General features: G+C 44.5%; 1 protein-coding gene across 2 annotated transcripts; it reads left to right on the plus strand.

Annotated features, from left to right (window-relative positions):
- The first annotated feature begins 34,142 nt into the window (after window positions 1–34,142).
- SCD (stearoyl-CoA desaturase) lies at window positions 34,143–119,065 on the plus strand. 2 transcript variants are annotated; one of them, XM_077454438.1, is made up of 6 exons: window positions 34,143–34,281; window positions 86,602–86,863; window positions 97,453–97,583; window positions 101,089–101,294; window positions 106,748–106,980; window positions 112,624–119,065. In XM_077454438.1, the coding sequence occupies exons 2-6, from the start codon at window positions 86,620–86,622 to the stop codon at window positions 112,821–112,823; spliced, it is 1,014 nt and encodes a 337-aa protein (XP_077310564.1). In that variant the 5' UTR covers window positions 34,143–34,281; window positions 86,602–86,619; the 3' UTR covers window positions 112,824–119,065. The 2 variants fall into 2 exon arrangements, with proteins under 2 accessions (XP_077310564.1, XP_077310563.1); XM_077454437.1 differs by lacking the exon at window positions 34,143–34,281 and adding an exon at window positions 58,549–58,797.
- Window positions 119,066–144,179: the final 25,114 nt, after the last annotated feature.

Raw genomic sequence — 144,179 nt, forward strand, 5'->3', positions numbered from 1 at the left:
GCAAGTGAATGTATCTCTGGCACACAGTGTCGGTGCCAAGATACATCTGACCACAGACACGTGGTCTAGCAAACACGGGCAGGGAAGGTATATCAGTTTTACTGCCCACTGGGTGAACCTTCTGACGGCCGTCAAGCATGTAACCCGTGGCACCCGTGTAGATTTGGTTTTACCGCCACGGATTGCATGCAGGCCTGACTCTTCTTCTCCTCCTCCTACTCCATCCTCCTCCCTCTCCTCCTCAGCTGCCTCCTCCTTTTCCGCTGCTAGCGTCTCTTCCACTGCACCGCCCAAGCTCCCCAGAACCTATTCCACATGCCAGGTGAGACGTTGCCATGCCGTGCTGCGTCTGTTGTGCCTGGAAGCAAAGAGCCACACTGGCCCGGCACTCCTTTCAGCTTTGCGTTCACAGGCAGATGAGTGGCTAACACCGCTCAATTTGACAGTTGGTAAAGTGGTGTGTGACAACGGTGCCAATCTGCTTAGCGCATTGAAACAGGGCAAAATCACGCACGTGCCGTGCATGGCACACGTCTTAAACTTGGTCGTGCAGCGATTCCTTGTCAAATACCCTGGGGTCCAGGACATCTTGCGGCAGGCAAGGAAAATCTCGGCCCATTTCAGAAGATCTTACACGGCCATGGCTCGCCTTGCTGACATTCAGCGGCGACACCATCTGCCGGTCAGACGTCTTATTTGCGATTGCCCGACGCGATGGAACTCAACCTTCTATATGCTTGATAGGCTGCTCCAGCAGAAACGTGCAGTTAACGTCTACCTGTATGAACTCTGCGAAAGAAACGGTTCTGGGGAGCTGGGTTTTTTTTCACCGCGCCAGTGGCTGCTCATGCGCGACACATGCAGACTTCTGCGGCCATTTGAGGAGATCACCAAACTGGTCAGTCGCAGCCATGGCGCCATCAGTGACATGGTACCTTATGCCTTCTTTCTGGAGCGTGCATTGCGTCGTGTCATTGATCAGGCTGTGGAGGAGCAGGAGCGGGAAGATGAGGAAGTCGCAATGCTGGATGAATTCCCAGGGGGGGCTACTCTATCTGAGACAAGTCAACAACAGGAGTCTGATGAGGAGTCAGAGGAGGATGGTGCCGGGGCGGATGAGCAGGAGCAAGAAGAGCATGCTTTAAACCTTTCTGGGATCCCTGTTGTGCGAGGATGGGGAGAGGAGAATGAAGAGGACGACATTATCCTGGATGATGAGCAGGAGCCAGGCCACCACACCGCTTCCACTTTAGTGCAAATGGGGGCCTTCATGCTCCAGTGTTTTAATAGGGACCCCCGTATAAAAAGCATGAGGGTCAAGGACCAGTACTGGGTGGCAACGTACTTAGACCCCCGGTACAAACACAAAATGGCGGAAATGTTACCGCCGTCGCAGAGGGCTGTCAGAATGCAGCACTTCCAGGCCTTGCTTCGAGAAATGCTGCATTCTGCTTTTGCGTGCGCTGGCAGAGGAGCAATTCCCACTCCCAGAGAAGGATTTGCGGGTACCAATCCAACAGCGCCTGCAAGAAGAGGCCGGTTTGAAGATGTGTTGGTGACTTCGGATATGAGGTCATTCTTTCAGCCGACCCATCGACAGGTGTCATCCGGATCCAGCATCAGGGAACGCCTAGACCGTCAGGTGTCCGACTACATTGGGTTAACGGCCGATGTGGACGCTCTGAGGAGTGATGAACCCCTAGACTACTGGGTGGGCAGGCTTGACCTCTGGCCAGAGCTTGCCCAATTTGCAATCGAACTGTTGGCTTGCCCCTCATCCAGTGTCCTGTCCGAAAGGACGTTCAGCGCAGCAGGGGGGATTGTGACCGATAAGCGTACTCGCCTAGCTCACCACAGTGTTAACTACCTCACATTTCTAAAAATGAATGAGGCATGGATCTCGGAGGAATTCAACACATGTGATCAGTAGACCATGTATATGTCTATAAACAATTTTTGGAATCAAGCACACAGACCTTCTTAATTCATTTGGCTCACTTCCCTGACCCAAAAAAGCACACCGTACTATATGCCCCTACCCTCCTCTTTGAAGAGGTTGAGCGGTGTCATATTTCTACTGGGGCTGCTTATTATGAGGGGTTCCCACCATCCCTGTGCTGTGCTGACTTCCTCCTGGGTGTTCTTATTATGAGGGGCTCCCACCATCCCTGTGCTGTGCTGACTTCCTCCTGGGGGTTCTTATTATGAGGGGATCACACCATCCCTGTGCTGTGCTGACTTCCTCCTGGGGCTGCTTACGGTGCTGCTGTCAGCGCTGTATGTCACGGAGCTGCTGTCAGCGCTGTATGTCACGGAGCTGCTGTCAGCGCTGTATGTCACGGAGCTGCTGTCAGCGCTGTATGTCACGGAGCTGCTGTCAGCGCTGTATGTCACGGAGCTGCTGTCAGCGCTGTATGTCACGGAGCTGCTGTCAGCGCTGTATGTCACGGAGCTGCTGTCAGCGCTGTATGTCACGGAGCTGCTGTCAGCGCTGTATGTCACGGAGCTGCTGTCAGCGCTGTATGTCACGGAGCTGCTGTCAGCGCTGTATGTCACGGAGCTGCTGTCAGCGCTGTATGTCACGGAGCTGCTGTCAGCGCTGTATGTCACGGAGCTGCTGTCAGCGCTGTATGTCACGGTGCTGCTGTCAGCGCTGTATGTCACGGAGCTGCTGTCAGCGCTGTATGTCACGGAGCTGCTGTCAGCGCTGTATGTCACGGAGCTGCTGTCAGCGCTGTATGTCACGGAGCTGCTGTCAGCGCTGTATGTCACGGAGCTGCTGTCAGCGCTGTATGTCACGGTGCTGCTGTCAGCGCTGTATGTCACGGAGCTGCTGTCAGCGCTGTATGTCACGGAGCTGCTGTCAGCGCTGTATGTCACGGAGCTGCTGTCAGCGCTGTATGTCACGGAGCTGCTGTCAGCGCTGTATGTCACGGAGCTGCTGTCAGCGCTGTATGTCACGGTGCTGATGTCAGTGCTCTGTATTACGGTGCTGCTGTCAGTGCTCTGTATCTCCTGCACCCTCTTGTTTGCCTACCCTGGTCCCTGACCTTCCCTCTCCTCCATTGCCTTCATTAGCTCCATAGTCCTGAATTGTCAGAACAATTTCCCAAATAAAAAAAAAATGCTTGTAGTTATCGATCCCAAATTCACCTCATACATGTATTATGCTATTGTCCAGGTGGTGGGACTACGTGCTACCCCCTAATAATTACCCCGTGGCCGCAAATTCGACCTAAAGGTTTGCGAAATTCACCTCCCATTGAAGTCAATGGAGCCCGCGGCGAACGGTCGTTTTCGCGAACGTTTGTGTCCGTTCGCGTTTCGCGTTCGCGAAACGTCCCGTCGGAAGTTCGTCCATCACTAGTGTTCGGCTCATCCCTAATCAACACGCTGGTTGAACAATAAAATGTATTATGTATGGCTTGCATTATTGGCTAACTTAAGCTCCATGCACACTAGGAATGGAAAAAAATCAAAGTTTTAGCTGGAAAAACGTGGCATAAAAAACACAAAATTGAGAACATATTCTACAAAGTTTAGGCAAGTTTATGAGCATTTGAGTTTACAGGTGTTTTTTGCACTTAACAACAATCCCCTCTGGAAAAGTTGAAACTTTACGTTCAGATTCCAAGCACACTGGACTTAAAAAACATTGATTCTACAGGCACCTGCCTCTAGAAGCACTTCTATTGTGTTACAGTATATGTGTCTTTGCACATTATGACTACTACAGGTGTTTTCTGTCAGGGACGTTCAGAGGCAGGAGAAAAAACCCTTCTCTATCGCGCCAAGTTTCAACGTTTTTTTTTAGTAAAAAAAAAAGGCGTGTTGTCACTGTACATCATTTCCTGCCTTTACAGGAAGTATCTTTTGACCCTGTCTATCGTTTCTATCTTTCTATGAGAGAGCCACACATTCGGACATGACCAGGAGGGAGGTCACACAACATTAGTTGATTGCAGCTGTGCAAGGACATGCCAACCTCTGGGATAAATCTCACCCAGGCTATAAAGATAGAACTATAAAACATTCATCTTTGGAGGAGATAGCGTGAACTGGAGTACCCTGAGTATTCGGAAGAGTAGAATTGAAGAATAGAGTGGCATGGCTCTTGATGGCTCAGGAATCTCTGCTCAAAATATCCTTTGCTCTTTTTGTCCAAAATGGCAGCCAGAAAAAAAAGGCAGTGAAATGCTTATTTCAGGAGTAAAACTTTTGAGGGGAGTGTAGTGCAAAAACGCCTATAAACTAAAATGCTCTTAAACTCTCATAGACTCGCCTCAACTTTGTACAATATGCTCTCAATTTGCATCTTTTATGCCACGTTTTTAAAGCTTAACCTCTGACATTCTGCTTCTAGTGTGCATGGAGGCTCAGACTCCATGCACACTGGGCTTAAAAAAAAGTCTGTTCTCTTTGGAGTAAAAAACGCTCATATAGAGTAATTTTTGTACAAAGTTTAGAAGAGTTTTACATTTTTCTGCCAGTAAGCCCTAATCAGAAACGCAAACCAGAAGGTTTTTTCTTCCTGCTTTTAAATGTCCTAATGTGCTTGGACACATAGGAGAACATTGATCTGCTACTACAGGCAGAACACACAACCAGTGTGCATGAGATAACGGGCGTTTAGGAGCGGTTTATGTTTTAAAGCTCCTAAAATGCCCTAATGTGCATAGACACAAAGGATAATATTAAGTCGCTTCTACAGGCAGAACACAAAACTCCTGTAGAAGCAGCGATTTTTAAGCCAGTGTGCATGTTAGGCTTCATGGACACTGGACATTTTTTAAAACCTCTCCTGAAAGATTTATAATTTCTTGACAGATAGTAATCGACGTTTAAAACTTAAGTAGCGTAAGTAACACATGTAGCGTTTAGAAGTGTTTTTAAAAAAAATATTTCAAATAGCAAAAAATGAAAAACGCCTGTAAGCGAAATGCGGCTAAATGCGAGATATAGCGTTTACAAGCTGTTACAGGCATTTGTCATTTCAAATGTCTCTCAACATCCGTCCTGAATGCATTCCATTTAAAAAAATGCTTCTAAACTCAACTGCTAGAAACGACTATCAACGACCCTGTGTACATGTACTGATAAAGATAACATAGAGGAGAGTTCAGGGGCAGCTGAAAAATACGCCCAACAGCTCCTAAACGTCCTTTTACCAGCAGCAGTGTACATGAGGCCTTAAAGTGGAATTTCATGCTTATCATGAAAAATACAATAGGGCACCTTTAGAAATTTTAAGTAATGGCAATCTACAAACAGATACTAATAGATAATTGCAGGCGTTTTATTCTTTTTAAACCTTTTTTTCTTTTCCCCCCTATTCTTCTCATGGTGGCCATTTTTTATAAGGGCAGATGAATCCTTCCTGAAACTTTGCCTACATTCTGGGTCTGGAACATGCAACAGGAACTTTCCGAGATGCATCTGTGAAGTAGAAAAACTGTAACTGTAAGTAAAAGCAAAAAATGTGTTTAACTATTTTTTCTAATATGATTTCATCGAGTGCAGAGCCATATGCTCATGTGATTTTTAGTGAAAGGGGGGAAAGGTTTGCTATAAATGGTAAGTTCACCTTTACAGAAAATATGTAAGGTGAACTTACACTGGACCCCCTCCCCATCCCCCCACCCCACTGTACCGTAGTACCACGATCCCCATAATATCAGGCACCTGGGGCGTCACATTACTGGTCTGGGGATTTTAATTTCTCCTGGCTTTCTCTCCTCTCTTCCAGCACTGACAGGATGGACTAGGCGGATTCTGATTAGTCAGCGCCACCCATGTGACAGTGCTGACCAATTAGAATGCTTCCTATCTGTACATGCTGAGAGGTATGGATAGGAGGTTAAGCCATGGGGATTTTGAATCCTCAGATCAGTGAAGCTGTCTGACAGTGGGGGATTGTGGGGTCTCTGGAACAGTGGGACTGGGGAGGGGGGGGGGGTCCCATGTAAGGTCACCTTACAGATTTTCAACACTTTCAAAAGATGCAAGGTTCGGAGATACAGTAATTTAGACCCTTTATCTAGGAAATTGTATCGAGCCTGAAGAAGGGAGCTATGTTATCTTACAAGCTTGCATGCTCAACAACTTAAAGAGGATATTTACCCTGTAAACAAAAATGTAACAGTCAGCAGTTACAAATACTGTAGTTGCTGACGTTAAAAAAAAAAAAAAACACACTTACTTGTCCCAGGATCCAGCAATGTCCCCACCCAACCCGGATTTTTGCTGTCTTGTCTTCGGGTGCCAACAGCTTAACTGTGGGTAGCCGACTGTGACTCCTTGCTGTTTCACAGCCGCCTGCCCACTGCGCATGCACGAGCCGCGCTGCATCACCTAAATGCTCCCACAGTCTCCTGCGACCTGGAACTTTACCTAAGAGGCTGCAGTGGAGGGGGGTAACAACCTCCTTGAGATTGGAGTGAGTCAAAATCAAACTGTCAAAATCAGGTACCCGCTCCCCCCCCCCCCCAAAAAAAATGCATTCCAAATGTGGAAGGGTGGACGAGGAGGAAAAGTAGAACTTCCCTTTTTGGGTAAAGTTGCACTTTAAGTTAGCTAATAAAATGCATAATTTAAACTTCACACTTTCTGTTCTAATTAATGGCTAACAAGGTACAATACTCCATTACTTTTTAATCCAGTAAAACAAGCCCATATGGTCTTATCAAAGTCACGTCAAAGTCGCATCAATATTGGCTAGTGTGAAAGGAGCCTAAATGCTAGCTCTTATGTCAAGTATCTTAATACATTCAGTGCATTAGGATAATGCGCGGAAGCTCCCTAGATGGCCGCCAGAATCTAGAGCTCCGCTCCACCGCAGCCCTGTTCTGACCACCGGAGCGTACAGAGCACCCCTACAACCCGCATAACGGGATATACGAGCATAAGGCTTTCGATTCGGTAGATTGGACATACCTGACCGATATCCTGGGGAGATGGGGATGCGGGAAGAATTTTCTTAACCTTATCTAATCCCTCTATTCTAACCCTACCGCTCAGGTGCGTCTGTTGGGCAGATATTCTAACTCCTTTCACATTGGTAGGGGGACCAGGCAGGGCTGCCCCTTATAGCTGCTCCTTTTTGCCTTGGCCATAGAAACCTTAGCCATTGCCTTACGTTCTAATCCTGACATTAGGGGGGTGGTATGCGGGTCTCGAGAACACAAATGCGCTCTTTATGCGGATGATATCCTCCTCTTTGTTACCTCGCCCTTAACCTCCATGCCCATAATTAACCAGACTCTACTGGACTTCAATAGGATCTCGGGACTTCGGGTTAATATGGATAAATCCTTAGCTCTGAATGTTATGATCCCCACGGACACACTCTCACAACTTTCGAATAATTTTACCTTCTCGTGGACGCATTCTCAGCTTCCGTATCTAGGAATCAAATTAACGTCGGACATACACACACTATTCCAAGCCAACTATCCCAACATTGCGAATAAATGTAGAACAGATATGAATCGCTGGTCTGGATGCGGTATTTCCTGGCTGGGTAGGATTCATGCGGTGAAAATGACACTCTTGCCGAGGTTATTATATTTATTTTGTTCCCTACCAATCCCGGTCCCCAAAATATTCCTGAACAAAATACAATCGGACATTTTACGGTTCGTATGGGGGAAAAAAGGTTACAGATACTCCTCAGACACACTTTATTGTTTGAGATCACAGGGCGGATTGGGCCTCCCCAACCTCTGGAGCTATTATCAGGCGGCACAATTGTCCCAAATTTCCATGGCTTTCTCCGGTAACGCGAAACATACAATAGATTTCTTGATGGGATGCGATCCTAAACGCAGACATGCGATTATGGCTCCCACCCTTTCACACTCAATGGCGCTAAGCTCTAACCTTCTCCCTGATCTCCCCACTTAGACCTCTAACACATATTTTTCATAATGAGGATTTCCTCCCGGGGAAAAATATAGAAGCCTTTAAATGGTGGACAGACAAGGGTTTATACAGAATTGGACACTTCTTTTCTCTTCGCAGGCCCTCTCTCTTTGACACACTGCAGAAAGAAACTAGATATGCCTGACCAGTGGCGGAATTATCAGGGTCGCAACAGTCGCAAGTGCGACTGGGCCCTGTAATTCTCGGCCACTTCAGGGGGCCCACCGGCAGCCCGCCCGCCGCCCGAGGGGCCCACCTGACTGTCCGGCCGGGGGTGTGCGCGTGTGCGGTGTTATTAATGTCAGGTAAGGTTCATGCCGTCCTTCACCAGCGTGAGAGAAGTGCTCGGTTGGCTCCGCCCCCGCCTATCCAGAGCGACTGTAAGGGAGGCGGGGGCGGAGCCAACCGAGCACTTCTCTCACGCTGGTGAAGGACGGCATGAACCTTACCTGACATTAATAACACCGCACACGCGCACACCCCCGGCCGGACAGTCAGGTGGGCCCCTCGGGCGGCGGGCGGGCTGCCGGTGGGCCCCCTGAAGTGGGCGAAAATTACAGGGCCCAGTCGCACTTGCGACTCTGCGACACAAAAAAACCTTCAGCCAATGCAGTGAAGGCACTCTCTGAAGCAAGGAGCAGCGGAGGCACGCGTCGTGGAGGAACTTTACGCCACTCTGCAGGATTCACTCTGCAGGATTCTGAGGAGGGGGAATCGAGGGGGAATCGATCATCATCATCGACTGATTGGCGGTAAGTCACCACCCCCCCTCCAGATTGTGCCAGCCCGCCACCCCCCTCCAGTGCCACCACCTGCCCTCCATTGCCACCAGCCCACCATCGCCCCTCCAGTACCACCCCTCCAGACTGTGCCACCTCCTGCCCTCCAGTGCCACCAGCCCACTACCCCCCCCTCCAGTGTCACCAGCCCCCCCCCTCCAGACTGTTCTACCCCATCCCCCCCCCCAGACTGTTCCACCCCATCCCCCCCCCCAGACTGTTCCACCCCATCCCCCCCTCCAGACTGTTCCACCCCATCCCCTCCTCCAGACTGTTCCACCCCCCCCCCCCCCGACTGTCCCACCCCATCCCCCCCTCCAGACTGTTCCACCCCATCCCCCTCCAGACTGTTCGCCACCACCGCCCCTCCAGACTGTGCCACCCCCTCCCTCCAGTGCCACCACCCCCCCTCCAGTGCCACCAGCCCACCACCCCCTCTCCAGTGCCACCACCCCCTCCAGTGCCACCAGCCCACAACCCCCTCCAGTGCCACCACCACCCCTCCAGACTGTGCCACCCGCCCTCCAGTGCCATCACCACCCCTCCAGACTGTTTCACCACCCCCCTCCAGACTGCCACCACCGCCCCTCCAGACTGTGCCACCACCTCCCTGCAGTGCCACCCCTCCCTCCAATGCCACCACCACCCCTCCAGTGCCACCATAGTGCCACCAGCCCACCACCCCCCCTCCTCTGCCACCACCCCCCTCCAGTGCCACCACCACCCCCCTCCAGTGCCGCTACCCCCACCTCCCTCCAGTGCCACCACCCCCCCTCCAGACTGTGCCACCACCACCCCTTGAGTGCCACTAGCCCACCACCCCCTTCCAGTGCCACCACCACCCCCTTCCAGTGCCACCACCCCTCCAGACTGTGCCACCACCCCTCCAGTGCCACCACCCGCCCTCCAGTGCCACCAGCCCTCCACCCCCCCTCCAGACTGTGCCACCACCACCCCCCCTCCAGACTGTTCTACCACACCCCCCGACTGTTCCACCCCACCCCCCCCAGACTGTTCCACCCCACCCCCCCCCGACTGTCCCACCCCATCCCCCCCCCCCCGACTGTCCCACCCCATCCCCCCCTCCAGACTGTTCCACCCCATCCCCTCCTCCAGACTGTTCCACCCCATCCCCCCCCCCGACTGTCCCACCCCATCCCCTCCTCCAGACTGTTCCACCCCATCCCCTCCTCCAGACTGTTCCACCCCATCCCCCTCCAGACTGTTCGCCACCACCGCCCCTGCAGACTGTGCCACCACCTCCCTCCAGTGCCACCACCCCCCCTCCAGTGCCACCAGCCCACCACCCCCTCTCCAGTGCCACCACCCCCCTCCAGTGCCACCAGCCCACAACCCCCTCCAGTGCCACCACCACCCCTCCAGACTGTGCCACCACCTCCCTCCAGTGCCACCACCCCCCCTCCAGTGCCACCAGCCCACCACCCCCTCTCCAGTGCCACCACCCCCCTCCAGTGCCACCAGCCCACAACCTCCTTCAGTGCCACCACCACCCCTCCAGACTGTGCCACCCACCCTCCAGTGCCATCACCACCCCTCCAGACTGTTTCACCACCCCCCTCCAGACTGCCACCACCGCCCCTCCAGACTGTGCCACCACCTCCCTGCAGTGCCACCCCTCCCTCCAATGCCACCACCACCCCTCCAGTGCCACCATAGTGCCACCAGCCCACCACCCCCCCTCCTGTGCCACCACCCCCCTCCAGTGCCACCACCACCCCCCTCCAGTGCCGCTACCCCCACCTCCCTCCAGTGCCACCACCCCCCCTCCAGACTGTGCCACCACCACCCCTCGAGTGCCACTAGCCCACCACCCCCTTCCAGTGCCACCACCACCCCCTTCCAGTGCCACCACCCCTCCAGACTGTGCCACCACCCCTCCAGTGCCACCACCCGCCCTCCAGTGCCACCAGCCCTCCAACCCCCCCTCCAGACTGTGCCACCACCACCCCCCCTCCAGACTGTTCCACCACCCCCCCTCCAGACTGTTCCACCACCCCCCCTCCTGTGCCACCACCCCCCTCCAGTGCCACCACCACCCCCCTCCAGTGCCGCTACCCCCACCTCCCTCCAGTGCCACCACCCCCCCTCCAGACTGTGCCACCACCACCCCTCGAGTGCCACTAGCCCACCACCCCCTTCCAGTGCCACCACCACCCCCCTCCAGTGCCACCACCCCTCCAGACTGTGCCACCACCCCTCCAGTGCCACCACCCGCCCTCCAGTGCCACCAGCCCTCCAACCCCCCCTCCAGACTGTGCCACCACCACCCCCCCTCCAGACTGTTCCACCACCACCCCCCCTCCAGACTGCCACCACCGCCCCTCCAGACTGTGCCACCACCTCCCTGCAGTGCCACCCCTCCCTCCAATGCCACCACCACCCCTCCAGTGCCACCATAGTGCCACCAGCCCACCACCCCCCCTCCTGTGCCACCACCATCCCTCCAGACTGTGCCACCCCCCTCCTGTGCCACCACCACCCCCCTCCAGTGCCGCTACCCCCACCTCCCTCCAGTGCCACCACCCCCCCTCCAGACTGTGCCACCACCACCCCTCGAGTGCCACTAGCCCACCACCCCCTTCCAGTGCCACCACCACCCCCTTCCAGTGCCACCACCCCTCCAGACTGTGCCACCACCCCTCCAGTGCCACCACCCGCCCTCCAGTGCCACCAGCCCTCCACCCCCCCTCCAGACTGTGCCACCACCACCCCCCCTCCAGACTGTGCCACCACCACCCCCCTCCAGTGCCACCAGCCCACCACCCCCTCTCCAGTGCCACCACCCCCCTCCAGTGCCAACAGCCCACAACCTCCTCCAGTGCCACCACCACCCCTCCAGACTGTGCCCCCCGCCCTCCAGTGCCATCACCACCCCTCCAGACTGTTTCACCACCCCCCTCCAGACTGCCACCACCGCCCCTCCAGACTGTGCCACCCCTCCCTCCAATGCCACCACCACCCCTCCAGTGCTACCATAGTGCCACCAGCCCACCACCCCCCCCCTCCTGTGCCACCACCACCCCTCCAGACTGTGCCACCCCCCTCCAGTGCCACCACCGCCCCCCTCCAGTGCCGCTACCCCCACCTCCCTCCAGTGCCACCACCCCCCCTCCAGACTGTGCCACCACCACCCCTCGAGTGCCACTAGCCCACCACCCCCTTCCAGTGCCACCACCCCTCCAGACTGTGCCACCACCCCTCCAGTGCCACCACCCGCCCTCCAGTGCCACCAGCCCTCCACCCCCCCTCCAGACTGTGCCACCACCACCCCCCCTCCAGACTGTGACACCACCACCCCCCCTCCAGACTGCCACCACCGCCCTCCAGTGCCACCCCTCCCTCCAATGCCACCATCCCCCCTCCAGTGCCACCACCCCCCCTCCAGTACCACCAGCCCACCACCCCCCCTCCAGACTGCCAACACCACCCCTCCAGACTGTGCCACCACCACCCCCCCTCTGGTGCCTCCACCACCCCTCCAGACTGCCACTAGCCCCCTCTAGTGCCACCACCACCCCTCTAGTGCCACCACCCTTCCAGACTGTGCCACCACCACCATCCCTCCAGACTGTGCCACCACCACCACCCCTCCAGACTGCCGCCACCCCTCCCTCCAATGCCACCATCCCCCCCTCCAGACTGTGCCACCACCACCACTCCTCCAGACTGTGCCACCACCACCACTCCTCCAGACTGTGCCACCACCACCACTCCTCCAGACTGTGCCACCACCACCACTCTCCAGACTGTGCCACCACCACCACCCCCCCCAGACTGTTCCACCACCCCCCTCCAGTGCCACCCCTCCCTCCAATGCCACCATCCCCTCTCCAGTGCCACCACCCCCCCTCCAGTACCACCAGCCCACCACCCTCCCTCCAGACTGCCACCACCCCTCCAGACTGTGCCACCACCACCCACTCCAATGCCACCACCACCCCTCCAGTGCTACCATAGTGCCACCAGCCCACCACCCCCCCTCCTGTGCCACCACCACCCCTCCAGACTGTGCCACCCCCCTCCAGTGCCACCACCACCCCCCTCCAGTGCCGCTACCCCCACCTCCCTCCAGTGCCACCACCCCCCCTCCAGACTGTGCCACCACCACCCCTCGAGTGCCACTAGCCCACCACCCCCTTCCAGTGCCACCACCCCTCCAGACTGTGCCACCACCCCTCCAGTGCCACCACCCGCCCTCCAGTGCCACCAGCCCTCCACCCCCCCTCCAGACTGTGCCACCACCACCCCCCTCCAGACTGTGACACCACCACCCCCCCTCCAGACTGTGACACCACCACCCCCCCTCCAGACTGTGACACCACCACCACCCCTCCAGACTGTTCCACCACCCTCCCTCCAGACTGCCACCACCGCCCTCCAGTGCCACCCCCCCCTCCAATGCCACCATCCCCCCTCCAGTGCCACCACCCCCCTCCAGTACCACCAGCCACCACCCCCCTCCAGACTGCCAACACCACCCCTCCAGACTGTGCCACCACCACCCCCCTCTAGTGCCTCCACCACCCCTCCAGACTGCCACTAGCCCCCTCTAGTGCCACCACCACCCCTCCAGACCCCTCCAGACTGTGCCACCACCCTTCCAGACTGTGCCACCAGCCCACCACCCTCCCTCCAGACTGCCACCACCCCTCCAGACTGTGCCACCACCACCCACACCAATGCCATCACCAAGCCTCCAGTGCTACCATAGTGCCACCAGCCCACCACCCCCCCCCCCTCCTGTGCCACCACCACCCCTCCAGACTGTGCCACCCCCCTCCAGTGCCACCACCACCCCCCTCCAGTGCCGCTACCCCCACCTCCCTCCAGTGCCACCACCCCCCTCCAGACTGTGCCACCACCACCCCTCGAGTGCCACTAGCCCACCACCCCCTTCCAGTGCCACCACCCCTCCAGACTGTGCCACCACCCCTCCAGTGCCACCACCCGCCCTCCAGTGCCACCAGCCCTCCACCCCCCCTCCAGACTGTGCCACCACCACCCCCCCTCCAGACTGTGACACCACCACCCCCCCCTCCAGACTGTGACACCACCACCCCCCTCCAGACTGTGACACCACCACCACCCCTCCAGGACTGTTCCACCACCCTCCCTCCAGACTGCCACCACCGCCCTCCAGTGCCACCCCCCCCCTCCAATGCCACCATCCCCCCTCCAGTGCCACCACCCCCCCTCCAGTACCACCAGCCCACCACCCCTCCTCCAGACTGCCAACACCACCCCTCCAGACTGTGCCACCACCACCCCCCTCTAGTGCCTCCACCACCCCTCCAGACTGCCACTAGCCCCCTCTAGTGCCACCACCACCCCTCCAGACCCCTCCAGACTGTGCCACCACCCTTCCAGACTGTGCCACCACCACCACCCTTCCAGACTGTGCCACCACCACCATCCCTCCAGACTGTGCCACCACCACCACCCCTCCAGACTGCCGCCACCCCTCCCTCCAATGCCACCATCCCCCCCTCCAGACTGTGCCACCACCACCACTCCTCCAGACTGTGCCACCACCACCACTCCTCCAGACTGTGCCACCACCACCACTCCTCCAGACTGTGCCACCACCACCACCCCCCCCAGACTGTTCCACCACCCCCCTCCAGTGCCACCCCTCCCTCCAATGCCACCATCCCCTCTCCAGTGCCACCACCCCCCTCCAGTACCACCAGCCCACCACCCTCCCTCCAGACTGCCACCACCCCTCCAGACTGTGCCATCACCACCCACTCTAGTACCACCGCCACCCCCTCTCCAGTACCACCACCATGCCACCCACCTCCAGTACCACCGCCACCCACCTCCAGGACAACCATGCCTCTCCAGTACCATCGCCACCCTCCTCCAGTACCACCACCCACCCTCCGGTACCACCGCCACCCCTCTCCAGGACCGCCACCCCCCTTCAGTACCACCACCGCCACCCACCTCCAGTACCACCGCCACCCCCTCTCCAGTACCACCACCATGCCACCCACCTCCAGTACCACCGCCACCCCTCTCCAGGACCATCATGCCTCTCCAGTACCATCACCACCCTCCTCCAGTACCACCACCCAGCCTCCAGTACCACCGCCACCCACCTCCGGTACCACCGCCACCCCTCTCCAGGACCGCTACCACCTTCAGTACCACCACCGCCACCCACCTCCAGTACCACCATCAGCCCCCCTCCAGTACCACCACCACCACCCACCTCCAGTACCACTGCCACCACCTCCAGTACCACTGCCACCCCTCTCCAGGACCACCACCGCCACCCACCTCCAGGACCACCATCCCCCTCCAGTACCACTGCCACCCCCCTCCAGTACCACCACTGCACTGGTGACACAGGTTTCACTCGGGACACAGGCTGCACAGAAATGTTTTACTTTGTTCTACAGTGGAAAAAAATATAGTATCAAAATCATGCTTTTCGGGGGGGGGGGGGGGGGCCCTTCCTGATTTCTTGCATCGGGGCCCTGAGGTTTCTAGTTACGCCTCTGTGCCTGACTCAGAGTTTTAAAGATTTACACAAATCTCTCACTACTTTAATTCCATCTGGACCACTAAACCACTTCCCCCTTCTATAACACAATATGAACAGTGGTGTGTGAATGCAGTGGACCAGAGGGGGGCATCTCCCTGATCTATACAGCTCTCATGACGAAGGATAACAAGCCCTCATATGCTCGAGCATGGGAGGCTGACTTGGACTACACTTGGGACTCTACACAATGGTTTCGAGCCTCGATGAGAGCTCATTAAGGTATTCTTAATGTTTCTCTAATCGAGGCCGGCCTCAATGTTCTCTTTAGGTGGTACTATGTTCCTTCCAGGCTGGTTAGAATTTTCCCGGGATCCTCGCCAACATGTTTCAGGGGTTGTGGACTAGAAGGTAACATGTTCCATATCTGGTGGTCCTGTCCGCGCATCCGCTATTTTTGGCGGAAAGTCTTTCGCACGGCCAGTTCCCTGACGGGAGTCACCATTTTGCCACACACCAGTGAGGCCCTACTCAACCATATAATCCCGGAACTACCCAAAGTTTCTCAGAAGTTGGCGTTTTTTATTTTTCTTGGGGCCAAAATCACAATAGCCAAGGCCTGGAACAAACATGCTGTTTCCTTTAAGATGTTTAGAACAAAGGTCTCATAGATTATGGTGCAAGAACAAGTGGTGGCTAAACTGAACGACAAAACTGAGAGATTTCAGGCGGTCTGGGAGCCATGGGCCACAATGTGTAATATTTCCCTTATACCTGGGGTGCAACCTGATAGTCTGGCCTCCTGGGGCCATTAGCACTGGAACAGCATATTCTGCTCTCTCTCCCCCTCACACGTTTTCCTTCTTTCCTGCTTTGACACCTCCCTTGGTGCAGTGTGATGATACCCTATTGGGTTGATTTGCGAGACAGCAGACACAGTACAGGCAAGTTAGTTGCTCTAGTTGTTTACCGGCATCTCGGGCTGTGTAACTCTAGTGGGGCGTGGTAGGAGTTACCTGGTGGAAGTAGGCGGCTCCAGCCCCTGGTCAGCAGCAGGATCCCATTTGGGGTGCCAGGGGCCTGTGTACTTTAGCCGGGCATATTCCCATTAGAGGAGTAGATTAAATGACACGGGTACACGACTTTAAGATCGGTTTACCGAACTAGTTAATGGTAACTGGGAATATTACGTTCCGGGATGTCAATGGCTCTGTCTTTGCTTGCCTCCACTGTCTATATTTATGAAAATGTGGATGATTCTTTTTGTTTCATTGAATGTTCACCTTCTCTGTTATGATGAAAAGCTTCTAATAAAAATTACTAAAACTAAAAAGCCTTCTGTGTGCAGCAGCCCTCCTAATACTTACCTGGGCCTATCTAGATCCAGCGATGTTGCAGGAATGTCTTAGCTGCCTGGGACTACACCAACCACCCCCCCCCCCCACCACCACCACCACATTAGCTGAGACAGCAGCGTGGCGCCATTGTCTCCCGCCAGGATGCAGCTCCGTGTCTGAATAGACACACAAAGCTGTGGCTTGGGTGCCCCCATAGCAAGCTGCTTGCTGTGGAGGCACTCAACAGGAGGAAGGGGATAGGAGAGCCAAAAAGGGACCTGAGAATAGGAGGATTATGGCTGCTCTGTGCAAAACCAACTGCATAAGTATACCATGTTTGTTATTTTTAACTAAAACCTATTTTGTTAGAAAAAAAACCCATAAAAAAAAAGACTTTAGTATTACTTTATATTATTTTTGACATAATTGTTGCTATGTTTCTTTGTAAAAACTGGCAGGAGTTGATGCCAGCTGTGAATGGAATATGTGCTAAAATTGAACTGGAGAGCGGTACAAAAATGAGCCGGGGGGTCTCTGAAAAAGAAAATAAATTGTAGAGGGCCATATAGTCATTTTTATTTTACTGTAATGATTAGGTTTTAACCTATTCTTTTCTTATTTTTTCAAATACTTTGTAATAAAATTATATAAACATAAGCACCAGTAAATCCACCACTGGTAAAACCAACCACTATGTACTGTAAATATTAGAAAGATCCTTTAGTAAATCCTATCCCATACTGCAATGCTTTACAAAAAAACAAAAAAAAAAAACAAAGTATGTCTGTGCCACTTGATTTAATATAATGGGTTATAAAGTGGCACGGCATGATGATATCTCTGGGTTCACAATAACTTTCCCCATGTAGTCATGTATACCTCCTCATTATATGTTAAGCATATGATGCTTACCGTGCTAATATTGAAAATTAGTCCTCGATTTAAACTTTTGTGCTATCAGGCGACCATCGGGTGTATACTGATGAACTTTGAAATATATTCTGACAACCCACTATGTCATCCTGCCCTTACTGGCTCATTAGAATTTACATATCTTGCAACAGAAGTCTTGACTGTTACCTTAGTACACGATGAGAACACAGAGACTCTATGAACTGGTGTGTTGTAACAATGGTTAATGCATTTATTTTCATCATTACCATTGGCCTCTTAAACTCTTTGTCTGGATAGGTTGGCAGGCAGAGAAATACTGATCTTATAAAGAGCAATGTTGGGGTGCTAAGAAATCTATGCCAAGTATTTCTCTGCATATGCTTTTTGATACCAAAGAGAGAAGTCTACACCCCAGTCCTAGCCTGACCCCTGGTTCCCTTTATCTAAACATAATGATAAAACTGTTTGTTAAAGTGCACTTCAAGCTAAAAACTTTTTTTTTTTTTGGTTTGGATAGAGTGGAAAGGACTAGAACCCCTATCTGGCTTTTACTGCTATCCAGGGCTCTGTTAAAAATATTTTCTGGACTTTCTCTCCTGCCATTAATAGCTTTACCTGGCAGGAAGCAGGAGACAATCTGCAACAGGGACAGGATTCTAGCCTTCCTCTCTTCTACAAAAAAAAAAAAAACTCACAGGGAGTTCATCTCACGTCCTATGTGGTAAAATGTTGTCAGCAGTGGTGAAGTGAGGTTAATTCTCTCTAATGGAACTTTGTATAGCATAAAAAAATCTAACAGGGGTTTTAATTAGAGATGCACAGATGCTGGTATTGGTAGTCGCGCAAATGCTCCCATTACCAAAACCGATACTTTGCGGTGCGATTTATGTCAGTATAAAATGAATGGGTGAAAAACACAGTGTAAAGAATCGCATACAATTTGAACAAGAATCACATGTTCCACTCCTGTGTGTGTGTGTATATATATAGAAGGGAAAAATCGCCATCTAGTGGGCAGTTTTTTAAAAATGTTAGAACTCGGTACATAGCTGGCCAAATGCAAAAAAAAATCTACACACAGTAGGCGCCGCCAATATTGTGTTTCCAGCGGGATGGGATTGCGCTGGAAATCACCGATGCGAGCTGTGCTTCTCGTGCTCGCCGCCCCTAGGAGATGCCTCGCATCTATAGGAATGTATTGGGGGTGGCAAGCGGGAGGAGCGGCATAGATCGGCGCTGGCTCCCGCGACAGGGCTCGCGGGTGTCAATCTCGCCGCTAATAGCGGCGAGATTGACACAATATCAGCGGCACCCACTGTAGGTGTCCCGGTCCCACCTATGATAGCAAACCACAGGCGTTGGAGGCACTCACAGGGCTGGGGGAGATTTAGAGGTGGTCCGCCCCCAAGATGTCATCACTTTTACCCCTATACCCACGGGGTCCTGGAACTTCTCCTCCAGCCCTGTGAACACCTCCAGCTGCTGTGATTTGCTATCATCGGTGGTACCAGGACACCTATGTATATTATTTTGCATTTGGCCAGATATGTACTGTGAGTTCTAACATTTTTCATAAACTGCCCACTAGATGGGGCTTTTCTCTTTCTATACACACAGGAGCAGTGGGTGAAATCCCATTTGATTTAGACAGGAATCGCATTGCATTCCTGCTCAAATCACATGTGATTCTTTGAAGTGGGATTTGCACCATTTTCTTTTGTATTGATGCAAATCGCACCGCAAAGTATCTGTACTTGGTATCGGTGAGTAGTTGATGAAAGTATTGGTATTCGCACCCGCCGATAAAAAAACAGTATCGGGGAAACCCTATTTTTAATCTTTACGACCTAACATACACTTTAACATTTAAACACCTGTCAGTTTACTTTTACTAGCTGTGTCCCAAGTTTTAGTTTACATATACTTTAACCTTCCTAGCAGTATTCCCGAGTGTGGCTCGGGCTGAATTTTCACTACACTCAGGATTGCAGTGCTGGATTCAGGATCCTGCGATGTCCTCCTGCTGTGTCCGCGGGCTGTGTCTTCCGCCTGATGCACTGTGTGCCGGGCTCCGTTCCCTGCGAGCGTCTCGACGCATTGGGGGTGGAGCCTGGTGGCAAATTCAAAAAGGGCAAAAAACAAAACACATACAGTACACTGTAAATCAGGGGTAGGCAACCCCCGGCACAGGATACAGTGGTGGGGCAGAGGAGAAAGGAGGTACATTGGTGGGACAGGTGAGCAGGGGATTACAGCGGTGGGGCAAATAAGCATGGGGTACAGTGGTGGGACAGATGTGCAGAAAGTACAGTGGTGGGGCAGATGAGCAGGGGGGTCCAGTGTTGGGCCAGATGAGAAGGTGGTTCAGTGGTGGGACAGAAAAGCAGGGGGGTAGAGTAGTGGGGCAGATGTGGAAGGAGGTATATTGGGGGGGCTGGAGAGCAGGGGGAACAGTGGTGGGGCAGGGGAGCAGGGAGAACAGAGGTGGGGCAGAAGAGCAGGGGTGTACAGAGGTGAGGCAGATGTGCAGGAGGTACATTGGTGAGGCAGATGAGAAAGCGGGTCACAGTGGTGGGGCAGAGGGGTTCAGTGTCCAGACAGATGAGAAGATGGTTCAGCGGTGAGATAAGAGAGCATGGGGTTACGGCAGTGGAGCAGATGTGCAGGGAGGTACAATGATGGGGCAGATGAGAAAGGGGGGACATTGGTGGGGCAGATGAGGCGGGGGGGTACAGTGGTGGGGGAGATGAAAAAGGGGGTACATTGGTGGGGCAGATGAAAAAGGGGGTACATTGGTGGGGCAGATGAGCAGGATGGTACAGCGGTGGGGCAGATGAGCCGGGGATTATAGTGGTGGGGCGGAGGTGCAGGGTAGTACAGTGGTGGGGCAGATGAGCAGGGGGTTACAGTAGTGGGGCAGATGAGCAGGGGGGTACAGTTTTGGGGCAGAGGTGCAGGGTAGTACAGTGGTGGGGCAGATGTACAGGTTAGAACAGTGGTGTGGCAGATGTGCAAGGTAGTAAAGTGGTGGGGAAGATGAGCAGTAGGTTACAGCGGTGGGAAAGATGAGCAGGGTGTTACAGTGATGGGGCAGATGTGCAGGGTAGTACAGTGGTGGGGCAGATGTGCAGGTTAGAACAGTGGTGGGGCAGATGTGCAGGGTAGTACAGTGGTGGGGCAGATGTGCAGGGTATTGCAGTGGTGGGACAGATGAGCAGGGGGTTACAGTGGTGGGGCAGATGAGCAGGGGGTTACAGTGATGGGGCAGATGTGCAGGGTAGTACAGTGGTGGGGCAGATGTGCAGGTTAGAACAGTGGTGAGGCAGATGTGCAGGGTAGTACAGTGGTGGGGCAGATGTGTAGGGTAGTACAGTGGTGGAGCAGATGAGCAGGGGGTTACAGTGTTGGGGCAGATGTGCAAGGTAGTACAGTGGTGGGGCAGATGTGCAGGTTAGAACAGTGGTGGGGCAGATGTGCAGGGTACTACAGTGGTGGGGAAGATGTGCATGGTAATACAGTGGTGGAGCAGATAAGCAGGGGGTTACAGTGGTGGGGCAGATGAGCAGGGGGTTACAGTTGTGGGGCAGATGATTGGGAGGGTACAATGGTGGGGCAAATGAGCAGGGGATTACAGTGATGGGGCAGATGAGCAGGGCGTTACAGTGATGGGGCAGATGTGCAGGGTAGTACAGTGATGGGGCAGATGAGCAGGGTAGTACAGTGATGGGACAGATGAGCAGGGGGTTACAGTGGTGGGGCAGATGATCAGGGGTTATAGTGGTGGGGCAGATGAGCAGCGGGGTGATGGGGTAGATGTGCAGGGGGTTACAGTGGTGGGGCAGATGAGCGGGGGTTACAGTGGTAGGGTAGATGAGCAGGGGGGTACAATGATCTCAGGCTTGAAGGTGCATAAATTGCGGCTGATCCGAGGCATGAGAGTGCAGGATGTTAATTTCTCACTACTAAAGTAGTTTACAGCATTTACTTTATAAAAAATCCTTTTCGTGATTGAGAGTGTGAAGTTGACATTTTTTGTTATAAAATCGGCACGCTCAATTTCTTTGAAAACATTTTTAGGCACACTGTGCTCAAAAGGTTGCCTACCCCTGCTTTAATCTGTAAGGTTACATTACTGTATCCAATCATTTCACCTCCTTTGTCCCTAGTGCTTTGTCCAGTGCACTTTTATAATATACCGTATATACCATTCTTTCTGCCTGGAAACTTGAGAACGTCCATGCAATCCAAAAAGCATCCCTTTAAGTCAAAAGTGTTTTTTGACCAGCTAGAAAACAGCCATAGTAAATTAGAATCACTCGCAGAATTGAGCGATAGTGAAACGTAGGGAAATTTGTCATCAGACACTGAAAGTGACGACAGCGACAATTCTGTGACTGAGCAAATTTCAGTGTTTTTGATTTGATTATATTATTGAATACATTTTATTATTATTATTGAGATTTATTTATAGTTATTTATTATATTATAATTTATGATTTTGTGTTTCAAACTTTATCATACCCAGCATGTCTATTATGCCGCGTACACACGATCAAACTATCTGGCGGACTTGGTCCGGTGGACAATCCGCCCGTGTGTGGGCTCCGGCAGACTTTTTTCCCCAAAAGTCCAGCGGACTTAGAAAGTAGTTTTGACTCAAAAATTGTCCGGCGGACAATGCGGCCGTGTGTGTGCTAGTCCGCCGGACTTTTGAAATGAATGGACTTTCCCGCACATGGAGGAAAGTCCGTTCATTTTGAATGCGGCTCCAGGTAGCCGGGACTAGCGAAGGAAGTCAAAAGGGGCCGACACGTCGCTGGCCCCGTCACCTGGTGTGGACTTAAAGGGGAAGCCCTACGCCGAAAAAACGGTGTGGGGGTCCCCCCCAGGTCCATATCAGACCCTTATCCAAGCACGCTACCGGGCCGGTCAGGAAAGGGGGTGGGGACGAGCGAGCGCCCAGCCCCCTAAGCCGTACCAGGCCGCGTGCCCTCAACATGTGGAGCCGCATTCAAAATGAACGGACTTTCTTCCATGTGTGGTCAAGTCCGTTCATTCCAAAAGTACGGCGGACTCCTGCCATAGTCCAACAGAGTAGTCCGCCGGAAAAGTCGTGTGTGGGCAGGTCCACTCGTTCTGAAAGTCCGGCGGACTTTCTGGCGGTTTGTGCGTCAGACTAAGTCCGCCGGATAGTCTGATCGTGTGTACGCAGCATTAGACTCTTGTTTGGACAGATTTAAGTGAGTTATTGCTAAGAATTACAGGCCTACAATATAAAACGCCAAATTTCTATGCAAAACATTGAACTACTTTGAGACACAAAAATCTGATATAATCATACCACCAGGGAGGTCAACCTTTCCCCTCAAAACATTTACACAGACCTAAAAATAAACACTTAAAGTAGATCTAAACCCTAACTGAATGGCATCTAGTTTGCTTAACCACTTCAGTCCAGGACATTTATAGACCCTTCCTTCCCAAACCAATTTTTAGCTTTCAGCGCTCTCACACTATGAATGCCAATTACTCAGTCATGCAACACTGTACCCAAACAAATTTTTATCATTTTTTTCCATACAAATAGTGCTTTCTTTTGGTTGTATTTAATCACCACTGGGTTGTATTTTTGCGACATAAGTGAAAAAAGAGCAAAAAAAAAACACTTTTTTTTTGTTTCTATGATAAAATTTAGCAAATAAGTAATTTCTGTTCATAAATTTGGGCCAAAATGTATACGGCTACATCTCTTTGGTAAAAATAACCCAAATTAGTGTATATTATTTAGTCTCTGAAAGTTTTATGCCGCGTACACATTATCGGACTTTCCGTCAGACTTGGTCTGGCGGACCAGAATCCATCGGACAATTCGATTGTGTGTGGGCTCCGTCAAACTTTTTCTTCTCAAAAGTCTGACGGACCTAGAAATAGAATATGTTTTAAATCTTGGTCCGCCGGACCAAGTTCCTATTGGGAAGCCCGTTCATTTGTATGCTGGTCCAACGGACCAAATACGATGCAAGGGCAGCTACAGCACCTGCCCGCGATCGTGCTGGTTCTCGGCTACAGGATACTGTACACCAGGCCCTTAGGTCTGGTATGGATTTTACGGGGAACCGAAAAATCTATACCAGACCCTTATCCGAGCACGCAGCCCGGGCCGGTCAGGAAAGGGGATGGGGATGAGCGAGCACCCCCCCTGAACCATACCAGGCCGCATGCCCTCAACATGGGGAGTGGGTGCTTTGGGGAAGTGGGGGCGCCCTGCGGCCCCCCACCCCAAAGCACCTTGTCCCCATGTTGATGAGGACAAGGGCCTCTTCCCAGCAACAATGGTCGTTGGTTGTCGGGGTTTGCGGGCGGGGGGCTTATCAAAATTCGGAAGCCCCCTTCCCCAAATCTCAGCCCCCAACCCTATGTGAATGAGTATGGGGTACATCGTACCCCTACCCATTTACCTGGGGGGAAAATTGTCAATAAAAAAACACACTACACAGGTTTTTAAAGTAGTTTATTAGGCAGCTCCGGGGATCTTTGGTGGTTTTCTTCCGACTTCGGGGGTCTTCTTCCGACTTCTCCGCTCTTTCCGGTTCTTCTTGCCGGGCTCCTCCGCTATCTTCTGCTCTTTTGCTAGCGGTGGCCCGGCTTTCTCCTTCGTCATTGATGCTGTCTTCTTCTTCTTCCTTCTTCTGTTCTTCCAATGTTGACATGACGCTCTCTCCCACTGTAATGCCGTGGACACGGTGCGCCGCGACTTATATAGGCATAAGTGGCGGGGGTCACCGGGTGATGTCACCTGGTGAACCCGCACCTTATGATGTCACAGTCCCGGGGCATGCTGGGAATGTGATGTCATAAGGGGCGGGGTCGCCAGGTGACCCTTATGCCTTATGCCTATATATGTTGCCGCACACCTTGTCCACGGCAATACAGCGGGAGAGAGCGTTGTGCCAACATCGGAAGAACAGAAGGAAGAAGAAGACTGCGACGATGACAACGAAGGAGAAAGCCGGGCCACCGCTAGCAAAAGAGCGGAAAAAGAGCAGAAGATAGCGGAGGAGCCTGGCGAGAAGAGAAGTTGGAAGAAGACCCCGAAGTCGGAAGAAGACCCCTGGAGCTGCCTAATAAACTACTTTAAAAACCCGTGTAGTGTGTTTTTTTAATTGACACTTTTTCCCCCAGGTGAATGGGTAGGGTTATGATGTACCCCATACTCATTCACATAGGATGGGGGGCCGGGATCTGGGGGCCCCCTTATTAAAAGGGGCTCCTGGACTCCGATAAGCCCCCCCGCCCGTAGACCCTGAAACCAACGGCCAGGGTTGTCGGGAAGAGGCCCTTGTCCTCATCAACATGGGGACAAGATGCTTTGGGGTGGGGGGGCCACAGGGGTCTTCTTCCGACTTTGGGGGTCTTGTCCCCCTCTTCGGTTCTTCTTGCCAGGCCTCCGCTCCTTCTTCCAGCTCTTTTACTGGCAGTGGCCCGGTCTTCTGTCGCCGCTGTCTTCGCCATCTTCTGTTCTTCTCTTCTTCTTCCTTGAGATGTTGACTCAACGCTGTCTCTGGCCTTAATGACAGGGGCGGTTTGCACAGCGACTTATATAGGGACAATGGGCAGGGTCACCGGGTGATGTTCCCGCCCATTATGATGTCACAGTCGAGAGAGCATCGAGTCAACATCTCAAGGAAGAAGAAGAAGAACAAGAAGAAGAAGAGAAGGCGGCGGCGGTGGCGATAGAAGACCGGGCCACCTAGTGGCCCCCCTTCCCCAAAGCACCCCCCATGTTGGCCTGGTATGGCTCAGGAGGAGGGGGGCGCTCGCTCGTCCCCACTCCCTTTCCTGACCGGCCGGGCTGCGTGCTCGGATAAGGGTCTGGATAAGGGTCTGGTACGTTTTTTCGGCGTAGGGGGTTCCCCTAAAAACCCATACCAGGCGACGGGGCTCACAAGGTGTCAATCTCACCGATGAAAGCTGCGAGATTGACTTCCCTTTCTAGTCCTGTTGTACCTGGAGTCACGTTCAAAACGAACGGATGGGCACGTCCATAAATCTTGAAAGTCCATTGGGAAGTCTGTTCGTGTGTATGCAGGTCAGCTCATTTGGAAAGTCTGTTGGACCTGCACCAAAAATCGGTCGGAAAGTCAGTCGGACCTAGTCCGTCGAAAAGTCCGGTCATGTGTATGCGGCAATAGAGTCTACAAGCTATGGTGCAAATCATTGAAAATTGATCACACGTGATCACACCTGATGCACTGACAGGTACTCGGGTACACAGATGGACTGTGACAGGTAATCGGGTACTCAAATGAACTGTGACAGGTACTCGGGTACTCAGGTGGCCTGTGACAGGTACCCGGGTACTCAGATGGACTGTGACAGGTACTCACGTACTCAAATGAACTGTGACAGGTACTCAGATATACTGTGACAGATACTCGGGTACTCAGATCGGCTGTGACAGGTACTCAGGTACTCAGATATACTGTGACAGATACTCAAGTACTCAGGTACTCAGATGGGCTGTAACAGGTACTCAGGTACTCGGGTACTTAGATGGGTTGTGACAGGTACTTTGATGGGTGATGACAGGTACTCTTTATTAGGGGGGCAATCAGTGTGTGTTGGTGTGTACTGTAAGCGGCAACGATATGTTACCGCAATCTCCTTCTCACACACGATCGGTGTGTGAGGAGGAGGAGGAGGTAACATATCGTTACCGTGGTTTGTTTACATTCTGTGACCAGCTGTGATTGGACACAAATGGCCTGATGGCAGGGGAAGGAGGAGGGGGGGGGCAAACTTCCTGCGGAGAGGTCCATGGTGAGGTCTCCTGGAAGTGGGGAGAGGTACCTGTCAAAATGGAAAGATGCCAAATATGATGGCAGCGGAGGAGGGACAAGCAAACAAGTGGAGCTTCCCCTTTTGGGTGGAGCTCTGCTTTAAGGGTTGATGACGCACAGCATTTTTGTGGACTATTGGGTTGATTTTCTAAAACTGGAGTGTGCAAAATCTGGTGCAGCTGTGCATGGTAGCCAATCAACTTCTAACTCCATCAGCTTGTTCAATTAAGCTTTGACAAAAAATAAAATGGAAGCTGATCGGTTTCTATGCCGAGCTGCACCAGATTGTGCACTCTCCAGTTTTGGTAAATCAACCCCTGTGTGCTGTCAAACAGTGGTTACTAAACTACTCAAACCCCTCTATGGTTCTATCTCTACAACATACAGGCTAATCATTCTGTAGTCCCAAGATAAGAACTAGGAGGGTTCATTACTTTCCTTGAGATAACACACTAGGTGTGCACAGAACGCAGGGCAGCTCTGAATTTCTTACAAGATCACTATCAAAGAGGTATTTGTGTTCAAATTAACATATGTAAGAGAGGTGAGCTGTTATTAGGGTTGCCACCTGTCTGGGATTCACCCGGACAGTCCGGGTTTTGGATCATGTGTCCGGGTTTCAGCCAACCTGAAACCCGGACACATTGTTCAGACAGGAAAATTTACTGTTCGCCGCTAAAGTGTTCGGGTTTGACTTGAAGAAAAAGTGGCAACCCTAGCTTTTATCCTAACTAGTGCCTAATTAGAGTGGCATTTAAGAGTAGCAATTCTGTAGAGTTTACTCTGTGCATATCTATATACAGTAGATCAGGGGTGTCCAAACTTTTTTCAAAGAGGAGCAGATTTGAAGAAGTGAACATGTGTGAGGGCCAACCATTTTGCCTCACATTCTTTGCACCATTAAAATTCCTTCTAACTTTGTTTGTCCGAGCACTAATACGAATACCAGAGCACCGCTCAGGACTAAGGATGAGCTTGGGCGTGTTATTTGGATATACCATATTTATTGGTGTATAACACGCACCTTCACTTTAAGAGGAAAGTTTCAGGAAAAACTGCAATTTTAAATAAGGAACTGTGAAGCAAAATAAGGGTCAGTGCCCATCTGCAGCCTCACCATTACCATGAACGCAGCCTTATCATTGCCATGATTGCAGCCTTACCATTACAATCAATGCAGCCTTATCGTTGCAATCAATGCAGCCTTATCATTGCCATGAATGCAGCCTCACTATTGCCATGAATGCAGCCTCACCATTGCCATGAATGCAGCCTCACCATTGCCATGAATGCAGCCTCACCATTGCCATGAATGCAGCCTCACTATTGCCATGAATGCAGCCTCACCATTGCCATGAATGCAGCCTCACCATTCCCATGAATGTAGCCTTACCATTGCCCTGAATGGAGCCTCACCATTGGCATGAATGCAGCCTTACCATTGCCATGAATGCAGCCTCACCATTGCCATGAATGCAGCCTTGCCATTGCTATGAATGCAGCCTTACCATTGCCATGAATGTAGCCTCACCATTTACATGAATGCAGCCTTACCACTGCCATCAGTGCAACCTGATCGATGCCCATCTGCAGCCTCGGAGGGGACAGGGAGGGGACGGGAAGAGTGCCAACAGATTACATACAGAAGAATCTTCTGTTTACTCAGTGGCCTCTTTAACACAAAGTCCCGCCTCCTATGATAGACAGAACAGTCGTCCAATGCCAGCCCAGGAGATGGGACTTCCTATTATAGATGCCGCCGAGTAAACGGGAGATTCTCCTTTATGTAATCTGAGGGCGCTTGTCCCGCCCCCTCCCTGTCCCCTCCGAGGTAGCACCGATAAATATGATCTGGGGGCCACAAAAGATATATATATCCAAATTACCAGGGGGGCCACATTTGACCCGCAGGCCGGACTTTGGACATGCCTGCATTAGATCTTTATTTAGGCCTAATTTTGAATGCTGTGTCCAGTTCTGGAGACCTCACTTACAAAAAAGATATTGATAAGAGTCCAGAAACAAAAAAGGTCTGAGGGATAACACATATCAGGACAGACTTCAGAAACGTAATAAATAGCCTTGAGGAATGAAGGGAAAGGGGAGACTAGGATGGCGATATATGAAACCAAGATCAAGAATATGAGGACATGTCCTCAAACTAGCAAGGGGAAAGTTCAAAACGAATCTTAAAATCTTAAGCTGGCCATAGATTGTTTTCTTGTTTAATTTCCTTTAGATTTACCTTCAACTATATAGTACAAGGGCCTGCCTTAATTGAAAGTGCTTAGGTGTGACCTCATATTGCATACCTCCCAAGTTTTCGAGATGGGAATGAGGAACACCTATCAGCAAAAGTATGCAGGCATAGGACACACCCCTTGCCACCCCCCTTAAAGGAGAATTGTACAAAAAAAAAAAAGTTGGTTGAACCCACAAGTGCTTTTTTTAGCACTACTATTCCATTATATTGGCTTTTGGAATTTACAAATGCAGCAATTTAGAAATTGGATGAAAGGTTTAGCGCTGGAAAACACATTTTGATAGATAAAAAGGGCATTTTATATACAACTATATAGATCAGACCAAAATGAGGGACAATGAGGGACAGAGGGTCATTGCTCCAAATCAGGCACAATCCTTCAAAATCAGGGACAGTTGGGAGCTATGATATTGTATGAGTTTGGTAAATCTAAAGGAAAATTGTACAAAAAAATTGTATCATGTATGACCAGCTTTAGAAAGTATTGTTTTACTAAAAGTGTAGTTGATGCTACTTCCAGCAGAGGTAGTGAGTCAGTCAACAGTAAAGACCAGTTGACACCAGAATGAGGTGCTGGAAAGGCACGCTTTGTGTGCTTTTCTCACACCGTGTTTTAAACACACTGCCTTTGTGCTTTGCTGTGGGTGCTAATACATTGTTAACAGCACCCCAAACAGAAATATCAAATGCAGATTGTATGGTACTGCAGCACCATGTGATTTTGGGTGGGGTGTTTTTTCAAAAGTAGTTTTTTGGTGCTGAAAAGCGCACTGCAGGTGAAGGCACAGTAACTGCACAGGAACGCAATGGGATTGATTTACCAAATGCAAATAGACTGTGCACTTTGTAAAGTGCAGTCACTAGAGAGCATAGTAAATGAGGTAAACCTTCACTTTGCAAAGAATACCCAATCACGTGCAAGGGGGGAAAAAACAGCATTATTGCTTGCACATGATTGGATGAGGAAAGTCACCAGAGCTTCTGCTCATTTACAAAGCTTTGGAGCAACTGCTCTTGCAAAGTGAAACTGCACTTTGCAAAGTACACAGACTATTTGCCTTTACTAAATCAGCCCCAATGTTTCTGGTGTGAGTTGGCCATATACTGTACAATCTGACTGTACAGTCTCCTTTAGCTCTACCATCAACTATGTAGTGCAGGGGCCTGCTTGATTTGATAAATATTGAATAGAAGATTGTTCAGGTGAGTCCTCCTATTCCATAGTTTAGATAAACCTAAAATAAATTGTACAGAGATTGTACACTCAGATTGCATAGTGTATGGCCAGCTTTTGTAGATTCAAACATGCTTGGGCCCAGTGGCGTAGTGTAGGTTGTCAGCACCCGGGGCAAGGCAAGTAATTTGCGCCCCCTAACCTGTGGACTTTTAGCACTTCCTATACTGACCACTACACTAACCTACTATACTATACTGTCCACTACACTGACCACTATACTATAGTGTCCACTACACTGACCACTATACTGTCCACTACACTAACCACTATCTATATTGACCACTATACTACACACTACACTGACCACTGTACACTATACTGTCCATGATGATAGTTAGTTAGTAAGGTTGAATAAAGACACCAGTCCATCCAGTTCCACCTGAGTGTCTACAATTGTCCCTATCCCTGTACATTGCACACTCACATCGGTCCCTACCCTCAAGGAGCCCACAATCCAAGGTCCCCATTCATAGTCTAGGGCCAATTTGTGGACAGAAGCCAATTAACCTACCTGCATGTCGTTGGAGCCCACTACACTACACTGACCACTATACTATACTGTCCACTACACTACACTGACCACTATACTATTCTGTCCAGTACACTACGCTGACCACTATACTATACTGTCCACTACAATACGCTGACCACTATACTCTACACTACACTAAACTGACCACTATACTGTCCTGACTACAGTAACTCTCTCTCTCCTTCTGTCTCTCTCTGCCTCTGCCTGTCTCTCTCTCTGCCTGTCTCTCTCTGCCTCTGCCTCTGTCTCTCTCTCTCTCTCTCTCTCTCTCTGTGTCTCTCTCTCCGTCTCTCTCTGCCTCTCTCTCTCGCTCTCTATCTCTCTCTCTCTCTGCCTCTCTCTCTCGCTCTCTATCTCTCTCTCTCTGCCTCGCTCTCTTTCCTTCTAGCTCTACAATATATCCAAATTTGAAGTGTCTAGCACCAGGTGACCCCGAGATACATGGCCCTAAAGTCGGGTCACAAAATATTTTCGAATGCGGTTGAAATAATGTTGAATCATGTTGAAATAATTTCGAATGCAGTTGAAATAATGTCGAATCATGTTGAAATAATTTCGAATGCGGTTGAAATAATTTCGAATCATGTCGAATTCATTCAAATTCATTCGTTATATTTCTTTCGTATTCGTTGTAATTTGTTATTTTTTTATTCGGACATTCGGATGCATCCGAATGTCCGAAAGATGCAAAATTCGGCCGAATTTCGATTCGTTACGAAACAAATTGCACAAGCCTACTCTCTTTCCTTCTCTCTCTCTACCTCTCTCTTTCCTCCTCTCTCTCTGCTTCTCTCTCCGTCTCTCTCTCTCTCTCTCTCCACCTCTCTCTCTGCCTCTGTCTCTCTCTTTGTCTCTCTCTGTCTCCCTCTCTCTCTCTTTCCTTCTCTCTCTCTGTCCCTCTCTCTCTGCCTCTCCCGCTCTCTGCCTCTGTCTCTGTCCCTCTCTTTCTCTTTCTCTGCCTCTCCCGCTTTCTGCCTCTCTCTCTCTGTCCCTCTCTCTCTCTGCCTCTGTCTCTCCCACCCTGTGCCCCCCTCTCTCTCTCTGCCTGTCTCTCTCTCTCTCTGCCTCTGTCTCTCCTGCTCTATGCCTCTCTCCTCTCTCTCTTCTGCCTCTCTCTGCCTTTCCCCAGTCCGTGTTCCTCCTCACCTGCTTGTGCTGCATGGGTTTAGAGGCAGGGGAGGAGGAGGAGAAGATGGCGGCAGCTTGTCATTACTGTTCTGGCCGCCATGTACAGTGTCCGGCGCACTGTGATTGGGCGTATGGGGGTCACGTGCAGAGGCGGGACTTCAGTCCCCACACCGCACATGACACCCATACCTCCAATCACAGGGTGCTGAACACTGTACATGGCAGCCCGGAGCGCCGGGGACACGGGAAATTAAATTTAGGAGGAGGCAGCCAGTAGTGACTCTACTGGCACGAAATTGCACCCCCATAAATGTCGCGCCCAGGGCCACGGCACCCCCCGCACCCCCCACGCTACGCCACTGCTTGAGCCAAACATAGATCTATACTCAAAACAGAAAAACACAAAACATATATATAAATCAAGAAAAAAAATGGGGCAGACTCAATGGGTAATTTTCCTGCCATCACTCTTCTATGTTTCCATATAACAAGATGCTTTAATGCTTTCAGCTGTATATAAAGCTTTCAGCTGTATATTTAACGGACCAAAAGAGAGTAAATAAGAGAAGTTCATTGTTAGGGTTCACATACACTTTAACTGGTTCCCGACCAGCTTGCATACATATACGGGGGAAGAATGGCTCCCCTGCGCAAAACCCCCTACAGGTACAGGGTCCCTTTAAGAACCGCCAGAGCCTGCTGCACGGCAGAGGAACCGATGCACATGGCCGGTGGTTGCGAGTGCCAGCACGGGGATTTATGTGTGTAAACACACAAATGCCTGTGCTGTCAGAGGAGAGGAGGCATGTCGTTTGTTCCTACTAAATAGGAACAGCGAAATGTCCCCACTCCTACTCAGTCCTACCCCTATACAGTTAGAACACACTGAGGGAACACATTTAACCCCTTGATCGCCTCCTAGTGATAACCCCTTCCCTACAAGTGTCATTTACAAAGTAATCAGTGCATTTTTATAGCACTGATCGCTGTATAAATGTCAGTGGTCCCAAAAAATGTGTCAAAAATGTCCAATGTGTCTGTTGCAATGTCGCAATACCACTAAGAATCATAGATTATAATAATAATAAAAATGCCATAAATCTTTCCCATAGTTTGTAGACGCTATAACTTTTGCGCAAACCAATCAATATGCACTTATTGAGATTTTTTTTTTACCAAAAATATGTAGAAGAATATATATTGACCTAAACTGATGAAGAAATTAGTTTTTTTTAAATTTGGGGATATTTATTATAGCAAAAAGTAAAAAAAGTTGTATTTTTTTTTTCAAAATTGTCGCTCTCTTTTTGTTTATAGTGCAAAAAATAACAGCCGTAGGGGTGATCAAATACCACCAAAAGAAAGCTCTATTTGTGGGAAAAAAGGAACACAATTTTTGTTTGGGTACATCGTCAAATGACTGCGCAATTGTCAGTTAAAGTGTCGCAGTGGCAAATTGTAAAACGTGCTCTGGTCAGGAAGGGGGTAGAATCTTCCAGGGTTGAAGCAGTTAAAGTGGAAGTAAACCCATCCATAAAACAGTTTCATTTCCGGGCACATGCTGGAAATGTAACACTCCCATTGGTTGTGCTCTCAACCAAACTGTCAAACCATCCAATGGTTGGAGTCATAACTGATCACATGTGCAGCATCATGGCAGTTGTGGATTAAACAGAGGCAAAGATGGCAGCTTCCTTGGCTGAAAACGATAGGGGGGTTTACTTACACTTTAAGATAACACTTAACACCCTAAAACCTAACCACAGCACTAAGTTAGTCCCTTTAAATCCATAAATACCCATACCTCCCAACATTTTGAGATGGGAATGAGGGACACCCACTACCAAACGTATGTAGGCATAGGGCACACCCCCTGCCACACCCCCTTAAAGGAGAATTAACCAAAAAAAAGTTTAGTCAAATCCACAAGGGCTTTTTTTTTACCACTACTATGCCTTTATATTTGCTTTTGAAATTTAAAAATGCAGAAATGTAGAATTTGGATAAAAGGTTTAGCACTAGGAAACACTTTTTGAAGGATAAAAAGTGCATTTAATATACAACCATATAGATCAGACCAAAGTTAGGGACAAATGAGGGGGGAAGAGGGACAGAGGGAAATTGCTCTAAATCAGGGACAGTCCCTCGAAATCAGGGACAGTTGGGAGCTATGCATAACTTGCCATTACCAAAAGTATTGAGCCATCCTGTATAAAGATCAGTGTCACATCCACTTAGACCCTGGGCCAACAACTAACTAATTTATGTTCTAAAGTTCTTCTCGGGGTAACACATGACCTACTGACCAGCAACACAGGGGCATTTTTACGCCCACTGACCACTGACATAAGGGCATTTTTACCTCCCATTCACCACTAATGTAGAAGTATTTTATATTCCCACTGACTACTGTCTGACCCCCCCAAACAGTGTGATGGACGGTAAATTGGCCTTTATTTAAAAAGTTTGGAGAACCCCCGTGCTTCATACATTTATTCCTCTATAATATTTGATTAAATAATGAAAATAGCAATACATATAGTATTAATATAAATATCATACAATTGTGCTTTTTTTATTATCTCATTTCATCATAGTTTGCTTTTGTTATTCAGTGAAGCTTTGGAATGTTCATGACACATCTGTTATTGAGTCACTGGCAAGGTCATTGTGATCAGATGTTTCATCTATGCCAGGAGGATGGACTTCTAGATAAGGCACATGTAGTTGTGGGTATAAAGCTGGAGATGGGATCGCTGTCTCCCTATCTGAATCTGCTATAGAGATATCTCCAGTCCCTGGTACACATCTCATTGATTTGCTTCAAGACTTTCACTAACCTGGTAAGTACAGCAGACTTTCATCAACCTGCATCAACTACAGCAAATATTTTGTACTGTATTCTTAATACAATAATCTGATAAAACCTTAAAATAATTCTACCTAACTGTATCTCACAATCTGTCTGTTAAAGCGATCATCTTACTTTACAGTGTGCTGTTCTACTGATGTGGGCATCTAACAAAAATGCCTGCAAGAATATTGTAGCTATACTTAGATTTCAAGCTTGACCATGTGTATTTTAATTTGAATCTAATATTCAGCATTTTGTTGACCATTTGGGCAAATGTCGTTTTTCTAAGATTTGACTCTAGAGCAATTATCATAGGCGTTAGGCAACGGTATAGGGGTTGATTCACTAAAGGCAAATAGACTGTGCACTTTGCAAGTGCAGTTGCTCCAGAGCAGGGGTAGGCAACCTGGGGCCTTCCAGCTGTTGCCATCATGCCTCTGGGAATAATTGTAACTGCCAGCTTTGCATGGGAAATATAGTTCCACAACGGCTGGAGGGCTACTGGTTGCCTACCCCTGCTCCAATGCATAGTAAATGAAGTGAAGTTTCACTCTGCAAAGAATAATCTCATGCAAGGGGGAAAAAAAAAACCTGCATTTTTGGTTTCATATGATTGGTTGATGGAAGTTATCAGAATGTTGGTGCCGACCAAAAAAAGGGTCCTGGACGACTTTGGTCGAAATGCGGTGCAAATTTAGCCATACAACCTGTATGGCTGAATTTGCATCACACATATATTGCATGTGATTTGCACTGCGCACCAGTGTGAACTGGGACTTATAGTGTGTACCAGGCTTGAGAGAGCCTGGTGGGTTTAATGTGATTGTAAAACATTGTTTTTTTTTTTTTTTAAATAACATACATATCATACTTACCTCCACTGTGCAGCTCCTTTTGCACAGAGTGGCCCCGAACATCGTCCTCTGGGGTCTCCCGGCGGCTCTCACGGCTCCTCCCCCGCATTAGATAACCCCCTAGGAGAAGCGCCCTCCCGAGGAGGTTACCTTGCTGAGTACAGCATTTGCATCCACAGACATGAGTGCCGGACTCTGCCCTGGTCCCGGGTCATTGGATTTGATTGACAGCAACGGGAGCCAATGGCTGAGCTGCTATCATGCTATCCAATTAAGAGCTGGGACCCTGTGGAGAGAGGGACAGCGCGTCCCCGCCGAGGAGATGAAGGGCCTCGGGTAAGTAAAACGGGGTGCTGGGGGGCTGGTGACTGCCAGGTATTTTTTCACCTTAACTGCTTCAGCCCCGGAAGATTTTACCTCCTTCCTGACCAGAGCACTTTTTGTGATTTGGCACTGTGTCGCTTTAACTGACAATTGCGCGGTCGTGCGACGTGGCTCCCAAGCAAAATTGATGTCCTTTATTCCCACAAATGGAGCTTTCTTTTGGTGGTATTTGATCACCCCTGCGGTTTTTATTTTGCAGGACCCCTGGCTCTCTGTCTGGACAGTGCTGATTAGTCCTGTGCTGATCACATGCACTCTCCCAGGGAAAAAAAACTCTCTAGCAATACACTCCAATCTGAGCATGTGCAGCCTGACTCCAGTAACTCTGTCTTATCCGTACATGTTTTGAAGTCAGTGCAAGAAGGGGAGGATCTGTGCATACAGGATCAAGCAGCCTTTTTATGAAATGCAAAGGATTAACCCCTTGGGTTCCACAGTGAGTATAACAAGCATGGTTTACTGCAGATATGGGCTGTTTTTACTGTTGTGGGTTTAGTAACACTTTAACAGTGCTCTGCAATAACCTGCGATTTTGCTAATCATTGCCGGTCCTGCCATCTTCCTATTTGACTTCATCAGGATGCCAGCTGTCTCTTCCTGGTTTTCAAGCTGGCCCCCTGATGACACGTATGCAGTAGAATGCTCCCCATCACATGCATCCCAGAGGCAGCAGCAGGTTGAGGTTCCTGATTTTGAGGGACTGTCCCTGATTTGAAATAAAGTCCCTCTGTCCCTCTCTTCTCCTCATTTATTCCTAATTTTGGTCTGATCTATATATTTGAATATAAAAAGCACTACTAAGCCTTTCATCCAAATTCTAAATTGCTGCATTTGTAAATTTCAAAAGCCAGTATAAAGGAATAGTAGTGGCAAAAAAAAGTACTTGTGGGTTTAAAGAGGAGGGCCGGTTTAAAAAAAACAAAATTAAAAGTCAGCAGCTGCAAACACTGTAGCTGCTGACTTAATAACCATACTTACCTGTCCACGGTGCCCGCGATGTCGGCTGCCCGAGGCCGACCCGTCCCTCGGCTCTCGGGTCCCGGCGCTGCCATTCTATCTAAGGGAAACAGGCAGTGGAGCCTTGTGGCTTCACTGCCCGTTTCCTACTGCGCATGCGCGAGTCGTGCAGCGCTTTGTGAATGGGGCGCGCTGTGTTCTGGGACACACAGTTCCCAGAACACAGCGCGACCCATTACCCAGAAGACGCCGCACGGAGGAGAGAAGAAAGAAGATCTCCACAGAGGAGGAAGAGGCAGATTAGGATGATGTGCCTAGCAACAGGCATTTCTGGTAAGTTAAAAAAAAAATATTTCATTTTTTTTAATGATTTTTTTCTTTCAGGGTGGCCCTCCACTTTAATCATTTTTCTTTGTATAATCCTCCTTTAAGGGGGGCGTGGCAGGGTATGTCCTATGCCTACATACTTTTGCTAATAGGTGTCACTCGTTGCCATCTCCAAAATTTGGGAGGTATGAAAGTGTCACTAAACACACATCATAAAAATCTCTCTGTATTACATGCTGTTCACTCAGTCACTATGAGATTTGTTTTCTGTATTCTGCAAAAACTTGATCCTACTGCTCTCTAGCTACACCTTCTTTTCATGTCCCCAATTCAGCTAGGCATTTTGCAGCTGTGGTGGCAAATCTGCACATGCTCAGTTTTCAGTGAGTTTCTATGCTGAGTATTTTCCTCCCCATCACATTAGAGCAGCCCATGTTACTATATATTCCCACATATGGGCGTATACACCATGGTAAATGACAGCTCACTCCCTCCCTCCCCCTCCATACCCATTAGCCAGCTAAACACAATGGGGGGCGGGATATTACATGTAGAATAATGGAGGCTTCACTTTCCTCTTATTCTAAGACATAGGCTGGAGGGCCTATGACTGGCAGAAATCTGCCCACACCATATTATTCCTACAAAACAATAATTTGATTTCAAATATATATTTGTATGTCAATTTAAAACAGTTTATTATTTATTTTTACTCTGTATTTCAATGGTTGTTATCTTTATTATTTTGAACATGTGACCAGCTGCAGAGGACTAGAAGAGCCTCCTGCTTATGTTTCCCTGCAGACATGCTGGGAAAGATCTGGGCCATATGACAGTTGTATATCGATTATGAAAAAGGTACTTAGATCTTTTTTATTAAAATAATTACAGTGCCATCATCCACATACAGAAATAGCCAGTTCAATGTAAATTAACCACTTGCAGACCGGACCATTTTGCTGGTCAAAGACCAGACCACTTTTTGCGATTCGGCACTGCGTCGCTTTAACTGACAATTGCGCGGTCGTGCGACGTGGCTCCCAAACAAAATTGACGTCCTTTTTTTTCCACAAATAGAGCTTTCTTTAGGTGGTATTTGATCACCCCTGCGGTTTTTATTTTTTGCGCTATAAACAAAAATAGAGCGACAATTTTGAAAAAAACGCATTATTTTTTACTTTTTGTTATAATAAATATCCCCCAAAAATATATAAAAAAACTTTTTTTTCCCTCAGTTTAGGCTGATACGTATTCTTCTACATATTTTTGGTAAAAAAAATCGCAATAAGCGATTATTGATTGGTTTGCGCAAAAGTTATAGCGTTTACAAAATAGGGATAGTTTTATAGCATTTTTATTAATTTTTTTTATTATTTTTTTTTTTACTAGTAATGGCGGCGATCTGCGATTTTTATTGTGACTGCGACATTGTGGGGGACCCATCAGACATTTTTGACACATTTTTGGGACCATTGTCATTTATACAGTAATCACTGCTATATAAATGCAGTGATTCCTGTGTAAATGACACTGGCAGTGAAAGGGTTAACCAGTGGGTGGCAGTGTAGGGGTTAAGTGTTCCTAGGGGTGTGTTACTAACTGTGGGGGGGTTGGGCTTTCATTTAGTGAACACTGATCTCTGCTCCACATGGAGCAGAGATCAGCGTCACTAGTTGCTAGGCAGAATGGAGAAATGTTGTTTACACAGCATTTCCTCCATTCGGCCGCTCCGTGAGACGATCGCGGGGAGGTCCCGCAAACCGGACTCAGGGGGGTCCCGACCAGCGCGGGAGCGCGCCGCCAGCGGCGCTTTCCCGATGGCAGGGCGGCATTGAATATTGGACGTACCTGTACGCCAATATGCCTGCCCGTGCCATTCTGTCGACGTACATCGTCGTGCGCTGGTCGGGAAGTGGTTAAATAGTGTTTAGTATTACCGTATTTATCGGTGTATAACACGTGTCGGCATATAACACGCACCCCAAATTTAGGAGGGAATTTTTAAGGAAAATTATTTTAGGAGGGAAGTTTAAGGAAAAAAAACATACATTTAAATGCCCATCAATGCAGCCTTATCAGTGTAATTTTCAGCCTTGTCAGTGTCATTTGCAGCCTTGTTATGCAGCCTTGTCTTGCAGTCTTGTCAGTGTCATATGCAGCCTTGTCAGTGTCATTTTCGGCTTTGGCGTTTAAAAATGGCACCACCGAGATACAGAGCCAGATGTCCTGTGTATCTCGGCGCTTGGTAGCTCTCGGCCGTTCTCGGCAGCTTTCGGCCACTCTCGGCGGCTTTCAGCCGCACTCGGTCGTCGAGAAAGGGCAAAAGCTGCCGAGAAAGGCCGAAAGCCGCCAAAAGCCTCAGAGAATGGCCGAAAGTTGCCCAGAGGCTCACAATCGTCAGGAGATCAGCGTATAATACGCACCTAAGATTTTCCCCTGATTTTAAGGGCAAAAAAGTGCATGTTATACGCAGATAAATACGGTACTTTAAGTAGCTGACACAAAGACCAAAAGACACCTGGTTCTACCCATTGCAGAAATATGATTCATAGCTGCAGCTTTTCTTGGCTGTGAGCACTTGTCCAAGACAAGCAACGGCAAGAGGAATGCAGAGGATGATGTGCCCCCCTCCCCTCCTTCCGCATCCTACACAGAATTGTAAAGTTAAAGTTACAATGATAGATCATCTTTAACCGCTTAACCACTTCCCGACCGGCGCACAACGATGTACGTCAGCAGAATGGCATGGGCAGGCAAATTGGCATACAGGTACGTCCATTTGTAATTGCCGCCCTGCCATCGTGTGCACGCCGGGGATACCCATGATCACCTCACGGGAAGGCTGAACGGGGAGATGCCGATGTAAACAGCATCTCCCCGTTATGCCTAGCAACAAGTGACACTGAGCTCTGCTCCCTGTGATTGGAGCAGAGATCAGTGTTCACCAACACACAGCCATGCACCCCACAGTTAGTAACACACCCCTAGGATACACATAACCCCTACACTGCCACCCCCTGATTAACCCCTTCACTGCCAGTGTAATTTACAAAGGAATTAGTGCATTTGTATAGCACTGATTGCTGTATAAATGACAATGGTCCCAAAAATGTGTCAAAAATGTTCGATGTGTCTGCCATAATGTTGCAGTCACAATAAAAATCGCTGATCGCTGCCATTACTAGTAAAAAAAAAAAATGATTAATAAAAATGCCATATCCCCTATTTTGTAAACGCTATAAATTTTGCGAAAACCAATAAATAATCGCTTATTCCGATTTTTTTTTTACCAATAATATGTAGAAGAATACGTATTGGCCCAAACTGAGGAAAAAAATATTTTTTTATATATTTTTGGGGATATTTATTATAGCAAAAAGTTAAAAATAATGCATTTTTTTCAAAATTGACGTTCTATTTTTGTTTATAGCACAAAAAATAAAAACCGCAGGGGTGATTAAATACCACCAAAACAAAGCTCTATTTGTGGGAAAAAAAGGACGTCAATTTTGTTTGGGAGCCACGTCGCACGACCGTGCAATTGTCAGTTAAAATGATGCAGTGCCGAATTGCAAAAGGTGGTCTGGTCTTAAGCCAGCAAAATGGTATGGTCTGAAAGTGGTTAAGGACCGCCTCACGCCGATATACATTGTCAGAATGGCACGACTGGGCACAAGCACGTACAGGTACATTGCCCTTTAAGTGCCCAGCCGTGGGTCGCATGCGCCGCCTACGACGCACCCGCAACCTGGTCTTGAGCTCCGTGACCATGGTAAGTGTAAACAAACCTCTCCTCGTGCTTCCTAGTGAGCCTGTCACTGGTCTGCTCAATGTCATAGGGAAAGATGATCAGTGACGTCACACGCCAAGCCACACCCCCTTCAGTAAAAAAAAAAAAACACACCCTTAACGCATAGACTGCCCCCTAGTGGTTAACCCCTTCACTGCCAGTGACATTTTTACAGTAATCAGTGCATTTTTAATCGCACTGATCGATGTATTAATGCCAATGGTCCCAAAAATGTGTCAAAATTGTCCGACGTGTCCGCCATAATGTCACATTCACAATAAAAATCACTGATCGCTGCCATTACTAGTAAATAAAAAAATTATTAATAAAAATGCCATAAAACTATCCCCTATTTTGTAGACGCTATAACTTTTGCACAAACCAATCAATAAATGCTTATTGTGATTTTTTTTTTTTTTACCAAAAATATGTAGAAGAATACGTATCGGCCTACACTGAGGAAAAAATATTTTTTTTATATATTTTTGGGGGATATTTATTATAGCAAAAAGTAAAAAATATTGCATTTTTTTCAAAATTGTCGCTCTGTTTTTGTTTATAGCGCAAAAAATAAAAACCGCAGAGGTGATCAAATACCACCTAAAGAAAGCTCTATATGTGGGGAAAAAAGGACACCAATTTTGTTTGGGAGCCACGTCGCACGACTGCGTAATTGTCAGTTAAAGCAACGCAGTGCAGAATCGCAAAAAGGGGCCTGGTCCTTTAGCTGCAAAATGGTCCAGGGCTTAAGTGGTTAAGCAGATGTCACCATGACCAAAGGGCACCTGGTTATACCCACCACAGAAATACGTTGATCTGGGTGGTATACGGCCCTGGACAGCAATGTGAATGAGGCCTAATGAGGTTATTGGAGCTCCACAGTAGCCAAGCTTTCTTCCCGCCAGTTGGTAAATTACGTTGATTCATAGCTGCAGCTTTTCTTGGCTGTGAACACTTTTCCAAGACAAGCAACGGCAAGAGGAATGCAGAGGATGATGTGTCCTCCCTCCTTCCGCATTCTACACAGAATTGTAAAACCAAAGTTACAATCATATATCATCTTTAAGTAGATGTCATCATGAGCAATGGGCACCTGGTCATACCCACCACAGAAATACATTGATCTGGGTGGCATACGGCCCTGGACAGCAATGTAAATGAGGCCTAATGAGGTTATTGGAGCTCCACAGTAGCCAAGCTGTCTTACTAGCAGTTGGTAAATTACTGTGTTTTTTTTTTCAACCTCGGAGAACAGATTGCAGATTGCACATTTTGTAGGCTGGGTGCTGGTCTTTTGTATTTTTTCATCCACTCCACTGTAATCTTGGCATCTTTAACTGGTTGAGAAATAAGTCAATAAAGTTCATATATCTAGAATCTCACAATTTCGATTCCTTCTGAGTGTACATCAAGTGTCACATCATGTGTATTTGAATGAATCTGTGATGCAAAAAGTGTTTGTCTTTCTCTAATACTATAAATGTCAGGATCTTAGGACTGCATTCTGAAAACGTAATTAAACAATTATCAGCCACTTCACTGGTTCTTTGGTCTATAAGTGACTTCCGCTTACTGGCAACTGAACAGTGCACAGGTGCACATAAGTGCTAACTTTCACATCTAAAAATGTTTTAGATTCAAACAAACAAAAATCAAATGCTAATATCAGAGAGCTGCAGGTAGATGAAAATGTACCAAGTGCTAGTATACAGTGTAGTTTAGTATACAGGTATACTATAGCTAGGTGTCATACGGCTCATTCGGATGGGTGCCGAGACCTGTCCTGTGTGCTGAGACGCCCATAGAAGTGGGTGTGTTACTCAACTGTGCCTCTGCTTCTTGTCCTTGTTAGAAATAATATATAATAGTTCAGAGTGGAGGTAAAAGTTGCACAAGGCTAAAATCAATAAAGATGAGGCTGATTTACTAAAACAGTTTAAAATTTTCAAACAAAAAAAGAGTGGAGATTTACTTCATGTATCCAATTATGCATTGTTGAACTACATAAACCAGAATTTGCTGTTCACATAATTGGAATAAGTAAATCTTCACTCTTTTTTTATTTTTTTTGTGTGAACAGTCTCAATGCATCTAATGGCAGCAGTGAGCTACTGAAAGATCACATTACATACATTCTGTTCTTTTTGAGTTTATCTCCCCTTTTAAAATGTCAACCAAATTCAAAAAAGTAACAAAAGAAGAAAAGGTCATCAAGAAATGGCATTTGGGATAGGCACAGTTAAACAGGGATGTTTTATTAAGTAGCAAAGTTAGCTTCTATTTATAAGTTTAGTGTATTCTACTGGTCAGTTTTTATGCAACTTTTTATCATAATGAATTTTTCATCATACCAGTCACTTAACATTTTACAATACATTTACAATTGTCATAAGCAATCCCCATTCTGCACAGAGTTGCAGCTCAGTTTCAGGGTATAGCCTAGGACAGTGATGGCAAACCTTGGCACCCCAGATGTTTTGGAACTACATTTCCCATGATGCTCAGATACACTGCAGAGTACATGAGTATCATGGGAAATGTAGTTCCAAAACATCTGGGGTGCCAAGGTTCGCCATCACTGGCCTAGGACATCTTTATGTAGAGCAGGGATATGCAATTAGCGGACCTCCAGCTGTTGCAAAACTACAAGTCCCATCATGTCTCTGCCTCTGGGTGTCATGCTGGTGGCTGTCAGTGTCTTGCTATGCCTCATGGGACTTGTAGTTCTGCAACAGCTGGAGGTCCGCTAATTGCATATCCCTGATGTAGAGCAACCATTTTTTTCAGATCCTCAGAGCGTTTTTTGCCATGAGGTGCCATATTGAACTTCCAGTATGAGAGAGTGAAAGCAATAACACCAAATTTAACACACCTGCTCCCCATTCACATCTGAGACCTTGTAACACTAATGAGTCACATGACACCGGGGAAGGAAAATGGCTAATTGGGTCCAATTTGGACATTTTCACTTAGGGGTGTACTCACTTTTGTTGCCAGCAGTTTAGACATTACTGGCTGTGTGTTGAGTTATTTTGAGGGGACAGCAAATTTACACCATTATACAAACTGGACACTCACTATTTTACATTGTAGCAAAGTGTCATTTCTTCAGTGTTGTCACATGAAAAGATATAATAAAATATTTACAAAAATGTGAGGGGTGTACTCACTTTTGTGAGATACTCTATCTATCTACAGTAGTTGTATAGACATTCACACTAGTACCTAAACCAACAAGGGAGGGAAATATGGAGAACACCAATGAAGCAGGTTATATCAGTCTCCAAACATCTGCTGCTTGAAAAAACATTACAGCGCCTTTTCATCAGCTCAATTTATCTTGACATATGCTAGAATCAACCATCCAAATTTTAATTTACATTTCCTGATCAAAGTTCTTGAGAGTAGAAGTAACATAATCAACATGTCCTTTTGAATCCATCAGTTGTGATAGAATTTGTAAACTCAACAGAAATATGACTGTAGGTGTAACAAACACTTCCCATCTGTGGTGCTGTTACAAAACAAAAGATTTGACATGATTTAGTAAAGAATCCTTATGCACTGAACACACGGTCGGACATTCCAACCACAAAATCTGTCAGATTTTTTCCGGCATATTTTGGCTGAAACTTATCTTGCATACACACGGTCGCACAAAGTTGTCAGAAAATCTCATCGTTCAGAACGCGGTGACGTAAAAAACATACGACGGGACTATGTAGAGGCCAGTAGCCAATAGCTTTCATCTCCAAATGATTTCTCAGCATGCGTGGCACTTGTGTGCGTCGGAATTCTCTTCACACGATTGGAAAAAGTCTGATCGGATCTTGTTGTCAGAAAATTTTAGATCCAGCTCTCAAACTTTTATCGTCCGAAATTCCGACAAAAAAAGTCTGATAGAGCCCACACGCGATCGGATTTTCCAACAACATAATCCGATCTGACTTTTTCCGTCTGAATTTCCTACCGTGTGCATACGTTTTTAAATGCAGTTACCCAGAATTACCAATAATTATCCCCTAAGTGAACTAAGTAAACTGAGGCACTTCAACATAAGTTATATACGATACCGCCAGTTCGCCAGATCCTCAGTTTATATAATGACTGATACAGCATGTTATGAATATCTTGTCATATTGACAATTGTGGACAAGTTTCTTGGTTGAACATTGTTTTTAGAGCATTCAATAAATGACTATTCTTTTGAACTACGGTATGCCTTATTTATAGGTTTGTCTAGAGCGCTGCTTTTTTTCCTTTTAGCTTATGTATCCATTTCTTCATAAGTGGTGGGCAGCTGCACTAGACACCTAAGCTTTTACCAACATTCCGATATGACCTGAATCAAATCTGTTATAGACTGTACATTGGAGCACATAAAGACTTTTATTTGTACATTAGACCTAAAAATGCCCTTCTTCCTCCAGCACTCACTAACCTGTGTAAAAATGATGCATATACTTATGTATTCTCAGCCCGCTCCAGTCTGGTCTTGTGATCTCTTGTGTGAGCCAATGGCGGTTGTAGGGTAGAGGAGGGAGCACCAACAACAGCTGGGACATGGGAGCCTATGGGTGATGTCACTACTCCCAGGCATTCCTAGCTGCTGCCAAGCGCTCTCTCTTTTCTCTTTAGGCCGATGTGTATTCTTCTACATATTTTTGGTAAAAAAAAATCTCAATAGGCGTATATTGATTGGTTTGTGTAAAAGTTATAGCGTCTACAAAATAGGAGATAGATTTATGGCTTTTTTAATGTTATTCTTTTTTTTTACTAGTAATGGTGGCAATATGCAATTTTTATCGGGACTGCGACATTATGGTGGACACATCGGACACTTTTGACCATTTTTGATACCATTGTCATTTATACAGCGATTGTATAAATAGCCACTGATTACTATATAAATAACACTGACGGGAAGGGGGTTAAATACTAGGAGGTGATCAAGGGGTTAAGTGTCTCCTAGGAAGTGATTCTAACTGTGGGGGGATGGGCTACCACTGCATGACAGCGATTACTACTCCCAATGATGTGTCTACCATGCAGCCTGTGTCCACCAATGCAGCCTGTGCCCACCATGCAGCATGTGCCCACCATGCAGCCTGTGCCCACCATGCAGCCTCAGGCAGCCTTTTTTCCACCATGCAGCCTATTGCAGCCTGTGCCCACCATGCAGCCTGTGCCCACCATGCAGCATCATGCAGCCTGTGCCCACCATGCAGCCTACCTGTGCAGGGGAGCAGAGGGACAGGAGAGCCACCCGGATGATGGAAGACAGCGATAACAGCTTTAATTTCAATTGCTGTGTTCCCACCGCTCAACATCACATATAGCCCCGCCCCCTGGCCGGGGAACTTTGATTGACAGATCGCCCGTCCTGGGATTGGACTTGTCAAAGTCCCGGGACCAGGAGGAGGGTCTATATGTAAAAGCGAGCAGCAGGGAACACAGCAATTGAAATGAAAGCTGTTATAGCTGTGTTCCTTGCTCTGATCATCCAGGTGGCTCTCCTTTCTCTTCCCCTCCGCAATCGCTGGACTCCCATTAAAGTATGGGTTGAATGGGAGGAAGGACTCCCATTAAACCCAGGCTGGTAGCGGTGCTCTTCCCCCACTCCCAGGCAGCCAATAGCTTGCCAGCCCTCAAAATCCACTCGCAAAATGAGAAGATACAAGTGAAATTTTTGAGGGTTGTGTATATACACACACAGATTTAACATAGTAATGCCCAATATGTCTGAAGCCTCACTGATTCCTATCATTGATAGTAAGTCGATAAAAAATGATAAAAAGCAACCATCCTATAAGCAATTGATATAAATACCCATGGAACCCAATATCAGGGTAGTATGCATAAAATGTTAGAATGGATATATTTAATAAAACATGGCATCTGTAGCTTAACGCGTGTCATGGCTTAGGCCAATCGTCAGGAGCGAAGCACGTGATGTAGATCAAAGATAGATAAAAATTGTGATATTGTAGTTTCCTAAAAAAATTTAGGCATAATTGATAGAAGGCAGCAATGGGATGGATATAAAAATCCCCTAAGGCATGTTACTTACAGGGTACTTACAGGCCTGTTGAGGTCACATACCTCCATCCCTGTCAATGTAAAAAAAGGGGGGAAAGGGGGGGATGGGACTTTAAATGGAGCATGCGGGTGCAAGTAATTAGATGAATGGACCAAGGTATATTATGGTAATAATATACTGAAATCCAATTCGATTCATACATGGTAATGATACATAAAACAAATAAAGTTCATAATATAAAACAATTATAACAGTAGTTTGCCAATATGATCTGGGGCCTCTCTAATCCCCAACAGTTAGAGTAAACCAAGTTATACAATAGAGTGATACATAGTCCTCTGTAGTGATGCCTTCTGTCCCATGCGGAGTGATACCAACTGCACTCCATCTCTTATCCCATCTAGCGGTCTCCAGAGTGGTGCCAGCAGCAGGAAAGAAGAGATCTTCAGTGTGAAGCAACACACTGGGCATAATAGTATAAGGATGCTTTCACTCTGATGCGCTGCGGTTTGCCCACACCCGAATGCAGTGCAGTGTACCTGCAGCTTTCCTGCAGGAAACGACACTGTGCTCGGTGATCTTTGACTCCTCCCATTTTGTTCTGGTAGATCTCCATCTCATTAAGGTTGCCTACCCCTTGCGCTAGAGCTTAGTAAATTAGGTAAAGCTTCACTTTGCAAAATATACTCAATCACGTGCAAGGAAATTTTTCAAAACGGCATTTTTGCTTGCACATGATTAGATGATGGAAGTCAGCAGACCTTCTGCTCATTTACTAAGCTCTGGAGAAATTGCACTTTGTAAATTGCACAGTCTATTTGCCTTTAGTAAATCAATCCCATTGTGAAATAGGTGTGCCCAGCAGAACTAATGGGGGTGTTAAGAAGACTCATTACTTGCAACACCAATGGCCAACTGGGGTGACCAGTTTCCTCAAATGTGATGCCCCTGCAAGCACAGAAATAGAGGCAAATTTCCTAACCATGCTTGGTGAAAAAAACAAACTAAAATGAAAAGAGAAACATGATATTTTTTTTGTTGTTGCTGTTTTATACTTACCTAGGTGGACGCAGCATCGGCGCCTCTTCAGTGAGAACTGAGCCGTCGAACACCTGAGCAGAGAGCTGCTGACTGTCAGTCATTAGCTCTCCTGCTGGACTGAGCTATGTGACATCAGTGGAGAGCGGACTTCAGCATGCTCTCTGCTCAAAATGGGTCACAGGAGTGCAAAACGAATTGCACGAAAAGCCCAGCTAAACAAGTTCAGGCTGGACTTCTCCTTTAGGCTGCATTCACACCTGAGTGTTTCAAAGTTGCTCATTTTACTGTGATTTAGCCGCAATTTTGTTCAGGCACCAATGTAGAAGGCAGAAAAATGCTTTATGTAATCTGCCCCGAAGAAGCTTGTGTTCTTTTTTGAGGTTTTTCAGGCATTTTTTTCAGGCATTTTGCTTCAGGTGACAAAATGCTCAGATGTGAACAAGTGCCATTGAAATGAATGGGATTTTACTTGTTGGGCGTTTTTTTTGGGGCGTTTTACGAGTGTTTTATGAGCTGAAAGCACTCAGTTGTGAATGCAACCTTAACATATGAAAATATAGTGATAACAGCAGCACTCACTGATATCTGGATACCCAATATCAACTTTCAACATAAAGAAACCCAGGGATTGATTCACTAAAACTGGAGAGTGCAAAATCTGGTACAGCTCTGCATAGAAAGCACGCAGCTTTTTTTTCTTTTTTTTTTTTTTCTTTTTGTCAAAGCTTAATTGAACAAGCTGAAGTTAGAAGCTGATTGGCTACAATGCAAAGCTACACTGGATTTTGCACTTTCCAGATTTAGTAAATCAACCCCAATGTGTTTTGCTGTTATAAGTCCAATAGGCAATTAAGTGAAAATACAACAAATTCAATTGTGATTAAAAACACTTTAACCACTTGAGTTCTGGAAGGTTTTACCTTCTTCGTGACCTGGGAATTTTTTGCTATTTAGCAGTGCGCTACTTTAACTGGTAATTGTGTGGTCATGCAACACAGTGACCAAAAAAATGTATATTATATAATACTGTATATATTATGTTTTTTTTACATAAATTGAGCTTTCTTTTGGGGGGATCCGATCACCACAGGGTTTATTATTTTTTATTATATAAATTAAACAACACCATTGATTTTGAAAAAAAGTTTTTTTTGCTACAACACATATCCAATAAAAAAAAAATGTCTTCATAACTGTAGGCCAAAATGTATTCTGCTACATGTCTTTGGTATAAAAAAAAAATCCCTATAATTGTACATGTTTCGGTTTGTGTGAAAGTTATAGTGCCTACAAACTATGGTATATATACTAAAAATTTTATTTATATTTTTTTAATTACTAGTAATGGTGGTGATCAGTGACTTATAGTGGGACTGCAATTAGTGCGTCGGACAATCTGACACTAACTGACACTGGTTAGGAAATGTTTAACTCACACTGACATTACCAGTGATCAATGATAATACTATACACTGTCACTGTATTAATGACACTGACTCGGAAGGGGGTTGCCACCTGTTCGGGATTCACCCGGACAGCCTGGGTTTTGAATCATTTGTCCGGGTTTCAGTCTGCCTTAAACCCTGACACAATATTCAGACAGGAATGTGGCTCAGAAAAGGGCCTGATAAGTGGGTGAGGGAGCACTATGCACGCCAAATTACTGTTCTCTTTAGAGCACCTAAAGATGTCCCAGGTATGCCACAATCCTATAGTGTCTGTTAAAAAAAAAAATGTTTTGCTGTGCACCACGAAAGTGTTCGGGTTTGGCTTGTGGAAAAAGTGGCAACCCTAGGTCAACATCTCAGGGTAATCAAGGGGTTAAATGCGTGCCTAACAAGTGTTAGGCTCGGTTCACACTACCACAACTGGGCATCTGACTTGTGAGACCCCAAGTCGCATGACATGTCAAATTCAATGTTAGTCAATGACAGCTGTCTTAACCCCCCTGGCGGTATTCCTGAGTCTGGCTTGGGGTGAAAATTCAGTACCATTAGCGGTAACCCCAAGCCAGATCGTATCGCTGGATCCAGGATGCGCTTACTTGCCTTATACCCTGGATCCAGCGATGTCTCCCCACAGTGTGAGCAGCTCGTCCTCTGCTCGATCTATCAGGGAGCCGAGCTCCGTTCCCTGCGAGGGTTGCAACGCACGGGGACGGAGAACGGCACCAAATTTAAAAAGTGAAACACACACATTACATACAGTATAATGTAATCTTACAGATTACATTGCTGTATGTAATTATTTCACATCCCCTTTGTCCCTAGTGGTTTGTCCAGTGCCCTGCATGCAGTTTTATAATATAAAAACTGTTCTTTCTGCCTGGAAACTGGAGATTGTCCATAGCAACCAAAACTGTCCCTTTACATCAAAAATGGTTTTAGACCAGCTAGAAAACACCAATAATAAATTAGAATCATTCTCAGAATTGAGGGATAGCGATTTGTGGGGAGATCCGTCATCAAATACTGAAAAGTAATGACAGTGACAATTCTGCAACTGAGCAAATTTCAGTGTTTTTGATTTGATTACATTATTGAATAATTGTTATTATTATTATATTATTATTTGGTATAATTATTTATAGTTATTTATTATATTATAATTTATGATTTCATTTTTTAAACTTTATCATACCCGGGATGTCTACTAGACTTTGGTTTGGACAGATTTAAGTGAGTTATTCCTAAGAATTACAGGTCTACAATATAAAACGCAAGATTTCCATGCAAAATAATTTTTTCCGCTTTCAGCACCTAAAATCTGAACTAATCATACTGCCAGGGAGGTTAATTAGCACTACTGAAGTCGCTCCAACTTTAGAAAATGTTCCTGTACTACTTTAAGGAGACTTCTATTCGACTTCTGTTCTATACTTCTATCAAAATAGTACTCGAGTTGTTTCAGACGAACAACCTTACACTTGTACAGATGACGCTTTAAGCCGGCCATAGATGGTTGAAATCTCGGCTGGTTCAGCAGGGGCCGGCTGAGGTTTGAACCATGTATGGGCAGGCTGATTGTACCCAAGTTGATTGATCCATCCAAGTTAAATGTTATCGGCTATGGGCAGCCTTCCGCCCCTTTCACACATGCGGACCGTTTGTCTGTTTTTCATCTGTCCGTTGACGGCTGAAAAACAGACATTAACCACCTCGCGCCCGCCCTATAGCCGAATGGACGGCCTGATGTTTACTTCCGCAATGCGCGCCGCCGCGCATTGCGGAAGTTCTGTGTTCGCCGTGTCCCCCGGGGACAGGCAAACACAGATCGCTGTAAACGGCCAATCACAGCGGCCGTTTACAGCGTGATCGGCGTGTCCAATGGGAGATGATCTCATATGTAAACATATGAGATCATCTCGCAGCGCCGCTCTCCCTCCTCGCACAGACAGTGTGAGAGGAGAGAGATGAACAGCTGCAGCGGCAGCCGTTCTGCTTGTAGTAAGGAAAAAAAAAAAAAAGGAAAAAAATAAAATAAAAAGTGCCATCCGCCCCAGTGCCATCCGCCCCAGTGCCATCCGCCCCAGTGCCATCTGCCCCAGTGCCATCTGCCCCAGTGCCATCCACCCCAGTGCCATCCACCCCAGTTCCATCCACCCCAGTGCTACCTGCCCCCAGTGCCATCCACCCCAGTGCTACCTGCCCCCAGTGCCATCCACCCCAGTGCTACCTGCCCCCAGTGCCACCTGCCCCCAGTGCCACCTGCCGTCAGTGCCACCTGTCATCAGTGCCGCCTGTCGTCAGTGCCACCTGTCATCAGTGCCACATAGTGCCATCTGTCATCAGTGCCACGTATCAGTGCCATTTGTCACCAGTGCCACCTGTCAGTGTCACGTGCCATCTGTTGTCAGTGTCACGTGTCATCAATGCCACTTATCAGTGCCATCTGTCATCAGTGTCACGCGTCATCGGTGCCATGTATTAGTGGCATCTGTCATCGGTGGCACGTATTAGTGCCACGTATTAGTGCCATCTGTCATCGGTGGCACGTATTAGTGCCACGTGTCTTCAGTGCCATGTATAAGTGCCACGTGTCATCAGTGCCACGTATAAGTGCCACGTGTCATCAGTGCCACATATTAGTGCCATCTGTCATCAGTGCCATCTGTCATCAGTGCCACCTGTCATCAGTGCCACGTATAAGTGTCATCATTGCCACGTATCAGTGCCATCTGTCATCAGTGTCACGTGTCATTGTCCTGGTGCTTCAAAAGTGTAATAAATAGTCAACAAGTTAGATGTGTAATTTATGTTCCTAGAACACATGATGGCGCTACCTGCATGTTGGGCCTCTCTATGTGGCCAGGCTGTGAAAAAGTCCCACACATGTGGTATTGTAATACTCAGGAGGAGTAGCAGAATTTTTTGGGGGGTGTCATTTGTGGTATACACATGCCACGTGAGAGAAATAACCTATTACAATGACAATTTTGTGGAGAAAAAAAAAATAATGAAAAATCTTAATTTTGCAAAGAATTGTGGGAAAAAAATGACAACATCAAAAAGCTCACTATGCCTCTTACTAAATACCTTGGAATGTCTACTTTCCAAAAAGGGGTCATTTGGGGGGTATTTGTACTTTCCTGACTTGTTCGGGTCACAAGAAGCGAGATAGTCCACTAGTACATCAGATGTGATCAATTTTGTGCGATTCGCACCACAGCTTGTAGACTCTCTAACTTTCACAAAGACCAAATAATATCCACTAATTTGGGTTATTTTTACCAAAGATATGTAGCAGTATAAATTGTGGCCAAAATTTATGAAGAAAAATTAATAATTTGCATAATTCTGTCACAGAAACAAAGAAATATGCGTTTTTTTTCAAAATTTTCGGTCTTTTTTCATTTATAGCGCAAAAAATAAAAACCCCAGAGGTGATCAAATACCACCAAAAGAAAGCTCTATTTGTGGGAAAAAAAGGACACAAAATTAATTTGGGTACAGTGTTGCATGACTGAGTAATTGTCATTCAAAGTGTGAGAGCACCGAAAGCTGAAAATTGGTCTGGGCAGAATGGTGTTTAAGTGCCCAGTAAGCAAGTGGTTAAATTACATCCATTTACATCTGATTACATGCATTTCCGTCAACATCCATTTTTTGGAATGGATCAAAAACATATGTAAACGGGTATAAAGTCCATTTTTGGCCGAAAAAATGGCTCCAGGACTCAAGTGGTTAAAGTGTAAGTTCACCTTTACAGAAAAATCTATAAGGTGAACTTACATGGGACCCCCACCTCGCCCCCCCCCCCCAGTCCTGCTAATCTGCATAGTGGCAATCACCCTGTTCTGAGCCACGGTATAGCCGCCTCACGGCTTCCGTGCTTAAAAATCCTCTCAGCTTACTTTCTTCTTTCTCTTTCCCACTGAGAGGGTGGGCTACGTGGCTTCTGATTGGTCTGTGCCACCCATGTGATGGTGCCGACCAATTAGAATGTTCCTAAACGTACCTCCTGACAGGATATATTTAGGAGATTAAGCTCCGGGGATTTCTAAGCCCTGGAGCCGCGAGGCAGTTATACCGGGGCTCAGAGCAGGCGATCGCCGCCATGCAGGTCAGCGGGACAGGGGGCGGGGGGTGGTTCCTGTGTAAGTTCACCTTACAGATTTTTCTGTAAAGGTGAACTTACCCTTCAAGGATACTAGCTGGCAGATGTAAAAAAAACTAATGTAAAAATGGATGCAAAACTCATGACAAACTTATGCAGACTTCATCCATTTTTTTCTTTGAAAAAAAAGGGACTAAACTGATGAAACGAACATTCCACATATGTGAAAGGGGTCTTACGCATTAAGTGGGAGCACAAGGACTCACTCTAGCAAACCAACTGCTGCGGCTGCCGAGTTGGAGCCAAAGGGGGTGTGCCATGGCACAGGACAAAAGAATATCAGCCATTAAATGAAGTGGTACGCATGGCTCATCCTAAGCAGATGGGTGACATGGGATAGAAGGCAGCAGGCATTTTACATTGTATATATAATAAATTCAAATCCAGACAAGCAATTCATTTGAAATAAAATATTTTATTGGATAAATATTTTGGCCGCGGCTGTTTTTATTGGTTTAATACATTTTCGAAAATATTTACAAATAATTTTATCATATCACTTAAAAATATAGATAAATAAATAAATAAACCCAGCCACTACGGCTCAGGCTTAATAATATTCTCTCTTCTGAGTAATCAAAACAAATTTATCCCAAAGACAAAGATCTGAACCACATAAAAAAGCTGCGACAAGGGAGAGGAGGGTGGTGAGCTGTCCTCTTCACTTTCTTCTGGCAACTGTCAATGGTCCATAACCAGTAGCCCCTATTTATAGGGTATTTTGCAGTACGCATGCATTCATTGGCAGGTTAACTGATTTTTAACTGACCTATCCTAAAAATAAAAATGATATAATTTTATTGAATAACTTATGCTAGCCTATGCATTTATCCCACTTTCAAAACTATTGGGATATATTTAAGACAATTATTGCTGCCTCAGATCCCATGAGGAAAGGAGGGGCCTATAAATAGGCTTTTCCCCCCCTTTTTCTGTTACAATCCTATAAGGGGAGCTGCTGGTAGGTAGAAGGTGTTAAACTCCAAGGAGAACAGAAGGTAGTGATGGAGTGGCACACTGAGGTAAGGGAATCTGTTGGTAGTAAAGGAGAGGTAACACACTGAGGAAAAGGGAATTGCTGGTTCTGATGGCGACGGGTAATACTGATGGCGACGGGTAATACTGAGTTACGAACAGCTGCTGCCAGTGTAGGAAGAGGTAATGTAATGGAGTAAGGGCCGGTTTACACTGCAGGCGAGGCGAGGCGACTCCGACTTGCCTCGCCGCGACCTGCCGCGACCTCAGCGGCAACTTGCAGATGACTTCTGTATAGAAGTCAATGCAAGTCGCCCCGAGGTCGCCCAAAAGTAGTACAGGAACCTTTTTTCTGAGTCGGAGCGACTCGAGTCGCTCCTCTCAGAACGGTTCCATTGTACAGAACGGGGGCGACTTGCGAGAGCGAGGCGAGGCGAGTCGTGTCGCCTCGCATCGCCCGCTGTGTGAACCGGCTCTAAGGCAAACTTCTTGAAGTAAAGGAGGGGTAATACTCTAAAGTAAGAAGATCTGCTGGTGGTGAAGGATGGTTGATACTCTGAGGCAGGGGTAGTGAACCCTGACTCTCCTGTTTTTTTGAAACTACAAATCCCATCATGCTTCTGCCTCTAGGAGTCATGCCTGTGATTGTTAGGATCTTGCAATGTCTCATGGGACTTGTAGTTTCAAAACAGCTGGAGAGCCGCGGTTTACTACCCCTGCCCGGTGTCTGAGGTATGGTTAATTGCTGGTTGTAAATAAGGGCAATACTCTGAGGTAAGGTGAATTTCTGGTTGTAAATAGGGGCAATACTCTGAGGTAAGGTGAATTGCTGGTTGTAAATAGGGTTGTCTTGTCATATAACGTCCTCCATCCGATAGTGTCCGCTGCGTACTGCGCATGCAGACACTATCCGCAGTAGTAGTAGCATGCGCAGTACACAGCAACACAGATTCCGAAAATTGCCGAGGATGAACGGCGCCTGCGCCGTGAGTCCAGGTTCTATCCCTACTATCCAAGTTGACATAGAGTAGGAATAAAAAAGAGCCTAGTGCAGCGAGGCCGAGCCCGAAGCATGGCGAGCGAAGCTCGCCCACCAGGGGCCCTCTAATATTCACAACCCTATGTCCGCTTGGATGCTGGGGCTACCACCTCCACTCACGGCTCAGGCGCCGTTCAGCTTCGGAGATTTTCCGAAGCTTCGTCTGCTCCGTACTGCGCATGCGCAGTACGGGGCGGACACTATTTGATGGCCGGACACTATACGGCAGAACAGGGGCAATACTCTGAGGTAAGGTGAATTTCTGGTTGTAAATAGGGGCAATACTATGAGGTAAGGCGAATTGCTGGTTGTAAATAGGGGAAATACTCTGAAGTAAGGGGAATTGCAGGTGGTAAAGGTAGGGTAATTCACTGAGGTAAGAAAAACTGTTAGCAGTGTAGATGGGGTAATACACTGAAGTAAAGGAAGCTGCTGGAAGTGAAAGTGTGGTAATACACTGAGGTATAAGGAATTGCTGGTAGTAAAGCGGAAGGGGGCGCTCTCTAAAATAAGAGAATCTTCTGGTCGTGAAGGAGGGGTAATACGCTGAGGTAAGGTGAATTGCTGGTTGTGAATAGGAGGTAATATTCTCAGGTAAGGTGGATTTCAGGTGGTGAATAGGGGGTAATACTCTGAGGTAAGGTAAATTGCTGGCTGTAAAAAGGGGGTAATACTCTGAGGTAAGGTGAATTGCTGGCTGTGAAAAGGGGGTACCATTCTGAGGTAAGGTGAATTGCTGGGGAGGGGGCGCTCTCTAAATAAGAGGACCTTCTGGTTGTGAAAGAGGTGTAATACTTTGAGGGTATAGGAAGCTGCTGGTAGTGTAGGAGTGGTAATACTCTGAGGTAAGGTGAACTGCTGGTGGTGAAGGAGATGTAATGTGAATCACTGGTTGTGAATAGGGTGTCATTTTCTGAGATAAGGTGAATTGCTGGTGGTGAATAGGGGGTAATTTTCTGAGATGTGGTGAATAGGGGGTAATGCTCTAAGGTAAGGTGAATTGCTGGTGGTTTATAGAGGGAAATACTCTGAGTTTAGGTGAACTTCTGGTTGTTAATGGGGTAATACTCTGGGGTAAGGTCAATAGCTGGTGGTGAATAGGGGATAATTCTCATAAATTGATGGTGGAGAAAAGGGGGGTAATTCTCTGAGGTTCCAGTGGAGTGGCTCTTTAGCCCTGGGTCCAGGATCCCTTCAGCTGTTCACTGCTGTTATCAGAGCTAGCCTGGACTTCACTGAGAGGAACGCTGTTTACAGGAACAATTTGCAAATAGCTGATTGTGTTCTTAACTGATTTACTGAAGTAATGATTCTCAGTGAATCTCTGTTGTTGCTGTTATTATTATTATTGATGTTGTTGTTATCCACTTCCCAGTGGCTGCATTTGACAGGCACAGTGGCTGCATTTGACGGGCACAAGTGGCTGCATCTGATGGGCACAAGTAGCTGCATCTGATGGGCACAAGTGGCTGCATCTGATGGGCACAAGTGGCTGCATATGATGGGCACAGTGGCGGCATTTGATGGGCACAAGTGGCTGCATCTGATGGGCACAAGTGGCTACATTTGATGGGCACAAGTGGCTGCATCTGATGGAGTACAAGTGGCTGCATTTGATGGGGCACACACGGCTGCATATGATGGGCACTGTGGCTGCATTTGGCGGGCACAGTGGCTGCATTTGATGTGCACAGTGGCTGCATTTGATGTGCACAGTGGCTGCATTTGATGGGCACAGTGGCGGCATTTGATGTGCACAGTGGCTGCATTTGATGTGCACAGTGGCTGCATTTGATGGGCACAGTGGCTGCATTTGATGTGCACAGTGGCTGCATTTGATGGGCACAGTGGCTGCATTTGATGGGCACAGTGGCTGCATTTGATGTGCACAGTGGCGGCATTTGATGGGCACAGTGGCGGCATTTGATGGGCACAGTGGCTGCATTTGATGTGCACAGTGGCTGCATTTGATGTGCACAGTGGCTGCATTTGATGTGCACAGTGGCGGCATTTGATGGGCACAGTGGCGGCATTTGATGTGCACAGTGGCTGCATTTGATGTGCACAGTGGCTGCATTTGATGGGCACAGTGGCTGCATTTGATGTGCACAGTGGCTGCATTTGATGGGCACAGTGGCTGCATTTGATGTGCACAGTGGCTGCATTTGATGTGCACAGTGGCTGCATTTGATGTGCACAGTGGCGGCATTTGATGGGCACAGTGGCGGCATTTGATGTGCACAGTGGCTGCATTTGATGTGCACAGTGGCTGCATTTGATGGGCACAGTGGCTGCATTTGATGTGCACAGTGGCTGCATTTGATGGGCACAGTGGCTGCATTTGATGTGCACAGTGGCTGCATTTGATGGGCACAGTGGCTGCATTTGATGTGCACAGTGGCGGCATTTGATGGGCACAGTGGCGGCATTTGATGGGCACAGTGGCTGCATTTGATGTGCACAGTGGCGGCATTTGATGGGCACAGTGGCGGCATTTGATGGGCACAGTGGCGGCATTTGATGGGCACAGTGGCTGCATTTGATGTGCACAGTGGCGGCATTTGATGGGCACAGTGGCTGCATTTGATGTGCACAGTGGCTGCATTTGAGGGGCACAGTGGTGGCATTTTATGGGCACAGTGGCTGCATTTGAAGGGCACAGTGGCTGCATTTGAAGGGCACAGTGGCTGCATTTGATGGGGGTTTTTTTCAATATTTTTCTGAATTTTTTAGTTTGTTTGCGCCCAAAAATTTTGAGCACCAGCCACCACTGGGGCTTTAGTGATCTACACGCAAGTTTCTGTACATGTGTGTGTATACAGGACCATTACAAACAATGGGCTGTATTTAGATCAGTAAGAACGATGTTAGAATGTATAAGGAGGTGAGCGCAGGGTGGCTGGAGGGAGGAGGCGGGTGATGAGAGGGATTGGTCGGGTCTATGGAGACATTATAGCAGCCAGGGGTCAGCAAGAGCGACCACATCCACGTAACGTCTCAGCACGTAGACCGGTATGTATGACTGTTCATCTACACGTAGAATCAGGCGATGAGAGCGCTGCGTAGGTAACTATAGGTCTCCTCCTCCTCCTCCTCCTCCTCCTCCTCCTCTTCTCCGGGAGTGAATGGTCGGTGAATCCCCCGGGGCTCTGCCTGTCATTCACACACAGCGCACTTGTAGTGCAGCAGACTCGCAGTCAGCAGATTGCTGGCGGCCAATGGACGTGCCTGCATCGTGTGGCACCAAATTTCTCTGAGCCAATAGGCGGCGGCGCTGTTCCTGGAATAAATTTGCAGGCTGTATTATCATTTCCCCGTCACCAGCAGCAGCAGAGAGGAGAGCAGAGAGAGCAGAGCTGTGCTGGGGATCAGAGGAGACAGGAGCTACTGACATCTCTTCACCACCCAACTACAGGACAACAAGCCGACCATTGTCCTCTACAGCTGGAGGAAGAAGCCCTATCCTCACCTACACACACCAGGTACACTCACATTACTGCCCCCTCCCCAGCTACTCCTAATACTCCCCTCATTATTACTCTGTCTGCTCCTGCAGAGGAATGACGACATGACATGGTGGATGAACCCCCTTTTCTCTGCTCTCTTCATGTATACATGCACTTGTCATGTACACCGAGCAATTACCTAGTCTGCCCCATTGATTCCATAGGACTTTCAAAAAAAAAAAAAAAAATATTATTTTTATTTATTTTTTTTATTTTTATTTTTATTCATGCAATTATCTACATTGGATGTCTTTGACATGGGATGGGTATATCCTGTATGTCCCCTGTGTGGGGTGATGATGTATCTGGGCATCCATGAGAAGGCTCCATGACTGGGGTGATATTCATGGAGGGGAGGGGAAGGAAAGGGGGGGTGGTCTATATAGGGCACACTGCGCTTAGGATGTGATGGAGCTGATTCATTCTAGGTTAATGAAAATGTAGCAGAGAACGCCACTTTCAGGTCTATTTATAGCGACGTTAAGCCTAACAGAACAAATTGTCATTTCACAGCCCTATTCCCTCGCCTTCCATAGGCTTTGATGATCTATTCTGCCTTCTTTTTTTTCTCTACATCCGCATGACAACAGCAATACTGCCTTTCTTATTGACTGAATGGAAAGAGGGATGTGCAGGCTTGCCGTTTACAAGAAACAATGCCATATTTCAGGAAAGTTCTGTTGCAGCCGTCATCTTTTGTTTGTATGTGTATATAGTTCACCTGATCCCTTGTTGTACATTCATCTGGAAACCATGTTTATGGTGAAACGCAGCGAGCGTCATACAGGCCTTTGCTCAGACACATTTAGGTGCTGCAGTCATTTTTTTTTTTTTTTTTTTTTTTCACATGTGTAATAACAGCTCTGATGCAATGTGGTGTGTCAGGATTACAGTGGCCAACATCACACATCACTGAGAGGGCCAGATCCACTGCGATTGTAAGCTCGCTTGCTGGGCCACCCATCTCTAGCGATGCAGGAAGAGCTGCCTTCTCCTGATTTATTAAAATAGACAACATGTGGATGGAATGGTTGGAAATACGTTCATTCACATTCAATAAGATTGTTGTGTTAAGATTTTAGGCTCTCTTGCTGGCCATTGATTTTTGGGAACATAGCAGGGATGCCGTACTCTGATTTAAGCCCCATACACACTATCAGATTGTCTGCTGATTATTTCCTTCAGATTTACCAAAACCATGAAGTAGAAGGGCCTGCCTGATTGAATACAAATTGAAACTCCTAAGGTTTGACCCCATATTATATGGTTTTGGTAAATCTGAAGGAAAAAATCATCAGAAAATCTGATAGTGTGTATGAGGCTTTACTTGACCTGCAAATTCATTAAAGTCATATAGAATATATTTATTTCCATCTGCGGATCAGGGTATAATTATTTTGGGAACGTAGTTGTACATCATTTAGGTAAAATACACTCACTGGCCACTTTATTAAAGCGGTAGTAAACCCGCTGAATTTTTATTTTTTCCTGACCTGCCAGGGAAAAGGCATAATGAGCTAGTATGCACCGTATACTAGCTCATTATGAAATACTTACCTTATAACGAAGCCCCGATATCTCAGACGATCCACATGTCAGCTCCCTCGGCGTGTCTTCCGGGTATCGTGGCTCCGGCGCTGTGAGTGGCCGGAGCCGCGCTATCATCACTCCAGCGCATGCGCGCGGGGGATTCCTTTCCGGCGTAGTCGGGCTTTCTGCCAAAAATCCCCTAGGCGCATGCACCTCTGCAGTCAGCGGCGCATTGCGAGGGGAATATCTCCTAAACCTGTACGGTTTAGGAGATCATTTTTTTATAGGCTTACCTGTAGGTAAAAGTTAAAAAAAAACTGTATACAACCGCTTTAAGTACATCTTGCTAGTACCAGGTAGTACTGGGTTGGACCCCCCTTTTCCTTCAGAACCTCCTTAATCCTTTCGTGCCATGGATTCAACAAGGTGTTGGAAACATTCCTCAGAAATTTTGGTCCATATTGAGATGATGGCATCACGCAGTTGCTGCAGATTTGTCGGCTGCACATCCATAATGTGAATCTCCTGTTTCACCACATCCCAAAGATGCTCTATTGGATTGAGATCTGGTGACTGTGGAGGCCATTGGAGTGACCTCATTGTCATGTTCAAGAAACCAGTTTGAGATGATTTGATCTTTGTGACATGGTTTAGTATCCTGCTGGAAGTAGCCATCCTAAGATGGGTACACTGTAGTCATAAAGGGATGGACATGGTCAGCAACAATACTTTGGTAGGCCGTGGTGTTCAAACAATGTCAGTACTAAGGGGCCCAAAGTGTGCCAAGAAAAATACCCCACACCATTACACCACCAGCCAGAACCGTTGATACAAGGCAGGACGGATCCATGCTTTCATGTTGTTTACGCCAAATTCTGACCCTACCATCTGAATGTCGCAGCTGAATTTGAGACTCATCAGACAAGGTAACGTTTTCCCAATCTTCTAGTGTCCAATTTTAGTGCAAATTGTAGCTTCAGTCTCCTGTTCTTAGCTGACATAAGAAGCACCTGGTGTGGTCTTCTGCTGCTGTAGCCCATCTGCTTCAAAGTTTGATGTGTTGTGTTCAGAGATGGCATTCTACACATCTTGGTTGTAATAAGTGGTTATTTGAGTTTCTGTTACCTTTCTATCATCTTGAACCAGTCTCCCCATTCTCCTCAGTTTTTAAAATACTCAGACCAGCCCACCTGGCACAACAACCATGCCATGTTCAAAGTCACTTAAATTCCCTTTCTTCCCCATTCTGATACTCAGTTTGCATTTCAGCAAGTCTAAATGCATTAAGTTGCTGCCACGTGATTGGCTGATTAATAGTTTGTGTAACCAAGAAATTGAACAGGTTTATCTAATAAAGTGGCCAGTGAGTGTACATTCCTGCAATTTATTTGGAACCAAAACTCCATGCAAGAAGTTAAAGTGATATTCAAGGTTATTTTTATTTTTTTCTTAAAATGAAAAAATAAGTTTTACTAACCTGCTTTGTGCAATGATAGTCCCTTGCCTCCTCTTTGGCAGTTGCTCACTTGCGCTGTCTGCTTCTCCTTCCTCTGTGTGCTTCCTTAGCGAGCCGTGTGCAATGGTGGTTTACAGTCTGGGTGCATTCACAATACAGGCTGTGTGTGTCCATAGACACCCACAGTGTCGGTAAGCCGCTTCCTGACTCTCTCCTCACAGGAGTTTGACTGACAGCAGAGTGTTCATATTCACAAAACTGTTAAAGCATTTGTTTTGTGTAGAGTGAAATATACCTGGTTGATCCTGCCTTCAGCTGTCCCTCCCATCTTCTCTGTGTTCCCAGAGATTGTGTAGACCAGCTGGTGTCCTCTACTGAGCATGCTCATATTTCACTTCCCTTCTAAGCTCTTCATTTCCTCTTTTGCCTTATCTGTACAGCCCACATGACTAGAGTCACACATGTGGGTGTATATATAGTGGTAAATAACACTCCTCCTCCCTCCCTCCCCTTCCATGTCCTATTGCTAAACACTATGCGGGTGGGATATAGTATGCTGATTGATTAAATTCACTAAGACAATCACAAAAAAGCTTTGTTTAATATAAATCAGTATTAAATATATCTACTGTAATTGCTATTACCTGTAAGGCCCCTTTCACACGGGGCGGATCGGTGATGATCCGCTCGCTCAGCGGGGATCGCTCCGTTGTCCCCGCTGAGCCGGCGGCGGACAGGGCGGTCTCCGCACACTGTGCAGGGACCGCCCTGTCAGAGCTCCGCTCTCCTCTATGGGGGATCGGATGAGCACGGACCGTCTGTCCGTGTTCATCCGATCCGCTCTGCAGGCGGATAGAAAAATAGGATTTTCCTCCGTCTGCAGAATCGGACAGTAGCGGAGGCGGACAATAGCGGGTGTCTGCGGATGTTCATCCGCAAACACCCGCTATCCCATAGGGATGCATGTATGTCCATATTTCATCCGCAAAATGGATGGATGAAATATGGACATAATGTCCGCATGTGTGAAAGGGGCCTAAAGTAAAAAAAAAAGAGCCTTGGATGCAGATGCTATTTGAAAAGATAGTATCAATCATCTTTGACTCTACCTGCACCATATTAATTCATAAAAAATAAGCATTTGATGTTCAATAAAGATCTATAGGAAGCTATAAAACTGTTATTTGATATCTTATGATTTACAGGCATACCCCAGTTTTAAGTACACAATGGGGTTTATTTACTAAAATCAGGCTCACTTCTGCATAGAAACCAATGAGCTTCCAGGTTTTATTAAAAACGCTTAATTGAACAAGCCGAGGTTAGAAGCTCATTGTTTTTTAGGCAGAAGTGAGCCTGATTTTGCACTTTCAGCTTTAGTAAATAAACCCCATTGTGTACTTAAAACTGGGGTATGCCTGTAATTTGAATTGCTGTTCTGAAACTGTTCATGTGACTGGCACAACACCAATCAAGGTTGGCCAGACAGACTCACACAGTAGAGGGCATACATCAGCAGAGTAATAGAGGCCCCTCCCAAAGATCTTTCCCGGCAGATGCCAAAAAACAGGGAAAAAATTATATGACCACACAACAGTGCTGCGGAAATAAAGTAATTATTTATGTGAACAAATTATGGCAATATAGGCTCCTTTCACACTTATGTGACTTTTCCTGTGACTTTAGACAAGTCGTACTCCATTATTCCCAATGATAACCACTCATATGTGTGCAACTTCAAGTCACACCAACTTCTAAGTAGTCCCTGTGCTACTTTGGTCTGACTTTGAGCGACTTGAGGTCCATAGACCTCAAGATTACACAGGCATTCCCAGAATTTGCGGCAGCAAAGTCGTGGCAAAATCGTGACTTTCAGGTCACGGTAGTGTGAAAGGGGCCATAACACGTCTCTCTCACTTAACTCTCTCCTGTCAGCAAGCTTTCAGTGTTAGATTGACAACGCTGTGTAGTGCAGTGGATCTGGATTGGTTTGCAGTACCGCTACTCCCAGTCTGCACATTGCCGTGCAGGGCATTATAGGATGCTAAGACAAAACTTATTGTAGGTGCTAATACTGTACATGCTGTATGCAAAATACATTTAAAGTGTTTTGTAAAGGGTCTTTTTTTTATTTTTATTTTTTTAAATAACAAACATGTCATACTTACCTCCACTGTGTAGCTTGTTTTGCCCAGAGTGACCCCCAACCATCCTCTTCTGGGGTCCCCTGGCGGCTCTCGCAGCTCCTCCGCACATCAGATAACCCCCTAGGAGAAGTGCTCTCCCAGGGGGTTACCTTGTGGGCATGCTCCCGAGTCCAGCATTTGCGTCCACAGACACAAATGCCGGATTTGGCCCCACCCCCGGCACCCACGTCATGGGATTTGATTGACAGCAGCAGGAGCCAATGACTGTGCTGCTATCAATCTATCCAATCAAGATTCGGGACCCCGTGGAGAGAGGGACAGCGCGTCCCCAGCAAAGAGATGAAGGGGCTCAGGTAAGTAAAACGGGGGCTGGGGAGCCTGTGCATTCAGGTGAAAAAACATGAGGGTTTACAAACCCATTCACTTTTTTTTTAGTAACACATAACTGGATTAAATGTTGATCTGTTATATCTTCCAGAAGATGGGCTGTAATGGAAATCTGTGCTAATAAAATGTAGGCTGTCATTGCTGAACTCTTCATCTGAAAATGCTACTTGCCTGGCGATAATTCTGATCAAGTAACTTTGGTGCTTTAAGTCGCCAACCTGGAAAAAGCACAAAATAGGGGGGTTTAACTTTACTTCAGATTAAAGTAGCTGTAGAAATAGAAGGCTGGTACAATACTTGTTGTGGGTCAATGACTCAAATTTTGAAGTTAGAGAAAGCCAAACAACTAGCAATTTAGAAGGAAACCTGCAAAATGGAAACCTGCATATCTCTTTTAGCACAAGTTTTCTTGAAAAAAATGATAATTGTCATCTAGTATTTCATGTTTTTTTTTTTTTTTTTTTTTTTTGTCAGAAGCATTTCATTTATATTTATATTTGAAAAACGTAATACTACTGTCATGGTACTCCTTTCTTGGAAACTAGTTGATCAGATTTTTTGACAGTGTTGTAAAACAACTAACACCATCTGGAGGGCTGCTTATTTCATTTCAGTAGGAGGTCACCCAGCCCTGTTTTTGGAGTGGGCTGCTCCATGCCTGATTGGTCCAGCCTGAAAACCCCATTGAAAACACAGAAAGTTAAGCAGCCAAAAATTGTAGAAGCCTCAGAGCTACTTAGCGGTAGGGATGCACCGAAATTTCGGCCGCTGAAACATATTGGCCCTTTTCAGCAATTTGCCAAAAGAGAAAAACTGCCGATAATGGAGCCGAAAATGGGGTGTGGCCTGGGTTGGGGCGGGGCCCCGTCCCTGGTGCCGCCCATCATGAAAAGCTATATCATGCTATAGTGCAGGAGAGCCGCCTCCGCCGCCTGTTTGATCACAGCGCCGGGAACATCACAGCTTTCATTTTAATCTCTCAAGCTTTCCATCTCCTGTACCATGTCCTCTGTCTCTGACCATCTCCTGTACCACGTCCTCTGTCTCTGACCATCTCCTGTACCACGTCCTCTGTCTCTGACCATCTCCTGTACCACGTCCTCTGTCTCTGACCATCTCCTGTACCACGTCCTCTGTCTCTGACCATCTCCTGTACCATGTCCCCAGTCTGGCCATCTCCTGTACCATGTCGCCAGTCTCTGACCATCTCCTGTACCATGTCCCCAGTCTCTGACCATCTCCTGTACCATGTCCCCAGTCTCTGACCATCTCCTGTATAAAAATATATTTTTTTAAATATATTTCGGTTTTGGTTTTCGACCTAGTGTGTTTTTCATTTTCGCTATCGGTTTCGGCACCAAAAAACCCATTCAGTGCACCCCTACTTAGCAGTACTGATAAATTAGATCAGTGGGGTTCCAAGTAGGACAGAAATGCCGCACGTTTCCAGTTTATGGAAATGAAATATCACTAAATCAGCATTTTCTCCTAAAGTAATAATAAAGTCTTGTTTTTCTTTTTTTTTTTTTAAATAACAAACATGTTAAATTGACCTACTTTGTGCAGTGGGTTTGCACAGAACAGCATAGGTCCTCCTTTTCTCAGGTCGCCCCCCCCCCCGCTGAGTGCACCCGAGTTGTGTCCATTCGGACCTTGATTGACAGCAGCGGGAGCCAATGGCGCCGCTGCTGTGTCTCAGCCAATCAGAAGGGAGAGTCCTAGATGACCAAGGCACTAGTGGACATCGTTGGATCGAGATGGGGTTCAGGTAAGGGTTAGGGGGGCTGCTACACACAGAAGTTTTTTTTTTTTTATCCTAATGCATTCAATGCATTACGATAAAACACCTTCTGCCTGCCTGTGCACTTTAACTATAATGTGGACCTGAAGTCTAAACTTTTGAGCCACTTTGATAAAATGAGCATCCAAATACTTTCCATTTGGTCTGGGACTGCTCATACAAAGGCAATGCCTCTGACATTTTCTGTTTCTGAAGTCTCTGGCTTTAGACTGGAAACAAAGGGGACTCTGCAGCTTGTAGGACCCAGAGGGAGACTGTGCCAGATCACAGGTAAGTGTTTGGGTGCTCTATTTAGCTTATAATATGAAGAATGTAGGGGAAGGAGGGCAAATTAATCTAAAATCTAATTCTGACAAAAGGTTCCATTTAAGCTTCATTAATATTCATTAAACTGTCCACTGCTTGTGCACATACATGCCCATGAAGATATGCCTGAATTAGCCTTCAGCCAGATGCCTTCCATTTTCTTCATGTTGCAGTTACTAACTATTCAGCCTAAACCTCATCTGTAATCCACACACATGCTTGCAGGATATCTGATATACGTATATAATGATATATCATATAATGAATTACTCTCACTTTCATTATGTGCAGTTTGAAAAGCGTAGCTGTGCTGAAATCCGTAGAGAGGGCATCTTTATATATTTTGAATTTATTTACAAAATGTATACAATTTTCTTTTTATGTTCACCAACTGCTTCCAACAAGTCTAAAACGTATAAGGACCTTGTGCAGGATGAAGCTATGTTTAGGATGAAGAATTTGTGGCTTCAGCCAGCTCCAGGCAAGCAGATGCCTCTCTGAGATGGAATGATTGGGGAGAAAACTGCCTATCGTCTTTTGCACTAGGACCGTTGTTTGTTGTGTGGCTTGCCTGGTGGTCTGAAGCAACTCACAATGTAGTTATTGTTTCTCCTTTCTTTTCACGAAGAAGAGGGAACTATCGGCCAGTTTAAACAGAGATTTTCCAACAAATTATAAAAATCTCCATGAATAGCTAGCACATTTAATATCAATATTGGCTCCTAGCAGTACTCAATAGGGCCTGATCAGTGCATCTTAGGCCTGCTTTACTTATTGTTCAAGTGATCATGACAGAGATTGTTCACCAGGCACGGACTTTCTGAGAAAATGTGATTAAGCAGGCATCAGTTTGCCAGTGAGGAGGAAAGAACATGGCTCATCCTTATTGGTTGTATGAGCTCAAGTAAATAAGACTTCGCACTCAATAGAAAAGACTGCCATTGCTATAGGTAATATAGATAAAATCATTTTGACATTTTTGTCCAAGAATTCTTTATCCTTCACTATAGCATCATTATCACAATAATCTACAGTATTATGTCATAAGTAAAATAATGGCTCTTCCATTTTTGGAAAAATGGGTCTCTGAAATGTCTTTGTTATGTCTCTTGCCTATTTATAGCATTGGCAATGAGTCGTGCCACTATAAAATATTGGTAACTTGGCAACCAGTTTATAAATTATTGCATAAAAATGGTTAATACTAAGGCACAGTTATCTGTATCAAGATAGGCCTGGAAGATGGTCATCAGCAGACTAGATGTTCTGCTCAGATAATCATTCGGAACCCAGACATCTCTATGTCTGACGGCAGCTTCCATCTTTTACATGTACAGTCTGTATACTTAGAACAGTCTGTTTATTTTATAGTTCTCTAGGGAAACCTGTCTGTCTTGAGATCTGTCTTTCATGTAAAAGGGCATTTTAGTATTTAGTATATTAGGTCTGTCACATATAATGTGACCGAGAAAAGAAAAACTTGATAAGGCTTCATAGAAATTTTAAATATATTAACTACAGTGCTTTTTCAGTAGATATAAATTTAATATTGTGAAAGAATTAATAGCTATAATAGTAGGAAGAAAACAGCTTGTAGTGGCAATAGAATGTTTACTGTGTTGCAAGCAAATTGTTACATCATCATCATAAGGTAAAAAAGGATGGATTGTGAAAGAACATAAGGCTTAATGTACACGGGACGTTTTCACAACCTCTCCTGAACGATTTAACTTGACAGCTAGTAACCCATGTTTAAAACATCAGTTCTGCTGCATTTACATGCCATGTTTGCATTTTACAAGCTTTTGAAAAAAAAAAAATGTTTTTTTTTTCTTTTTTCTAAATAGCCAAAAATGAAAAACGCCTGTAAACGCAATGCGGCTAAACGCGGGTTACCACGCTTAGAAGCGTTTGGCACTTGAAATGCCTCTAAACTCAGCATCTGAACTAATTTTTTTTGCTTTCCAGAAAAGGCCTCTAAACACAACTGCCTAGAAATGACCATAAACGACCCTGTGTACGTGTGTGTACTGATAATATAACATAGAGGAGAGTTCAGGGGCAGTTGAAAAAAATACCCAACTGCTCCTAAACGTCAGTTTAGCAGCAGCAGTGTACATGAGGCCTTATGAATTCATCATCTTCCCCTTCTCAGTAATGATTGGTGGCAGGAACTGAGAATCGCCTACTTCTTGCTGTATCTTATCTGCACGTTGAGCCTCCTAACTGAGCTATTCGTTTTGGTGGAAGATCCTCTTCCTTGATACACAACACAGGCTCAGCACAGCAGTGGCTCATGATATGGAGTCTCTATTAGCCCACCCTGAACCTGTGGACCATGGAGTGACCCATTCAAAAGACCTGTCTACAGCTTGTAATTGTTCAGTTTCCGTGGTCACCAATTTTAAGTGTAAAGGGTATGAAAAGGAACCCTGTAGTGGTAATTTTATAAGCCACCCACCTCTTACCATTAGTGTTAAAGGGAGGAACATTATAGGTCACTAAACACTGACAGCCCAACCCCACATTTTTTTTTTATTAACTCCATGCTTTAAGTATATATTTCAGTACAGCGCAAATACATAAAACTCTTTACAGTGAAATGCTAAATGCATAAATAAAAGTCCATATTAGTGAATGATACAATATACAGTGATCAGGAAAGATCAAAAAGAGTCCACTTGTGCAGTGTGTCTTTAATCAATATATCCAGTGACGATGTGATCCCTTCACCAATGAACTAGTTGGACTCTCACCTCATCGAATGGACCCCTGATAAATCAGATAGGTCAAAAACACATGTTCCCATCAAGGGTGAAGTATAAGGCTACAGCAAACCAAACGGAAGTATTTCCAGATAGAATCTCCTCAATGTCATCAGGTCAGGAAAATGTCATATATGAAAAAGAACAAGCAGATCTAGTGCTCTCCGTTTGATAACGATTTATTAAAATAAATAAATAAAAACAAATTTTCCACTCACATTTCTAGGCACTGATCTCCAGTGCCGAGTGCAAAGCAGGAAATAACATGCATGGATCAGTGTGTCAGCCGGCGGATGACGTCACGACGCGAGTCACGTGGTCCGTACGCGTTGCGTCCCAGGGAGTGGGCGGGACTTCATCAGCGGTGACGGAATGACGTCGGACGGCCGCTTTATACCAACACACTAAATTTAAACCAATAAACGGCGGAGTTATGCGCAAGGCAAGTGCCGCTACTAGCGTGACACCGGAACATACATCTGTGATCGTTCCATACACAGGGGGAGAGGAAAGGGCATATAGAAAACTTTATGAGCGCCAAAAAAAACATATTTAAAACAAAATTAAAATCAACACCAGAGAGAAGCGCACGTCAAGTCCGCTGATTGACAACAGAAAATCACCCACTAAAAGTTCTCGCATAAAACATGCAGAGAAACGAATGAGACGTTGCCCAAACGGACAGCAGAAAGCCTTAAGCGAATCTCCCGGTAGGTCGCATGACCAATGATAAGAACTAACGAATATACCCGCAAATGTCGCTGACGTCATCAGAAAGCTACACTGATCCATACATGAAGAATAAAAAAACAAACATAACTATAATTAAACTTAAACATATACCATACATGTAAGGAAAAAATCAAAAAATATATACAAAAAATAAATATAAATAAAAAATATCACAATGAATAATTAAAAAATCAGATACTATAAAGTAAAACAATTATCTGTCCGAAATGAAACAATTTAAATCAAATTCCACATTTAAACCGCCCGGGGCAAGAACCCGTGTTTCATGGATCCAATAGGATTCACGTTTGCTTAATTGGCGTATGAAGTTACCTCCACGCCAATGCTTGGTGACCTTCTCAATCCCCCAAAAGCTCAAACTCCTGGGATTCTGGGAATGCACCAATTTAAAATGGCGAGACACATTATGAGTCTTCAGGCCCTTTTTAATATTATTTACGTGTTCACCCAATCTCACATGTAGGGGTCTGGAGGTTCTACCGATATATTGGAGACCACATCCACATTGTAACATATATACCACCCCTATAGTGGAACAAGTGATAAGTTTATCGATCTTGTATTCCTTATTATTACTAGTGGCTATGAAGGATTTTCTCCTTTTCATATTGCATCTAGAGTGCCTACATGCCGTACATCTACCACACGCATAAAAGCCGGATAGAAAAGAGAAAAGCCTGCTTTCAGTTTGTACAGGGGGATCAATAACACTCGGTGCTATTTGGTCACGCAATGATGGAGCCTTTTTATATATGAAAGAAGGACGTGCGGGTAACAATGGACCCAGCACTCGATCTTGTTTCAGTATAAACCAGTTTTTGGCCACAACTTTTTCAAATTTTTTATACTGTACGTTATAATCAAGGACCATTCGAAATTTAACCCCTTCCACACCTGATTCTTTTGCCTTATCTTTAATCAGAAGGGACCTATCCATCTGCTGAACCCTAGATATTTCATGTTCAAGAGTAGATGGATCATAACCCTTTTCCCGGAACCTAGAGGACAAAGTGTGGGCCTGATCCACAAAATCATCCATATAGGAACAATTACGCCTTAGTCTAACGTACTGTCCCCTGGGGATATTGCACAACCAAGACTTATGGTGGCAACTCCCCAGGGGAATGTACGAATTCCGATCAGTTGGCTTAAAGTGATTTTTCAATACTAGCCCATCATTTACTTTGGTGATCTCTAGGTCAAGAAACACCAACCGTTCTTGGCTGATATTCCACGATAACTGGATGTTTTTGTCGTTAACATTCATAGTACTGACAAATTCATCCAATCCTCGCCGATCACCATCCCATATTAAAATGAGATCATCAATGAATCTATTGTAGCAGATTAATTCCTTGGGGCGATTCCGAAAAACAACTTCCTCCTCCCAGTGGGCCATAAATAAATTGGCCACACTGGGAGCAAACTTAGCCCCCATGGCAACCCCCCTTACTTGTAAATAAAACTGATGATTGAACCAAAAATAATTCCTAGATAAACAGAAATTCAAGCATTTGAGAATATATTTTTTATGACACTCCGATAGATCGGAGTAGGTGGACATAGCCCACTGAACTGAGGCTCGCGCATCACTGTGTCCTATAATAGTATACAGTGAGCCGACATCGGCAGTCGCAAGAAAACAGGAGGCAGTGATATCCAATGACTCAAGAGTTTGAATAATGTGTTTAGTGTCTTTAAGGAATGCTTTGGTTTTAAATACCAGGGGTTGTAGAAAAGTGTCAATGTACTGACCCACTCTAGAGGAGATAGAGTCAATACCGTTAACAATAGGCCTGCCAGGCGGATTAACACAATCCTTATGGATTTTTGGCAGGCTGTATATAATGGGGGTACGGCAAAATAATGGGTCAAGATAAGATCCCTCTTTTTTATTGAGAATATTTTTATGTTTCCCTTCTTCTATTAGCCAATGTAATTCATCCTTATACTGTAACATAGGATCTTTGTTCAAGATATGATATGTGTCTCTCCTACCGGGAGATTCGCTTAAGGCTTTCTGCTGTCCGTTTGGGCAACGTCTCATTCGTTTCTCTGCATGTTTTATGCGAGAACTTTTAGTGGGTGATTTTCTGTTGTCAATCAGCGGACTTGACGTGCGCTTCTCTCTGGTGTTGATTTTAATTTTGTTTTAAATATGTTTTTTTTGGCGCTCATAAAGTTTTCTATATGCCCTTTCCTCTCCCCCTGTGTATGGAACGATCACAGATGTATGTTCCGGTGTCACGCTAGTAGCGGCACTTGCCTTGCGCATAACTCCGCCGTTTATTGGTTTAAATTTAGTGTGTTGGTATAAAGCGGCCGTCCGACGTCATTCCGTCACCGCTGATGAAGTCCCGCCCACTCCCTGGGACGCAACGCGTACGGACCACGTGACTCGCGTCGTGACGTCATCCGCCGGCTGACACACTGATCCATGCATGTTATTTCCTGCTTTGCACTCGGCACTGGAGATCAGTGCCTAGAAATGTGAGTGGAAAATTTGTTTTTATTTATTTATTTTAATAAATCGTTATCAAACGGAGAGCACTAGATCTGCTTGTTCTTTTTCATATATGACATTTTCCTGACCTGATGACATTGAGGAGATTCTATCTGGAAATACTTCCGTTTGGTTTGCTGTAGCCTTATACTTCACCCTTGATGGGAACATGTGTTTTTGACCTATCTGATTTATCAGGGGTCCATTCGATGAGGTGAGAGTCCAACTAGTTCATTGGTGAAGGGATCACATCGTCACTGGATATATTGATTAAAGACACACTGCACAAGTGGACTCTTTTTGATCTTTCCTGATCACTGTATATTGTATCATTCACTAATATGGACTTTTATTTATGCATTTAGCATTTCACTGTAAAGAGTTTTATGTATTTGCGCTGTACTGAGATATTTTATTTTGATATGTGGGATTTGGTAATTTGACCTACAGTATTCTAGCTGCATTTTTCTTTCTATATTTACTTTTACTGTTTCAATTTTTTAGCGCTGGTTGATTTTTTCACTATATTTAAGTATATATTTATCTGTTTTTTTCCTCAGTAGCATTTGAATTGTTGCTTAAAAGATACATTTTTACATCTAGGTGACATTGGGGGTTATTTACGAAAGGCAAATCCCCTTTGCACTGCAAGTGCACTTGGTAGTGCAATCGCTGTAAATCTAAGGGGTAGATCTGAAATGAGTGGAAGCTCTGCTGATTTTATCATCCAATCATGTGCAAGCTAAAATACTGTTTTTTATTTTCCTTGCATGTCCCCCTCGGATCCACAGCAACTTTACTTCAAAGTGCACTTGCAGTGCAAAGTGGATTTTCCTTTAGTAAATATCCCCACTAAAATAGGTGCTTTATTCATAAATAATTTATATCCTTTATTGTTAATTCTCTATTAAAGCGGAGCTCTACCCAAAATGGGAAGCTCCGCTTGTTCGCATACTGCCCCACCCTCCACTTCCACATTTGCCACTTTTTTGGGGGTAGCAGATACCTGGTTTTGACAGGTACCCGCTTCGACTTCGTAAGATCGCCGCAGTGATCTACGAGCATTTCCGGCCCCTACTCCCCCCCCCCCCATCCAGAAAGCGCAGTCAGAAGGCTCCACTGCTGGTTTTCCTTACTTACAATGCTGGCGCTTGCACCCAAAGCCAATTGATGAATCGGCTCAGGGTGCTGACATCGCTGGACAGGTAAATGTCCTCAGATTAAAAGTCAGCAGCTACATTATTTATAGCTGCTGACTTTAATTTTTTTTTTTTCCAGACTAGAGCTCCTCTTAAAAAAAAAAAAAAAAAAATCCTTTCTTGGGGCTTTTAGGTAGTTATTCAGGTAACATTTATGATATACATACAGTATTTTTGATTCCTTTCTTTGCAAGAATAGATACATTTTCAGGTACTTCCTGCAAGTTATTAGTGCACACCACTCACATCCTGTCGAAAATGATTCATTCTGTTATGGTCTGGACATGAATGGCTAGATCTATGATAGTAAGTGTTTCTATTTTCTTATTTTTATATCTGTCATTCAACTGAAAAATATTTCCTCTATGTCAGGTACAAACAGGTACAAAATCTAGTGACTCTAGTCAAATAAAGCCTTATAAGGCATGGTCCAATTTGCTCCAGCGGGGGAGAAAATGCTCCTTCCTGATCCCTTGAAAGAAATCAGATATTCCCTGGATCAACAATCTTTGATGTGTTTACATATAAATGTTAATATCCAGTTATATTTGGTGCATTTAGGAATGCATAACATACTTTTTTTTTAAAACAATCTACCGAGTTGGGATGAACTGTTTCTTGAGGGAGTCTATTCCAAATTTACAGCTCTTACTGTGAGGAAGCCTTTCTGTATGTGGTGGTTTAATCTCATTGTACAGGCAAAAAGAATACCCCTTGTCCTTTGTAATGACCGTAAAGTAAATAACTCTGCACCAAGTTCATTATATGAACCAGTATAAGCCTATATATTTTTGCTTACACATTAGCTGTGTGTGTGGGGAACTGTGTCAAATGCTCAATAGTCCAAGTATGCTCTATCCACAACCACTCCTTTGTCTATGTTTTTGCTTACCTCCTCATAAGAAAAAGAAAGAAAGGAAGAAAAGCAGGTTTGTTTGACAACTTTGATCTTTTCGTGAATCTATGCAGACTATTGCCTACAACAGGGGTATCCAAACTTTCTAAACAAAGGGCAAGATAAAAGTCCTTCAAGCTTTGGGAGGGGTCGGACTGCTGCCAGTGATGCCCTGGCATCAGTGGGAGTATGTAATGCCACATCATTGGTATTATTAGGAGGAATAGTGCCTCACTGTTGGTATGTAGCATTGACCCCCAAAGGAGAGGCTGGTTTTGCTGGGCTTACCGTTACCGTCTCCACCTCGTTGCTCGTCTAGGGGTTCCCAAGGTTGATGGACCAATAAACTGAAGAGACCGACATTTGAATCCCTTTGGGAATTTTTATTTGCAAAAAAACGTTGAACAGAACTCAGTCTTTCTCTAAATGATCCAGGGAATAGCCATTCGCAACTGGATATTTCACCTATCGGATAAAACCCCTTTAGTGAATTTAGCAACCGACAGGTGATTTAAACTTAGCAAAGTCTCCGCCACAGACTTGGTTGTAGAACTTTAGAATAGAACAAGAAAGTCTCTCACAGAACTTAGTTGTAACCCAAGGATGAAATTAGGAACTCTCTTATGGTACCAGTGTCTTGCAGCCGGTCCGGCGATACCATAAGAATGCGGATTCACTTGGTGTCCTATCAGCTTAGCTTCCAGGCTCTTACCGAGCAGCCAGCCTCGTGCGTGGCCCTCCCCTGGATGCGTTTTCAGTTGCTGGGCCTCTCCAAACCCGAGACGGCACCAGACCACCTTGGAACCCTTCTTCCAGTTACTGTGCCTTAGGCTAGCCAGCCCCGAGACTTGGAAACAGATGGATCCGGTCCCCATGCCATGAAGGCCTCTGTGGGCTGGTCAGGAGGACCAGGACCAATGAGTCAGAACATACTTCTGGACCGGAACCCAGAACTACGTGATCTCAGCACCTTAAGTACCCTCTCCTGGAATACACACCTACTGATTGGCTCAGAGAGAGAGATTGGTACCCAACCAGACTGCGTTCCAATGCCTGTCAAAGATGATACCTACACCTATGACCAGGCAGAACATAGTACAGTCCAGCTAAACTGATGCCAAAACCATAATTTACTGAAATGAACCCTAAGACCCAAAAATGGTCTTAGGAAAAAATAAATTTACAAAAACCTAGCGTGCGCTCTTCAGGAGCCCTGAAAAATGGCCTGATCATGAAGGGGGCAAATCTGGAGGTCAAGTGGTTAACCACTTCAATACTGGGCACTTTAACCCCCTTCCTTCCCAGACCAATTTTCAGCTTTCAGCACTCAGTACTTTGAATGACAATTGCGAGGTCATGTATCACTGCACTCAAATTAACTTTTTTCACACAAATAGAGCTTTTTTTTTGGTGGTATTTAATCACCACTGGGGTTTTTATTTTTTTTATGCTACAAATAAAAAAACAAAAGTTTTCCAAAAAAAAAAAACATTTCTTTGGTAAAAATAACCCAAATCAGTGTTTATTTTATGTTGGCAGACAGATTTTTTTATTGGGACAATAAATGTGTGTAGGGACAGGGATATATCAGTGGTGCTTGGTGTACTTTTGCATGGTGATCTGTAACGGCCCTCTTTGTAAAATCATCCTCACACAGAGAGCTGTCACAGATATGCAGATACCCCCCCCCCCCCCCCCACTGAGCTTGGCGGGGAGACCTGTCACAGAGACATGTGTCTCTGTTTACATTGTGATGGCTGTTATTGGACACAGCCATCAGGTGATCAGGAGGGCCAATCACAACGCCCATATCCTGATCTCTGTTCAGCTGGATCCTGTAATCGGAATGATCACAAGATCGAGCCGCAGTGTGCCTCATGGCCACGCTCGTTCTGAGGGACATTCCTGAACTACCACTCAAAACGAGGAAAGGACCACCCAGCCGTTTATGTGCAGTGGACGGAAAGGAAGTAGTTAAAGAATCTTTAGAATGTACACATTTTTGAAATAATGGAACTCAACTCTTTGAGGACTCTTTGGGTGTATCCAATATGGCTCCTGGTGCTTTATTCATCTTTTTAATTTGCCTAAATGTTTCTGGATCATATTTCTTTTGGGCAACTGTGGTTCTTTAGGGGATATGTCAGTATTATCCCCATTATAAGCTTAAAGTGGAAGTCCACCCTAATACTTAAATTCTCCCCTGCAATCATTAAAAGTTCAGCCTTATGTCTCAAAATTAAAAATCCCAGTTTTTCTACATTTATTTTGCAGTATCCAGTGCCGTCACATGACTTCAATTCTTCCTTCTGAGACTAAAATCAGCCAGTGGGTGTGGTTACTGAAAGTTGGTGACATCACTTCCTGGGAGAGACACTGTTCCTGTGTAGCCAGTGGGCATATAAAGGATGGGAGGAGCTGATCATAGGTTCCTGCCCAGTGTTCTCTCATTGTACATCCTAATTTATAAGAAAATTAGGAAATAAAAATAACCCGGGATGGGAGGTGCAGTGCACATATAGGGGGGGAGGGGGTCTGCCAGTGTAGCTGGAAGTGCTCTGGGGTTTCAGCTCAGTCTACAATGGTTGTAGTACAGGACACCACGCTAGGGCTCTGTTTCCAGTACTGCAAGTTGTTATGCGATTTTGGACACATAAAGTCACATGACTAGTCTCAGCCAATTGATTTCAATGTCACCCGTTCCCATCTATGCGACTTTGAAAATCAGCGACTTTGAAAAGGTACCTGCAATGCTTTGATCCAGATCGTGTAAAGTTGGATCAAAGCTGCATTCAAAGTTGCATTAAAGTCACACTTTAAATTGTGCGACTTTAGGGTCCCAATAGTGGAAACATAGACTAAGGCTTTGTTTCCACTAGTATGAATTGTCATGGCTTGGTCTACATTTTTACTAGTGCGACTCCAAAGCTGTGTGATTTAGAGTGCAACTTTGAATGCAGCTTTGATCAAAGTAGTGCAGACACCTTTTGAAATCAATGGGCTGTGACTTGTCATGCGACTTTGTTTCCAAAGTCGCACCAGTGGAAACGAAGCCTTAAACTCATTACTCACATGTAACTTCCTCAGCTGGGCGTGTGCCACACCATGCAGACAGTGCCCACCACAGTGCCATGCAGAAACAACCACATGGTTGTACACTATAGAAAATCTGCAGCATGTTGCATTGTAATCTCTTACAGTTTCTAACAAACAGAATATACTTCCAAGCTTGCCCCCCTCTCTCTGTCTCAGGAGAAACTGCTGGCCAAAACAAGGCTATGAAGACCGGAGGAGGGATGGGGGTGGGGCTGGGCAAGACAAGGGTGGTTAGAATGAACAATAGGCATGCCTGTGTAGAAGAGAAGGACAAAGTTTTCAGGAAGTGAGAGGCCCCCATGCAGAATTCAGAAATAAGGAAGTAAGGTTGTCCCTGAAGAACAGAAAGAGGCTTTGATTAGACTTTTTCTAACCTTCCCAATCAGCTATACAGAAAATGAATAATGTCAAAGATAAAGATATTTTACATATAATTAATAGAAAATTTTAAATTTTTGACTGGACTTCCACTTTAACCTCCCTAGCGGTAATCCCGAGTCTGGCTCGGGCTGCAGTTTCAGTACCACGAGCGGTAACCCCGAGCCAGACTCGGGATCGCATCGCTGGATACAGGGAGAGGTTACTTTCCTTGTCCCCTGGATCCAGCGATGTCCTACACGCTGTGTGTGCGAGCTGTCCTCCGCTCGATTCACACAGTGGCCGAGTGCCGCCGAGCTCCGTTCCCTGCGACGTTACGACGCATGGGAGCGGAGATCGGCGCCAAATTCAAAAAAGTAAAAATACACAAAACACATACAGTACTGTAATCTTACAGATTACATTACAAGTATAAAAAAATTACACACCCCCTTTGTCCCTAGTGGTCTGTCAAGTGACCTGCATGTAGTTTTATATTATAAAGACAGTTTTTTTCTGCCTGCAATTTGGAGATTGTCCATAGCAACCAAAAAGTGACTGTTTATGTCAAAAGTGATTTTAGACCAACTAGAAAACAGCCATAATAAATTATAATCACTTGCAGAATTGAGCGATAGTGATTTGTGGGGAGATCCGTCATCAAACACTAAATCTAATGACAGCGAATGAGCAAATTTCAGTGTTTTTGGATTTGATTACATTATTGAATAATTTTTATTATTATTTATTATCATTATTTATTATATTATAAACTTTACCATACCCGGGATGTCTACTAGACTTTGGTTTAAACAGATTTAAGTGGGTTATTCCTAAGAATTACAGGCCTACAATATAAAACGCCAAATTTCCATACAAAATAATTGTACTGCTTTCAGCATCTAAAATCAGAAATAATCATACCGCCAGGGAGGTTAAGCACTGACATTTTCTTTGGTATACACAGAGCTGAAATAGGTATTTAACCACTTAATGGTGCTCCCAGCACAGTAATGAAGGGGTACCAAGTTAAAGGGGTTGTAAACCCTCATGTTTTTTTACCTTAATGCATCCTATGCATTAAAGTGAAGAAACTTCTGACATTGACCGGCCCCCTAGCGCCCCTGTTTTACTCAACTGAGCCCTTGGATCCCTCTTCCTCTCTGCCCGGGGTTCTCGGTTCTTGATTGGCTAGATCGATAGCAGCGCGCTGGACTTGGGAGCTCACCCGCAAGGTAACCCCCCGGGAGAGCACTTCTCCTAGAGGGTTTAACAATGTGGGGAGGAGACGCTGGGGGACCCCAGAAGACAGTGATCGGGACCCAACTGCACAGTGGAGGTAAGTATGACGTGTGTTATTTAATCTCCCTGGCGGTATGATTATTTCAGATTTTAGGTGCTGAAAGCGGTACCATTATTTTGCATGGAAATTTGGCGTTTTATATTGTAGGCCTGTAATTCTTAGAAATAATTCACTTAAATCCATCCAAACAAGAGTCTAATAGACATCCCGGGTATAATACAATTTGAAATATGAAATCATAAATTATAATATAATATAATTTTATATATATATATATATATATATATATATATATATATATAATATAAATAATTATAACAAATAATAATATAATAAAAAATGTTTTATTCAATAATGTAATCAAATCGAGTTGCAGAATTGTCGCTGTCATTACTTTTAGTGTTTGATGACGATTTTCACCACAAATTACTATCACTCAATTCTGTGAGTGATTCTAATTTATTATCACTGTTTTCTAGCTGGTCTATAACCACTTTTGATGTAAACTGACACTTTTTGATTGCTATGGACAATCTCCAGTTTCCTGGCATGAAGAACAGTATTTATAATATAAAACTGCATGCAGGACTCTGAACAAACCACTAGGGACAAATCTGTAAGATTCCAGTATACTGTATCTATACTGTGTTTTTTACTTTTTGAATTTGGCGCCGAACTCCCCCCCCCCCGTGTGTCGCAACGCTCACAGGGAACGGAGCTCGGCACTGTGACAGATCGAGCGAGACACGGCGGCTCGCTGATCACATTGCAGAGACATCGCTGGATCCAGGGGACAAGGTAAGTAACCCCCTCCATGGATCCAGCGATGCAATCCCGAGGCTGGCTCGGGAATACCACTTATGGTAATGAAACCTTACCCTGAGCCAGACTCGGGAATACCACCAGGGAGGTTAAAAAAAAAATGAGACTTTACACACCGTTTAAGGGGATGGAAGGTAGGAAAGGGGTTAACAAATGTACCTTCTCATTCTCCTTAGTCATCACCTCTAAATTATCTTGTAAAGGACCTACATGCCTAGAGTTGACCTTTTTACTATTAATATAATTAATTCTTTTTGGGGAGGGGGGTTGTCCTACCTTTTTTGCAAACAGGCAACAGGAAAAATTATTACTTCTCATAGTATTCATCTATGCTAATGTCACATATGCAACAGTTTATCTTTTAAATGTGAGTAGTAAGTGTACCGTGATGTTGAGATCTGTAAAATTGCATTGCAGACTCTTGTCATACAACTCTGCACCGTGCCACCTTCCACTCTCAGAACTACAATTGGCAGCTCTCAAAAGCAGATAGCAAGAGTGAACTCTGTTAGTGGGTACAGCACCAGATGAATGCATAAGATGAAACTTTGAGATATTCTACAAGTAAGTCACTTGAACAAGATTAAGAATCTTGTTTAACGACAGTATACTTTTGTTAAAACAGTGCAAAAGAAGTTCTTATATATAAAGCCTACTAACACATAGCAACCAGTACACAACATTTATTGTTGGGCCCTAGCAAATGGAAAGGTCATTGAGATAATATCTGTAGGAGTTTATGTATATAGAGATGTGTGTCGCTTTTATGATTCACTCTGGTTACGTATATATACAGCCTGGGCAGAAAGCGGTTATACCAGGATCATGGCTGCACAAGCCTGTTTGCATCCTCCTGTCCATAGGCCGTTAGAACATCAGGACTGATCAAATATACACTATATTGTCTAAAGTATTGGGAAATCTGCCTTTACAAGCACATGAAATGTAATGACATCCCAGTCTTTGTCCATAGGGTTCAATATTAAGTTGGCCCACCCTTTGCAGCTGTAACAGCTTCAACTCTTCTAGGAAGGCTGTCCACAAGGTTTAGGAGTGTGTCTATGGGAATGTTTGACCATTCTTTCAGAAGCGCATTTGTGAGGTCAGATGCTGATGTGGACAAGAAGGCCTGGCTCGCAGTCTCTGCTCTAATTCATTCCAAAGGTGTTCTATCGGATTGAGATCAGGACAGTCAAGTTCCTCCATGCCAAACTCACTCTTCCATGTCTTTATGGACCTTGCTTTGTGCACTGGTCTAAACCATTTGGTGGAGGGTGTTTATGGTGTGGAGTTGTTTTTTGTTTCAGGGGTTAGGCTTGGCTCCTTAGTTCTAGTAAAGGTAACTCTTAAGGTGTCAGCATGCCATGTGGCCAGCACAATGGTGTAGTGGTTAGCACTTTCACCTAGCAGCAAAAGAGCCGCTGGTTTGAAACCCAAACACGACACTACCTACCTGCATGTTCTCCCTGTGTCTGCGTTGGTTACTACGGTTTTCTTCCACACTCCAAAGACATGCTGGTAAGTTAATTGGCTCCTGTCTAAATTGGCTCTAGAAAGGGTATGTATGAGGTATTATTTACCTTCTCTTTCCTTATCAGTTTTTCGCAATTAATTTGACACAAGCATAGCAGGAGAATGTAAAAGTATTGGACATAGGAACTAATGGAATCTGTTGCATGCATTGGACATATCAAGAAACTTGTTGCACGTCTTTTATGAATTTGGTGCAGAACTTTAACTTGGCCATACAGCCAGAAAATTATTGCACATACTCTTTTTTGGATCGTCATAAAATTATACTATATGCAGTTAGATCCATATATATTTGGACGCAGGCACAATTTTCATACTTTTAGCTCTGTATGCCACCAGAATAAAATAAAAACAAAGAAATTCAAATGAATTTGAAGTGCAGACTTTCAGCTTTAAAGCTACATTCACAGTACAGCATTTTGAATCTTATGCGGATCTGCCTGCAATGTGACAGTGTTGATGTGTGAATGACAAAACACGGAACTCGCATTTGAGATGGCATTCATTTGAATGACACCTCAAATCGCTGTGCAGGCCCCTGGAGGATGAGCAGTGGGAGGAGGTGTTGCAGTCGGTGGCAGTCTGCTCACTGAATGTGACGCACAGACTTACTCAACTGTACACCATACTGAGAATTTACTATACTCCCCATAGGCTACACTCTATGGGCCTTGCACCGACACTGATGTGTACCAGATGTGAAAGTGATCACGGTGATTTAATACCTATGCTGTGGCGATGCCCCAAACTTCATGTTTATTGGAGGGGGGTGATGGGCACTCTGAGCACGGTGTTTCGGGTGTCCGTCCCCTGGGATCCTCTGTGTTGCATTTTGAATTTGCTGGATGAGTTGGACTGGGAATCGCACACTAGAGAGGCCCTGACCAGGGCGCTCTTTATTGCCCGCAAGTTGATAATGCTCCGCTGGAAATCGGACTCGCCTCCATCGGTCCGGGAGTGGACCGCCACTGTTGGTAATACGCTGAGAATGGAAAAAATTGTCTATCAACAAAGAGGTTGCCCTTAAAAGTTTGAAAAGCTATGGGGGCCGTGGCTGGATACTCCGGGTCTTGCCCCGGATGATTTAGTTATGGACCGGCTGCTCGGACCGGGGGTGCCCTGGGCGCTGCAATTTACATTTATTTCTATCTGCATAGCTACGGACTGAAGTTTTGATGTATGTACCGATTATTAACATCACTGTGTTATAGATTGGAGGGGGTGGAGGGGACTTGTCTGTTCTCATGTACTGTATGTTCTCGGGCTACTTGTGTACTGTACTGCATTGTTCTGCACGGACTGTATTTATTCGGACTGTATGTGTATACTATTGAATAAAGTTTTTTCTGGATATAAAAAAAAATCGCTGTGCAGGTCTGCCGCGATTGTCACGCGATAAAACGTGCTGCAATCGCTGCAACCAGCATCACGGGATGCATGTTGCCCAAAAATAGTTCAGGAGCTACTTTTGGGCAACATGCGTCCCGCGATGTGGGTTGTCGTGACTGCAGCATGTTTCGCACCAGACATGCACCACAATTTGAAGTGTCATTCAACTGAATGGCATCTCAAATGCGAGTTCCGCGTTTTGTCACTCACACTTCAGCGCTGTCAAATCGCAATGGACATTACCAGAGATTGGGTTTCCTCCTTTCTGATGCTTTTTTAGTTGTTATTTGTTTGTGGGTCTTTCTGCCTTTAGTTTTGCCTTTAGCAAGTGAAATGCATGCTCAATTGAGGTGAGACCAGATGATTGTCTTGGCCAGTGCAGAATATTCCACTTCCTTTGCTTCAAAAGCTCCTGAGTTGCTTTTGCAGTGTGTTTTGGATCATTGTCCATCTATACTGTGAAGTGCTGTCCAATCAACTTTGCTGAATCTGGGCTGACAGTATATCTCTAAACACTATAGAATTCATCTGGCTGCTTCTGTCTTCTATCACAGTGGTCATCAACCCTGTCCTCAGGGCCCACTAACAGGCCAGGATTTATGTATTACCTTGGGGAGATGCAGACTAGAATACTGCAATCACTGAGCAGAAAATGATATCACCTGTGATTTATTTCAGTTATCTTGCAAACCTGGCCTGTTAGTGGGCCCTGAGGACAGGGTTGATGACCACTGCTCTATCACATCTTCAATAATCGCCAATGACCCAGTGCCACTGGAAGCCATGCATGCCCATGTCATCACACTGCCTCCACCATGTTTTACAGATGACGTTGTGTGCTTTGGATCATGAGCTGTTCCAAGCCTTCTCCACACTTTTTTCTTCCCGTCATTCTGGTACATCAAGCTACATTTAATCTTAGTTTCATCCGTCTGAAGAATGCTTTTCCAGAACTGGTCTGGATATTTTTAGATGTTTTTTGGCTAATCTGGCTTTTCTATTCTTCAGGCTTATAAATGATTTGCACCTTGTGATGAATCCTCTGCATTTGCTCTGGTAAAGCCTTCCCTTGATTGTAGACTTTGACAGTGATACGTTGACCTGGAGAAAGCCCTTCAATTGCTTGGATGTTGTGAATGGTGTTTTCCTTTACCATAGAAAGGATCCTGCGATTGTCCACCACTGTTGTCTTCCGTGGACATCCAGACCTTTTTATGTTGCTGAGTTCCCCGATGCGTTCTTCTTCCTCAGAATGTACCAAACTGTTGATTTGGCCACTCCTTATGTTGCTGCTATCTCTCTGATGGATTTGTTTCATTGTTGAAACCTTGCAATGGCCTATTTCATTTTTTCATTTGCATGAACAGCTCATTTGAAGGCATGATATAGCTTCACAGCAATAGATTCCAAATGCAAATACCACACTTATAATCAACTCCAGACCTTTTACCTGCTTAATTGATGAAGAAATAATAAAGGAGTAGCCCATACCTAGCCATGAAACAGCTTTTGATTTAACTGTCCAATTTCTTATGGTCCCTTGAAAAGGGGGGGGTGACTATACTTAAGAGTCGTAATCGTAATTCCTAAACCCTTCCTCTGATTTGGATGTACATACCCTCATATTAAACATGGGAGTGTGCACTTTCATCCCATATCCATTATACAACTATAGCTTGAATATGTTTTGATAAATATCTGAAAAAAATACAAAATTATGCCTGTATCCAAATATATATGGATCTAACTGCATACCAAAGTAAAATCAGTAGAAGTGGATATTTTAAATAATTCCAGCTCCAGTCAGGAGCTGTTTTATACGTTTGTGTTTCTGTCTAAACTTACATAGATCTCCCACATATCACTGGCCTACCTGGTTTTCTCTGCTACAGTTCGGGAACATGTACAGGTGTTGTCCCTTCTCCAGCAAGTCCTTTTTTACTATATGAGCACTGCAGCAGTCTGAGTTCTGCTGTACAGAGGCTGATATTAGCTCAAATTAAGAAACTTATACAGCTTGTAGTATATTTTTCTGAAGGTCAGCTGTAACGTGTTACTAAACCCACAACAGTAAAATCAGTCTGTATATCTGCTTCAACCCCGGAAGATTTTACCCCCTTCCTGACCAGAACACTTTTTACAATTTGGCACTGTGTTGCTTTAACTGACAATTGCGCGGTCGTTGGAGGCTGTACCCAAACAACATTTTTCCCACAAATTGGTGGTATTTGGTCACCTCTGCGGTTTTTATTTTTTGTGCTATAAACAAAAAAAGAGCGACCATTTTGAAAAAATAAACAATATTTTTGATCTTTGCTATAATAACATATCTCCAATGTCTTCATCAGTTTAGGCCAGTATATATTCTTATACATATTTTTGGAAAAAGAAATCGCAATAAGCGTATATTAATCGGTTTGCGCAAAAGTTATAGCGTCTGCAAACTATGGGAAAGATTTATGGCTTTTCTTTTTTTTTTTTTACTAGTAATGGCAGTGATCTGCGATTTTTAGCGGTACTGCGACGGATAGATTGGAGATTTTTGACACTTTTTTGGGACCATTGTCAATTATACAGCGTTCAGTGCTATAAAAATGCACTGATTATTGTGTAAATGTCACTGGCAGGGAAGGGGTTTACACTAGGATTGATCAAGGGGTTAATTGTATGTGCCCTCACTGTATGGGGATAGGATTGACTAAGAGAGGAGCCGTATCGTTTTTCCTACTTGGTAGGAACAAACAATATGGCTCCTCTCCTCTGACAGCAGTGCTGGCGCTCGTACACGCAAACATTTGGTCCCCCTGCCCTGCAGCAGGCACGTGCCTCTGACGGCGGGTGTGCGCCCTCTGGTGGCCGAAAAAGGGTAGGCTGTAAAGGATTTCACCCAGGAGAGCCATTGTACCACAATATATCTGCGTCACATGGTCAGCAAGTGGATATGCAGTAAAACATGCTTGTTATACTCACTGTGGAACCTAAGGGGTTAATCTCCAGTATTGTGTAAAAAAAAAAGGCTCTGATCCTTTGTTCTCTGATCTTCCTCTTCTTTTACTGTCCCCTAACCATCTCCTGATAGTATGGAGACTTGGGGGCATTCTGCACATGCTCAGTTTGGTGTATATTGCTAGAGTTTTTTTTTTGTTTTTTTTGTGGGAGGGTGCATGTGATCAGCACAGAGCCAATCAACACTGTCCAAACATAGGGTCAGGGGTCATGTAGCCTTATAGGAAATTCAGAGGAGAATGAAAACTCCTACAAGCTTTAACCAGACACTTAAGTCACAAGACTGATATATATTGCTGATTAGAAAAGGTATTTAGCAGTTCATATTTACTAAAAATATTTCATTTCCATGTTCAGTGTACTGTGTGGGGGGGGGGGGGGGGGGGGGGCAGATATAGTGAATGCAGTGTCCTGGGTTTAGTAAAACTTTAACACTACACTGTTTCCATTACACATTTTGTGTAGCATGGATATACTTAGTTGTGCTTACCTTAGTCTCTTTAAGAATTATAATATTTATTTTGTTTTGCAGATTTCTTCTGTTGACATCATGTATCGAGGGAGTCAGACTGTGGGTACATGTGTGGAAAATCCCAGTGTAACTGCTGAGGATATTGGAGCACATCGTGAAATGACGGATGATATATTTGACCCTTCGTATCAAGAGCAGAAAGGTCCCAGACCTCCCATGAAAATAGTATGGAGAAATGTCATACTGATGACTTTACTACATGCCGCAGCAGTATATGGGATTTTTCTTATACCAGCAACAAAGCCTGCTACCTTGGTTTGGGGTAAGACATTACACTCTTTATGTTCAATAATATCAGATGTCATGTCAGAACAGCTTGTTCAAGGTCAGAGACTCACTTGGGATGATTTACTAAAACAAAAAGCAAATCTGGTGCAGCCCTGCATAGCAATCAATCCACTTCCTGTTTGTTTGTTTTTTTCGACAGCAAAGTTCAGACGGAACAAATCCGTCTGACAATTCGATTGTGTGTGGGCTTCATCGGACCCTTTCTGTCGATAAATCTGACGGACTTTAGAAATAGAACGTTTCAAATCTTTCCACTGGAACCCGTTCCTATCGAGACTGTTCGTCTGTATGCAGGTCCGACGGACCAACAACGGCGCAAGGGCAGCTATTGGCTGATGGTTATTGATCTTCTTTTTCTAGTCCTGTTGTACGTCATCATTTTAAACGATCGGACTTTGGTTTGATCGTGTGTAGGCAAGTCTGTTTCAGCGGAACGCCATCGGAACTCCGTTGAAAAAGAAGAGTTAATTCCAACGGAAAGTCCGGTCGTGTGCGTACACGGCATAATTGAATGAGCTGAAGTTGGAAGCTGATTGGCTACCATACACAGCTTCACTCTCCAGTTCTAGTAAATCAACCCCACTGTATAATAAAGCAATGATGGTGATGACAGCGCCAGAACCTGAATCTTCAAATGGTCAGCAGCAAAGGTGTTTCAATTGATTATTAAAACCAATTAACAGATCTTTCTTAGGGTCGTACAAATTTTGTCCACTTTGGCCTCATGGCCACGGACATTTTTACAGCCACTTTTTTGAGCATTTTTTGCAGCTTAAAAACGCCTCTCCATGTTAGCCTATGGCCTCGTGCCCACCATGGCGTTTTTGAGCTGTAAGTGGCATAGGCGTTTTTAAGCTCCAAGCTTAAGCTTGAAGGGGAACCCCGACAAAAATTGGCCTGAGGTCCCCCACAAGATCAATACCAGACCCTTATCCGAGCACACAGGCCGGCGGGTCAGGAAGGGGGGGGGGTCGAGCGCCCCCCTCCTGGGCCATACCAGGCCACGTGACCTCAACATGGGGGGGGGGGTGAGTACTTTGGGACAGAGGGGGCCCCTGCGCCCCCCCCACCCCAAAGCACCCTGTCCCCATGTTGATATGGACAAGGGCCTCTTCAGGACAACCCTTGCCTAGTGGTTGTTGGGGTCTGCGGGTGGGGACTTATCGTTATCTGGAAGGCCCCTTTAACAAAGGGTCCTCCAGATCACGGCCCACCCACCCTAGGTGAATAAGTATGGGGTACATCGTACCCCTACCCATTTACCTAAATAAGAAAAGTGTCAAAAATAAACACACTACAGAGGTTTTTAAAGTTTTTTATTAAAGCAGTTGCAGCTCTTCTCTCTCTCCGCTATCTTCTGCTCTTTTGCTGGGTCTTCTCCCCTCTCCGGTTCTTCTCTCTCTCCGCTATCTTCTGCTCTTTTGCTGGGTCTTCTCCCCTCTCCGGTTCTTCTCTCTCTCCACTATCTTCTGCTCTTTTGCTGGGTCTTCTCCCCTCTCCGGTTCTTCTCTCTCTCCACTATCTTCTGCTCTTTTGCTGGGTCTGAAGTTTGAGCTTTATTGTGGCCTGTACATGAAGAATGCATATAGAAATAAAGTTCACCATGCAGTAAAATGCGTTATATGCATTTTTTTGCACATTGTGATGTGAATGAGCCCATATAAAAGGGCCCTCCAGCTGCTTGAAACTACAAGTCCCATGAGGCATGGCAAGGATGACCGTTACAAGCATGACTCCCACAGGCAGAAGCATGATGGGACTTGTAGTTTCGCAACAGCTGGAGGGCCACCAGTTTGAGACCCCTGCCCTATAACATAGGTCTGCAGATTTTTGTTTTCTGATATTTTGTTATAATTTGGATACAGGATAATAGGATAATAGGATTTTGAGCAAGTTTAGTTTTCAGTCTTTTTTCTGAACAATACATTGCACCAATTTATACTGTTGTGTTTAAATGCACGTATTCTGACTCGCTAAAACACATGTATCAGGGTTCCACATAGTAAAGATAGTGAAGGGAATTTACTAATACTGGAGCAAGCAGAATCAGCAACAGCTGTGCATGACAACTAAGAAAATTGTTCATTCAAAGCTGATAGCGGTTGTAAACCTCAGACATGAAATATGAACAAAGCATATCTATCTCTATAGTGTGTACTTGTCTCAATTAAGAGCACTTAGGGGTTGATTCACTAAAACTGGAGCATGCAATATCTGGTGCAGATATGCACAGAAATGAATCCGCTTCCAGGTTTTTTGTCCAAGCTTAATTAAACAAGCTGCTAGAAGCTGATTAGCTACCATGCACAACTGCACTCTCCAGTTTTAGTAAATCAACCCCTAAGTGTAATTTCTTTCTGCTGCCCCATTCCTCTGCTATCAGCATGAATCATCTGTGACACCAAGAGAAAAATGATGACATGGGTGGATCTCTAGCTTATTGACAGCCTCAGCTCTATTCCTGTGTGGAAGGGGGGGGGGGGTCCCTTTCATCCAATCAGCTCTCAGTGCTCTCCTCACTGAACTCTGCAGAGTGTGACTTTCCTTTAATAAAGCGTTATAATTGTGCACTCTGAACAGATGCAAAGAAGAGAATACTGCAGATAAACAGGTACAACTGATGTAGGGTGATTTGTTTCATTTCTGCGTATCACCTGAGGCCAGTGACTTCACTGGGTATATGTAAGGCCCCTTTCACACAGGGTGGATCCGTGCAATCCACCTGCTCAGCGCCGTATCTCAGTGCTGCAAGGCCTATTTAAAAATAGGGAATGTTTCCTTTTTTTCTGTACTAGTGGATTGGGAGACTTGATGGCAGTGCATCAAACAGCAACCAATATTAACAAGGCTTTATTAATTGCTGTTAACCGTGTCCACTCCAAAATTCGAAAGTCAAAAACACATAAAAAATAAAAATAAGCATCATCAGGCATCAGAACGCCTATCAGTACACAAAGGAAACACCAAAAACGACAGTTTAAGTCATTACAATATGCTGTTCAGCAGAATTGATTCCGCCCATCTTTTCTAAGTGGATTAGACAATTGGATTTATTGACTGAGCACATTGTATGTAATGGATAATAAATTGCACATCTTTTATTTAGCAGAAAGAATTGGCACGGATTCATACATCTGCTAACTTTTGGTCCATGTGCATGCACAGTTGCTGAACCAAATGCATTATTGACTGTTAGAATCTTTATTGACAGTTTATAAATTGGCAGGAAGGGTTGTTCCTCTGTTGGTAGTGCTTGGCATTGCACCGTAGAGATGCATGCAGGACACAACATAAAACTGTACACTGTTTGTGTAAATGTTAAGTTGAACACCAACTTCAGTTAAAATACACATAAAATGGTATACCTATCAAATGATTTCTGATTCTCTTCAGCTAATTGTGTGATCTATGCATCCCCACCGGACAGCACAGACAGGTATGCAATCCCTTCCAACAAATTACATTGCAGGTATACAAATCAGAATGGACAAGGACCCACCCCAGCCTATGGCTTGACAACAAATGGCCAGCAGACCTATAAAAGTTAGGTTATCCCTGTGCCCCTCCCTTTCTGTAAAAGTGTTCAGTGTTTGTCTGACAGAGCCCTGATTGGCAATGAGTAGCGCCCCTCCCTCCCCAAGTTTTAGATCTACAGTTAAGGGTGGGAAAGGACTCATTTGCACTATGTTACATGGCACACCCTAAATACTGATATAACATGGTACAAAAGATGAACTTAGCCTTCAAATTCTATATACATTTTCCCATTTCTGCTCGCTTTGTCACAATTACTCTGCATTTTATGGTGTTGATTAGGTGGTGAAGTAACAGCAGTAGGTGCAGCAACAGAACAATGTTTATGCATTAGGCATGGTGCCTTATTCATAGATCATGATAGGTTATGTATATACAGGCTTTACCTGCAGTTAGTTATTTGGTTTTAACGCAACAGGGTTCATTGCCATTACGTTACTTGTCAGAATTCTAGCTAAGCTAAGGAAACTGATTGAATAGCCTTCACTGCCTCTGCAAAACCCATGTTACACCACTGCAGTCTGAGCTGAAAAATGGGTATAATTAGCAATTCCTTTTTTTACCATGCCATTTTAAAGTTAATTACAATACTTATTCGCCATGCTATACGCACATTCTCCACTCTCTGGAAAATGTTAAAAATTTTAGTGGTAGACTACACAGACACAATTTTGATAAAGTCATAGTACATTTAACAATCATCCAGAAGGTCATAAAGTCACTCTTCATAAAGAACTAACGCAGTGCATTTTTATGGGATCTCAATTGTTCAGGGCTTTATTCTGCTAATTCAATTATTCAGCCCTTCCTGAACAAATGTGAAAGCATTTCTGTGTAGTGGGAAAATGTATGAGCCTCCAGTCAGCAGGCAAACCATCAATTTCACTAATGGTACAAGCATTTGTCTCATTTGAAAAAAAAACAAAAAAAAACAAGTTTGCTCTCTGCTTGTTAATAAATGTGTTTATTTAAAGTTCTCGAACAAGCAGTGTGTACATTTTATAGCAATGTCTCTTGAGAATGCTTCATCTACAGGTATTCATTTATCACTAGCATATTGTTGCTCATATTATGAAAATCTATAATTTAATCTAAAGCAGATAATTGCACTGAGATCATACTCAAGTTCTCATGGGAAGATATGTCTCAGGTTGTAACTACTGTATATAATTGGTGCAGCAGTTTTGTAGCAATCACTGACGCCACAAGAACATCTTTTTTTTTAATTCCTGAGAAGGGCCATGTAACTGACCCAATGGGTTTATTTGTAAAGAGATGAAGGCTCACCCAAATATCATCATGCAGTTGCCAATGCATCATTTGCTGAGTTATAAATCAAATTTGCTTTCTTTGTTTTAATGCTAAATGCTTTGCCAGTACCAGGAAGTGCCAGTTTTTTTTTTTTTTATCTAAATAGCGCTGTATTCAGGTATGTGCAAGCACCACTTTATACTTGTCAGCAGCTTTTTTTTTTTTCTTTATTAACCCCCCTGACGGTATTCCCGAGTCTGACTCGGGGTGGATTTTTTATACCAAAAGCGGTATCCCCGAGTCAGACTCGGGACAGCGTCGCTGGATCCAGGAGGAGGTTTCCTTACCTTCTCCTTCGAATCCAGCGATGTCTCCCCGCTGTACGAGCGAGCCGTGCCTCGCTCGATCTATCACATCGGCGATCTCCGTGCCCTGCGAGCGTTGCGACGCACGGGCACGGAGATCGGCGCCAAATTCAAAAAGTGAAATAAACAGTATACATACAGTATAATGTAATCTTACAGATTACATTGCTGTATGTAAATATTTCACATCCCCTTTGTCCCTAGTGGTCTGCCCAGTGTCCTGCATGCAGTTTTATATTGTAAAAACTGTTCTTTATGCCTGGAAACTGGAGATTGTCCATAGCAACCAAAACTGTCACTGTACATCAAAAATGATTTTAGACCAGCTAGAAAACAGCGATAATAAATTAGAATGACTCGCAGAATTGAGCGATAGCGATTTGTGGGGAGATCCGTCATCAAATACTGAAAAGTAATGACAGTGACAATTCTGCAACTCAGCAAATTTCAGTGTTTTTGATTAGATTACATTATTGAATAATTTTTATTATTGTTATATTATTATTTGGTACAATTATTTATAATTATTTATTATATTATAATTTATGATTTAATTTTTCAAACTTTATCATACCTGGGATGTCTGCTAGACTCTGGTTTGGACAGATTTAAGAGAGTTATTCCTAAGAATTGCAGGACTACAATATAAAACGCCAAATTTTCATGCAAAATAATGGTACCGCTTTTAGCACCTAAAATCCGAAATAATGGTACCGCCAGGGAGGTTAAAGTGGCATTTGTAATAGTAATGGTTTCTCTTAGTTAAGGTTTAGGGGTTTGGATTTTAGGACAGTTGATGATGAAGTAGACTTTGGTTAGGGTGAAGGGTTAGGGCGTAACATGTAGTGTGGGGATTAAAATATAGGGATTAGATCAAGGTTTGAGGTTACATTTTTTAGGTTAGACTAGGAGTTAAGGGCTTCTTTTAGGGGTTAGGTTAAAGGTTCGGCCACGGGTTTAGGTGTCCATTTATGAAGCAGTGAAAATTTTTCACTGCTCCATTCTCCGGCATTCACAGAGGTGTTCGTTTGGATGCCAGTTTATGAAGCGGTGTAGATCACTTCTCCTTTGGATGAGTGAAGCGATCTACAAATGCTTAGAATAGTGGAGAATGGCCCATGATACTTGAATCTCGTGAGACTTTGAGATTACAGTACCAGAAATTAATTGAAACAAAGATGTCCGTTTTATTAAGCAGTGATAAATTATCACTGCTCAGTACACGGACATTCTCAGAGGAGACAGTCCACCGATTCTCCACCTCTGAGCTGGTGAATCAGGGAGTGTGAATTCTGATACAGATCGCCAGTGAAGTGCTGAAATTGCAGCTTCATAAACTGGGCGTTTCTGTGTTAGTCGATCACAGATAATCAGTGTGTGGAGCTTATTGGAGGAGACGAGAGATTCTCCCCGATCATCTCTGTTTCTTAAAGCGGAGCTCCACCCTTAAGTGAAACTTCCGCTCATTGGAACCCCCCCCCCCCCTCCAGTGCTACAATTGGCACCTTTCAGGGGGGAGGGGGGTGCAGATACCTGTATAGTACAGGTATTTGCACCCACTTCCGGCATAGATATCCGCAGAATCTGCGGGTATTTACGGCACTTCCTGTGAGTTCCCTGCTGTCTGCTGGGAATCACACGGATCCCAGAGACAGCGGGGACCATCCTTATTGCGCAGCGCGACTCGCGAAAGTGCAGTAGGGAACCGGGAAGTGAAGCCGCAAGGCTTCACTTCCTGATTCCCATACCCAAGATGGCGGCAGCAGCACCCTAGAGCCGATCTCTCGATCAGCTTCGGGTGCCGACATTGCGGGCGCACTGGGCGGGTAAGTGTCCTTATTTTAAAAGTCAGCAGCTGCAGTATTTGAAGCTGCTGACTTTTAAAAACAAAAAATGGCGGAACTCCCGCTTTAAACTGTTAATGGACTGTGACCAGTGGTGATCCTTGGGATGACCACTGATCAGTTTCATAAAAGGACACCTAAGTGTTTTATACTTATCATGTTAGTGACAGTAAGGACAGCTTAAAGCGTAGTTCTAGGCTAAATTGAAACTACGGTAGGTCTTAATCAATTAAGCCCCCCCTCGTTTTTGGATATTATTTTTTTTCTGTTTTTTTTTTTTTTTGCTGCTTTGAACCTTTTTTTTGTTTTTGTTTCCTGCAGGACTTCTGTCCTACCCCCCCAGGCGATGTATGTATGTCATCATTGGCCCCTCCCCACCCCCGATACATTCTGGGACCTATGTGTGTCCCAGAAGAAGACAGGGCCATTCAGAAGGCACAGCGCAACTCACGCATGCAGAGTAGGAAACCGGCTGTGGAGCCTGAAGGCCTTACTGCCAGTTTCCCTTAGTTGCAATGCCGATGCCTGCACCCGAGCCGATGGATGAATCGGCTTTGGGGGGGCGACATTGCGGGATTCCTGGAAAGGTAAGTGTCTTTATAGTAAATGTCTGCAGCTACAGTATTTGTAGGTGCTGTCTTTTAAGGCCTCATGCCCACGGACGTTTTTACAGCCGCTCTTGGAAGCGTTTTTCACAGCTTAAAAATGCTTCTCCATGTTAGCCTATGGCCTCATGCCCATCAAGACGTTTAGGAGTTGTAGGTGGCATAGGCGTTTTTAAGCTCCAAAAATAACTCGGGACCATTGTGTTCTGAGGCTACTGCGTTAGAGCTTTAAAAACGCCAGATGCGGGTAAAGGGTGTTAAATGTGATTTAATGAGGCTTAACGCTGTAAACACAGCGTTAAGCCTCGTCCGGCGTGTCTCTATTCAAAATCAGTGATTCCCTATGGGAGCCCATTGATTTGAATAGAAGTCTCACCAGAAGTCAGATCAAGATGAGCCTGCTGAGAATCTAATAGGAGAACCCTGCCAAAATTTTGAGTGAGGTTCCCCTCCCCTCCGAGATCCATACCGGACCCTTATCCGAACACCCAGCTCAGAAGGTCGGGACTTTTCCCCCCGGACAAAACCAGGCCACATGCCCTCAACATGTGCAATTTTAAAGCATGACATGTTGGGTATCTATTTACTTGGCGTAACATCATCTTTCACATTATATAAAAGAAAATCAGGATAACTATTATTTTTTCTTTTTCTATTAATGAAACAGTTTTTTTTTTTTTTTTAACCCAAAAAACAAGTTTGTAAAATTGCTGCGCAAATACCATGTGACATAAAAGGTTACAACAACCACCATTTTATTCCCTAGGGAGTCTGCTAAAAAATATATAAATAATGTTTGGGGGTTCTGAGTAATTTTCTAGCAAAAACAATTATGATTTTTACATGTAGGAGGGAAGTGTCAGAATTGACCTGGATAGCAAGGGGTTTATTACCATAAGTAAGTAATATACAAATAATTATTATATATTGTTTTTAAGGTAATTTACTATATAGGTGGCTTAACAGAGAGATTACTGAAGTTTGAAGTTATAACTTCAAACAAACCAGTAATTTCACAGTAAGTAGGTAAATAATAAATGTACGCTATAACATATAGCATAATAATATATTATTTAGCTTGATTTAAAAAGTACCTTTTTAGCAGCAGCAGATTCTCCATCTTAAAGAGTTCCACCCAAAAATTAAACTTCCACTTTAATTGTGACTCCCTGACATGCCACATTTGGCATGTAATTTTTTTTTGTGTGGAAGAGGGGGTACCTAGTTTTCACAGGTACCCAGCTCCCACTTCCTCTCCTGGTGCCTGGGCACTGGAAGGAAGTTCACTTTTCCCCCCTCCCTCCCTGCAATCTTCTGGGACATGTCACAGGTCCCAGAAGATTGCCCAGCCATTCATAATGCGCAGTGCGCACCCGGCTGTGAAACCACAGCTGGGCGCCCACACTTGCAATGCCGGCGAAGAGGTGGAGAGCAGCAAGGCTTCAGACGGCCGCATCGCTGAACCGTGGGACAGGTGAGTGTCTTTTTATTAAAAGTCAGCAGCTACACTTTTTGTAGCTGCTGACTTTTAAATGGGTGGAACTTCGCTTTAAACAGAGTTCCACCCACTTTTGAGAGGTGGTCTTAAACGAAAGACCACCCCTCATTTTTGGATATTAAACTTTTTTTTTCCCCCTTCTAACATACCTTTTTATGACGTACATAGTGTACTTCCGATCCATCCGGTCAGTGATCATATCCTTTTTGTGGGGCCAGCCCCCCGTTTGTCTTCTTGGACCTGTGTGTCCCAGAAGACAGCTGTCCATTCACAAAGCGCGGCGCGACTCGTGCATGAGCAGAAGGAAACGGACAGTGAAGCCGCAAGGCTCCACTGCTGGTTTTCCTTAGTCAGAATGGGGGCGCCTGAACCTGATCCGATGGATTGATCGGCCTCGGGGGGCCGACATCATGGGCTCCCTGGACAGGTAAATGTCCTTAAAAGTCAGCAATCACAGTGTTTATAGCTACTGACTTAAAAAAAATAAATAAATTGCAGGTGGAACACCTCTTTAACCGTTTAAGAAAAACATGGGGTTATGGTTAAACCTTATACCCATAAACCTATGTTTTTTCGTTGTAGTTAAGAGGGCTGGGCTGGATGGGAACATTTGTCTTTTAGACACATGCCCCCTTCTATGACACTGTAGTGAGAGGAGAGCCTCCACTGCAGCATTTTTACTGGACAGCTTGCTTTACCATTGGTCCAAGGCTCCAAGCTGTCCATTGAGCTCAGTGCCTCTGACAAGAAGTGAGGAGAGGCACTGTGAGCTCATCCTCTCAGTCTGCTGCAAACAGTGTATGCCAGCTTGTATTAAAGCTGTATGTAGCTTCTGACAGGCTGCACAAGGAGCCCCGTATCTCCGGAACCATGGGTGCTAGGAGCCCCAAATGTTGACCAGCGGTGGGGTAGGACTTCGGCTACTTAACTGAGCTACGTAGCTCAATGTGTTTTGTTTTATTTTTTTTATGTTCATGGCAGGTGAGGCTCTGACTGCACATTCCTGCTCCCTGCCTCTCATCCCAAAACACTGCATTTACAAGCCTGTTACAATAAAATGAATGTGGTCAAGCAAAAAAAAAAAGCAAGATATAGCCGTGTCAGAAGTATGCATACTGGATGTTTAACATTTACACAAATTATGTCTGTAGCAGTCCAGTTTGAGCTTCCACAAAGAAGGGCAGGGCTGCTGGATTTTTAAAATGCCAATGAATCTAAAACAAATGCTGGAGTAAGGTTTTTATCTGTTTACCATGTTTTATCAAAGGCAGGTCATTTTTAACAAAGTGTGAAGATAAACTTGAAAGTTAAAGTACATATTTGGCACTGCAGTGGCACATGTATATAAAAGCTGAGTTTTCATAGAACCCAATAATTATATTGCCTTGAATTACTTCTCTCGATGAAGATTTAGAATGTTGAAGATGTATCCACAGATCTAACTGATCAGTGTCATTATTTCACAGCTCTATTGTGCTTTATGCTGAGTGCCCTTGGAGTTACTGCTGGTGCCCACCGCCTCTGGAGTCACAGATCCTACAAAGCCAAGCTCCCCCTGAGGATACTTCTGGCAGTTTCAAATACAATGGCATTTCAGGTAAACATTTTATATTGTCAATGTGCAGATGTTATACTTACCTGCTCTGTGCAACACATTGGGAAGTCCTTTATCTCCTGTTGTGGAGTCCCCCGCTCTCACTGTCTGGCCCTTCTTCCTTCTTTTTTCTGGGTGCCCCAATAGCAAGATTTGTACTATAGGGTCATGCTTCTAAGTCAAGCCGTGTGCATCCATAGACACACAGCTGGGCTTGGCCACACCCCCTGCTCCCTCCTCCCAGAAATTAACTGAGAGCAGCAATAGTCTATATCTCCTGCTACTCTCAGCGTGTCTTGTGAGACCAGGAAAAGGAAGCAGCAGCACTGTAGACGGGCACAGTGTTTGATCGATGGAGGAGTCAAGTGTGTGTTTAGGGAGGGGGGGGTGGGGAAACGGGTAGTGGAAGGTTTTTTACCCTAATACAAGGAATGCATTAAGGTAAAAAAAAAACCTTTTCAATTTCAAACCACTTTAACAACTTCAATACAGGGCATTTTCAACCCCTTCCTGCCCAGGCCAATTTTCAGCTTTCAGTGATCGGACACACAACACTACTGATCGCCGCAATGCGACCCCCTGGGGGTGCGCACGAGCTGCTTGTTCTGAAGGACGTCATATGACAGCCAGTCAAAAGGGGAGAGCCGCCGTCCGGCTGTCATTTTGCTATAGGCCACGCAGGATGTGGTTAAGCTTTAGAACATTTTGTGACATCTACAATATTTTGACTTCTGTGTAGTCACTGCTGCCATTCTTGAAGATATCATCATGGGAAAATTGTTTAATACTCTAAATTCATGTGGTCAGGCCATATGAACAATATAGTTACATAGTCTGGTTAAAAAAAGACAAAAGTCCATATAGTTCAACCAATAAAAGAAAGAAAAAAACCATACAATCAAATATACATAATCCTATACCCTATAAAGCATGATCCTGTTTGCTCCAACAAGGGAAAAAATTCCTTCTTGATCCCCCGAGAGGCACAGATATTCCTTGGATCAACTTTACTTATAAATAATAGTACCCAGTTATATTATGTACACCTAGAAAATAATCCAGGCCTTTTTTTAATGCAATATACTGAGCTTGCCAGAACCAGCTCTTGAGGGAGTCTTTTCCACATTTTTGCAGCTCTTACTGTGAAGAACCCTTTCAGTATTTGGAGATTACATTTTTTTTTTCCTCCAGATGTAGAGTTCCCCCTTGTCCTCTGTGATGACCTTTAAAGTGGTTGTAATCCCTTCCAAACCACTTTGACCTACAGGTAAGCCTAGATTAAGGCTTACCTGTAGGTCTAAAGCCGCGGACTGTCTGGCCAACTAAGTCCGTCAGACAATCCGACGGACAGTCCGTCCTACTTTCGAATGAACGGACTTGACCACACACGATGAACAAACAGTCCGTTGAAAGCTTGCACGATGACGTGTACAGCACGTACGACGGGACTAGAAATAGGACGTCCAATACACAGCAATGCAACCTTCCGCCGTGTAAATCCTTTCTGAGCATGCGCCATACTTAGTCCGTCCAACTAGCCTACTCACGAGCGGACTGTCCGCTGAAACCAAAGTTGGACGGACAATATTACGGAAATTCCGAAATACTTAGTCCGCCAGACTGCACGCTGAAAAAGTCCGCTGAAGCCCACACACGAGCGGACTGTCCGCTGAAATGTGTTTCGGCGGACTAAGTTGGACAGACAGTCCGCCCATGTGTACGCGGCTTAAGAAATATCTCCTAAACCTACACGGTTTAGGAGATATTTTGCCGAGAGACAGGCACCGCTGTCTATGGCGCATGAGTGCGTCGCAGTTGACGGCGATATGCCGCGAGTGGCGGCTCCCGTGCGCATGCACGGGAGTGACGTCACCACGGCTCCGACGAATGACAGCGCCGGAGCAGCGAGACCCACCAAGAAGATGGAGGCTCCGGACTACAGGGGACAGCGGTGGCTTCTGTGTCAGGTAAGTGATACATAATGGACTACTATACGATGCATAGTAGTCCATTATGCTTTACCTTTGCAAGGAATCAAATGATGGGTTTACTTCCTCTATAAAGTTAATAACCCAACACCAAGTTCACAATATGGACCCCTTATATATTTATACATGTCCATCATACCCCCCTTAATCTCCTCTTCTCATAAGAGAATACATTAAGCTCCTCTCACCTTTCCTCATAGCTGAGCTCCTCCATGCCTCTAATCAGTTTGGTTGCCCTTTTCTCCACTTTCTCCAGTTCCCCGATATCCTTTTTGTGAACTGGTGCCCAAAAATGAACTGTAACTTATTTGTGAATATGTCCATAGCAGACCTCGATTTTCCAGCAGTTTTAAAACTAAAACTCTTTTGTCAGGTATTTAGTCCAAGCTTAGAAAAATATAAGGAACAAGGAATATACAGTGTGTGTGTCTATATGTATATATGTGTGTGTGTGTTTATATTTATTTATTTATTTATTTTTTCAAAAAAATACATTAACAATTCTGTAAGGGTTGGCTACAATACTAAATTCCTAGGATTTCCAATAAAAAGGTTAAATTGTAACCCTTGTTCTGTCATTTAGCAAAATGAATGTCAAGAACACAGGCAGTCTATAAAACTGCTAAAAATAATAAAACAATTATCAATAGAGAAAAAAAGAAAGCAAAGGTACTGTTTCCAGCTATCTGTTTTGCTACTGTGGGTTTAAAAACCTTTAGATCAGTTTAGCTTAGCTGTACCTATCGTAGAGTTGAATATCATCCCATGTAAAAGAGTGGCAAAATGCACTATATGCACAGGAGGTTTTCTTCTCTCTCTCCCCATAAAAGAAAACATCAAAACGCACTGCAGTGTATAAAACATTAAACTAAAAACATCCCACTTTTTAAGAGCAAAAGTAAACAGGGGCCCAAAATGTTGCAATCTTTCTGTCTTAACCCTTAAAATAGCGAGCACTAAGAAAATGTTTTACTTTGTGGTACTATTCAATAGATGTAATATTAACTCTTTAAAAAAACACTGCATTTAGTTAAAGGAGAAGTAGGGCCAAAGCTTTTTTGCCTGTACTTCTCCTATGGATCAAGGAGTACGGTTCGTTTTGTACTCCTGTCATCCATTTTCAGCCTACAGCAGGCTAAAGTTGGCTGTCGGCTGACCTCCCAGACCCAGTCCAGGCTCTGAAAAGATTGTGACCATATGGTCTGGATCCGCCCAGGAGCGTGCACTGACAGCTGGCTCAGCCTCTCAGTGATCCTGGCTCTCTGCTCCGAGCAGAGGGCCAGAACTGGGCGATCAGCGGTGCTTGCTCAGTCCTCACTGCAGAGCCGGCGGGGGACATGCAGTATAGATCGATGCATCAGCCACCAAGGTGAGTATATGTTTAGTTGAAACTTCTCTTTTAAGTAACTTGGTGTGTGATTAGGTACTGCTGTAATGTGTGCTTTATTAAGTAATTAAAATAACATACTTTAGAAAGATTCTGGTAAGTACAGCTTTTTTTTTTTTTTACTTTGTTTTAGAATGACATATATGAATGGGCACGAGACCACCGGGCGCATCACAAATACTCTGAAACAAATGCAGACCCTCATAATGCAATGAGAGGCTTCTTCTTTGCACATATTGGTTGGCTTCTAATGCGAAAACACCCAGATGTAATAGAAAAGGGCAAAAAGCTTGATTTAAGCGACCTCAATGCAGACAAAGTGGTGATGTTTCAGAGAAGGTGAGTTTTCTAAGATCTAAGATGCGACTCCAATGTTGACGATATGTATTGCAGTGTATATATGCAGTGGCAGAGTCCGTAGACAACTGATGTGCATTATAATCAGTGCTAGTACATTTAATGTTCTGAACCATTAGTAAAGAAGCAAACATTATTAATTATACAGCAAACCATTGCATTGTTCTTTCTTAATCATTCCCAACTATTATAGAAATAAATGAAGCAGAACACCGCTACGGTCTATAAACATCATCAGAACTATCAGCCTTTTTTTCAGTGCATGCGGAAAGTATTCACTTTTTCCTCATTTTGTTATGTTACAGCCTTATTCTAAAATTGATTAACTTAATTATTTTTCTGAAAATACCTAATAATGACAAAATTAAAGAAGTTTCTTTGAAATCTTTGCAAATTTATTAAAAATAAAAAAGGAAAAAAAAATCACATGTGCATAAGTATTAACAGCCTTTGCTCAGTACTTTGGTGAAGCTCCTTTGGTACCAATTACAGCCTCAAGTCTTTTTGAGTATGATGCTACAAGCTTGGCACACCTATTTTTGGGCAGTGTCTCTCATTCTTCTTTGCAGGATCTCTCATGGTCCATCCCTTTGGATGGGGAGCAGCGGTGCACAGTCATTTTCAGATCTCTCCAGAGATGTTCAATCGGGTTCAAGTCTGATCTCTGGCTGGGCCACTGAAGGGCATTCAGAGTTGTCCCGTAGCCACTCCTTTGTGTTCTTAGGGTCTTAGGGCTGTGTGCTTAGGGTCGTTGTCCTGTTTGGAAATTAACCTTCATCCCAGTCTGAGGTCCAGAGCGCTCTGGAACTCATTTTCCTCAGGGATGTAACTGTAAATTGCAGCATTAATCTTTCCCTCATTCCTGACTAGTCCTCCAGTTCTTGCTGATGAAAAACATCCCCACAGCTTGATACTGCCGCCAACATGCTTCACTGTAGGGATGATATTGGTCAGGTAATGAACAGTGCCTGGTTTCCTCCATGGCACTTGCCATTTAGGTCAAAGAGTTCAATCTTTGTGTCATCAGACCAGAGAATTTTCTTTCTCATAGTCTGAGAGTCCTTTAGGTGCCTTTTGGCAGATTTCAGATGGGCTGTCATGCGCTTTTTACTGAGGCTTTGATCTGGCCACTCTACCATACAAGCCAGATTAGTGGAGTGCTGCAGAGATGGTTGTTTTTCTGGAAGGTTCTCCTTTCTCCACAGAGAAACATTGGAGCTCTGTCAGAGTGACCATTGGGTTCTTAATCAGCTCCCTGACTAAGGCCCTTCTCCCCCAATTGCTCAGTTTGGCTGGGCAACCTGCTCTAGGAAGCGTCCTGGTGGTTCCAAACTTTTTCCATTTATGGATGATGCAGGTTATGTGCTCATTGGGGCCTTCAGTGCTACAGAAATGTTTCTGTGAATGTAGAAGAAAATAGAAGACATTTGGACCTAATGTATTATCCTCAACGAATGCCTTTAATAAGTAAAACAGAGGTAAAAATCATGCTCATGCTTCAGAGGGCTCTGAAGAAGAGGGAAACCTCAAAACGCATTAGCCTATGCTTCTGCAAGATACTCCTATGTAATGTTGATAAGTTCTACATGGACATCAGCAAATTAATTTTATGTTATGCAATGACTATAGCATTTGTTTGTGAGTATGAGTCTTACCTCTGTTTTACTTATCAAAGGCATTCGTTAAGGATAATGCACTAGGCCCGCGTGCCTTTTTATTTTCTTCGATATTCCCAGTGTTATCAGACTTCCCCAGTCTTTGGAGGGCAGCGGGGTGTGTTGTATCCACCTAGATGTGTCAGGAAAAAAAACGTATATATGCAGTAAGGCCACCTGCACAGTGCAGGAGAATGAATAGTGTGTTGTGGTATCAAAATACCCTTCCCCAAATCTGTTCCTCGATACAATTCTGTCTCAGAGACTTTATGGCTTGGTTTGTGCTCTGACATGCACTGTTAACTATGGGATCTTATATAGACAGGTGTGTGCCTTTCCAAATCATATCCAATCAACTGAATTTAACACTCCAATCAAGTTGTAGAAACATCTCAAGGATGATCAGTGGAAACAGAATGCACCTCAGCTCAATTTTTTGTGTCATGGGCTGTAAATACTTATTCACGTTGTCATTATGGGGTACTTGTAGAATTTTGAGGAAAATAATGAATTGAATCCATTTTTGAATAAGGCTGTAACATAACAATTTGGAAAAAGTGAAGCACTGTGAATGCTTTCGGGATGCACTGCATTTTCACACACAAGGGAAACTAACAAAGGCTGCACACCTCTACCTTTGTTGTATTCCTACTCTTCTCTGATCTGCTGGTGGAGCCCTGAGGAAGACCTGAACTTCTGAGTATGGGGATAAATGTACCCAGCATTCTACAATAAACTGTGCAGTGTCTGGGAGACATGTTTCCAGGTCTAAGCACTGTAACATGGGGCAAGGTAGGGTAAAGGAAAGAATCATAAACCTTGTGATGCACCCTGTATGTTTAGACAAAATAAAAAAAAGTACATCTCTACAATAAAAGCACATTTCCTGATGTATATAAAACCACTACCAGCACAGAAAAATACCTGTTGATCTGGCTAAAATTCCAGTGAGCCCCTAACATCCTGTAGAGAGCTGACAACGCTGCTTCTGCTTCACTGAAATCCCAATGCCTGAGTTTTCCTCTGCTGGACCACACAGTGGGGTTGACTTTTCTAAAACTGGAGAGTACAACATTTTGTTCAGCTCTGTATAGAAACCAATCAGCTTCCAGGTTTTATTGTCAAAGCCTAATTGACCAAGATATAGTTAGAAGCTGATTGGCTACCGTGCAGAGCTGCACCACATTTTGCACTGTCCAGTTTTAGTAAATCAACCTCATAGTCTCCCCTTTATGTTATGAAGATGAAGTGAGGTTTGCTGTAGTCTGGGAGTGTAATCGTTCTACATTCTCCTTTTGATTTACCAACAGCTACATCGTGCATTGGCCTACCTCAAAAACCAATCGATTTATATCCAGTCAGTTGTGCACTTGTACTACATAGTTGTTGGGTAATCTAAATGAGAATGCTCAATCAGGTTGTAAACTGCATGACCTAGTCATGGAAATTTGAAGCAGCAAGTATGTAAACCTGAAAATCACATCAAAAATTAATTTCAGTAAAATATTGCAAAAATAACTCCCTCAACATACACTACTATAAATTAAATTGGAACTTTACTCACAACAACAATAAAAAAAGAACGTTTGTTTGCAATAAACATACCTTCCACATTAATAATAATGTTACCAAAATTAGTGTGTGCTGTAAATTGCCTCCAGCATTGCTCGGTTTCTTTTTTGCTGGAGGCTGCCATCTTGCTGAAGCCCAGAGCCCCTGAACAGCAGTAAATCATAAAGCGGAACTAGGATATAAAAGGAAAAAAAGAGGCGCACCAGCCTTGTGCATTATCCTTTGGATATATATTTATTAAAAACGATAAAAAGAAAACTACTCACAAACAGTTGTAATAATTCTTGCAATATGAATAGTCATCAAGTAGCAGCATTCAGTCTAAGATGAATGGAAATCTCCAAGGGTCACAAAGGAACTCACAGAGATCACTGCCAGCTGACGCATTTTGAAGGGAACATCCCTTCTTCCTCAGAGCTCAGCAGCATAAAGCGGAACTAAATCCTGAACAGATCAAACAGAAGCAGCTTTCCTTTCTGTAAAGGATAGGAGTGTTTAATTCCGCCTTAAGGCTGTCAGAAGATTGGCCTCTGCAAATTAGTGAGTGCCTAAAAATGCCTAAAAATAGAGAGCAACTGAGCATGTGCAGAGCAGCATGAAACAATGTATTACTGGATTTTAAACAGTAAAGGCACTTATTTTTAATGTTTTACATAGCTATACCTGCAAAAGGGGCTTTCATTTTCTGATTTAAGTTCCACTTTAAGTTAAAGTGGATGTAAACCCTCACATATACCCAGTGAAGTGAACAGCCTCAGATGATACACAGGGATGAAACAAATCTCCCTATATAAGTTTTACATGTATATCTGCTGTCTTCAGCTTTATATATTCTTTAGAAAGTGCAGATCGTATTAGAATTTTCACGTCCGCATTCCGCACTGTGAGAGAAGTCTTGGATTACAGTGGAAGACAGCTAATTGAAGGAAAGGCACATGCCCCCCTCCAGATAGGCAGAGAACTGCAGAGCTGTCCCGTGAGTAAAGCAGCCTTCTGCTAATCTATTTATAGCACAAATTTCAGGCTGGTTTTATCACGTGTCAGAGAACTTGTCAGAAGTTATCATGCTAATAACAGGAGAACGGAGTAGGAGAAAGCCCCAGCTGGGACTTCATGCTTTGGAGAGAGATAAGAAAGCACTGCAGATATATGTGCTCAGCTCAAATTTCATGAATCGGGTTTACGTCCACTTTAACAGCCTAAAGCCTCGTACACATGGTTCGATTGTTGGCCAACCGAGCGTCTGATTTTTGTCAAAAGGACATGTGCCAGGATCTTGTCTTGCATACTAACGGTACACAAATTGTTGTTCGACAACACGCACGTAATGATGTACTACGAGGAGTTTCAGCTCTTGAGCACCACCCTTTGGTCCCGTTCTGCTATTTAGTGTTTGGTGAGCGCTGATTCCGAGCTTGCATATTTGTACTTTCGACATTTGTGTACTGACCATATGAAAATCAGGCATGGAGCCGTTGTCCGCCGAAAATGTACTAGCCTGTCATCCAACATTTGTTGGCGGAAAATTGGACAATTGTCAAAAGGAGCGTACTAACGTTAAGGAATTTAGGACAACAGTCTGTCAACAGATAATCCCCTTCCAACAATCGTACCGTGTGTATGAGGCTTTAAGCTGCCCATACATTAGTCAGTTTAGTTTTTTCGTTCAATCTGAGGGTTGAAAGGGAAAAAATGCAGACCCCATTCTCCCATCGACACATTCAAGGTGGATGGGGGAATCTTCCCCGCCGAGCTATTGTATTCTGACAGTGGAGTGACTGCTATCGGAATACACTGATTTGTGTTGCTGTCTGTAGCCTGCAGTGCTGTTGGAGCAGCTAAAATCTGACAGGGTGGTTGTACAGAAGTCAATCAGTAGACTGATGAGACAATCTAAAACCTTATCCTTGTCTTCATCAGGGCTAACAAGCCAAATGCTTAGACTTTTGCTCATTTGTATAGCACTGGAGGAATCATAGAGCAGCACGATGAGAAGAATACCTGTAATCCATATGTCCACTTGCTCCCTCGCCTTTACTGAACCTTGATAGGGGACTAGGTTCCTAAAAATCTCTATTCTTGTAATCCATATCTAAAACATACTGTAGGTTTGCCATACACTAGCAACATATGTTATCTGATATTTTAGCCATTATTTCACTCTGACATCACTATATATTCATTTCTTTATCTGCTTCTTTTTACCAGGCATTACAAGAAACTCATTCTACTGATGTGCTTTATCTTTCCCACTGTGGTCCCTTGGTATTTCTGGGGTGAATCGCTTTACAATTCAATATATGTACCCTGTCTATTGCGCTATGCTTTGGTGCTTAATGCAACATGGCTTGTGAACAGTGCAGCTCATATGTTTGGAAACCGACCATATGACAAGAACATCAACCCAAGGGAGAATAGATTTGTTGCTATAGGAGCAATTGGTAAGTATTTATTGTCTTTGATGATTATGAAGCTTTGTTAAATTTATAAATTAAACTGTGAGCTGAAATGCAATTGTTACCTCTGAGAATACACTCACCGGCCACTTTATTAGGTACACCTTGCTAGTACCAGGTTGGACCTCCTTTTTCCTTCAGAACTGCCTTAATTATTCATGGCATACATTCAAAAAAGGGTTGGAAACATTCTTTAGACATTTTGGTCCATATTGACATGATAGCATCACGCAATTGCTTGAGATTTGTCAGCTGCAATTCTCCCATTCCACCACATCCCAAAGGTGCTCTATTGGATTGAGATCTGGTGACTGTGGAGGCCATCAGAGTACAGTGACCTCATTGTCATGTTCAAGAAACCAGTGGTGAGATGATTTGAGCTTTGTGAAATGGTGTATTATCCTGCTGGAAGTAGTCATCAGAAGATGGGGATACTGTAGTCATAAAGGGATGGACATGGTCAGCAACAATACTGAGGTAGGCCGCGGCATTTAAACAATGCTCCGTTGGTACTAAAGGGCTCAATATGTGCCAAAAAAATATCCCCCACACCATTACAACCACCACCATCAGCCTGAACCGTTGATACAAGGCAGGATGGATCCATGCTTTTTATGATGTTTCCACCAAATTTTGACCCTCCATCTGAATGTCGCAGCTGAAATCAGACCGGGCAACGTTTTTTCCAATCTTTTGTCCAATTTTGTTGAGCCTGTTCAAATTATAGCCTCAGTATCCTGTTCTTAGCTGACAGAAGTGGGACCCAGTGTGTGCTTCTGTTGCTGTAGCCCATCTGCTTCAAGCTTCAATGTGTTGCGTATTCAGAGATGGTATTCTGCATACCTTGGTTGTAATGATTGGCTATGTAAATTACTGTTGCCTTCTATCATCTCAAACCAGTCTGCCCTTTTTTCCTCTGACCTCTGACATCAACCAAGCATTTTCGTCCACGCAGCTGCCGCTCACTGGATATTTTCTCTTTTTTGGGCCATTCTCTGTAAACCCTAGAGATGGTTGTGTGTGAAAATCCCAGTAGATCACCAGTTTTTGAAATTCTCAGACCAGCCCGTCTGGCACCAACAACCATGCCACATTCAAAGTTACTTATGTCCCCTTTCTTTCCCCATTCTGATGCTTGGTTTGAAATTCAGCAAGTCATCTTCACCATGTCTAGATGCCTAAATGCATTGAGTTGCTGCCGTATGATTGGCTGATTAGCAATTTGTGTTACCAAGCAGTTGGACAGGTGTACCTAATAAAGTGGCTGGTAAGTGTATATTACCCAACACTTTAGGTATTATAGCATAGCATTTACTCATCAGTTCTATCAGAGCTTAATTTCATTGAAAATATGTACTGTACGTACATACACTTATGATTAAGGGACAGGTGAAAGTGATGTTGTAAACCTTACATTAAAAATTTCACATACCTCAGTGATCTCCATAAAAAAATATCTTTTACACAAGGCTGTATTGTGACCTGTCTTTAACCATTATTAAGCCAACGATCTACTTTACACACGACTAAGGAGTCGTAACAAACAGCAGTTCTCACTGAGATCACCTTATATGTTTTTATTATTTTTTATAATTTGTCATTTCTGACCAAAAATACTGAAATTTGTACATGTTAATACTCAAAACAATTGAAATAGTTATTTTTTAAATGTTATGATATTTTATGTTATACACAGTTTAAACGTATATATTGAGTCAGACCAGCAATGATACATTCACTCCATGTCAGGCAGTCTTCATCTTAATTGTTTTATACTATAAACTTGTATTATACTGTACAGTATATTGTATGTGTGGGTCTGTGCTGCTACTTAAGCTGATCATGGACGGTTCAAATCTCAGCCTGATTGAGCAGGAACAGGCTGAGATTCGAGTCATGTATGGATGGGCTGATTGTATCCAAGGTGATCGATTTTTCATGCCTGGCTATAGCCGCTAGCAATAATCACTTTGTGTTCTCTCTGCTGCTGGGATGGCTCCCTGCGTCCCCCTCCATCGGGAGAACACAATAGCTTAGTGGAAGGATTTCCCCCATCAGCACTTACTGACCCACAGTTGCAGGAAAGAAAAATCTCCATCTATGACTGGGGTTCTGTCAAATAGTTCCTCCCATCTAAAAATTCCTGCGATGGGTCAGCGCATGTACAGTACCAAACGTCACTCCAGCTGATATGTTGATCAGCTGGCAGGACCTGAACACAACACATACGCAGATTGTCTGCAGCATCGGAGGGAGCTGTTGCGAGGCGTGTTTTGTGTGTTGCAGGGTGGCTTCAGTGTGTTGAGCTGCTGGTTTTGCCTGTGTCTAAGGGCGTATTGCAACACACACAAAACCTGTCATTCAACACACTGAAGCCGCTGTGCAACACATTCAAAACACGCCCCACAACAGCAAGGCATAATCTGACAAGTACGTTCTCCCTCCGCTGCTTGCATATCGTCGGATAATGCAGCAGACGATCTGCGCATGGGCTGTGTTCAGGTCCTGCCAGCTGATCAACATATCAGCTGGAGTGACGTTTGGTACTGCGCATGCACTGACCCATTGGAGACATTTTTCGATGGGAGGCACTATTCGAAAGAACACCAGCTTTACCTGAAAGAAAATGCTGCTTTTGGTATTATCAGATTTCTGCTTACTTTTTTTCTGTGTTTCTTTTGGAGAAGAGACTAGACTTGTAATTGCATTCCATTCAACCCATGACCTCGGTTCCCAGACCATGTTTGCTTAGCTATCAGTTCCTGTATCACTTGTTCCTCTAATCTTTGCTGCTATACAGTAGCCATACAAATCCAAAGTAGTTGTTGATTTTATTCATTCTTGTACAAACATTTCCACTATAGGCAGCTCATTCACACCGGATGCCTTTTTCCAATGCAATCAAAATGCATTGGTCACATGAAAAAGTACAGTGTTCAGAGGGGATTGTTCATGTCTAAGTGCGGTATTGCAGTGCATTGAAAAAAGTCATGCAACTATTTGGCACATTAAAGTATAAACAAAGGCCATTTTTTTTGTTTTGGATAGAGTGAAGAGGGAATAGAACACTTCTCAGGTTTTTCAACCACCTGTGCCCATTAGGGGGATTCACTCTTTTTATATTTGTCCTGTTTATCGTTATCATTGAGAGTGAAAGTGAAAGAAAATCGTAGGCGAGTTTTGCGTTTTTTTTTCCCTGCCAGAAAGCTCCAATCAGAAACGCGAACCAGAAGGTTTTTTTTTTTCCACCGCCTCTAAATCTTGAGCTCAAAATATGCCTGTCATCGTCCTAATGTGCATGGACACATAGGATAACATTGAACTGCTTCTACAGGCAAAACACAGAACTCCTGTATAAGCAGCGATTTTTAAGGCAGTGTGCATGGTGCATAACTTACATTTTTCCATTCAGGTCAAATGGAATTTGAGACTAAAACTCATTGTGATACATGTTAACACTTGAAAGTTGTCATGAAACAGCCCATAGGGCTATGAAGAACAATGAGGTCCTTCTATACAAATAACTAGAGAAAGACTTGGAAAAGTGAAATGGGTAAGGAGAGTGTTTTTTTTTATTTTCTCTCCTCACCTAATCACTTTCCGACTGGCTCACGCCGATAGACGTTGGCAAAGTGGCACGGGTGCGCAAAACATCGTACCCGTACGTCACTCTGTCATTGGCGGCTAGCAAGTGATCGACCACCACAGGAGCATGCCGTGGGTCCTGCGGACTCGATGTCTGCTGGTGACCCGCGATCGTGACATGGAGAGGCAGAACGGGGAGATGCCTATGTAAACAGATTTTTTTTGTTTGGGAGTTCTATGTAATTTTCTCACAAAAATGTTTACATGTAGGAGAGAATTGGCCTGGTGGGCAAGTGGTTAAACCAGTAAACACCATATCTCAAAATGAGGCTCTGTCCTGAAATCCCCTTTCACACCACGCCGCCCATAGCATCGGTGGTAAAACGCTGCTATTTTTAGCATTTTGGCCGCTAGCGGGTGCTTTTACCCCCGCTAGTGGCAGAGAAAGGGTTAAAACCGCCGGCAATACGCCGCAATAGCGGCGTTTTGCCGGCGGTATTACAGCGCTGCCCCATTGATTTCAAGGGGGGTAGCGGTGGAGGAGCAGTAAACACACCTCTCCACCGCTCCAAAGAAGCTGCTGGCAGGACTTTTCCTGACGTCCTGCCAGCACACCACTACAGTGTGAAAGCCCTCGGGGCTTTCACACTACAGACAATGGTGCAGCTGTTTTAGGGCGGATTGCAGGCGCTATTTCTAATGCTATAGCACCTGCAAAACGCCCTTGGTGGGAAAGGGGTCTAAGTGGTTAAAGGATAAGTTCACCTTTTAAGAAAAAATAATAAATGCACATCTCCTGCAGACCTGTCAGTGTATCTGTGTGCCAGTACATCGTATGGCCAAGCAGATACAATCTGACAGGAAGACTCAGTGATCTACCACAGTGCTCCACAGCGCCGTGGTAGTTCATTGAAAGTGACAAGGTTATCGGGACTTTTCCATTCACAGAGGACTGTGCATGAGTGATGTGGCCAGGTGGGCGGAGCCTCGCTTGGTTGCGTCTTTTTTTAAATTGTGACAGCTAGCGAGGGTGAAGAATCCCCACTAGCTGTCGGGGGGGGGGGGGGGGTGCAGTCTGTTTGTTACATGTTACATCCTGAAAATGGATCTAACATGTTACAAAATAAATTTTTGCCTGAATTCAGACCTGAAACAGAGCTAAAGACGGACAGTGCACTCCACAGCCGCCCCTGAGATGTGTGAACCAGCTCTGGTCACACTCTCCTGTCATGCGAATTGGGTGGGTGGAACCCCCATCCAATTAGCATTAGTGTGAACCCAGCCTCATAGACAGGCCTCTCTTCTATGTAGAGAAATAGGCATAGCACTGTGGTTTTCATCATTTGTATGGCCATAGATAGGCATGCTTGTTAAGATGAGATTAGGTAAGAGACATCTCACTACAATTACCTATGGTAAGAGTTTAGCTTGTTCTTATCTGGATCATGCAGTATCTGGGCACACCACAAGTCCAAAGACATTTGGATGCAAACACATGTAGTAAAGGATCATTCACTTATCAGTGGAAAAATAGAGAAAAAATGCTCATAGGGATTTTCCAGCACATTGGAATATATCTAGCGGTAATATTTTAGGCTTTGTGCACATAGATGGTGAGAGGCTGAAATTATTTCCAGCATAAAATTCCAGGAGCTCTCCCACGTCCAGGGAGCCACAGGTTCTACAACAGCCTGCCATACAAGTGAATAAATGTACTTGGCACTGATGTTTCAGGCCTTGCACTATTGTGAATGCTGTATATACATCTTTTATACATACACAGAAGTACTGACGCCCTAATTTACCACAGATATAAATTATCATTTTGGTGACACTTACAGTATTTATGATGCACTTACAGTATCATACTTGGTTAAGACAACAGCATCTCCTGCACCTGTGTGATTAATTCTAATGTGTAATCTAATATAAAACAACAATGACATGTATATGTAAATTACATTTTGTGTAAAATGACCTAGTATTTAAAATGTTAGCTCCAAAGATTCTGAATTCTGATTACCATTTTTGATCTTCTTCTAGGTGAAGGCTTTCATAATTATCATCACACATTCCCTTATGACTATTCTAGCAGTGAGTTTGGAATCAAATACAATTTCACTACATTGTTTATAGATTTAATGTGCTACTTGGGCCTTGCCAGTGACTGCAAGAAAGTCTCCAAAGACACTATCAAAGCTCGGCGGCAGCGTACTGGGGATGGAAGCCTTAGGAGTGGCTGAATACTGAGAAAAGAATGACCATTCTCAATATAGTGAACAACAAAAACAAAAATAGAGCAAGGATGAAAATGATTACTTTAACATGATCCAGCAGTGTTCTTTTAACAATGTATTTAAAGTAATTATAACTCCACCTTGAAGTTTTAGCATTCAGACCATTTCTTCTATTTGTTATATGTACTGTTTCTTTATTAGGCTTTTGTATTTTGTTCTTATTTAAATTGTGTTTTATTGGTTGATATTTTTGCCAAGCATTCACTTTCTTACATTTAGTGTAAATTCTTGACCTATTTCCATGAGATCTCTACTTGCTGTAAATTTTGTCTTGAACACTGACCACAACTCCAGCTCCCTCTCTTTCTCTTAAGTTTTCTCATTGACAGCTCTCAGGCTTTCTGCAACAAGAATGAAATCAAATAAGTGGACAACTTACAAGTGCCATTTTTTAACAGTTTGTACATACGGGGAAAAAAAAAACAGCTAGAGGAGTTTTGTATCTATTTAATTTACTCTTAATTGTATAACCGTGGTTTCTAGATGTTCCTTTGCTGTCTTGCAACTGTTTGCCCTACTACTGATTCTAGATTAGGTGCAGTGCTAGGTTGCAGACTTTGTGACAAATGCTTCAAGTGAGTTGTGGCAGTATGCATATTAAAGGTTGCTTAGACTATTAATGTACGCATAAAGGTACCACTCAACTGATTCAAATGGAAACGTATAGTAGAGAGGTCAAGTAAGTAGGTACTGAGTTGGCTTCCTCAGTAGAAATTGTTGCCTAGTTTTTATGATTGCAAAAAGGATTCAAAAAGATTTAGGTTAATGCATTACTCTGTTTTATCCAAACCCACCAACCTAGAGATCATCCTGTGGCCTTGTAATAGCTTACAATGTTCCTGTTTTGCTGAGCATGATAGGGGCCTTCTAATTTCAGCATTGAGCTAAACATTACCATTGTAGAGGGGCAGTTTAGAAATGTAGCATTTAAAAAGGCACAGGAACTTGGCGATAAAAGTATGTTATGTTTCATTTCCATGTAATACATTGTTGAGGAAAACGTGGAAGCCAGATATTTGGCTTCATACATTGATCATCCTGGCTAGCTGTGCCAATTTGTTCAGTAGATTAGCATAATTTCTAGAAATTTAGTGCATAGATGGGCATGGCTTGAAAACCCTACCCTTTTGTAACTTATGATGCTTACTGTCTCTTTAGTTAATAATGTAAAATATTTTGTCTGTCTGTTGAAAATATTTATAACTAAGATTTCTGTAGCAGTAAAAGCTAGTTTACATCCAAGTAATTAACTGCTTACAAGATATAGATAATACTTATAGTATTTATCAATTGAATGCACTTATTAGATACAGACCTGCATAATTGTAGGAGAATAACGTTATTTCATTTTTTTTTTTTTTTTAACAAGAAGCACTTAAATGGGCCAAAAAGGGTTGTGAGTTTGCTTTATGATAGTCTTTAGTTAGTACATGTTTACATTTCAACCAAGGATTATCTGGAAAGACAGAGCAGATTATTAGTTGTCTAATGCTGTAAGGGCTGCTATACAACTGGGCAGGTTATGCTTTAGGATAGCGCAAACATTATTTTCCAAAATGTACTACAGCAGATAGCTGTATGATGTTAAGGGTTGAAATTTACCATTAAACACTGTGGGTCCATACATATGGGCAACATAGATTGAATGGTGGATTTTCCCTGCATGGCTTTATATTTATTTTTTATGATGCTTTAGAAAGTATAATATTTTGGGGGTTTTTGTGTTTAATGGACATGCCCAGTAGATTAGGTATTTAGTGCAAACAGTGTCTAAAGGCTCTAAATATCCGTGCAGCAATAAAGTAACACAAAAAAATTAACTAATATTTGGTTTAAGAAAACCTTAACAAATGTGTGAGTTTTATTCCTCGTCTTGATGATTACTGGTCCTGCATGCATAGAAAATGTAAGCAACATTCTGGTAAAATGCAGTGGTTAGATCTTTTAAATAGAGGTCTGTTTTCCCTTTTGAAATATGGCAGTGTACTAAGACTAGTCGTGGACATGCGTGATTATCTTCTGCCGTTGCTGTATTGCATGTCTGATTTATGGTATCATTTGCTATTATACCTATTAGAAATGGGGGGGGGGGGATAGTATCAGGCCTTATGTACAATATTGCTACATATGTTGCAGCATGCATGGCTAGTTTATCTTTGGGAATCCAGCTTAAGCCCCCAACAAGAAAAAATAAAACTGAACATATGTTATCTAGTCATCAGTAGAAAACTAATATAAGTTAAATTAGTAATATGAATAATGTAACCAGTTTCAGCTCTGCATAGATAGGTTATTCTAGCTGTCCATCCATAGATACAGTCTGTATTTGTATTCTATATATGAGCTACGAGATTCTGCTTCCTAATTTATTTAGTTTTTTTATAGTACAGACTCTCTCTCTCTCTCTCTCTCTCGCTCTCTCTCTCTCCTGCTTCATAGCTCAACTGAAGTAAAATAATATTGCCATGCAGGCAGTCATGTCTGTTATGTCTTTTTTCCTTGCAGCTCCTAATTGGTATTGGTTATAAAATGTAAGAGAACAAATACATGAATTACATTAAAGTAATATTAATGTAATATGGAGTACTTGAAATGTAGTCAAATGTGTGGTAAAGAACTTAATCTTATAAACCTGTTCCTTAAAAAGCTTTGTTGTTGACGTGGAATGATTGCAAACCTGAAATTTGATTCTTTAATTTACAGAATCATCTCAGTGTTATATAGTAATGTCTGTGCACTCCTTCTGTTGCTTTGCTGTTGCACGCAAATTCTAATAAATTATTTTTGTAAATTTGTTGGCTTCTAGCATGCCAGTCTCTCACTATAAAGGAAAAATAATTGTGTATATATACACATCTATTGATCAGCCTTTAGCAATCCCTTTTGCCTTTATGCTGTAAAATATGAATTTCCTGGTGTTGTATGTTTGTTCTTCCAGTCTTCACTTGTAGTTTGGAAGCCACAACTCCAGTTTATATATTGCTTTTTCAAAATAACCAAATAATCTCTATAGACTGGAGGTCAGATCCTTTTGGCAATCTAAAATCAAATATGTTACTTTTTTTTAACCTAGAGCTTGCCTGACAAATATGATGCTGTATTAAAATACACACTATGGGGGTTATTTACTAAAGGCAAATCCACTTTGCACTACAAGTGAAAAGTGCACTGGAAATTGCACTGAAAGCGCACTTGGAAGTGCTGTCGCTGTATATACGAGGGGGACATGCAAGGAAAATAAACAGCATTTTAGCTTGCACATGATTTACAGCGACTGCACTTCCAAGTACACTTTTAGTGCAATTTCAAGTTCTGTGCTTTGCCTTTCGTAAATAACCCCCTATGTTTTTATTTGTATTGACTTTATAGCATCAAAATTATGACTAGACTAGCTTTGTAGTAAGAATGGCCACAATGGATTGGCCTTGCAGTAGGCTTGTTTAAATGTATAGGGTGGTACATTGATTCCTTACAAAAGTGTATATTCCCTTGGCATTCATAGACACTTCATACTTTAATAAACAAAAGCACTTAGACATAAAGCACTTAGAAATGTTGATTTCCCTGGAGAAAATCTCCAGCTTAAAAGGCACATATCCCCTATGAACCTAAACAATTTCAAAACAAACAAGTTTAGGGCTCAGAATTAATAATCATAAAAAAATGTATAACCCAAAGAAATGAAAGGGGGTGACTTTTCAAGGGTGGCATTGCTGTTAAATTGCAGAATTTCACAGGAATCAAGGAACCATCTTGGTCTCAGACAGTTCATGTGTATGACGTGCATGTGTAAACATAAGCACAAGTTTAAAGGGGCTCAAATCCGTGCAGTAGAGGTTGTTCTTTGAGGCACTTTCAATTAGACCAGGCTGTCAAATCGGTGAATTTTGCACTGTCAGTTGTCTCCTCTACAGTTAAAGAATTTAAGCTAAATGAGGCAATAGCAGTTCCTCAGCTGATAAAGGCTACACCTTCCTACAAAGTTTTGCAGCTTCCTCTGGGATAAAATGCTGCATGATGCAAGTATTACTATGATGTTAAAGCCCAGGACTTTGCATCAATCTACTATTGAGTGCTGGGTCCCAAGGTGAGTCGGGGGGGAAGGGGGTGAATTGATGCCCTGCACTCCAGGAAATGTGTTAAATGACATTCAGTCTGCAAGAAAACCACTGATGGATCACAGATTGAATGAGTCTGTGCTGGTCAGTCCTGGAGAGCAAAAATAAACTTTTTTTTTTACAATTGGTGTACTATTTAAAAAATAAATAAATAGAGTTGGGCTGTACTTTTCCCGGTGCTATAATCTTGGCATTAGATGTGGCTTGAATTTGGTGTACTTTAAAAACAAAAATACCTGTCTGAGCGATCTATTTTCTTCCAAATATAATTTACTACATAATAACAGTACTTTATGTAGCCGTTTTTGATTCATTCCAGTATTCCACAGAGTGTAGTAAATGTTCAGGCTGCCCTGTCATAGATATTGGTTGTGCCCATGTGATTGGTTGTGTACTTTTGGGTGTTTTTTTTTTTTTACCGAAAAGCTCACATTGGTATGTCATTTGCAATATATTTTAATTGAAAAACATCCTGTTTGTACAAGTATTAGTACTTGTGAAGTCATTCAGGCAGCAGGACTGAGCAAAAATAGGGGATCAGGTTAAATTTACTGCCTTTAATGGATTACTATACAATGTACACCTTTGCACTGCCTCATTTTGAAGTTTAACTCAAGCCCAAACTTTTTAGTAGTGTGGAGAAGGATTGGAACATCTTGTTTTGGTTTTAATTGGATGACTCAGTCCCCAGTGGTGTGATTTCTCTTTACTGCTCATCTTGGTGACCCTCTTAATGGAATACAAAGTGAGGGAAATCCCCCCCAACAAGGAAAGACTGCAGTTAAACCTGATAGGGGTTCTAAACCATCCCCATTCTATGCAAACACACAAAAGGTTTGTCCTGGAGTCATCTGTTGCACTGCAAAATGAACCAAGTAAAAAGGATTAGACAAAAAACGATGGGGGCTCTGAAATGTAAATCTGACTTATCTACGTGCCCCTATTTAAACTCTTTTCCTGGGATTCTCCTGTAAAATACTTTTAATACTAATCAAATTTGTTTTTGAGGTGCCTTCTCTGCAATGCCACTTAACTAACCAGATATTTTTCCAATGGGCCTTGAAGTCGAAGCTAATGCACAAATTTGGCAAGTGTTAGTGTAGACTTGCAGTAGTGTTCATGTAAGAGATTGTGTGTATGAGTGTAGGGTTTGAAACTGGGTTTCCTAACTTATGGGCCAAAACAGGAACTTTTTCCAGATAGCTTTGCCTGGTTGTGGCAGGCAGGGAATAGTTGGTCATCAAAGTTATGGAACTTACATTTGAAGTGGTTGTTTTAGGTTTGGGTTCTGATGTTTCATCAGTGTAGCAATGGTAAGTTAAATTTAAGGTAAAATGTATACTCATAGTTAGACTAAGTACGTAACATTCTGTTTGGTTTGCTACTCAAGTCCCTTCTACTGGTTGCTTGAAGTACAGAAAGCTTCCTAGCTAAAAATGTATTAATCTGTAGTTGCTATAAACTACAAACTGAGGTTAACGGTAGTCAGTCTTATTGGTTGTTCAAAGCATAACCCTTATCTGCGTCAGTAAATCATACCTTTAGTGTACAGATTTAGAGCTTATACCATAAAAATATGCTAAAAAGCATCTCAACAATTGCAGATTTGTTTCCATCAATAAACTGTGAATAAAGGGAATATGACAACAACACAATAAATAAAAGTCAGGGACTTTTTATCGAGACGGCAATGGACAACATTTCTTTGAACATACAAATTCTTTTAAGGATGTTTGTTTTCTCTTTATTGATCATTTCATTCTAGTATATTGTCTTGTGATTTTGTTGGAGAAACCATAGTTAAAGTGTTTGTCTGGGTCTCTCAGTTTTGGACTAAAAATAAAGAGGTCTGTGGGTGCAAAAATATATATATATACTGATTGCATTTTGAAGCTTAAAAAAAAAAAAAAACATACACAGAGAAACACACTAGGGAACAAGAATCAAAATGGCACCCAAGTAAACCGGACTTTGAAATGTAATGTTAATTGTATGTATACTGTTCCAACAAAACTGTTAAACTGTGTGACAGAAAGTAACATTTTCTATTAATAAAAATTGTTAAGACTACTTTTATGTGCTTTTTTTTTTTTCTTCTAAAATTTTCTGCTGCAATTGTGCTTGAAGAATCTATATGATATAAAAACACTAACACTATGGGGTTGGTTTACTAAAGGCAAAGCTGTTCACTTTAAAAGAGAATTTTCCCATAGCTTAGTCAGGTAAAGCTGTACTGATTTCCTTCATCCAATCATGTGCAAAAATAAATACTTTTGATGATCACATATACATATATAATTCATTCTTATTTAAAATGGAAAAGCTCTTTACTGTAAAGTGTATCTTAAAACAAAAAAAATAATATATTGCAGCTTGCTAGTCCTTGTGTGGTGGTGGCTGCATTTGTTTTATTTTTTCCAAGCTTATTTTTCTTTATTTTCTTATTTTCACCAGGTAATCCTGCAAATAACCCACTTTCTGTCCCTGGGTATCTTCTTCACTCCTCCACTGTATCTATGGAGGATGCAATGGTTGTCACCCTAGGCTGCCCTCCTGATATCGTCTACAAACATGTGTTTACCTCTTCATCATTATTACATAAGGGGGGAGGGGACAATTGGTAGATTATAAAAAATTAAAAAATCTGTGCAACCTCCCATGTGTAATAATTACTCCAAATTACCAGAAAAATACCCCCAATGCACTAAAATCCCCACATTAAACTTATCAATAATTTAAAAAGTGTTACGCTACATTAAATCATAAATACCACAATAATGCAAACATAAGTTCGACTCGAACATCGGGTGTTCGCTGAAGAGCGAACATTATGGAGCATTCATGGCAAATTCGAGCGCCACAGAACGCCCCATAATGCACTGCGAGATTGCAGTGCATTGCTGTATGATGATTGGCCAAAGCATGCACCTGACCTGCATTCTTTGGCCAATCGCAGCACCCTCTGCTAAGAGAGTCATAATTGGCCAAAGGCAGGGTGCCTTTGGCCAATCATGGCTCAAGGAGACTAGTCCACGCCCCACACTATATAAGGCTGCTTACATGTTGGCCGTGTGTAGTGTTGTTGGTGTGGACAGAGAGATAGCTTGATTTCCATTAAGCAGGCAGGTTATTCAGTTAGTGGCAATGTATTTGATATATATAAATATAGTCAGTCTACTGTGTGTGTATATATATATATATATATATATATATATATATATATATATATATATATATATATATATATATATATATATACACATATATATATATATATACATACACACACACACACACAGTATCTCACAAAAGTACACCCCTCACATTTATGTAAATATTTTATTATATCTTTTCATGTGACAACACTGAAGAAATTACACTTTGCTACAATGTAAAGTAGTGAGTGTATAGCTTGTATAACAGTGAGTGTCAATTTGCGGTCTCCTCAAAATAACTCAACACACAGCTATTAATGTCATAACCACTGGCAACAAAAGTGAGTACATCCCTGAAAATCTCCAAATTGGGTCCAAAGTTTCAATATTTTGTGTGGCCACCATTAATTTCCAGCACTGCCTTAACCCTATTGGGCATAGAGTTCACCAGAGCTTCACAGGTTGCCACTGGAGTCCTCTTCCATGACAACATCACGGAACTCGTGGATGTTAGAGACCTTGCGCTCCTCCACCTTTCCATTTGAGGATGCCCCACAGATAGGGTTTAGGTCTGGAGACATGCTTGACCAGTCCATCACCTTTACCTTCAGCTTTTTTAGCAAGTGAGTGGTCGTCTTGGAGGTGTGTTTGGGGTTGTTATGTTCGAATACTGCCCTGCGTTCAAGTCTCCGAAGGGAAGGGATCATGCTCTGCTTCAGTATGTCACAGTAAATGTTGTCATTCATGGTTCCCTCAATGAACTGTTGCTCCTTAGTGCTGGCAGCACTCATGCCGCCCCAAACCATGACACTCCTACAACCATGTTTAACTGTAGGCAAGACACACTTGTCTTTGTACTCCTCACCTGGTTGCTACCACACACGCTTGACACCATCTTAACCAAATAAGTTTATCTTGGTCTCATCAGACCACAGGGCGTGGTTCCAGTAATCCTTGTCCTTAGTCTGCTTGTCTTCAGCATACTGTTTGTGGGCTTTCTTGTGAATCATCTTTAGAAGAGGCTTCCTTCTGGGACAACAGCCATGCAGACCAATTTAATGCAGTGGGCGGCGTATGGCCTGTTCACGGACAGGCTGACCCCCCATCCCTTCAACACTGGCAGCACTCATACATCTATTTCTTAAAGACAATCTCTGGATATGACTGAGTACGTGCACTTAATTTCTTTGGTCGACCATGGCGAGGCCTGTTCTGAGTGCAACCTGTCCTGCTAAACCGCAGTATGGTCTTGACCACCATGCTGCAGCTCAGTTTCGGGGTCTTGGCAATCTTCTTATAGCCTAGGCCATCTTTATGTAGAGCAACAATCCTTTTTTTCAGATGCTCAGATAGTTCTTTGCCATGAGGTGCCATGTTGAACTTCCAGTGACCAGAGAGTGAGAGCAATGACCCCGAATTTAACACACTTGCTCCCCATTCACACCTAAGACCCAGTAACACTAATAAATCACATGACACTGGGGAGGAAAAATGGCTAATTGGGCCCTATTTAGACATTTTCACTTAGGGGTGTATTCAATATTGTTGCCAGTTGTTTAGACATTAATGGCTGTGTTGTTATTTTGAGGGGACCACAAATTTACACTTATACAAGCTATACACTCACTACATTATATTGTAGCAAAGTGACATTTCTTCAGTGTTGTCACATGAAAATATATAATATATTTACAGAAATGTAATGGGGGTACTCACTTTTGTGAGATACTTTATATACTTTGCATCCAGTTTAGCCTATATCTACAGTGCATTCCGTGGTGTACTTTTTCTAATACACTTCAGGCGATGTACACAGCATCTAATACATTGTGTACAGTGTCTACTACACTTCTGGTGGTGTACACAGTATAAAATACAGTGCAGCAGTAGTACAGTTGCTAATACAGTGCGGGCGTTGTACACAGTATCTAATACAGTGTGTACAGTTTCTACTACACTTCTGGTGGTGTACACAGTATCTAATACAGTGTAGTGCGGTGTTGCAAAACTAAATATACATCATGTCCGGAAGGCCATCAAAGAGGGCTAGCAATCTCTGCTTCTACAGTCAACAGTGCTGGTCATGGACATGGCGCATCCTCTGCAGGTGGTCGTGGGGCACGCTTGTCCTTTTTTTTCTGTCCTTTTTCTTTTCTATTAAGAACATGCAGAAGAGTTGGTGGAGTGGATAACAGAGCTGTCCTCATCCTCTGTCACACAGGCTAGTTTGCCTTCCAATGCAGCTGCCAAAGCGCTCTATTCCACCTGCTCCTTGTCCACAGTCACTCCTCCCATAGCCCCACCATCATGCACAGAGGAGTCCCCAGAATTATTCAACCACAATGTCAGGTACATGCTGGTTCCCAGGTTGAGGAAGGGAGTAACATGAGCCTAGAGAGAGGGGGTGCCCAAGAAGAACAAGAAACTGGCACCCCAGTTGCAGCATACTGACAAGCTTGTTCTAGTGACGAGCAGGGAGTGGGTGATGAGGTCACTGACTGTACTTGGGTGCCTGAGAGGAAGAGGAGGAGGCACAACTCCAATGAGGCAGGATGTCTTCTAGGGGGCAGCTTAAGGGCAGCCACCCTATTCCCTAACACTGCAGAGCTCCACATTTGCAGGGCGCTGCAGACTCCCAGCCGACTTTTAAAAGTTCCTTGGTGTGGGCCTTTTTCAACACGTGTGCAGCAGATTGCACCATTGCTGTTTGCAACCTATGTCTGAAGAGGATCAAGAGTGGCCAGAACAGCAGCCGCTTGGGCACCACATGCTTGACCAGACATATGACGACCTGCCATGCAGTCCATTGGCAACAGCACTTGAAAGACCCACATCAAAGAAAAAGGCGTTTTTCTCCTTGCTCCTCATCTGGGATCTCCAACCCTACTATACCTCCAGTCCTCTCAAAAACCTGCAATGAGAGGAATGAAGGTACAGCAATAGGTGTCCCAAGTACTTACAGCCAATCTGCTAGCTGTACACCACCATCTGATTTTAGCGGGCAAATTTCCCTACCCCGGTTGCTAAACTGTAAAAATAAATTTGGTCCCAGCCATCCACATGCTCAGCGTCGAAATGCTAGCTTGGCCATATTGCTAGTATTGCAACGTTTGCCTTTTCAGCTGGTAGACTGCCCCCTTTCCTGAATTTGTGGAATGTGCTGTACCTCAGTGCCAGGTTCCAAAACGCAATTTCTTTTCACGGAAGGCCATTCCAGCTCTCTACCGGCATGTGGAAGGCAATGTTTTGGCCTTGTTGGACAGGGCGGTCACCAGTAAGGTGCATATTACCACCGATTCATGTTCCAGCAGGCATGGGCAGGGACGTTACCTTTCCTTCATGGCACACTGGGTAACTGCTGGCAGCTGGGAAGGATGCAGGACAGGGTTCAGTATTTTTGGACCTTGTTCCACCACTACACCTCCAAAAATCTAGTGGTGATTCTGCCACAGCTCTGTCCTCCACCCCTTCTCTTCTTCTTCCTCTGTGGCCTCTTCTGCAGATTTGTCCTCTGAACCGGCGGTGCTCCGTAAGCGTTCAAGGGGCTACACAAGCAGTCAGGCTAAAAGATGCCATGCGGTGCTTGAGTTGGTCTGCCTGAGGGACAGGAGCCAGACTGGGGCAGAGATTCTGTCAGCTCTGCAGGGGCAGGCTCAGAGGTGGTTGATGCTTCAGGCAAGAATGGTTGTGTGCGACAATGGCACCAACCTTCTCTCTGCCCTCCGACAGGGAAACTTGACGAATGTTTCATGTTTGGCACATGTCCTGAATTTGGTGGTGCAGCAGTTCTTGAGCAGGTACCCAGGCTTACAGGATCTCCTGAGGCAGGCCAGAAAAGTCGGTGGTCGTTTCTGCCGGTCACACAATGCCAATGCTCGGCTGGCTGACATTCAAAGGGAATGCAAGCTGTCCACCTCATTTGTGACATGCCCACCAGGTGGAACCCAACGTTGGCAATGCTGCAGTGGCTGCCCACACAGCAGAGGGCCATCAATGAGTACCTGTGTGAGTATGGCACCAGGACAGGGTCAGGGGAGCTTGGCTTCTTTTTGCCATGCCGGTGGCTACTGATCAAGGATGTATGCACTGTCCTGTCACCATTTGAGGAGGCCACAAGGATGGTGAGCAGCGATAATAATGCATCAGTGGCACTGTCCCTCTAGTCTTCCTGTTGGAGCACATGCTTTTTGAATTATGGACAGGGCACTTGAGGCAGAATAGCGGGAGGAAGAGGAGGTCTTCCTTACCTCTCAAGGCCCCCTTTATCCAGATAGAATCCTGCGGGCCCTCCAAACACACAGGAAGAAGAGGAGGAGTTTTCAGTCCCCAGAAACCCAAGGAGTTGTACTTGGCTAAGAGGAGGTTGTTACGGATCATGTGATCCTTAGTGACCCAGAGGACTCAGAATCGAATGCCTCTGCAAACTTATGCTGCACGGCCTCCCTGATTCTGCAAAGCCTGCAAAAGGACCCTAGGATTCGTGGTATCTAGGAGAGGGATCATTACTGGCTGGCAACCCTTTTTGATCCACGTTACAAGGGTAAGGTTGCAGAACTCATCCTGCCTTCGCAGAGGGAGCAGAGGATGAAACATCTTTAGGAGGCCTTGAAGAAAGGTTTGTGCAATGTATTTCCAGACCCTGGGAGGTTACAATATCCTGGTGCTGCACAACGAGTTGCTAAGGTTCCGTTCAGTCAGAGGAAGAATGGTGGAGAAGGTGGCCAGCTGACCAATGCCTTTAAACAATTTTTCAGTCCTCAGCTCCAAGGCCTGATTGGTTTAAGCAACCATCGTCAGCATTTACATTACATGGTTCAGAAATATCTAGGGGCAAGAGCAGACTTGGAGACCTTTCCAACAGAGCATCCACTGGGTTACTGGGTCTTGAGGATGGACCACTGGCCAGAACTTGCTCAATATGCAGTTGAGCTACTGGCCTGTCCTGCATCCAGTGTGATTTCTGAATACACATTCAGTGCTGCTGGACGGTTTATAAAGGATAAAAGAGTGTGCCTGTCCACAGACTCCATTGATAGGCTCTCAGTCATAAAAATGAGTCTTGGATCAGCAACTATCAAGCACCTGATGCTAATGTAATTGATTGAATTTGCTATGGATGTGGGATCCCTTGAAGCCTGCCTATGCTGACTATCCTATTCCTCCTCAATCTTGATGATGTTAGCTTCCAACAATATTTTTGGTTTAGGGCACCACCACCACCAAAGGCCCAATTTTTCTGCCCCTGTTTAACAGGGGAATATAATTACAATTCTTGATATAATATTTCACAGCAGGGCATGTTCCTGCGCCCACCAAGAGTAACTATGAGGGCTTACAGTGTTTTGGTACCACCACCATCAAAGGCCCAATTTTTCTGCCCCTGTTTAACAGGAGCATGTAATTACACATTTTAATATGGTATTTCATAGCAGTGCGGGTTCCTGCACCCACCAAGAGTAACTGTGAAGGCTTACAGTGTTCTAGTACCACCAACACCAAAGGTACAATTTTCTGTAGTATATAGGGCAGACTGTATAGTATATTATATATATATATATATATATATATATATATATATATATATAAATATACACAATATTTAAAGGAATATTTATTTTTTATTGTTTCACTTTAAGCATTATTAAAATCATTGCTCCCGAAAAAAACGTCAGTTTTTATAACTTTTTTTGCAGTAATACATGTCCTCTGGGGCAGGACCCGGGTCCCCAAACACTTTTTACGGCAATAACTTGCATATAAGCCTTTAAAATTTTTCACATTTGTGTCCCATAGACCATAATGGTGTTCGCGTGTGCAAATTATTTTTTTGCATGTTCTGCTGCAAAGAAAACGGGGGGCTGTTTGGCTCATCCCTATCTTGCTATAACATATACATATAAGCTCAATAAGATACTGTATGTCAAATGTGCAAGTAAAAAAAAACATTTTATTTTAACCACTTAACAACTGGCCCATAGCCCATAGTGTTCCAGAACGCCTGATGGTGCTCCCTGCATGTTGGGCCTCTGTATGTGGCCACACTGTGTAAAAGTCTCACACATGTGGTATCGTCATACTCGGGAGTAATAGCAGAATGTGTTTTGGGGTGTAATTTGTGGTATGCATATGCTGTGTGTGAGAAATAACCTGATAATATGACAATTTTGTGAAGAAAAAACAAATCTTGAATTTGCAAAGAATTGTGAGAAAAAATTACAACTTCAAAAAACTCATCATGCCTCTTACTAATTACCTTGGAATGTTTTCTTTCCAAAAAGGGGTCATTTGGGGGGTATTAGTACTTTTCTGGCATGTTAGGGTCTCAAGAAATTAGTCAGTACTTCAGGTGTGATCAATTTTTCTGATATTGGCACCATAGATTGTGGACTCTATAACTTTCACGAAGACCAAATAATATCCACCAATTTGTACTTATTTTTACCAAAGATATGTAGTAGTATAAATTTTTTTGGCCAAGTCAAAGCCCAGACTTAAATCCAATTGAGATGCTGTATCATGACCTTACACAGGCCGTTCATGCTGAAAAACCCTTCAATGTGGCTGAATGAAAACAATTCTGCAAAGAAGAGTGGGCCAAAATTGCTCCACAGCAATGTGAAAGACTCATTGGCAGTTATGGCAAAAGCTTGATTGCAGTTGCTGCCGTCAAGTTATTAGTGGCATAACCAGTTATTAGGTTTAGGGGGCAATTACTTTTTCACATACAGCCAGGCAGGCTTGGACAGTTTTTTTTTTGCCTTAATAAATTAAACCATCATTTAAAAACTGCATTTTGTATTTACTAGGGTTATCTTTGTGTAATAATAAAATTTACAAGTAAAGGCGCAAAGAACTAGAGCAGTAAGTATCCCACATCATTAGGTAATGTGCTGTATTGGCATATTAATATATGCACAGAAAAGATAACATAACAAAAGTCCAGTCTTATGGTTATTTAAAAAGTCCATGGACCATATAGGGTGAAGCCGCTGGATGGTCATTGGCCGGCCGCAGTGGAGGTTTACTCAGAACGAGAATTGAGGCGAGTGTCTGTGGCAAGCCAAGAGTGCCCATAAAGCAGGAATGGACTGACTACACTGATGATACCCCTATGCTGGGACCAATGCTTATTATGACTTCACAAATGTGAGATGCCTGTGTATTTTTATTGTATGTTAAACTTGTCCTATATCTACACCCAGAGGCGCCTCTCCCCTTGTGTCTAATAATAAAATTTGTTTGATGATCTGAGTCGTTTAAGTGTGAAAAATGTGTAAAAAAATAAAAAGTCAGAAAGGGGGCAAATACTTTCTCACAGCATTGTATGTAGCACATTAGCAATAGGTGCCCAAGCCTTGTAATAACCTAGGGCAGCATTTCTCAACTTTTTTACCCCAGAGGAACCCTTGAAATGATTTTCTTGTCTAGGGGAACTCTTGCTAAAACCAATTCATTGGAGGTCAGTGGGAAAAATTCTCCTTAAATTTGTGGCTAATGGGAAGAATGTCCCCCATTAGAGTGTTCATCACAATGTTACGGTTATAGATCATTGATGTCAAGTAGCTGGTTCTGCCAAGTGGTTTTGGCCTTGAACTATGAATGAGAGGCAACCTCTGGAGGAATCCTAGGGTTTCAGGGAACCCTGGTTAGGAATGGCTACGCAGAACGATTATTGGTGCCATGCCACTGGTTCTTTCAGGTGGCGTTGACCCTGGAACTATGCAGGCACCTTCAGATGGGAGGTCAATTAGTCACAGCTCAGGGGACCCTTAGCAATCTCTGGAGGAACCCAATAAATCCACAGAACCCTGGCTGAGAATGGCTGGTCTAGGATCTCTCTAAATAGAGACTGTGTCTGCTGTAATCTAGCCTTAAGAGGCTGACATTCCATGGAAGGGTCTATCGTCTTTTAAGGCAGTGCAAAGAGTACTGCCTACAGTGCTCCAGACTACATTAACCAGATGGCTTATACTATGGATTTATCCAAATTATCATAACTGTATTGATAAAAGTGTGTTATGTTTAATATATTTAAAAACTGACTGCATTTGACTGTAATAAGGTATAAAGGCATGCCTTTGTTTTGGGTGTTTTTATTTATTTACAGTCTTGAAGGATGTGACAGCTGAGACATAATTAAACCAACGAACACGATTTGGATGTCAGATTTCTTCTCTCTGTAACACTGAATTCAGAGAGGAACATTGTAAAATGCTTAGAAACTGTCTGCAGATTTTTATCTGCCATCAAACTGACACATTTCACTTTGCCTTTCTCTGACCTCATAGGTCTATTTTGAGAACTCGATAAACTTCTAACTAAATGACTACCCCACATAAATTCATGTCCCCACAAAGTCAAATGGACATGCAACAACAATTATCCTTGAAAACTGAAGTCTCATTGTGAAAGCTTGCTGGTTTAATTTAACTGTGTAAGTGTTACCTGTCAAGTGTTTTTCTCACATCTGTGAATAATACAATGCAAGGATTCGGGAATATAATAGTATGCAGAGGCAAGCACAGGTGTTCCTTCGGAAGAAGAGGAAGTGTGCTACATTTATTGTCTAAATTCTGTGAAAATATGCCACAAACATTTGACTTTTTTGTAAGAAAACGGAAAATTCCTATCAAAATACTTACCGTAATTTTCCTTTCCTGATGGACTCCATGGCAGCAACGTGTGGGGTTAAGTCCCGCCTCCACTACCCTATAGGACACCACTCCCATAAATCTTTGCTCCCTGCCCATGGCCGTGTTCGGTAACTAGCCTACTCCAGCCATTTTGGGAGGGAACTCCTGCTGCCATGGAGTCCATCAGGAAAGGAAAATTACGGTAAGTATTTTGATAGGAATTTTCCGTTTTCCTGACAGACTCCATGGCAGCAACGTGTGGGAAATAACTCGCCAAACACACTCGGGAGGGCAAAAATGCTGAACAAAAATGTATGTAACACTGTCAACCGACAGCACCTTTAAACCAAAATCAATGGAAGATAAACTGGTAGGTTCGACACAATAGTGAGCCATGAATGGATGGCCAAGAGGCAGCCTTGCAGATAAACTCAGGAGCCACATGACGTGAAGCTGCCCAAGAAGTAGAGAGACTTCTCGTGGAATGTGCCGTAACCGCCTCAGGAGGAGCCAAGCCCTTCTCTTTAAAAGCCCACTGGATCGCCTGAACCACCCACGTGGCGATGGATCTGACCAAAGCCCAAAGGCCTTTGTTTTTACAGTGAAAAAGAACAAAAAGATAATCTGATTGCCGGAAAGAAGCTGTTGCCTCCAAGTATCGTTTCAGAATAATTCCCATGTCGAGAGGATGAAGATCCTGACTCCCAGCCGAATTAAAGGTAGGAAGAGTAATATCCTGAATTTTGTGGAAGACTGAGGTAACCTATGGATTCGACCCCAGTATTGGCACTAGGACCACTCTGTCAGGAAAAAATGTGAGGAAAGGATCCTTTGATCCTAAAGACTGAAACTCAGAGACTCCTTTTGCTGAAGATATGGCTACCAAAAAAGATGTCATTAGGGACAATTCTTTGATTGAAAGTGTTCAGTCCAGTTGTGAAAAGAAGACGAGAACCAGCGGTAAATCCACTTGGGGAATCTAGGTTTCCTCTGTGGTCTAAGTCTAATTGCTCCTTTAAAGAATTGCTGAACCAAGGGATGTTTAGCCCAGGATACTCCAGAGACTTGTACACGAAGAGCGCTGACAGATAGGGGAATGTCTAGTCTGGACTGTAAGAGAGTCAAAACATCCTGAACCGTCAGATTACCATTAGAGCAAGACTTGGAAGACAAGTGACTTGTGAATCTAGACCAAATCCTCTCATACACTTGGTTGGTACTTTTCCTCCTTGCCCTCATGAGAGTAGAAAAGGCCTCCTTGGGACAACCCAGAGCCTCTAATCTTCCCCTCTCAAAAACCAGACCCTCAGACATAGATGGGCCGGACAGGGATGGAGCTTCGAGCCCTGGGATAGAAGATCGGGTCTGAGAGGTAAGGGAATCGGATCTCTGACGCTGAGGAGCATTAGAAGCGGAAACCATGGCCTGTTGGGCCAAAGAGGTATTACAGCTATCACCTCTACTGCTTCTGATTTGAGTCTCCGCAGGAACTGTAGAATAATAGGAATCGGAGGAAAGGCGTAAGCTTTGTTGAACCGCCATCGATCCGTCAGTGCATCCACTCCGTAAGCCTGAGGATCCCGAAACCTGGAATAATACCTTGCCAGTTTCTTGTTGCAAGGAGAGGCAAATAGGTCAACCTCTGGGGAGAAACATAACGTTAGAATCCGCCTGAAAACTTCCTCGTGAAGAGACCATTCGTTGTTGTCCAGATTGACTCAAGACAGGAAGTCCGCTTGGACGTTCTGCGTTCCTGGAACATAAGTTGCTGTAATGCTGACCAGGTTCTTCTGAGCCCAAGACATGATTGGCTTTACCCCCTGAAGAAGGGACAGACTCCGAGTACCTCCTTGTCACCCTATATATGCCACTGCTGTTGTGTTGTCTAGTCCGAGAAGAACCGAAGTTCCTGAGATCAGATGACGAAAGGCTAGGAGCGCCCGGAAGGCTGTCTTTAATTCTAGAATATTCGACACCATCCCCCTGGAAGGGAAGTCCCAGGTGCCTTGTGCTACTTCCGTCAAACAGTGGGCGCCCCAGCCCCTGTTGCTGGCATCCAAAGTTATTGATATCCATGAGATGGGGAGAATGGAATGACAACTGAATAGATTCTCCTTCCGAAGCCACCAGGGCAGAGAGATTCTCATTGAAGATGTGATCCGGATAAGTTGAGTCTTGTCGCCTAACCATTGGTGAAGAAACCCTTTTTGGAATGGTCTCATCTTCCATTGGGCCCACTTCGCCATTGGAATGGTGGCCACCATAGTGCCAATAATTCTCAGGCACTGAAGAGCCGGGAGATGGGAGGCTGAGAGGGCCGGACGAATTCTGTCCCGAATTACCGCTACTTTCTCTTCGGGTAATGAGATGGAGCCCTTCACTGTGTTGAAGAGTGCGCCTAGGAACACACGAGACTGGGAAGGAATTAACTGACTCTTTTCTAGATTCAGGATCCAACCGAATTCTTGAAGAGTGGAAATAACCTGATCCTTGTGCAATAACAGACGGTCTCTGTCCTGGACTAGCAGCAGAAGATCGTCCAAATAGTGGTGAAGACGAATCCCCTTGGATCTCAATAGAGCCACTACGGCCAACAACACCTTTGAAAGACTCGGGGGGATGTTGAAAGCCCGAACGGGAGACATACGAACTGAAGATGTGGTTTTCCTACTGAAAATCGCAGAAACTGCTGAAAATCTTCTGCCACAGAGACATGAAAGTAAGCGTCCTAGGTCCTTGAAAAAGGACGGTTTATTGAAAACATCCAGACGCCTGACTGTTGTATTGTTGACAAGGTTTCTATCTTGAACCTTTTCCTTTTTGATAAAATGATTCAGATGTGTAAGGTCTATGACTGGCCTCCAAGAACCGTTTTTCTTTTGGACCATAAAAAGAGGAGAATAAATTCCTCTCCCTCGTTGATCATCTGGCACGGGAACGGCAGCGCCTTGAGCCAGTAAAGATTTCACGTAGGCCAACAGGATCTGCCTTTTTTTCTTCTGAGGTCGGAAGGGAGGTGGGAACATACTTTAGTCCTGGGGACCTGCTAAAGGTCCAAGAATGACCTGAAGAGACCGTTCTGACGGTTCAGAAGTCCTGGACTGAGGCTGCCCAGACATGCCGAAAAAGTAGAAGATGAGCCCCCACCTGGCCTATCTGAGCGGGCCCAATCTCAAAAAGATTTGCTTGGTTCCCTCTCTCCTGTCGCACTGCTCTTGGCGGATTTCTTGAAAGGAGGACTGCCTTGACTTCCATGACCTGGAATATTTTTGACCCGGTCTATAGCTACGGGCCTCCCTGGCCTGCTCTTGATATTGCTTTTTAGGAAAAAATCTCGTCTGGCTTTCTAAACGTCTATCCTGAGGGAGAAACCCCGACTTCCCACCAGAGGCCCGGGTTATGGCATTATCCGACTCATTCCCAAAAAGGGAAGAACCCTCGAAAGGGATATGGCACTACACCTGTTTAGATGCTGGATCAGCCAGCCAGGGACGGAGCCCAAGAGCCCGTTTGGCGGTTACAGCTGAAAGCATAACCCGAGACACCAAGCGGATGATGTCAATCGAAGCCTGCCCCAGAAAAGCCGATACAAGCCGTAACTCCTGGATAGGAGAGTTTTGCGACTTCATCCGAAATGTTTCTGAGGGTATCATCCACCCTGTCCGTCCAGACTTCCATGGCCTTGGACATTGCCGCTAAAGCCAATGCTGGCTTGCATGCCAAACCAGCAGTGAGGTAGACTCTTTTTAAATCGGAATCAATCCGCCTATCTAAGGCATCCTTAAATGAAACTGTATCTTCCAATGGAAGGGTTACATGTTTTACTAGTCTCATCACTGCTGCATCCACGAGAGGAGCTGAAACCAGATACTTGACCTCATCCTCCTTAAAGGGATATAACCTTAGGACTTTTGAGAGCATACTATTCTTTTTCTCAACTTTTAGTCCATTCATCCGTGATGACCTCACCAAGTTCAGACAGGAATGGAAAGTTAAGACGCTCCCTTTTAAGATGCTTAAAATACTTCCTTTGTTTGGAAGGATTAGCCAAGTTCACAGCCTCTCTGATAGCCTTCACCAAGGGGGAGAGTAAGGCAAAGTCAAACCCCACACAGGTACTATCTTCCTCAGAAGCTCCTGAGCATGCGACTCCCTGACTGGAGACTGAGGTGACTTCTGACTGAGGCACAGGAGCCTGACTGGCACCGATCCCCTTGAGGGATTCTTCACCACATTTTCCACAAGGGACCTTAGATGCTGGTCCGTACCCCCTCTCTCACTAGAGGCTTTGGAAAAGCAGAGGTCACACAGGGATTTCCCAGTAAGAACTTGCGATCTGCATCCCCAGCAAGTATTAATAACTGAACGGCAGGATGAGCCTTGGAGGAGCGAGATCGATCCTCGCTACGGCGCCCAGATCTTGAGGGTGAGCCGTGATGTTTAGACTTAGAATATGAATGCCGGTGGTAAGACTTAGAAGAATTGCTTCCTCTATGCGTTGAGCTGCGTTGCTGTTCTGATCTAGATGGGCTAAGACAGAGATAGAAGAGACATACAGATAAGGAAAGAAAACACACTGACTAATACCGGACCACTCCCCCCCCTTACTTCCTCCCCAGACAGTACCTATTATGAGAGGGCTGGCCACATACCGGCGGAGGTGAGTCCATATCTCTAGGGGTTTCCATAAATGCTGCAAAGACATATAAGTAAGGCTGAGGGAATCAAACACACACACGCCCACCCCCTTCTCCCAGAAGGCCACCTACCTCCACAGCAGAAAACCTGGACAAGGGGAAGTCACGAAATAACCTGCAAGCATTCCCAAAGCCTGCAGGCTATTTTCTAAGTTTAAATAAAGCGCCTTAATGACGTCATCACCGCGACCTGTGTACCGCTACAGCGCATGCGCGAATAGCGTCATCCCGCCGCCACCGCGCCCGCGCGAACCATGCCTCGGTCCTGTGCCGCACACGCGCATGCGCAGAACGAACGTACCGACGAAGACCCGGAAGTGAGCGCCGGTCTGGAACGCAGGCTAATCCGACCGTCATGCCTATACCCACATACACAGACATAGAATACGAACGGAAAATGAAGGAGAAACTGCAAAAAACAAACACAAACTGCTGCCATGGAAAAGAGGAACAATCTTACCGCTCCCACACGATCGTCTCCAGGCCGAAGGTAAGCACCATACATACCGGACTTCTCAGGGCAAAATAGGTCGCCTGCTATTTAGCTGGGCTATCCGACCAAATGCGCAGCCTGCCTGCCAGTGGCTAGGTTTCTGGCTTCCTCCAGCGCTTATATCCAATGCCCACTCCATACCCCGCTAGTAGCTAGGGCTTAGCGGAGTCATGCGACAATTCCATCCAGTCGCAATTCGGCCAAACCAACAATGGAACCGTGTGGGAGCAATCTTCAGGTAGAAAGACCATAACGTCTGGTCCTACGGAGGAGGGCAAAAAAAGAACACGGCCATGGGCAGGGAGCAAAGATTTATGGGAGTGGTGTCCTATAGGGTAGTGGAGGCGGGACTTAACCCCACACGTTGCTGCCATGGAGTCTGTCAGGAAACTGGACTTTCTGCCAGCTTACTCTTATTATTTTTATTGCACTCATTTATATGTACTCTGTATGAATTGGCTTTTTCTGATGATATTAATGCATGTATTACTTTTACTGAATAAATATATACTGTATTTACTAGACATGGGCGCCGTCCAAAAATTTTGTTTCGTTTTGTTTCGTTCCGTAAGAAAAAAAAAATCGTATTTCGTAATTCGTGTACGAAATTCAATTCGGATTTTCTTTAGATTCGTAAACTTTTCGTTAAAATAACGAAAGTTCGTTATGATGAATTTATCATTTATCAGCACTGTGCTGTGCTGACTTCCTGGGTTTTTAACTTTTAAGGTTTGTTAACTTTTCGAAACAATTACGAATGTCTGTTATGATGAATTTATCATTATGAGGGGTCCCTACCACCTCTGTGCTGAGTTCCCAGGTCTGTACACCTGCTGTGTCCATTATGAGGGGTTCCCACCATCCCTGTGCTGTGCTGACTTCCTCTGATTGGTGAACAAAACACCAATTATGTTTTTGTTAATTTGGATCCGAAAATTCGTTAAATAAATTTTGTATTTTGTATGAAATCCGTAAGCATAGAAATTCCCATAGGGTTCCCACCATCCCTGTGCTGAGTTCTCAGGCCTGTACACCTGCTGTGTGTCCATTATGAGGGGTTCCCACCATCCCTGCGCTGAGTTCCAGGGTCTGAGTGTACCCCCGCTGTGCCCATTATGAGGAGTTCCCACCATCTCTGTGCTGTGCTGACTTCCTCTGATTGGTGAACAAAACACCATTCATGTTTCTGTTAATTTGGATCCGAAATTCTGAAATTTGTTAAAGAAATTTCATATGAAATTCGTAAGCATAGAAATTCCCATAGCGTTCCCACCATCCCTGTGCTGACTTACTGGGTTTTTGACTTTTAGGTTTGTTAACTTTTCGTAACAATTACGAATTTTCGTTATGAATTTGGATCCGAAATTCGTAAATGAAATTTCGTATTTCGTATGGAATTCGTATGCATAAAAATTTGTATTTAGGATTCGTACGAATGTACGAATTTTCGGAAATTCGTACGAATTTTTGTTTCGTACAAAACTAAACGCACATGTCTAGTATTTACTATCTTTACTTTTATTGGCTTAGCGGTGCCCACCTCATGTAAAGTTCCAGGGAGAGATTTTTCCTTTTTCTGCTGGCTTAAAGTATATGTCAGGGCAAAATAGAAAAATATATTCATATACAGCATATATTATATATCTATTTGCATTGCATCTCTACAATACATGCATGTTTGTCCATGTGCTATCCCTTTAACTACTTCAGCTCTGGAAGGTTTACTCCCCTTCATGACCAGGCCATTTTTTCCGATACGGCACTGCGGTCATACAAAGCTATACCCAAATAAAATTGACTTTTTTTCCCCACAAATAGAGCTTTCTTTTGGTGGAATTTGATCACCTCTGCGGTTTTTATTTTTTGTGCTATAAACAAAAAAGGCTGACAATTGTGAAAAAAAACAATATTTTTGTACTTTCTGCTATAAAACATACCCAATAAAAAAAGGTAAAAACTCAAATTTCTTCATCAATTTAGGCCACTATGTATTCTACTACATATTTTTGGTAAAAAGAATCCCAATAAGCATATATTGGATTGGTTTGCGCAAAAGTTATAGCGTGTACAAACATTGTACATATATTTTTGGAATTTTAATAAATCATATTTTTTTACCAGTAATAGCAGCGATCAGCGACTTATTGCGGGACTGCGATATTGCGGCGGACAACTCCGACACTAAATTAGACTTTTGAGGGACCAGTAACACTAAAGCCGCGTACACACGTAGCCGTCTGTCCGACGTACTTAGTCTGGCGGACGTCCGCCAGACTGTCCGTCGAAATTTCCGAACGGGCTACTTGCCCACACACGGCACTTTTTCAGCGGACTAATACGGCGTACTAAGTCCGCCGTACTAACTCCGCCATACTTTCGAAATGAACGGACTCGCCCACACACGCGGAGGAAAGTCCGCTCATTTCGAGCGCGTCTCCAGGTAGGCGGGGCCCGCGAAGGAGACGTCGCTGGCCCCGCCGCCTGGTATGGACTTAAAGGAGAACCCCAACGCCGAAAAAAATCGGCGTGGGGGTCCCCCAAAGTCCACAACAGACCCTTGTCCGAGCACGCTACCCGGCCGGCCAGGATAGGGGGGGTGAGCGAGCGCCCCCCCCCCCCTCCTGAGCCGTACCAGGCCGCGTGCCCTCAACATGGGGGGGTGCCTTGGGGAAGGGGGGGCCCCGCGGCCCCTCCACCCCAAAGCACCTTGTCCCCATGTTGATGAGGACAAGGGCCTCTTCCCGACAACCCTGGCCGTTGGTTGTCGGGGTCTGCGGGCGAGGGGCTTATCGGAATCCGGGAGCCCCCTTTAATAAGGGGGCCCCCGGATACCGGCCCCCCACCCTATGTGAATGAGTATGGAGTACAATGTACCCCTACCCATTCACCTGTAAAATAAAAGTACAAAAAAAAAAACACAACACACAAGATAAAATAATTTATTGCACAGCTCCGGGGGTCTTCCGTCTTCGGGGGTCTTCTCGCCGGACTCCTCCGCTATCTTCTTGTAGCTCTTTTGCTAGCGGAGGAGTCCGGCTTTCTTCCTCGCCGCCGGCCTCTTCTCCCGACTTCAGGGGTCTTGTCCCCCTCTTCGGTTCTTCTGCCGGGCCACCGCGCCTTCTTATAGCTCTTTTACAGGCGGTGGCCCGGTCTTCTGTCGCCGCCGCCGCCGCCGCCTTTCGTTCTTCTTCTTCTTCTTCTCCTTCTTCTCCTGGAGATGTTGGCCTACCTGGAGACCCGCTCGAAATGAGCGGACTTTTCTCCGGGCGGGAAAAGTCCGCTCATTTCTAAAGTACGGCGGACTGGCATACACACGGCCGGATTGTCCGCCGAAATGCGAGTCCGACGGACAGAATTTTGGAAAAACCGAAATTCTAAGTCCGCCGTACTGTCGGGTCAAAAAAGTATGCCGGAGGCTACACACGGGGGGACTGTTTGGCGGACTTGAGTTTGCCGGACTTTTCCACCTGATTGTTTGATCGTGTGTACGCGGCATAATACAGTGATATGTGCTAAAAAATATGCACTGTCACTGTACTAATGGCACAGGCAGGGAAGGGGTTAACATCAGGGGTGATCAAAGGATTAAATGTGTTCCTAGGGAGTGCTTGCTAACTGTATGGGGGTGTTTGTACTGTGGCAAGGCAGAGATCCGTGTTTCTACTTAGCAGAAACACAAGATCACTGCCTTCCCTTGTCACAGGACGGCAATCTGCCTTGCCTACATAGGCAGATCGCTGTTCTGCCTGTGCCTCGAATGATCAGCGGGTCCCTGTCCCTTGCTCGTCCCCTCCCTTTTCTGGTCTGTTATGGTGCTGAAAAGATTCTGGTCAGCAGGAGACCCGCTGGCAGATGATGATCTGTTAGAGCTCTTTCACACTGACAGCGAGGGGTCGTCGTGGCAAAGCGCTTCTGGTTTTAGTGGCGCTTTACAGTCGTTTTAGAGGCACTTTTCAGCCACTAGCATGGTGCTTTTTACCCCCGCTAGTGGCCAAATAAAGGGTTAAAAACGTGCCTCAAAGAAGCTGCTTGCACGACTTTTTTTGATGTCCTGCCAGCCCAGATTTCCAGTGTGAAAGCACTCAGGCTTTCACACTGGGATTGCAGATGAGGCATTTTTCAGGCGCTTTAAAGGTGTTATTTTTATCACTAAAGCGCCTGAAAACTCCTTCAGTTTGAAAGGGGTCTTAAGGATGCGACGGCCAGATTCTCGCCCACTCCTTAACAACCAGCTACTGTGCAATAATTACAACATGAAAATATGTGGTAATTACCACATCATCAAAACTTTACCACATGAGTTATTTACTGTAAAATTCTTAGTGAATTACTCACTTGAAAAAGATTTACCGCATACGTTATTTTACAGCATTTTAAAGTCGTTATTTAACTCTTAGTGAATTTACCCCAGGATTTTGTGGATGAAATCACAAGAAATAGTGTCAGTGTCAAAGGAGGAGGTAGTATAAGATAACCCCTTTACTTCTGAGGCATTGAATCGGGATAACTGTAGCGGTGATTGTATCCAAGCATTAGTATATACCAGGGATATGCAATTAGCGGACCTCCAGTTGGTGCAAAACTACTAGTCCCATCAGGCCTCTGCCTCTGTGTGTCAAGCTTGTGGCTGTCAGAGTCTTGCTATGCCTCATGGGATTTGTAGTTCTGCAACAGCTGGAGGTCCGCTAATTGAATATCACTGGTATATAACATAGATACCCTTTTTGACACTGTATGCTCTTGCATAGGGTTAGAACAGCCTAAGCCTGCTTACCACAATATAATCAACAAGGGGTCCCTTATTTTGCCTATTTTGCTTGATTCAATCGCTACTAGGGACTGTCCTATACGGAGACTGGCCTCATCTGGAGTAGATTTTTACTCCCCCAAACGCTTTGCTGAGCTGGGTTCAATTTTTCCTGCAAAAGTGGGCACTTCCTGAGGTACAGTGGGTATAGAAAAGAATCACCCCCTTTAAAATAATCACATTTTGTTGATTTTTAGCCTGAAGTGAAGACAGACAGTTTTTTTTTTATCCAGCTGTATTTACTCAGTACTTATAAAATCCAAGTGAAAAGATATAATGCTAACATTTAAAAAACGGAATCACTGAGTTGGAAAAAGGATCAACCACCTCCTAAAAATTACTCGTAAACTCAATCAGGTATAGCTAATCAACTTCTGAATTGCTCAGAAAGCCATGTGACTTTCAACTGTGAACAACTATGGTAATTTTTATCAGCTCAGCATGCAAATAGCTTTCCTGGAGCGTTTCAGTCCTCAGTACTGCCATCGAGGCAAACAATCAACTACGGGTGGCAAGGCACTGTCACCAGGGTAAAGTTGTGGACAGGCACAAGTCAGAAGATGGATACAACGGCTACATCAATGCCTAGAAGCTCAGTGAAGTCTATTATTAAGAAGTGGAAGGTATTTGGCAAAACGCAGACCCTCCCTGGATCAGGACGTCGCTCAAAACTGGATGAAAGAGCCAGGAGGAAACTGGTGAGAGAGGCTACCAAGAGGCCTCAACAACTCTGAATCAGTCACAGGAATTTATGACAAAGGGTGTGCATGTAACAACAATATCACAAATTCTCCAAAATGTGACTTGTATGGAGGGGTTGCAAGAAAGAAAGCCACTCCTCAAGAAAACCCACATGTAGTCACAACTGAGCTTGGCCAAAATGCACCTTGAAGATTCTGAAGCCACATGGAAAAAGGTGTTATGGTCAGATGAGACTAAATGTAATGATTTGGCCTCAACACTAAACAATATGTCTGGCGGAAAGCCATCCAAATAACACCATTCTTACAGTTAAGCATGGGGGTGGTAATATCCTGTTATGGGGGTGTTCCTCTGCAGTAGTGACTGGAGCACTTGTCAGGATAGAAGGTGAAATGGATGGGGAAAAATACCTTCAAATTCTTGAGGACAATCTGCTGCTCATTGCTGCCTTTCAACATGAGAATGACCCAAAGCACACAGCAAAAATGACCACACGATAGTTGAAGGAGAGAAAGGTGAATGTCCTTGCATGGCCTTGTCAGGCCGCGTACACACGCGGGGACTGTTCGCCCAACTTTGTCCGCTGAACAGTGTTTCGGCAAACAGTCCGCTCGTGTGTGGGCTTTCAGCGGACAGTTTCAGCGAACAGTCCGCTGAACAAGGTTTTTCGGAAATTCCGAAAAACTGTCCGCTGAAACTTTGTTTCAGCGAACAGTCCCCTCGTGTGTAGGCTTGTTCGTCAAACTAAGTTCCGCGCATGCTCAGAAAGGATTTACACGCCGAAAGTTATAATGCAGTGTATAGGACGTCGTATTTTTCGTCCCGTCGTACGTGCCGTTCACGTCATCGCGCACGGTTTCAGCAAACTGTTCGTCCGTCGTGTGTGGCCATGTCCGTCCATGCAAATTTTGAGCGGACTGTTTGCCGAAACTGTTTGACGGACAAAGTTGGGCGAACAGTCCCCGCGTGTGTACGCGGCCTCAGAGTCCAGGCTTAAACCCCATTGAAAATCTGTGGAATAACTTGCAGACTACAGTCCACAAACAAAAATAATTTAACTGAACATGAGCAGTTTTGAAAAGAAGAGTGGGCAAATATTGCAAAGTCTATATATGCAAAGTTAGTAGAGACATATACCAACACACTAAAGGCTAGAATTAAAACAAAATGTGGTTCAACAAAATACTGACACAAGGGGGTGATCCTTTTTCCAACTCAGTGAATCAGTTTGTTTGTTTTTCTGACATGTTGGTGTTATATCTTTCACTTGGATTTATTAAGTTGCACTGAGTAAATACAGCTGGATAAAAAAAAAAAAAAAACGTGTCTGTGTTCATTTCAGCAAAATAAGATTATTTTAAAAGGGGAGGTGAATCTTTTCTATACCCACTGTAGATCCTGTAATTTCCTGTCCTAACAAAACGATGTGACTTCTGTAGAGGATAATTCCACGTTACTTCTGTGGTTGCTTCTATACCAGACCATTGCTTTCTGGACTAAGAGAATGGCCCAAGATCCTACGTCCATCCTAACAGATGCCTCAGTCCATAATCAGTAATGCCCCGTACAGACGAGCGGATTTTCTGCTCAAGCTTGGCATACACACGGTCACACAAAAGTTTGGTGATCTTTCGACTGTCAAGAACGCGGTGATGTACAACACTACAACGAGCCATGAAAATGAGGTTCAATGCTTCCGAGTATGCGTCAAATTGTTTCCAAGCATGCCTAGGAATTTTATGTGTCGGAATTTGTACAGACGATCAGAATTTCCGGAATTTTTCTGACCAAAAAATTGAGAACCCTCAATCTTTTGCTGAGGGGAATTCGGCCAGCAAAAGTCCTATGGAGCATACACACGGTTGCATTTTCCGACCAAAAGCTCTCATCTGGCTTTTGCTGGCTGAATTTCCAATCGTGTGTACAGGACATTAGACCATTTACTTACAGCCTTACGCTACTGTGTGAATGGCTTGGTTGACACACTTCGTAAGGATGAGTCTTCTCTCCGTCCATATGGTCAGGATTATTTGCCTGTAAGTCTATTTCCGGTTTTGTAGCCAAATTGCGATGAGACCTAATATATCTTTGTTACATGCATAAAATATTTAAAAATTGATGATTACCAATTATAATGCACTTTGATAACTCCAACACTGAATAATTCTACTTTTCTGTTTATGAGGGGACTGAGGAGCTGTGTTGTCCACAATTAAACCTCTCATAATCAGTTGTAAACTAGATTTGAACACTGCTGTAACAATTTGAAAACAAAAGTCAAAATACACTTTAAATGCTGGTCAGCTGAGCTTCCATGCAAAAAGCAATTTGAGCAGGTACCCTTTGAAGGTGAATGCTTGTTTGGTACCTCTTGGATATGTACACCAAGGAACTTACAGAGAGTTATGCCTTGTACACACGGTCGGGCATTCCAACCACAAAATCCATCAGATTTTTTCAGACGGATTTTGTCCTAAACTGGTGTTGCATACACACGGTCGGACAAAGTTGTCAGAAAATACGTTTGTTTGGTATGTGATGAAGTTCGTTAATTATGACAGGACTACGTTGAGGCTAGTAGCAAATAGCTTTGGTCTCGTCATTTAATCTGAGCTTGTGCGGCACTTCGTCCAATCGGAATTCTCTACAAACGATCGGAAAAAGTTCAATCAGATTTTTTTGATGTAAAATTTGAGATCCTGCTCTCAAATTTTTTCCATCGGAATTTCCAATGGAGAAAGTCCGATAGAGCCCACACAAGATCTGATTTTCCAACAATATAATCCGACCAGACCTTTTCCGTCAGAATTTCCAACCGTGTGTACAAGGCATAACAGTGTTGTACTTCCTCAGAAAAAGAAGGCTTTCACTTCCACTAGTAGATCTTCTATTCTTATTATTACAGGTACTTCTATTGTGCTATCAATGCACACAGTTCTATATATATATATATATATATATATATATATATATATATATATATATATTTTACATTACATTTACATCAGTCCCTCCCCTCAAGGAACTTACAATCCAGGGTCCCTAACTCACATACACACAGGGGGGTTCCGAAAAATGGAGAGTGGAAAATCTGGTGCAGCTCTGCATAGAAACCAATCAGCTTCCAGGTTTTATTGTCAGAGCTTAATTGAACGAGCTGAAGTTAGAAACTGATTGGCTACCATGCACAGCTGCACCAGATTCTGAGTGCTCCAGTTTTAGGAAATCTCCCCCATAGTAGAGCATGTCCTTCAAGTGTAGCAGGAAACCAAAGTACCCAGGGAAAACATGCAGACTCTGGGCAGGTAGTGCAGTGTTTGGGATTCGAACAAACAACCCTAGTGCTGTTAGGTGGAGGTGCCCCTTAGCCACTGTGCTGCCCCTATTCATAGGGTCAAGAAAGAAAGGTTTCTTTTGTCCCACACACTCTTCCAGTTCCAAATCTAAGGGAGGTATGTACTTTCCTAGGATATGGCCTTCCAAACTAGCCAAGTCTGGTCCTAATGGTCCTTTCCAGTGATGGGGCTTTTCCACTTCTCAGAGTGGGAGTTGTCTTTCAGCCAGTGGCGGTGCAACCATTAAGGGCCCCCTCTCTCCAGCTACTGCATAAATCTATCCATAGCCACTGTAGCCAACTCCTATTCAGGCATTCGGCCCCTTTTCGGATGCCAGGTGCCTAAATTCCAGCTGCGCGCGAGGGGTGTTTATGAGGCACCTGATTAGAGCCAATCAGGGATGTTGTCAAAAAAGAGGAGGTAATAGATCTGCTGAGTCTTAGGCAACAGCGCCGACTCCGCAAAGGAATTCCCCCAGGTAATACAAGGCAAGATATTATCAAGTAAAACAGTATATTATATACGCTTCCTCCAATAAAGTACTGCTAGAACCTGTAAGGATAAATATAGCTAACTGATTATACTGACTACTTCTGGAAAAGGGAAACCTTCGCCAGCCTATTAACTGTTACTCTAATGAGGGGTCTGACGTAAAAGGTAATGGTACAAGGGCCCTTTATAGCAGTGATGACAGAAATGTCCCTGTTGCAGATCTGATGGTCTTCATCAGCACATAGTAGCTCATTAACTTTGATCCAATAAGGTGTAGTAGCAAGCAGTAAGTTTTCTTGTAAGGAGGAAAGCTAAAGGTGTCTAGGCACAGTGTTCAAAGTAAATTCATTAAAGTATTCCTAAGGTAGAGATGTCTGTGCAAAGTCTCTCAGTCAAACCGTGATAAAGAACTCTTAAAGGTTGAGCAATTTCCCTCTCACCCACGACCAGGCCAATATGATGTCTTCATACAGCGGATCTGGTGTATCGATCACCCAATGGGAACCTCCGTACACAGGTTGGCAGGCGACCGGAGTGGTGCTGGATGGATATCAGATGAACAGCAAACCAAGCTAGGCCCCTCTTATCCAAGTTGGAATGTGATATAGCCGCATGGTAGGCTGCGACCCCTCTCTCCGTATACGGAGAGGTCCATTTCACGTCAGGCCCAGGAGGAATGAGTTCCGCACAGGCTTTCTCTTCTTTTATAGCTACTCCTAGCAATCTCTTGATGGTAGCAAAGATCCCTGGAATATGTAGTCCAAGTGCATAATCATGCAAAGCAAGTATTAGTCAGAGGAACTACTCATCCCACAATCACTTTTGTCTGGCTCACAAATATGATGGCAATTGATAAGACTATGCAATGCA

Source organism: Lithobates pipiens, unplaced genomic scaffold, assembly GCF_037356315.1.
Source record: "Lithobates pipiens isolate NorthernLeopardFrog02 unplaced genomic scaffold, aLitPip1_a1.2 Scaffold_25, whole genome shotgun sequence".
Taxonomy (NCBI): Eukaryota; Metazoa; Chordata; class Amphibia; order Anura; family Ranidae; genus Lithobates; species Lithobates pipiens.

Coding starts and splice junctions, on each gene's coding strand:
- SCD (XM_077454438.1), top strand. CDS start 86,620: ATGTATCGAGGGAGTCAGACTGTGGGTACATGTGTGGAAAATCCCAGT. Junction 86,864..97,452: donor GCCTGCTACCTTGGTTTGGG/GTAAGACATTAC, acceptor ATTATTTCACAG/CTCTATTGTGCTTTATGCTG. Junction 101,295..106,747: donor GTGGTGATGTTTCAGAGAAG/GTGAGTTTTCTA, acceptor TCTTTTTACCAG/GCATTACAAGAAACTCATTC.